The sequence below is a fragment of the Oncorhynchus mykiss genome, chromosome 11, assembly GCF_013265735.2.
Source record: "Oncorhynchus mykiss isolate Arlee chromosome 11, USDA_OmykA_1.1, whole genome shotgun sequence".
NCBI lineage: Eukaryota > Metazoa > Chordata > Actinopteri > Salmoniformes > Salmonidae > Oncorhynchus > Oncorhynchus mykiss.
The window spans coordinates 58193747-58315642 of NC_048575.1; the positions used below are offsets into that span (position 1 = coordinate 58193747).

The following is a 121896-nucleotide window of genomic DNA, read 5'->3' on the forward strand; positions in this document are numbered from 1 at the left end:
CCATCATCAAGTTTGCCGATGACACAACAGTGGTAGGCCTGATCACCGACAATGATGAGACAGCCTATAGGGAGGAGGTCAGAGACCTGGCCGTGTGATGCCAGGACAACATCCTCTCCCTCAACGGGATCAAGACAAAGGAGATGATTGTGGTCTACAGGAAAAGGAGGACTGAGCACGCCCCTGTCGTGACTTTGGCTATGCCGGATTAAGTGATATGACATGCTATTCTATAAAATAATTTCTCCGTAATTAATATAACCTGATTGAGCTAATCATGTAAATGTAATTAACTAGAGAGTCGGGCACCACAAAATAATATTTATAGAGCTGTTATCTTCAGAATAAACTCTTAAAGACCTAGTAATATTTTACATCAATAGCAGTCAATATTAATCGTCATCTTAATTCAGTCTCATCTGAAAGTTGTAAATTCTTAGTTATCTGCACGAACCCTGGCTAACAAGTTGAATCAGCAATACAAAATTGTGTTTAATTATTTATTTACTAAATACCTAACTAATCACACAGAATTACACATACACATATTAAAATCATAACTTGATTACACATTACATCATAAAGGAAAACGTCCCTAGCGGGCAGAACAGATATGACAGCTTGTTACACAAAAGAAAGGGGGCTGGGTTTGAGTGAAAGAGTGGGAAGACTGAGGAACAAAGGGAAGAAGCTGTGCTATCGTAAATACAGTATCTTATGCATTCTAAATTACTGCCCATTTGGAAAAGGAAAATGCAATAAATATTTACTCTGTGCTGCTGTCAGGACCCGGTTACAAACTCGGGTCTCCGGTGTGAGAAACAGTCACTTAGCAAACTGAGCCACTAATAGTCGGCAGAACCCAGAAGATGAGGCAGACACAGCAGTACTTGAGACGGTGTTTTAATAAAGTAAAAAGGAAGGTTCTTCAGGCAAAAATATAAATCCACAACGTCAAAAGTAATTCCAAGAGAAAAAGGTAATCCTCTAAGTCAAAAGGTAAATCCACAAGGTGGTAGATACAGCAGGGAAAATGCCTCAAAACATAATAAAAATTAAATAAACGAGAACAAAAACAGAGTACCACAAGAGAGTCCAACTGGAGTAACAAATGTTCACAGCATTGCTGGCGCTGGGTGCTAACATTCAAACACAGAGCAAAGAACTGAGGAAAACTAAGGGTTTAAATACATTCAAGGGAAACGAGGCACAGGTTCAAATAATAACTGGAAACAAGGGAAAACAAAAGGGTCAAAAAAGCACAATGGTGGCCAAAACTGGAACAACCCTGGCCAAATCCTGACAGCTGCGCTTTGGTAGGTTGGTGGTAGGTTGGTGGTAGATGGAAGGCCGTGTTGCCCAACCGAGTCCTTTGAAGAATGTCTCTGGTGGTCAATTGGATACGTTGTAGTAACGTTGTTGTGTGATAGACGGGATACTCTGTCTGTTCCTTCCTAACCCCCGTTTGCATCTGCTGTTGCTAACTCCACGGCTAGGAGGTACTTCTGTAGTGAATAGGAGTTCAAAGTTCATACCATTCGCAAACAAAGCTCACGCTGATGTTGGCTTCATTCTGTAGTTATTATCTGAACCAATCTGACATAGGACCGTCGTCCTCACATCTTCGGAACAGGAGGTTATATTGTCGTCAAGGGCTAAAATAGGAAGGGAGAGGAGGGCGTGTTTGAAAAGTTTTATAGCCCATGTCCCTTCACAGGGGTGGGCCACTGAATGAGCAGAGCCCTATCTTATGAAAACCCAAATCTCACATTTTAGAAGCTAAAATCACATTTCATTCCATCATGAATAATTTCATATTCAAACATTTAAATTGAACAACAATTCCATGTGAATCCGATAACTCTGATGTGTAGACTTTCCACTGTAGATTTTATGTCATCTTATCATTGATGAGAATGTCTCAGATGACAACCGAAATGACATCATATTCATTAAGTACCACCGCATGGTCGGATTACCAGAATATAGTTAATTTCCCCCCACCTTCTGATGTTCCCAGAATCTCTATGTTAACCAAGGGTTTTGCAAATGTAACCTCAGTAGGGTAGAGAGAGGAAAAAGGGGGTAAGAGGTATTTATGACTGTCATAAACCTACCCCCCAGGCCAACGTCATGACACCCCCATTCTCATCGACGGGGCTGTGATGAAACAGGTTTAGAGCTTCAACTTTCTTGGTGTCCACATCACCAACAAACTATCATGGTCCAAACACACTAAGACAGTTGTGAAGAGGGTATGACAAAGCCTATTCCCGCTCGGGAGACTGAAAAGATTTGGCATGGGTCCTCAGATCCTCAAAAGATTCTTCAGCTGGACCATTGAGAGCGTCCTGATGATTGCATCACTGCCTGGTATGGCAACTGCTCGGCCACCGACCGCAAGACTCTACAGAGGGTATTGCGTACGGCCCAGTACATCACTGGGGCCAAACTTTCTGTCATCCAGGACCTCTATATCAGACGGTGACAGAGGAAGACCCTAAAAATTGTCAAAGACTCCAGCCATGCTTGTCATTGACTGTTCTCTCTGCTACCGTGCGGCAAGCGGTACCGGAGCGCCAAGTCAAGGTCCAAAAGGCTTCTTAGCAGCCTCAAGCCATAAGACCCCTGAACAGCTAATCAAAGGGCTACCCAGACCCCTATTTTACGCTGCTACTCTCTGTTTATAATCTATGCATAGTCACTTTAACTCTACCTACATGTACATATTACCTCAATTACCTCATCTAACCAGTGCCCCCGCACATTGACTCTGTACCGGTACCCATTGCATATAGCATTGCTTGTTATTTTACTGCCGCTGTTGAATTATTTGTTACTTTTATTTTCTATTTTCTATTTTTTACTCATCTATTTTTACTTTTAAAAAATAATTTCTTAACTTCTTAAAGAATTGTTGGTTAAGGGCTTGTAGTAAGTAAGAATTTCACTGTAATCAGCACGTGTGTGACAAATAAAACTTGATTTGATTTTAAACATAAAACCCAAAACTCTGGAGTATAGGCAGATTACAGTGGGAATATATACAATTTACAAAGGGGATATATCTTTATAAGCAGCTGGAGGGATGCTGCTGTGGTGAATATGTACAGTGTTGTGTGGGGGTTCACATAGTGCAAACGCAGTATAGTGCAGATTTGTATTAGAGGTCAAGAGATTTGCTGGCCTCAGTCAATTTGACAACAAGAGCCGGACAGTATTTTGTTGACCAATAAGAAGGCTGTGGCATTACAATACAATTTTGTGTGGGCCCAATAACATAACTCCAATAACTCTCTCTAATGTCAATATGCCTTGTCTAATGCTGTCTTGGCTAGTTATTACTGTTTTATTTCAAGGAAAAGCCTTCAGTCCCGCTCAAAATGCCTTAGACAGCTCTTTCGTCCCACCCAACACACATGCGGAGACTTCACCTGGCTTAACTAGTCCCTCTAGAGACGAAAACTCTCTCAACGTCACTCAATACCTAGGTTTACCTCCACTGTAATCACATCCTACCATACCCTTCTCTGTACATTATGCCCTGAATCTATTCTACCACACCCAGAAATCTGCTCCTTTAATTCTCTGTCCCCAACGCACTAGACGACCAGTTCTTAAAGCCTTTAGCCGTACCCTTATCCAACTCCTCCTCTGTTCCTCTGGTGATTTAGAGGTTAACCCAGGCCCTGTAGCCCTCAGTTCCACTCCTATTCCCCAGGCACTCTCATTTGTCAACTTCTGTAACCGTAAAAGCCTTGGTGTCATGCATGTTAACATTAGAATCTTACTCCCTAAGTTTGTTTTACTCACTGCTTTAGCACACTCTGCCAACCCGGATGTCTTAGCCTTGTCTGAATCCTGGCTTAGGAAAACCACCAAAAACCCTGAAATCTCCATCCCTAACTATAAAATTTTCCACCAAGATAGAACTGCCAAAGGGGGCGGTGTTGCAATCTGCTGCAAAGATAGCCTGCAGAGTTCTGTCTACTATCCAGGTCTGTACCCAAACAATTCCAGCTTCTACTTCTAAAAATTCACCTTTCCAGAAACAAGTCTCTCACTGTTGCCACCAGCTGTGCCCTCGACACCATATGTGAATTGATTGTCCCCCGACCAAACGACCACCCCTCATCACTGTCAAACACTCCCTGCATGCCCAATTTTAAAAAATGAACTAGGAATAGATATAGTCCTTGGTTCACTTCAGACCTGACTGCCCTTGACCAGCACAAAAACATCCTGTGGCGTTCTGCATTAGCATCGAATAGCCCCCGTGATATGCAACTTTTCAGTGAAGTTAGGAACAAATATACACAGGCAGTTAGGAAAGCTAAGGCTAGCTTTTTCAAACAGAAATTATCATCCTGTAGCACAAACTCAAAAATGTTCTGGGACACTGTAAAGTCCATGGAGAATAAGAGCAAGTCCTCACAGCTGCTCACTGCTCTGAGGCTAGGAAACACTGTTGCCACCGATAAATCCACTACAATTGAGAATTTCAATAAGCATTTTTCTACGGCTGGCCATGCTTTCCACCTGCCTACCCCTACCCTGGTCAACTGCCCGGGAACCTCCACAGCAACCCGCCAAAGCCCCCACCATTTCTCCTTCACCCAAATCCAGATAGCTGATGTTCTGAAAGAGCTGCAAAATCTGGATCCCTACAAATCAGCCGGGCTAGACAATCTGGACCTTTCTATAATTATCTGCCAAAATTGTTGCAACCCCTATTACTAGCCTGTTCCACATCTCTTTCGTATCGTCTGAGATTCCCAAAGTTTGGAAAGCTGCCGGGGTTATCCCCCTCTTCAAAGGGGTGTCACTCTAGACCCAAACTGCCACAGACCTGTATCTATCCTGCACTGTCTTTCTAAGGTCTTCGAAAGCCAAGTTAACAAACAGATTACCGACCATTTCGAATCCCACTGTATCTTCTCCGCTATGCAATCTGGTTTCAGAGCTGGTCATGGGTGCACCTCAGCCACGCTCAAGGTCCTAAACGACATCATAACCCGCCATCGATAAGAGACATTACTGTGTAGCCGTATTCATCGACCTGGCCAAGGCTTTCGACTCTGTCAATCGCCACATTCTTATTAGCAGACTCGACAGCCTTGGTTTCTCAAATGATTGCCTCGCGTGGTTTACCAACTACTTCTCTGATTGAGTTCAGTGTGTCAAATCGGAGGGCCTGTTGTCCGGATCTCTGGCAGTCTCTATGGGTGTGCCACAGGGTTCAATACTCAGGCCGACTCTCTTCTCTGTATACATCAATGATGTCGCTCTTCTTGCTAGTGATTATCTGATCCACCTCTACGCACGCAGACGACACCATTCTGTATACTTCTGGCCCCTCTTTGGACACTGTGTAAACTAACCTCCAGATGAGCTTCAATGCCATACAACTCTCCTTCCGTGGTCTCCAACTGCTCTTAAATGCAAGTAAAACTAAATGCATGCTATTCAATCGATCGCTGCCCGCACCTGCCCGCCCGTCTAGCATCACTACTCTGGGTGGCTCTGACTTTGAATACGTGGACAACTACAAATACCTGGGTGTCTGGTTAGACTGTAAACTCTCCTTCCAGACTCACATTAAGCATCTCCAATCCAAAATTAAATCTAGAATCGGCTTCCTATATCGCAACAAAGCATCCTTCACTCATGCTGCCAAACACCCTTGTAAAACTGACCATCCTACCGATCCTCGACTTCGGCGATGTCATCTACAAAATAGCCTCCAACACTCTACTCAACAAATTGTATGCAGTCTATCACAGTGCCATCCGTTTTGTCACCAAAGCCCCATACACTATCCACCACTGCGACCTCTCGTTGGTTGGCCCTCACTTCATACTCGTCGCCAAACCCACTGGCTACAGGTTATCTACAAGTCTCTGCTAGGTAAAGCCCCGCCTTATCTCAGCTCATTGGTCACCGTAGCAGCACCCACTCGTAGCACGCGCTCCAGCAGGTACAGTGCCTTGCGAAAATATTCGGCCCCCTTGAACTTTGCGACCTTTTGCCACATTTCAGGCTTCAAACATAAAGATATAAAACTGTATTTTTTTGTGAAGAATCAACAACAAGTGGGACACAATCATGAAGTGGAACGACATTTATTGGATATTTCAAACTTTTTTAACAAATCAAAAACTGAAAAATTGGGCGTGCAAAATTATTCAGCCCCCTTAAGTTAATACTTTGTAGTGCCACCTTTTGCTGCGATTACAGCTGTAAGTCGCTTGGGGTATGTCTCTATCAGTTTTGCACATCGAGAGACTGACATTTTTTCCCATTCCTCCTTGCAAAACAGCTCGAGCTCAGTGAGGTTGGATGGAGAGCATTTGTGAACAGCAGTTATCAGTTCTTTCCACAGATTCTCGATTGGATTCAGGTCTGGACTTTGACTTGGCCATTCTAACACCTGGATATGTTTATTTTTGAACCATTCCATTGTAGATTTTGCTTTATGTTTTGGATCATTGTCTTGTTGGAAGACAAATCTCCGTCCCAGTCTCAGGTCTTTTGCAGACTCCATCAGGTTTTCTTCCAGAATGGTCCTGTATTTGGCTCCATCCATCTTCCCATCAATTTTAACCATCTTCCCTGTCCCTGCTGAAGAAAAGCAGGCCCAAACCATGATGCTGCCACCACCATGTTTGACAGTGGGGATGGTGTGTTCAGCTGTGTTGCTTTTACGCCAAACATAACGTTTTGCATTGTTGCCAAAAAGTTCAATTTTGGTTTCATCTGACCAGAGCACCTTCTTCCACATGTTTGGTGTGTCTCCCAGGTGGCTTGTGGCAAACTTTAAACAACACTTTTTATGGATATCTTTAAGAAATGGCTTTCTTCTTGCCACTCTTCCATAAAGGCCAGATTTGTGCAATATACGACTGATTGTTGTCCTATGGACAGAGTCTCCCACCTCAGCTGTAGATCTCTGCAGTTCATCCAGAGTGATCATGGGCCTCTTGGCTGCACCTCTGATCAGTCTTCTCCTTGTATGAGCTGAAAGTTTAGAGGGACGGCCAGGTCTTGGTAGATTTGCAGTGGTCTGATACTCCTTCCATTTCAATATTATCGCTTGCACAGTGCTCCTTGGGATGTTTAAAGCTTGGGAAATCTTTTTGTATCCAAATCCGGCTTTAAACTTCTTCACAACAGTATCTCGGACCTGCCTGGTGTGTTCCTTGTTCTTCATGATGCTCTCTGCGCTTTTAACGGACCTCTGAGACTATCACAGTGCAGGTGCATTTATACGGAGACTTGGTTACACACAGGTGGATTATATTTAGCATCATTAGTCATTTAGGTCAACATTGGATCATTCAGAGATCCTCACTGAACTTCTGGAGAGAGTTTGCTGCACTGAAAGTAAAGGGGCTGAATATGTTACGGTGAGTGAATGAGGACCCAAAAGCGAACTAACTTAAACAGAGCTTCTTTAATAACCAAACATAGGTAGGCTCAGATAGACCGGCAGATTCCGACAGGACAGGACAAGGTTACAGCAAACATGACGATAGTCTGGCTCAGGCATGAAACACAACAAACAAGAATCCGACAAGGACAGGAACAAAAACAGAGAGAGATATAGGGGACTAATCAGAGGGAAAAAAGGGAACAGGTGGGAGAAGGGGTGACGAGGTAGTCAAGAGGAGACAAGGAACAGCTGGGGGAAAGCGGGGGAGAAAAGGTAACCTAATACGACCAGCAGAGGGAGACAGGGTGAAAGGAAAGGACAGAAAGACACAACATGACAATACATGACAGTACCCCCCCACTCACCGAGCGCCTCCTGGCGCACTCGAGGAGGAAACCTGGCGGCAACGGAGGAAATCCTCGATCAGCGCACGGTCCAGCACGTCCCGAGAGGGAACCCAACTCCTCTCCTCAGGACCGTACCCCTCCCAATCAACGAGGTACTGGTGACCACGGCCCCGAGGACGCATGTCCAAAATCCTGCGGACCCTGTAGATGGGTGCGCCCTCGACAAGGATGGGGGGGGGGGGGGGGAAGACGAGCGGGGGCGCGAAGAACGGGCTTGATACAGGAGACATGGAAGACCGGGTGGACGCGACGAAGGTATCGCGGAAGAAGAAGTCGAACTGCGACAGGATTAATGACCCGAGAAATACGGAACGGACCAATGAACCGCGGGGTCAACTTGCGAGAAGCCGTCTTAAGGGGAAGGTTCTGAGTGGAGAGCCAAACTCTCTGACCGCGACAATATCTAGGACTCCTAGTTCTACGCTTATTAGCAGCCCTCACAGTCTGCGTCCTATAACGGCAAAGTGCAGACCTGACCCTCTTCCAGGTGCGCTCGCAACGTTGGACAAAAGCCTGAGCGGAGGGGACGCTGGACTCGGCGAACTGAGATGAGAACAGCGGAGGCTGGTACCCGAGGCTACTCTGAAAAGGAGATAGCCCGGTCGCAGACGAAGGAAGCGAGTTGTGGGCGTATTCTGCCCAGGGGAGCTGTTCTGACCAAGACGCAGGGTTGCGAAAAGAAAGACTGCGTAAGATGCGACCAATAGTCTGATTGGCCCGTTCTGCTTGACCGTTAGACTGGGGGTGAAAGCCGGAAGAGAGACTGACGGAAGCCCCAATCAAACGGCAAAACTCCCTCCAAAATTGAGACGTGAATTGCGGACCTCTGTCCGAAACGACGTCTGACGGAAGGCCATGAATTCTGAAAACATTCTCGATGATGATTTGTGCCGTCTCTTTAGCAGAAGGAAGCTTAGCAAGGGGAATGAAATGAGCCGCCTTAGAGAACCTATCGACAACCGTAAGAATAACAGTCTTCCCCGCTGACGAAGGCAGACCGGTGACAAAATCTAAGGCGATGTGAGACCACGGTCGAGAGGGAATGGGAAGCGGCCTGAGACGGCCGGCAGGAGGGGAGTTACCGGACTTAGTCTGCGCGCAGACCGAACAAGCAGCCACGAAACGACGCGTGTCATGCTCCCGGGTGGGCCACCAAAAACGCTGGCGAATGGAAGCAAGCGTTCCCCGAACGCCAGGGTGGCCGGCTAACTTGGCAGAGTGAGCCCACTGAAGAACGGCCAGACGAGTAGGAACGGGAACGAAAAGAAGGTTCCTAGGACAAGCGCGCGGCGACGGAGTGTGAGTGAGCGCTTGCTTTACCTGCCTCTCAATTCCCCAGACAGTCAACCCGACAACACGCCCCTCAGGGAGAATCCCCTCGGGGTCAGTGGAGGCTACTGAAGAACTGAAGAGACGAGATAAAGCATCAGGCTTGGTGTTCTTAGAGCCCGGACGATAAGAAATCACGAACTCGAAACGAGCGAAAAACAGCGCCCAACGCGCCTGACGCGCATTAAGTCGTTTGGCAGAACGGATGTACTCAAGGTTCCTATGGTCAGTCCAAACGACAAAAGGAACGGTCGCCCCCTCCAACCACTGTCGCCATTCGCCTAGGGCTAACCGGATGGCGAGCAGTTCGCGGTTTCCCACATCATAGTTACGTTCCGACGGCGACAGGCGATGAGAAAAATACGCGCATGGGTGGACCTTGTCGTCAGAGAGGGAGCGCTGAGAAAGAATGGCTCCCACGCCCACCTCTGACGCGTCAACCTCGACAACGAACTGTCTAGAGACGTCAGGTGTAACAAGGATAGGAGCAGATGTAAAACGATTCTTGAGGAGATCAAAAGCTCCCTGGGCGGAAACGGACCACTTAAAGCACGTCTTGACAGAAGTAAGGGCTGTGAGAGGAGCTGCCACCTGACCGAAATTACGGATGAAACGACGATAGAAGTTCGCGAAGCCGAGAAAGCGCTGCAGCTCGACGCGTGACTTAGGGGCGGGCCAATCAATGACAGCTTGGACCTTAGCGGGATCCATCTTAATGCCTTCAGCGGAAATAACAGAACCGAGAAATGTGACAGAGGAGGCATGAAAAGTGCACTTCTCAGCCTTCACAAAAAGACAATTCTCTAAAAGGCGCTGGAGGACACGTCGAACGTGCTGAACATGAATCTGGAGTGACGGTGAAAAAATCAGGATATCGTCAAGGTAAACGAAAACAAAGATGTTCAGCATGTCTCTCAGGACATCATTGACTAATGCCTGAAAGACAGCTGGAGCGTTAGCGAGGCCGAAAGGAAGAACCCGGTATTCAAAGTGCCCTAACGGAGTGTTAAACGCCGTCTTCCACTCGTCCCCCTCCCTGATGCGCACGAGATGGTAAGCGTTACGAAGGTCCAACTTAGTGAAAAACCTGGCTCCCTGCAGGATCTCGAAGGCTGAAGACATAAGAGGAAGCGGATAACGATTCTTCACTGTTATGTCATTCAGCCCTCGATAATCTATGCAGGGGCGCAGAGACCCGTCCTTCTTCTTGACAAAAAAAAACCCCGCTCCGGCGGGAGAGGAGGAGGGGACTATGGTACCGGCGTCAAGAGCTACAGACAAATAATCCTCGAGAGCCTTACGTTCGGGAGCCGACAGAGAGTATAGTCTACCCCGGGGGGGAGTGGTTCCCGGAAGGAGATCAATACTACAATCATACGACCGGTGTGGAGGAAGAGAGGTGGCCCTGGACCGACTGAACACCGTGCGCAGATCGTGATATTCCTCCGGCACCCCTGTCAAATCACCAGGCTCCTCCTGTGAAGAAGAGACAGAGGAAACAGGAGGGATAGCAGACATTAAACATTTCACATGACAAGAGACGTTCCAGGAGAGGATAGAATTACTAGACCAATTAATGGAAGGATTATGACAAACTAGCCAGGGATGGCCCAAAACAACAGGTGTAAAAGGTGAACGAAAAATTAAAAAAGAAATGGTTTCGCTATGATTACCAGAAACAGTGAGGGTTAAAGGTAGAGTCTCACGCTGAATCCTGGGGAGAGGACTACCATCCAGGGCGAACAAGGCCGTGGACTCCCTTAACTGTCTGAGAGGAATGTCATGTTCCCGAGCCCAGGTCTCGTCCATAAAACAGCCCTCCGCCCCAGAGTCTATTAAGGCACTGCAGGAAGCTGACGAACCGGTCCAGCGTAGATGGACCGACAAGGTAGTGCAGGATCTTGAAGGAGAGACAGGAGTAGTAGCGCTCACCAGTAGCCCTCCGCTTACTGATGAGCTCTGGCTTTTACTGGACATGAAGTGACAAAATGACCAGCAGAACCGCAATAGAGACAGAGGCGGTTGGTGATTCTCCGTTCCCTCTCCTTAGTCGAGATGCGGATACCTCCCAGCTGCATAGGCTCAGCTCCCGAGCCGGCAGAGGAAGATGGTAGTGATGCGGAGAGGGGGGCAACGGAGAACGCGAGCTCCTTTCCACGAGCTCGGTGACGAAGATCAACCCGTCGCTCAATGCGAATAGCGAGTTCAATCAAGGAATCCACGCTGGAAGGAACCTCCCGGGAGAGAATCTCATCCTTTACCTCTGCGCGGAGACCCTCCAGAAGACGAGCGAGCAAAGCCGGCTCGTTCCAGCCACTGGAGGCAGCAAGAGTGCGAAACTCAATAGAGTAGTCTGTTATGGATCGATTGCCTTGACATAGGGAAGACAGGGCCCTGGAAGCCTCCTCCCCAAAAACAGATCGATCAAAAACCCGTATCATCTCCTCCTTAAAGTCCTGATACTGGTTAGTACACTCAGCCCTTGCCTCCCAGATTGCCGTGCCCCACTCACGAGCCCGTCCAGTAAGGAGAGATATGACGTAGGCGACACGAGCAGTGCTCCTGGCGTAAGTGTTGGGCTGGAGAGAAAACACAATATCACACTGGGTGAGGAACGAGCGGCATTCAGTGGGCTCCCCAGAGTAACACGGCGGGTTATTGATTCTGGGCTCCGGAGATTCGAAAGCCCTGGAAGTGGCCGGTGGATCGAGGCGGAGATGGTGAACCTGTTCTGTGAGGTTGGAGACTTGGGTGGCCAGGGTCTCAACGTTATGTCGAGCAGCAGACAATTCCTGCTCGTGTCTGCCTAGCATCGCTCCCTGGATCTCGACGGCTGAGTGGAGAGGATCCGAGGTCGCTGGGTCCATTCTTGGTCGGATTCTTCTGTTACGGTGAGTGAATGAGGACCCAAAAGCGAACTAACTTAAACAGAGCTTCTTTAATAACCAAACATAGGTAGGCTCAGATAGACCGGCAGATTCCGACAGGACAGGACAAGGTTACAGCAAACATGACGATAGTCTGGCTCAGGCATGAAACACAACAAACAAGAATCCGACAAGGACAGGAACAAAAACAGAGAGAGATATAGGGGACTAATCAGAGGGAAAAAAGGGAACAGGTGGGAGAAGGGGTGACGAGGTAGTCAAGAGGAGACAAGGAACAGCTGGGGGAAAGCGGGGGAGAAAAGGTAACCTAATACGACCAGCAGAGGGAGACAGGGTGAAAGGAAAGGACAGAAAGACACAACATGACAATACATGACAGAATAATTTTGCACGCCCAATTTTTCAGTTTTTGATTTGTTCAAAAAGTTTGAAATATCCAATAAATGTCGTTCCACTTCATGATTGTGTCCCACTTGTTGTTGATTCTTCACAAAAAAATACAGTTTTATATCTTTATGTTTGAAGCCTGAAATGTGGCAAAAGGTCGCAAAGTTCAAGGGGGCCGAATACTTTCGCAAGGCACTGTATATCTCACTGGTCACCCCCAAAGCCAATTCCTCCTTTGGTCGCCTTTCCTTCCAGTTCTCTGCTGCCAATAACTGGAACGAACTGCAAAAATCACTAAAGCTGGAGACTCATATCTCCCTCACTAGCTTTAAGCACCAGCTGTCAGAGCAGCTCACAGATCACTGCACCTGTACATAGCCCATCTGTAAAAAGCCCATCTATCTACCTCATCCTCATACTGTATTTATTTATTTATCTTGCTCCTTTGCACTCCAATATCTCCACTTGCACATTCATCTTCTGCACATCTACCATTCCAGTGTTTAGTTGCTAAATTGTAATTACTTCGCCACCATGGCCTATTTACTGCCTTAACTCCCTTATCTTACCTCATTTGCGCTCACTGTATATAGACTTTTTTGTTTTCTTTTTTTCTACTGTATTATTGACTGGCAACACTGTCACCTCCGATGAATCTACGATAATCGAGAATTTCAAAGAGCATTTTTCTACGGCTGGACATGCTTTCCACCTGGCTAAACCTACCCCGGTCAACAGCTCTGCACCCTCAACATCACCTTGCCCAAGCCTCACCCATTTCTCCTTCACCCAAATCTAGATAGCTGATGTTCTGAAAGAGCTGCAAAATACCTTGACTCCTACAAATCAGCAGGTCTAGACAATCTAGACCCTCTCCTTCTAAAATTATTTGCCGCAATTGTTGCAACCCCTGTTACTAGCCTGTTCAACCTCTCTTTCGTATCATCTGAGATCCCTAAAGATTGGATCGGAACGGATGACTGGAACGAACTGCAAAAATCACTGAAGTTGGAGACTCATATCTCCCTCACTAGCTTTGAGCATCAGCTGTCAAAGCAGCTTACCTATCATTGCACCTGTACATAGCTCATCTGTAAATAGCCCACCCAACTACCTCATCCCCATATTGTTATTGATTTTTTTGCTCTTTTGCACCCCAGTATCTCTACTTGCACATTCATCTTCTGCACAAAGGTAAAATAAATAAAGGTAAAATAAAAATAAAACATAACATTCTGAGAACCATGTTCTTAGAGCTTCTTAGAGCATTCTAAGAATGTTATTTAAAAACATACATTCTGTTCTCAGCATCAACAAAACCCTCTATCCTCTATCTTGTTAAGTGTGTTCAGGTGGGTTGGCTGCGCCCACTAATTGGCGACACCTCATCTGAATGATTGCTTGTTTCCTTTGAAATGGGGTCGGCTTGACTAGACTAAAATTAACAACTTAAAATAAGTTTAAAAAACATGGCATGCTAGCTCCATCCTGGAGGTGCAGTGAACTAATTCAGTGGATGGAGAATAGAAGATCATCAGTTAGAATCTCACTGACGCTATGTCACAATGAAAAATACATGTGTTTGCATGATTGATGCCTAAGCAAAGGAATTTCAAAATAGTTCATCTAAGCTAGCAGTGTTATTAAAGATCTAATTTAAATATGTTCTCAGAACATTATTTAATTATTTAAATAACCTATCATTTCTGTTCTGACCCTGCTGGTCATCTATGAACATTTGAACATCTTGGCCAAGTCCTGTTATAATCTCCACCTGGCACAGCCAGAAGAGGACTGGCCACCCCTCATAGCTTGGTTCCTCTCTAGGTTTCTTCCTAGGTTCTGGCCTTTCTAGGGAGTTTTTCCTAGCCATCGTGCTTCTACACCTGCATTGCTTGCTGTTTGGGGTTTTAGGCTGGGTTTCTGTACAACACTTTGTGACATCAGCTGATGTAAGAAGGCCTTTATAAATACATTTGATTGATTGATTGTTCTCTGAATGTTAATAAAACCTCCTAGGACAACTTTCAGGGAACCATAGTATAACGTTCTCAGAACCTCCCTGCAACCTCAAAATGAAGGTTCCCAGAACAGGAAAGAATTTAACTTCCGTTCTCCGAACGTTTAAAAAAAACGTTACATTTTTCTTGTCAGGAAGCGTATGGCTTCATTACCCAAAACCAATGGGAAACTAAAAATGTACATTCCCATAACTTCCCAGGAACCACACGTGCTAGCTGGGTTCTGTTTTATGTAGTCTAACCCTACCAAACATGACATGTCATACTAATCTGAGTGTCACAGATTTAGGATTACTATGTAATGTCCACTCTTTGAGGCCAGGCTGCAAAATCATGCTCCTCAATGGAAATTGTGGATAGACCTTTTTTCCTTGATATACTATCCTCAATCACATTTGACAGAAAATTGATAATCATCCACTATCGACAACAATTGAAATTGTCTACAATATGCAGACATGTGCTTTTGGGCATGGTTTTGAAGACAAATGGATTTATGGATGTTGAATTTACTAACCACACACAGGAGGTAGCCCATAATAAACGTTAATTAATGGCCATTAGGCCATTATTACCATTTAAACACGCCGTTATTTGATTTTTAAAGTGGATAAAGCAGCCTGCAATGGCCACCAGAGGACGCTGCCAGCCATACAACTTGTCGACATGTTGTACAGTACATGTCTATGTCTTGAGCCTGGCCTCCCTCTCATTTTGCCATCCTGTGTTTACTGCAGTGATTAAAGTTCAAGATAAAGTTGGAATTGGGCTATGCCTATGTGATAACGAAAACCTTTAAACATTTGCCGCTGAGGAATTTACAGACAGTTAGAATTTAACATTAATAAAATATGCTTATGACCTAATATAACATTTATTAGAATAAAGCAATATTCAACCTCCCCATTGCATGATTCAGAGGGATTCAGGTTAAGCATGGCTTGTCTAACTCCGCACAACAACGCAGACCACACCTTGAGTGCACTCCACTCGGTTATCTAAAGTCTTACTCAGTTATCTAAAGTAGGCACTACAGTGCCTTGCGAAAGTATTCGCCCCCCTTGAACTTTGCGACCTTTTGCAACATTTCAAGCTTCAAACATAAAGAGAGCATCATGAAGAACAAGGAACACACCAGGCAGGTCCGAGATACTGTTGTGAAGAAGTTTAAAGCCGGATTTGGATACAAAAAGATTTCCCAAGCTTTAAACATCCCAAGGAGCACTGTGCAAGCGATAATATTGAAATGGAAGGGGTATCAGACCACTGCAAATCTACCAAGACCTGGCCGTCCCTCTAAACTTTCAGCTCATACAAGGAGAAGACTGATCAGAGATGCAGCCAAGAGGCCCATGATCACTCTGGATGAACTGCAGAGATCTACAGCTGAAGTGGGAGACTCTGTCCATAGGACAACAATCAGTCGTATATTGCACAAATCTGGCCTTTAAGGAAGAGTGGCAAGAAGAAAGCCATTTCTTAAAGATATCCATAAAAAGTGTTGTTTAAAGTTTGCCACAAGCCACCTGGGAGACACACCAAACATGTGGAAGAAGGTGCTCTGGTCAGATGAAACCAAAATTGAACTTTTTGGCAACAATGCAAAATGTTATGTTTGGCGTAAAAGCAACACAGCTGAACACACCATCCCCACTGTCAAACATGGTGGTGGCAGCATCATGGTTTGGGCCTGCTTTTCCTCAGCAGGGACAGGGAAGATGGTTAAAATTGATGGGAAGATGGATGGAGCCAAATACAGGACCATTCTGGAAGAAAACCTGATGGAGTCTGCAAAAGACCTGAGACTGGGACGGAGATTTGTCTTCCAACAAGACAATGATCCAAAACATAAAGCAAAATCTACAATGGAATGGTTCAAAAATAAACATATCCAGGTGTTAGAATGGCCAAGTCAAAGTCCAGACCTGAATCCAATCGAGAATCTGTGGAAAGAACTGAAAACTGCTGTTCACAAATGCTCTCCATCCAACCTCACTGAGCTCGAGCTGTTTTGCAAGGAGGAATGGGAAAAAATGTCAGTCTCTCGATGTGCAAAACTGATAGAAACATACCCCAAGCGATTTACAGCTGTAATCGCAGCAAAAGGTGGCGCTACAAAGTATTAACTTAAGGGGGCTGAATAATTTTGCACGCCCAATTTTTCAGTTTTTGATTTGTTAAAAAAGTTTGAAATATCCAATAAATGTCGTTCCACTTCATGATTGTGTCCCACTTGTTGTTGATTCTTCACAAAAAATACAGTTTTATATCTTTATGTTTGAAGCCTGATATGTGGGAAAAGGTCGCAAAGTTCAAGGGGGCCGAATACTTTCGCAAGGCACTGTATCTGTCCTAATATTCTCTTGAAGTAACACTTGAGAAAACATTGGGTAAACATCCTAGTTCTGATTCTGACTCAGCATTTCAGTTCACAACGTTCAGACATCTAGCTCAACTCAGACATCTATGCCAGTAAAAGCCTAGTCCTAAACATATGCAGTCAGGCCTAATCACGTGAAGGTGGACAGAAATCAGACTGAACATTACTTTTCATTAATGGTTTATGGAATTGTTTGCGCAATGTATGCTCTCGGGCTTTCCTATAAATATTGAAACTAAAATGATGCGCGGTTCGGTAGCCTACTGCGCGCACTAGGCTACACAACCATGCGGAGATCACAAGGCCTATTAGATCACTTTTTACGGTCTATTGGGATCATTACAAGGGTAGCCTATAATATACAATCAGTCAGAAACTTTTACATATTTTTTTATCAAATGTTGTCATCATGGGGACAGTATTTGACAGCATTCCAATACGTTATCTTTTTTTTCACTGAACCTCTCCAGACGCACGTGAAACGTGAGCAGCTTTTACCTAGTCTGAACTGCACATGACAAGTTTTGATTTTAGACATTGATCACGTCAGCACCAACATGTATATTTTTCCAAGGTTCATCGTGAGATACTCAAGCATTTTATGCTGAGACAGAAAGTGCTTTGCGGAAGACCACATGTGTGTGCGTAATCGTTGGATTGTGTGGTAGCTCTGTTCGTTTCCCATTATTTTGGACAATAGTATAACTTTAATTCAATGTTTTTATTTTGTTTAGAGGTCCATACATGATATAACGTTAATGATAATGGTTAGGTCTAAAATATGTAAGTGCTCTGTGATTCCAATTAGTTAAATATTGTAGGCTACAGCAATGCATTTCTTAAGTCTTTAATAGCATGATAGAGTCTATTTAACTTTGTCGTTTTGCGCTAGGCAATTTTACAGTGAGTTATACATGCGGACAGCGAGATTAGGGGTCATACAGATTATTTATTTATTTATTTTCAGCAAAAATGTATCCGAAAATACTTGGGTTTTTCAAACAATTCGGTGCCTTTTGAGAAGTGTATCTTTGTCAAAAATAACTTTTCATTTCAGCTGATTTTAACAGTCTGTCATAAAAAGCAGGTTCGACTTTAAAAAAAAAAATTTCCCACTATAGTAAGTGCCAAATAAAGTAACAGGTTTGACCAAGTGATACTAGCAAAGCAAGCAGCATGACAAGGTACAGCACAAAAAGTGAAATTGATCCCCCAAAAATTCTAGCCTGTCTATCTATGCATATTTGACCGTTCAAATTTTCACCACAAAAAAACATCAACAAAGAGTAGAACCAGCTTAACCGCTTTCACATTATGATTTGACTATTATATTTTCAATATTTCTTTTGAAAAAACATATTTTAAAAAGGATAGTTTCACCATATTAAAATTAGAGTTCAGTTCACATAACAGGGTTGACCTAAACATTAGGGATAGAAGTAAATGAATCACGCATTGAATAAATAAATATCTTCAGAAATGACTTTTTCAAAGCAGCAAAATAATAAAGGCTTTACCATGATGGTGAAAAGCTGGAGAAATGTTAGGATTAAGTGGGTTAAAATAATGTTAAACAGCACTTTAGTAAGTCTTTATTCATTTAAAAATCCAGATTGATTGAATTCTCCATGTGGTCTATATTAATGGTCTATATTAAAGGGCACCAATTTAATATAGCGGGCTTTTAAAATCAAATATTTGTGCACAATGTCGACTTAAAATATCAAAGGGACGAAAAAGGTTTATAGAACGACCCATTTGTTTTAATGCCTATACTCTCGGGATTCTCTTTCTATTCCAAGCCGGATCAGTCAGGTTTGAGTCGTCAACATGACATTTGCTGCCGCTGAGCAGAGGCCACTCGCCTCTAGATGTGTTCGGTCGAATCCGCCGCTTTTGGTAGCGCGGAGTCAAAATAGTCGCGACTCTTTTGGTAATGACAATGATATGGACCCCTGCAGCAAAGCAAGCGCAGCCAGAGGACACCGTGTAAAAATGGTATGTACACTTATCTATAGACTGACCCAGTTTTGTACTCACGTTTAAATAATTAGTTCAGTCATTTATTACACACTGTCAATAACGTAAAATGTGAATACTACTAAAGCAAGGGTCATAAAAGCAAGGGACACAAACGTGCGTTTGTGAATACAAGTAAGATGCATTTCCTTCTGTATTGGGTATTCTCCTGCTAGGGAGGGGAATGTAATTTAACGTTGTTTCCATTATCCAAATTATGACCATCATTTTAGCAATAGCCTACGTATTTTTGTAGGCCTATCTAGGCGTATTTGATAATGCATGATGTAAGTTGAGGTGCCCATTAATTAAGTTACTACAGTTTATAGCCTAAAGACCCAGCAAATATAAATAGAATGTATTATAATATGCAGGACAGTTAATACAGATTTGCTCTAACTTCCAAAGACATTATGTTTATCCTATTTTTCTTAAATGTAGCGGTGATCATATGGGTTAATCAATTTGAGTACATCACCATGCTAGCCTAAAACCAATACATTTAACAGAAATGTACAATATATTATGTTGTCTTAGACCTTATTAGGGGAATGGTGTGTGACAAAAGCTCTAAAATCCCCACGTCTCGTCTAGATAAAGTGTTGTGTGACATCAGAGGAGTGCCCACCGGTGATTGGTTGCGGAGGGAGGTCCCCGCTGCCGAGTAGGAATAAAAACATCTTCTAATTCTCATCAGTGAAAGCTCGACTGGAACTGTCTATTTCCCACTTGACCTGACTGTTGAGAAGTTTGCATTTTACCCTAAAACAGAAGTCTACTAAGGTAAAGTGAAACTTTACTTTGATTGTCTTGGTCTTAAAGCCTGCAATATATGTGCTTGTTTGGATTATTCATATTTTCTATTTATAGGGTCTGTTATTGAAGCAATTGTAAAAGCTTTAGAATAAAATTATAATATGCCTACATAATTAATTTGATGTAAGAAATATTATATTTAAGTACCTATTATAAGCACCTATTTTATTTATTGTTTTACCTGTATTTATTACAAAGTTTGTATTGTCTTAGAGTGTCAGTGTACTCCCTTGCTTGCTTCTAGGTTTTTATTGATGTTCTTTCTGTAGTGCTAATAGAGTGATATTGAACTCAACCTTTAATGTGGGGGATGTTCATTGATGTGGAGCTCTTCCTCTAATGCTTGTATCCACTGCTGATCTTTCTCTGTGAATTAACACTTAAATGTAGCCTAGTGGTTAAGAGCATTGGGCCAGTAAGCAAAAGGTTGCACATCTGTCTATGTGCTCTTGATCAAGGCACCTAACCACAACTGCTCTGGATGAGAGCGTCTGCATAATGTGGTGAATGAACACAAGAGTACAATCATGTTAAGCTCTTCCTCCACAATTATTGAAAATGTATGAATTCATGTGCTTTCACACTTGTCACACATTAATTAATCAACTTGTCTGTCCACAGCTAGAGAAATGAACAACCCACAGGAGAGAGCTCTTCACGTGGCCACCCCACTGAGGGAGAGCCTTGCCCTGACCAAAATAGCAGGCACCTCTGTCTACCTGAAACTAGAGTCATCCCAGCCCACAGGATCCTTCAAGATCAGGGGCATTGGACACCTTTGCAAGACAGTGAGTGAATCACCCATACCTATGAGTTAGGAGAGGAAAAGGATGTGGAGTGAGGGGGTGCTTGTGATAAGATGGGATGATGTTGTTGTGCTAGAATGCATGTTAGGGGCCCCAGCAAAACAACATGGGGTGTGGATGTGCAGGCGAATGGTATATAGCATGTTCCCAGTAGGACCAGTCCAGACCAGTTTGAGGAGGTCAGTCCCTGTCTGAACACTGGACATGTGACTAATTTGATTTGATTTGATATTTTCAATGTGGGGTCCCTTGAGTTCTTCTCATAAAGGGGAACAGAACTGTGAGTCATATCATGTGCTCTTTGTTGTCTTTCAGTGGGCTGAACGAGGCTGTGAGAGATTTGTCTGCTGTTCAGGTGAGTAATCACCTTGAAATCACTGCTTAAAAATCTTTGTCACAATACAAGAAGCATAACATATTATCTCAGAAATCTATATTCTTATGGGATCTTTCATTTAAGCACTCTCCGTATAGTATCCGTTTTCCTAAAGTGGACATTGTCATTGCTCCATCACAGGAGGAAATGCTGGTATGGCGGCTGCTTACTCTGCCCGTAAGCTTGGGGTACCTGCCACCATTGTCGTGCCCAGTGTCACCCCGGAACCAACAGTTGAGAGGCTGAGGGACGAAGGCGCCGATGTGGTCATTCATGGCAAGGCGTTGAATGTGAGCATCGAATATGGACAACAGCTTGTGGCCAACAACCCTGGATGGATCTTCATCTCTCCCTTTGATGACCCTCTCATCTGGTGAGTTACAGATACCATATCAATACACTTCAGCAACATCAGTGTTGCTCTATTTCCTGTGAATGTACTGATAATAATAGTCAAAGTAAGAGTGTCTTCCATGAAATAAGGAAAGCTGATAAGGGATAAGAAACATTCAACTCTATTCCAATCCAAATTAAATTTTCCGTGGCATATTTTCTTGTATACATTTATTATGCGTAGTATCCTGAGTGTTACCATGCTTTACTGAGTAAAACTTGTACATTGTTCTCTGTGCAATGATAGGATGATTGGCAGAATCTATGAGGATATCTTATCGTGCATTTTTGTGCTGCAGTTAACAAGAGGGATTGAAGATAATCTAATTCTACAAGATGACTGAACCCTCATGGCAGCCAAATGTTTCTGGTTAATTTCACAGCCAAACACTAACTATACATTTCAGCTGAATAGACTTCAATGTTATCAGCAGCATTATAGCAGAACCAGCAGCCTTTTCTTGTCTCATGAACGATTAACAACATAGCTTATTCCGAAAGATTGTTAGTGTTCCATTCCAGTCAACATAGAACAATGTATACAAAGCAGATTCTAAGGACTGCTTTGCAATGTATCATAAAATGTATTGTGAATGAAAAGTGAAAACACATTTTTTTTCAATGTGTGTGTAGGGAGGGCCATGCATCTCTGGTGAAGGAAGTGGAGTCCGAGCTGCAGGAGAAGCCTGGGGCGATGGTGTTGTCTGTTGGAGGTGGAGGCCTCATGAACGGGGTTGTCGAAGGACTGCGTCGCGCCGGCTGGGAAAATGTTCCAGTCGTAGCGATGGAGACCGTGGGGGCACACAGCCTTAATGCTGCTATAAAGGCTGGGAAGTTGATCACTCTGCCTGAGATCACAAGGTAAGAAATTGTAAGAGTCACACTCACACGAGAAACCAGGATCTTTAAAAAAAAAAATAATAATAATTAACTTTTTTTTAACCAGGTAGGCTAGTTGAGAACAAGTTCTCATTTACAACTGCGATCTGGCCAAGATGAAGCAAAGCAGTGTGACACAAACAACAACACAGAGTTACACATGGAATAAACAAGTGTACAGTCAATAACACAATAGAATAAAAGAAAGTCTATATACAGTGTGTGCAAATGGCGTGAGGAGGTAAGGCAATAAATAGGCCATAGTAGCGGAGTAATTACAATTTAGCAAATTAACACTGGAGTGATAGATGAGGAGATGATGATGTGCAAGTAGAATACTGGTGTGCAAAAGAGCAGAAAAGTAAATAAAAACAATATGGGGATGAGGTAGGTAGATTTGGTGGGCTATTTATATATCTATTTAACATTACAGCCAAAAAGTAATATGTTAGCACAAAAAAAGAAGGCAAAGCCGTATGCACAACAACAATTCTATCATTTTCATCTACACAGCATTGCCACAACATTGGGCCTGACAAGAGTATCTGCACAGACCCTGAAACTTGCTGGCGAACATACCGTTTACTCCGAGGTGGTCACAGACCAGGATGCTGTCAAAGCTGTCGAGCGCTTTGTTGGTGAGCATCACAAACAGTAGGCTAGACCTGTGTAGAGGATCATATGATTACTACTGTATACCTAAAAAAGCCCACAAGCCTCTCTGATACTGAATTCCTCTTCCTGCTCCAGACGATGAGAAGGTCCTGGTGGAGCCTGCGTGTGGCGCTGCCCTGGCAGCTGTGTACTGTGACATCATTCCCAGACTGCAGAAGGAGGGCAAGCTGAAGCAGGACCTGGGCCCTGTGGTGATCGTGGTATGTGGAGGCAACAACATCAGCATGGAACAGCTCCAGAAACTGAAGCAGCAGTTGGGCATGTCTTCCAGCTAGGCAGACAAACGGCTTTGGGTTCTGCTGATTCTTTCTCCATCACTCCATTCCCCAGATCGTTCCAGCTTTAGCTCCCCTACTTCATTGTGCACTACCAATATGTGCATCTGATTATGAGTCATGAACACCATTGGGCCAAATCATTCCAGACTGTGTGCAGTATACTCCTGAAAGGGCATGACTGGCTGAAGGATGAACTGACTTTCGATTCAGCAATAGCTTACGGTTAAGATAGAAAAGCATTGAAAGGCGTTGATAGGCATACAGTCTACTGCTCTGGCAGTAGTAGTCTTCCAATTGAATTGCCTAGATGATTATCTTCTTGGTTTAAAATGAACCAAGTAGAGTAGTATTGTTGTTTGTATTTAGCATGTTTTATGTTCATGTAAACTATACCATTGGTTGTATTTTCTTCACCCTCTTTTGTACTGTATGAGTGATATTTAAAAATAAATATAATTATACACATTTTTCCTGAATATCCTGTCTGTAAAGAGTCCTGTGTGTAGCTGGTGAGAGAGTCAGGCGCAGGACAGCAGATATGAGGAAAAAACATGTGTCACAATGCCTGGAGTGTTGGGTGTGGAATCAAATGCAGAGGGCAGAGGATACTGGGGAAACCTGACTTTATTAGGTTTCCAAAGCGAACGCCCAAAACAACAGGCAAAATCAGTCACAAAATTGGCCAACCCAACACAGGGCACAAACGGACAGGAACACAACACGCACAACCTGATTAACAGAAAACAAGCCCGCACAAAAACAGACTTAAAGAGGCTTAAATAGACTGAATCAAAAAACAAAATAAGAGACAGGTGCGACCAATAAGACCAAACAAACAGAAAAAGAAAAGGGGATCGGTGGCGGCTAGTAGACCGGCGACGACGACCGCCGAGCGCCGCCCGAACAGGCAGGGGAGCCACCTTCGGTGGGAGTCATGACAACGTGCTTTACTCAAAAAAGTCAAATGTACAAAGAAACATCTTTAGCACACACAGACGGACCGAAATAGACAATAAACAATCACTCACAAAAACTATGTGGGTTAAATAATGAACAAGTGATTGTGGGATTGACAACAGGTGTGTGAAACAAAGACAAAACAAATGGAAAATGAAAAGTGGTTCGGCAGTAGCTAGAAAGCCGGTGACGTCGACCGCCGAACGCCGCCCGAACAAGGAGAGGGACCGACTTCGGCGGAAGTCGTGGCAGTACCACACCCCCCCTGGAGCCGCGCACCGACACCAACCTCGGGGTCGACCCGGAGGAGACGGTGGAAATCCCGCAGCAACGAAGGGTCCAGAACGTCCTCCACCGGCACCCAGCATCTCTCCTCCGGACCGTACCCCTCCCACTCCACGAGGTACTGAAGGCCCCTCGCCCGACGCCTCGATTCCAGGATAGCTCGAACAGCATACGCCGGTGCCCCCTCGATGTCCAGAGGGGGCGGAGGAACCTCACATACCTCAGCTTCCTGGAGGGGACCAGCCACCACCGGCCTGAGGAGAGACACACAGAACAAAGGGTTAATATGATAATCTGGGGAAGCTGTAACCTGTAACATACCTCGTTTATTCTCCTCAGGACTATAAATGGCCCCACACACTGCGGCCCCAGCTTCCGGCAGGGCAGGCAGAGGGGCAGGTTTTGGGTCGAGAGCCAGACCCGGGAACCCCGGTGCGAACACGGGGGCCTCGCTGCAGTGGCGGTCTGCGCCCTCTTTTTGCCGCCTCACGACCTGGTGTAGGTTCACATGGGCGGCATCCCAGGTCTCCTCCGAGCGCTTAAACCACCGCAGGAGCTTAGAATCTAGCTCTGATGCAACGGTGCCAGAACCGGCTGATACCCCAGTATGCACTGGAAAGGAAAGAGGTTAGTGGAGGAGTGGCGGAGTGAGTTTTGGGCCATCTCTGGCCAGGGGATGAACGCCGCCCACTCCCCCAGCCGGACCTGGCAATATGACCGCAGAAACCTACCCATATCCTGGTTGACTCTCTCCACCTGCCCGTTACTCTCGGGGTGAAAACCTGAGGTGAGGCTGACCGAGATCCCCAGACGTTCCATGAACGCTCTCCAGACCCTGGACGTGAACTGGGGACCTCGCTCAGACTATGTCCTCAGGCACCCCGTAGTGCTGGAAGACATGAGTGAACAGGGCCTCCGCAGTCTGTATGGCTGTAGGGAGGCTGGGCAAAGGGAGGAGACGGCAGGACTTAGAAAACCGATCCACAACGACCAGGATCGTGGTGTTGCCCTGTGAGGGAGGAAGATCTGTCAGGAAGTCCACTGACAGGTGCAACCACGGCCGTTGTGAAACAGGTAGGGGTTGTAATTTCCCTCTGGGCAGGTTCCTGGGAGCCTTGCACTGGGCGCACCCTCACATCCTTGGCCAAGGTGGGCCACCAGTACTTCCCACTAAGGCAGCGCACCATCCGCCCCGATGCCAGGATGACCAGAGGAGGGTGACGTATGGGCCCAATAGATCAAAAGGTTGCGGACAGTAGGCGGAACGTACAGGCGCCCAGCTGGACACTGGGGGTGAATGATTCTGTAAAGAGTCCTGTGTGTAGCTGGTGAGAGAGTCAGGCGCAGGACAGCATATACGAGTAAAAAACGTGCTTTACTCAAAAAAGGCAAATATACAAAGAAACATATTTAGCACACACAGACGGACCGAAATATACAATAAACAATCACTCACAAAAACCATGTGGGGAACAGAGGGTTAAATAATGAACAAGTGATTGTGGGATTGACAACAGGTGTGTGAAACAAAGACAAAACAAATGGAAAATGAAAAGTGGATCGGCAATAGCTAGAAAGCCGGTGACGTTGACCGCCGAACGCCGCCCCGAACAACGAGAGGGACCGACTTCGGCAAAAGTCGTGACACTGTCTGGAGTACCATTTCTTATAATCTGTGTTATGAATTTACTATTTAGATTCTGGTGAGGCTTCTTTCTACAGTGCAAATAAATAAACTAAAACAACAAACTAAATTTAACGAAACTTAAACATCTCATATCTACAGTATTTTTTTGTATTATTGGATGAAATTCTGACCAATAGCCATAGGAGATAGGAGATATTCATGCACTCAGCATTTGAAGGCCTTTTATTTTGTATTTATTTTTACTTAACATTGATTTAACTTGGCAAGTCAGTTAAGAACAAATTCTTATTTACAATGACGGCCTAGGAACAGTGGGTTAACTGCCTGTTCAGGGGCACAACGACAGATTTTTACATGGTCAGCTCGGGGATTCAATCTAGCAACCTTTCGGTTACTGGCCCAACACTAACCACTAGGCTACCTGCCGCCTCTTCTACTGGCCTGTCCTATCAATGACCTCCTGACCACCACTGTGGAACACAAGTGGTTCTTTGGTTTACGTTATTGTACCAAAGTTTCAACATACCATGCAAGATGGACTAACCATGCCAGGTGAAATGTAATTACTGTAATTCCATTGTCTTATAAAGGAAAATTAGGTGACAACCAGTTCTGGTATGACGTAACAAAAGTGTCTCAAAAGAAGGCATGTCACGCTGTTGTTCCCAAAACTATGTTGACATGTCTATCCTAACAGTTATGATAATCAGTATTATCTTATACAGTTGAAGTCGGAAGTTTACATACACCTTAGCCAAATACATTTAACCTCAGTTTTTCACAATTCCTGACATTTAATCCTAGTTAGGTCAGTTGGGATCACCACTTCATTTTAAGATTGTGAAATGTCAGAATAATAGTAGAGAGAATTATTTATTTCAGCTTTTATTTCTTTCATCACATTCCCAGTGGGTCTGAAGTTTACATACACTCAATTAGTATTTGATAGCATTGCCTTGGGTCAAACATTTCAGGTAGCCTTCTACAAGCTTCTCACAATAAATTGGGTGAGATTTGGCCCATTCCTCCTGACAGAGCTGGTGTAACTGAGTCAGGTTGGTAGGCCTCCTTGCTCGCACACACTTTATCAGTTCTGCTGACAAATTTTCTATAGGATTGAAGTCCGGGCTTTGTGATAGGCACTCCAATACCTTTACTTTGTTGTCCTTAAGCCATTTTGCCAGAACTTTGGAAGTATGCTTGGGATCATTGCTCATTTGGAAGACCCATTTGCGACCAAGCATTAACTTCCTGACTGATGTCTTGAGATGTTGCTTCAATATATCCAGATAATTTTCCTCCTCATGATGCCATCTATTTTGAGAAGTGCACCAGTCCTTCCTGCAGCAAAGCACCTCCACAACATGATGCTGCCACCCCCGTGCTTCATGGTTGGGATGGTGTTCTTCGGCTTGCAAGCCTCCCCCCTTTTCCTCTAAACATAACGATGGTCATTATGGCCAAACAGTTCTATTTTTGTTTCATCAGACCAGAGGACATTTCTCCAAAAAGTACGATCTTTGTCCCCATGTGCAGTTGCAAACCGTAGTCTGTCTTTTTTATTGCGGTTTTGGAGCAGTGGCTTCCACCTTGCTGAGCGGCCTTTCAGGTTTTGTCGATATAGGACTTGTTTTACTGTGGATATACTGTAGATACTTTTGTACCTGTTTCCTCCAGCATCTTCACAAGGTCCTTTGCTGTTGTTCTGGGATTGATTTGCATTCGCACCAAAGTACGTTCATCTCTAGGAGACAGAACACGTCTCCTTCCTGAGCGGTATGACGGCTGCAAAGTCCCATGGTGTTTATACTTGCATACTATTGTTTGTACAGATGAACATGGTACCTTCAGGCATTTGGAAATTGCTTCTAAGGATGAACCAGACTTGTGGAGGTCTACAATGTTTTTTCTGAGGTCTTGGCTGATTTCTTTAGATTTTCCCATAATTTCAAGCAAAGAGGCAAAGATTTTGAAGGTAGGCCTTGAAATACAGCCACAGGTACACCTCCAATTGATTCATGTGATGTCAATTATCCTATCAGAAGCTTCTAAAGCCATGACATCGTTTTCTGGAATTTTCCAAGCTGCTTAAAGGCACAGTCAACTTAATGTATGCGTTGGGGCGGCAGGGTAGCCTAGTGGTTAGAGCTTTGGACTAATAACCGAAGGTTGCAAGTTCAAATCCCAGAGCTGTCGTTCTCCCCCTGAACAATTAACCCACTGTTCCTGGGCTGTCATTGAAAATAAGAATTTGTTCTTAACTGACTTGCCTAGTTAAATAATAGGTCAAATAAAATAACTTCTGATACAGTGAGTTATAAGTGAAATCGTCTGTCTTTAAACAATTGTTGGAAAAATTACTTGTGTTATGCACAAAGTAGATATCCTAAACGACTTGCCAAAACTATAGTTTTTAACAAGAAATGTGTGGAGTGGTTGAAAAATTAACTGTATGTAAACTTCCGACTTCAACTTGATCAGTCAGGATTTGGTTCAGGTGTCCCCTAAGATCCCTCAATTTACAGGGTCATAAAACCCTTACAAATGACAAGTTTGAATGGAGAATTTTCTTGATGCCCTTGATAAGATGGTGCACATAAAGGAGGGCACTTTTAGAGGTCACTGACAAATTTTAAGAACAGCGTAGTCTGCCCATTGAATAGGCTATTTGTCAAATATAAATGGTAAAAACCGTTGCCACAATGTTGATATTGAAGTACACAGATAGTTACACTTAGTGAGAAAATGCTTTGGCCTTGTTTCTCTAATCTTATCTGTGTCCCTGCCTGAGGTGAGGAGCTGTTGCAGAGGGTCCACACTGGAAGTCTTAAACATCCAATTGGCTGATCATTGAGGGCTGTGACCCAGTTCTGTTTCCTCATTGGTGTGCAGATTTTTAAAACGGAGGTGATCAGCCAACTGTGAGAGGGGAGATTATAGGTATACTGCTGACCAATATCTAAAACTGACCCTAACCAAATATTAACCAATTCTGAAATTAAATATTGGTTTGCAGGTCAGGAGTGTCCATAAAGACCCTCTGAAGACAGGCTTCCTTCCCCCTGTCAAATGACCCAAAACACCTTAAGAGTCCCGGGCACAAAATATTCTCAGAGTTCCTCACATGCAGCCCAAGATGCACGTAGTCTGGGATTGATATAGTATGCAACAGGTCACAATGTGTAGCGTACCAATGGTGGAATGGGGGTAGGTGACAGGAGAGGCACAGATCTAGCTGGAACTGGCCCGGCACTTGTTGCTCTGAAAAAGGGTCCGGTTTATAGCAGACTGGGGTGATGTAACACGTTGTTTGAGTTAGGACTAGGGCCCTTACATAAAACACACAGCAGAGGGACGGAAGTAAGGAACCAGAGCACCCAACCTTTCACAATAATCTGTGGGACCACAAGACAACCAACTTTATCTTTCAACACCCATTCAGTTTTATTGGGTCCCCAGAGAGAATTATTTATTTCAGCTGAGGTAGAATGGTTTTAAATATCCCCGCGTTAAATTCTGTCCACCAGAAACACTGCGTCATGGTCAGATTTGCTGAAGGGAGGACGAGGGAGCGCCTTATATGCTTTTCTGTGGGCAGAATAAAAGAGGTCTAGAGTTATAGCGCGCCTTTTAGCGCCCCTGCTATCTTTTAGCGCCGGAGATGTGTTGGTAAAATTGAGATTTTAAATTGGTTTAAAATCTCCTCGCATTAAATTCTTCCCACCAGAAACGCTGCCTCTGGTTGAGCTGGTTTCTTGTTTGTTTATGGCCCGATACAGTTTGTTGTTTATGAAGAGACATACCCATCCCCCTTTGGACTTGCCCGAGGCCGCTTTCGTCTGACCGTGCCGCTGCAATGATGTGTGAAGAAAATCGTCAACATTTTATCTGCTAGAATAGCATATGCCAAACACACATCTAAGCAAAGACTGGCAAATGAAGTGGATTTACGCTATGATTAAATGCTAGTGAATGTGGCTGGGGAAAAAACACTCAACGGTCAAAAAAAGTGTTATTTTTTGTCCTCAAGATAAATCATTCAAAATTGTATATAAAAAATATACACTGGATTAAATTTCAAAATAATCATTGTGTATGTATGCCTTCATGATAATAGAAGCATAATGACATAGAAGTACATTTTAGACTATTTTATTTCACTGGAAGGAGGTTATCTTATGTATAGTCTATAGTATAGTTGTTATCTTATGTATAGTCTTTTTATGTTGAATGATGCACTTTTTCTAAGAATATTGACTATTTCCTGTACGTCTTCAAAATCGTTGTCCACCCTGTTACATTGTGTTGGTAAAATTGAGGTAGAATGATTTGAAATCTCCTCACATTAAATTCTAACCACCAGAAACGCTGCCTCTGGTTGAGCTGGTTCCTTGTTTGTTTATGGCCCGATACAGTTCGTTGTTTATGAAGAGACATACCCATCCCCCTTTGGACTTGCCCAAGCACTTGGTTTGTGTTCATCATGTTTAATATAGATGATAAACGTGAACACTACAAAATACAAAACAACAAATGTGGAAAAACCGAAACAGTTCTGTCTGGTGCAAACACACGAAGACAGAAGACAACCACCCACAAAAACCCAACACAAAACAGGCTACCTAAATATGGTTCTCAATCAGAGACAATGACTAACACCTGCCTCTGATTGAGAACCATATCAGGCCAAACATAGAAACGGCAAAACTAGACACACAACATAGAATGCCCACTCAGCTCACGTCCTGACCAACACTAAAACAAAGAAAACACAAAAGAACTATGGTCAGAACGTGACAGCACTTTTCCTAAGAATATTGACTATTTTCTGTACGTCCTCAAAATCGTTGTCCACCCTGTTGCATTGTGCTTACTGGCACTAAGAAAATATATATTATAAAAATATATATTTTCTACAATGACATTACAGACAGGATATTATGCCACTTCCTTGGCGGGAAAACAATTGTGGTGAATCTGGTGAGTATGCAAAAATACAAAAGACGTTAATCGAATTTTATAATTTCAAAATATATTTGTCAAACAATGCAAATTACTTTTCATGTGGCAGCGATTATCTTAGCTTCATCACGATCACTTGGAGCATAGTTGCTAACTTTAGCTCAAAATGTCTACCCTGTTATTGTCCACCCTGTTATCCATGTACAATCCATGTACAAGGTGTGCAGAAAGGAAGAAATGGAGAGATTCAAAAAGGATACTCAGAGGCAGGGCCAAGCTGAGTGCGTTGCTGCAGTCCCAAACACCCCCGTAAACTCCTGAAAATCAGCCTGGGCCTTCAAGATTAGAATATGCTTAAGATAAGGCATTTAAGATTATTAGTTGGTAAACTAAAGAGATAGATCATTTAAAATCAGAAGTGGCAAAGGAGCGGGAAAAAAAAGGAAAAGTACAGGAAGAGGAATGCAAGGATTAGGGGAGAACAGGCATCTGTATCGCCTCGTTCAACAGTCAAAGCATTGCTGAGACCTCAGAATGTGACAGAACGTATCAAGAGGGCTCTTCTCTTTCATACATCTCTCATTAAAGATATCAAAACAAAATACAGAAACGCAAGGAACGGTGTTGGGCTTTTCAAATAAGAGAGCAAAGTTGGAAGGGGGCCTTTACTCTTTTTTGACGAGGAAGGAAAGCAGAACAGAAACAGAAATCAAAAGGAAAGTGAAGGATTTCTTTCTCCGTGATGATGTAAGTCATATAACGACCGGCCGCAAACAAACCATCACATGACTAAAGAACAGAATTGTATTTATTTTATTTTATTTATTTCACCTTTATTTAACCAGGTAGGCAAGTTGAGAACAAGTTCTCATTTACAATTGCGACCTGGCCAAGATAAAGCAAAGCAGTTCGACACATACAACGACACAGAGTTACACATGGAGTAAAACAAACATACAGTCAATAATACAGTATAAACAAGTCTATATACGATGTGAGCAAATTAGGTGAGATAAGGGAGGTAAAGGCAAAAAGGCCATGGTGGCAAAGTAGATACAATATAGCAAGTAAAACACTGGAATGGTAGATTTGCAATGGGAGAATGTGCAAAGTAGAAATAAAAATAATGGGGGTGCAAAGGAGCAAAATAAATAAATTAATTAAATACAGTAGGGAAAGAGGTAGTTGTTTGGGCTAAATTATAGGTGGGCTATGTACAGGTGCAGTACTCTGTGAGCTGCTCTGACAGTTGGTGCTTAAAGCTAGTGAGGGAGATAAGTGTTTCCAGTTTCAGAGATTTTTGTAGTTCGTTCCAGTCATTGGCAGCAGAGAACTGGAAGGAGAGGCGGCCAAAGAAATAATTGGTTTTGGGGGTGACTAGAGAGATATACCTGCTGGAGCGTGTGCTACAGGTGGGAGATGCAATGGTGACCAGCGAGCTGAGATAAGGGGGGACTTTACCTAGCAGGGTCTTGTAGATGACATGGAGCCAGTGGGTTTGGCGACGAGTATGAAGCGAGGGCCAGCCAACGAGAGCGTACAGGTCGCAATGGTGGGTAGTATATGGGGCTTTGGTGACAAAACGGATTGCACTGTGATAGACTGCATCCAATTTGTTGAGTAGGGTATTGGAGGCTATTTTGTAAATGACATCAACAAAGTCAAGGATTGGTAGGATGGTCAGTTTTACAAGGGTATGTTTGGCAGCATGAGTGAAGGATGCTTTGTTGCGAAATAGGAAGCCAATTCTAGATTTAACTTTGGATTGGAGATGTTTGATATGGGTCTGGAAGGAGAGTTTGCAGTCTAACCAGACACTTAAGTATTTGTAGTTGTCCACGTATTCTAAGTCGGAGCCGTCCAGAGTAGTAATGTTGGACAGGCGGGTAGGTAAAGGTAGCGATCGGTTGAAGAGCATGCATTTAGTTTTACTTGTATTTAAGAGCAATTGGAGGCCACGGAAGGAGAGTTGTATGGCATTGAAGCTTGCCTGGAGGGTTGTTAACACAGTGTCCAAAGAAGGGCCAGAAGTATACAGAATGGTGTCGTCTGCGTAGAGGTGGATCAGAGACTCACCAGCAGCAAGAGCGACCTCATTGATGTATACAGAGAAGAGAGTCGGTCCAAGAATTGAACCCTGTGGCACCCCCATAGAGACTGCCAGAGGTCCGGACAGCAGACCCTCCGATTTGACACACTGAACTCTATCAGAGAAGTAGTTGGTGAACCAGGCGAGGCAATCATTTGAGAAACCAAGGCTGTCGAGTCTGCCGATGAGGATGTGGTGATTGACAGAGTCGAAAGCCTTGGCCAGATCAATGAATAGGGCTGCACAGTAATGTTTCTTATCGATGGCGGTTAAGATATCATTTAGGACCTTGAGCGTGGCTGAGGTGCACCCATGACCAGCTCTGAAACCAGATTGCATAGCAGAGAAGGTATGGTGAGATTCGAAATGGTCGGTAATCTGTTTGTTGACTTGGCTTTCGAAGACCTTAGAAAGGCATGGTAGGATAGATATAGGTCTGTAGCAGTTTGGGTCAAGAGTGTCACCCCCTTTGAAGAGGGGGATGACCGCAGCTGCTTTCCAATCTTTGGGAATCTCAGACGACACGAAAGAGAGGTTGAACAGGCTAGTAATAGGGGTGGCAACAATTTTGGCAGATAATTTTAGAAAGAAAGGGTCCAGATTGTCTAGCCCGGCTGATTTGTAGGGGTCCAGATTTTGCAGCTCATTCAGAACATCAGCTGAGCAGATTTGGGAGAAGGAGAAATGGGGAAGGCTTGGGCGAGTTGTTGTGGGGGGTGCAGTGCTGTTTACCGGGGTAGGAGTAGCCAGGTGGAAAGCATGGCCAGCCGTAGAAAAATGCTTATTGAAATTCTCAATTATGGTGGATTTATCAGTGGTGACCGTGTTTCCTATCTTCAGTGCAGTGGGCAGCTGGGAGGAGGGGTTCTTATTCTCCATGGACTTTACAGTGTCCCAGAACTTTTTTGAGTTAGTGTTGCAGGAAGCAAATTTCTGCTTGAAAAAGCTAGCCTTGGCTTTTCTAACTGCCTGTGTATAATGGTTTCTAGCTTCCCTGAACAGCTGCATATCACGGGGGCTGTTCGATGCTAATGCAGAACGCCATAGGATGTTTTTTTGTTGGTTAAGGGCAGTCAGGTCTGGGGAGAACCAAGGGTTATATCTATTCCTGGTTCTACATTTCTTGAATGGGGCATGTTTATTTAAGATGGTTAGGAAGGCATTTAAAAAATATATCCATGCATCCTCTACTGACGGGATGAGATCAATATCCTTCCAGGATACCCCGGCCAGGTCGATTAGAAAGGCCTGCTCGCTGAAGTGTTTCAGGGAGCGTTTTACAGTGATGAGTGGAGGTCGTTTGACCGCTGACCCATTACGGATGCAGGCAATGAGGCAGTGATCGCTGAGATCTTGGTTGAAAACAGCAGAGGTGTATTTAGAGGGCAAGTTGGTTAGGATGATATCTATGAGGGTGCCCGTGTTTAAGGCTTTGGGGAGGTACCTGGTAGGTTCATTGATAATTTGTGTGAGGTTGAGGGCATCAAGTTTAGATTGTAGGATGGCTGGGGTGTTAAGCATGTTCCAATTTAGGTCGCCTAGCAGCACGAGCTCTGAAGATAGATGGGGGGCAATCAGTTCACATATGGTATCCAGAGCACAGCTGGGGGCAGAGGGTGGTCTATAGCAGGCGGCAACGGTGAGAGACTTGTTTTTAGAGAGGTGGATTTTTAAAAGTAGAAGTTCAAATTGTTTGGGTACAGACCTGGATAGTAGGACAGAACTCTACAGGCTATCTTTGCAGTAGATTGCAACACCGCCCCCTTTGGCAGTTCTATCTTGTCTGAAAATGTTGTAGTTTGGAATTAAAATGTCTGAATTTTTGGTGGAATGCAGAAGAGGCTTTTGACTGACACAATGACAAATCTGCATAGGAAATTCCTGTCTGAGGAACTTGGCCAGTTGTCCTATACCTCCTTCTGCCGCCTCAGAACATTTGGGGTTGTTACGCCCAATGACACTGATTGTGAAACTTGTCACTGCAAAACCCATGAGAATTTACAGTTCATGGCAAATTCTCTTCACAGCCTTGGGCTTTTGTCCACCAAAAACCTTGAGGACATGGTCAACTCAAGTATGTGTGACCCGAAATTGAAGCTATGTGCTTATGGTGAATGTAAGGATTGCTTCCTCACCACTCATCCAACTCTGAAACCTCCTGGGAATGTAGAAGTTCCTCTGACACAATGTAGACGATCCAAAAAGATGAAGAGAAGTGCTCCATGATAACCGTGAAGAGGGAGGTCACAATAACAGAAACTGAACTGGTCACCTGCCATCTGTATAACCCCTATCTTGTCACAACACAACTGATTGGCACAAATGCATTAAGAAGGAAAGAAATTCCACAAGTTTACTTTTAAGAAGGCACACCTATTAATTGAAATGCATTCCGGGTGACTACCTCATGAAGCTGGTTGAGACAATGCGAAGAGTGTGCAAAGCTGTCATCAAGGCAAAGGTTGGCTATTTGAAGAATCACAAATATAAAAAAACTTTTTGGTTACTACATGATTCCATGTGTGTTATTTCATACAATGTAGAAAATAGTAAAAATAAAGAAAAACCCTTGAATGAGTAGGTGTTCTAAAACTTTTGACCGGTAGGGTATGTGTGTGTTTTTTGTGTGAGTGTCAGTGTAGTGTGTGTATATATAGCTGTATAGTCTTGTGAGTGTGCTTAGAGTTAGTGCAAGATTGGGTCAGCCCAGATAGTCTGGGTAACCATGAACTATTTAGCAGTCTTATGGCTTGGGGGTAGAAGCTGTCTCGGAGCATGTTGGTCGGAGAGTCGATGCTCAGGTACCATTTGCCGGAAGGTAGCAGAGTGAACAGTCTATGGCTTGGGTGGCTGGAGTCTTTGGCAATTTTTCAGGCCTTCCTGATATAGAGGTCCTGGATGGCAGGGAGGTCGGCCCCAGTGATGTACTGGGCTGTCCGAACCCCCCTCTGTATCGCTTTGCGGTCGAGGGTGGTGCATTTGCCATACCAAGTGGTGATGCATCCCAGTCAAGATTCTCTCGATGGTGCAGCTGTAGAACGTTTTGAGGGTCCGAGGGCCCATGGCAAATTCTTTCAGCCTCCTGAGGGGGAAGAGGTCGTTGTCGTGCCCTCTTCATGACTGTGTGGGTGTGTGTGGACCATGTTAAGTCCTTAGTGCTGTGGACACTAACAAACTTGAAGCTCTCGAACCGCTCCACTACAGTCCCGTCGATTTTGATCGGGGCCTGTTCTCCCCTCTTTCTCCTGTAATCCACGATCAACTCCTTCGTCTTAACGACGTTGAGTGAGAGGATGTTGTCATGGCACCACACTGCCAAGTCTCTGACCTCCTCCCTGTATGCTGTCTCATTGCCTAACACCTGCCTCTGATTGAGAACCATATCAGGCCAAACATAGAAACGGGAAAACTAGACACACAACATAGAATGCCCACTCAGCTCACGTCCTGACCAACACTAAAACAAAGAAAACACAAAAGAACTATGGTCAGAACGTGACAGCACTTTTCCTAAGAATATTGACTATTTTCTGTACGTCCTCAAAATCGTTGTCCACCCTGTTACATTGTGCTTACTGGCACTAAGAAAATATATATTATAAAAATATATATTTTCTACAATGACATTACAAACAGGATATTATGCCACTTCCTTGGCGGGAAAACAATTATGGTGAATCTGGTGAGTATGCAAAAATACAAAAGACGTTAATCGAATTTCATAATTTCAAAATATATTTGTCAAACAATGCAAATTACTTTTCATGTGGCAGCCATTATCTTAGCTTCATCACGATCACTTGGAGCATAGTTGCTAACTTTAGCTCAAAATGTCTACCCTGTTATTGTCCACCCTGTTATCCATGTACACGTAACAGGGTGGACATGCACTCAACAGGTTGGACAAATGGATACCTTGCAGTAATGTGTTGCAAAATATGTGTTTTTATTCATAAATTGTAGTTACACAATTACAGTATATATAGCATGTATAGTATTTTAAGAATAAATGAATATCAATTGAATCAGGTCTTTCTGAAGGAATGGCACCTCCTCTTAGTGCAGCGACAATACAGAGAACGACGTAATGCTGACCCAGAAAGAAGGAGAGAGTATCTAGAGAAAGAGAGGGAGAAATGGAGGAAAGATAAAGAGATAGGGAAGAAGAAGGCAATAGCTGAACTCAGTGACAGAGTGCAGTGTGCAGAAAGGAAGAAATGGAGAGATTCAAAAAGGATACTCAGAGGCAGGGCCAAGCTGAGTGCGTTGCTGCAGTCCCAAACACCCCCCTAAACTCCTGAAAATCAGCCTGGGCCTTCAAGATTAGAATATGCTTAAGATAAGGCATTTAAGATTATTAGTTGGTAAACTAAAGAGATAGATCATTTAAAATCAGAAGTGGCAAAGGAGCGGAAAAAAAAGGAAAAGTACAGGAAGAGGAATGCAAGGATTAGGGGAGAACAGGCATCTGTATCGCCTCGTTCAACAGTCAAAGCATTGCTGAGACCTCAGAATGTGACATAACGTATCAAGAGGGCTCTTCGCTTTCACACATCTCTCATTAAAGATATCAAAACAAAATACAGAAATGCAAGGAAACAGAAGAACAAGGAAATCATTGCGAAAGTGACCTCTGTTAATATGTTGAAGAAGTATACACTTCAGAAGTATGCCCAGACGGTGTTGGGCTTTTCAAATAAGTGAGCAAAGTTGGAAGGGGGCCTTTACTCTTTTTTGACGAGGAAGGAAAGCAGAACAGAAACAGAAATCAAAAGGAAAGTGAAGGATTTCTTTCTCCGTGATGATGTAAGTCATATAACGACCGGCCGCAAACAAACCATCACATGACTAAAGAACAGAATGCAGAAGAGGCTTTTGACTGACACAATGACAAATCCGCATAGGAAATTCCTGTCTGAGGAACTTGGCCATTTGTCCTATACCTCCTTCTGCCGCCTCAGAACATTTGGGGTTGTTACGCCCAATGACAGTGATCGTGAAACTTGTCACTGCAAAACCCATGAGAATTTACAGTTCATGGCAAATTCTCTTCATAGTCTTGGGCTTTTGTCCACCAAAAACCTTGAGGACATGGTCAACTCAAGTATGTGTGACCCGAAATCGAAGCTATGTGCTTATGGTGAATGTAAGGATTGCTTCCTCACCACTCATCCAACTCTGAAACCTCCTGGGAATGTAGAAGTTCCTCTGACACAATGGAGACAATCCAAAAAGATGAAGAGAAGTGCTCCATGATAACCGTGAAGAGGGAGGTCACAATAACAGAAACTGAACTGGTCACCTGCCATCTGTATAACCCCTATCTTGTCACAACACAACTGATTGGCACAAATGCATTAAGAAGGAAAGAAATTCCACAAGTTTACTTTTAAGAAGGCACACCTATTAATTGAAATGCATTCCGGGTGACTACCTCATGAAGCTGGTTGAGACAATGCGAAGAGTGTGCAAAGCTGTCATCAAGGCAAAGGTTGGCTATTTGAAGAATCACAAATATAAAAAAACTTTTTGGTTACTACATGATTCCATGTGTGTTATTTCATACAATGTAGAAAATAGTAAAAATAAAGAAAAACCCTTGAATGAGTAGGTGTTCTAAAACTTTTGACCGGTAGGGTATGTGTGTGTTTTTTGTGTGAGTGTCAGTGTAGTGTGTGTATATATAGCTGTATAGTCTTGTGAGTGTGCTTAGAGTTAGTGCAAGATTGGGTCAGCCCAGATAGTCTGGGTAACCATGAACTATTTAGCAGTCTTATGGCTTGGGGGTAGAAGCTGTCTCGGAGCATGTTGGTCGGAGAGTCGATGCTCAGGTACCATTTGCCGGAAGGTAGCAGAGTGAACAGTCTATGGCTTGGGTGGCTGGAGTCTTTGGCAATTTTTCAGGCCTTCCTGATATAGAGGTCCTGGATGGCAGGGAGGTCGGCCCCAGTGATGTACTGGGCTGTCCGAACCCCCCTCTGTATCGCTTTGCGGTCGAGGGTGGTGCATTTGCCATACCAAGTGGTGATGCATCCCAGTCAAGATTCTCTTGATGGTGCAGCTGTAGAACGTTTTGAGGGTCCGAGGGCCCATGGCAAATTTTTTCAGCCTCCTGAGGGGGAAGAGGTCGTTGTCGTGCCCTCTTCATGACTGTGTGGGTGTGTGTGGACCATGTTAAGTCCTTAGTGCTGTGGACACTAACAAACTTGAAGCTCTCGAACCGCTCCACTACAGTCCCGTCGATTTTGATCGGGGCCTGTTCTCCCCTCTTTCTCCTGTAATCCACGATCAACTCCTTCGTCTTAACGACGTTGAGTGAGAGGTTGTTGTCATGGCACCACACTGCCAAGTCTCTGACCTCCTCCCTGTAGGCTGTCTCATTGCCTAACACCTGCCTCTGATTGAGAACCATATCAGGCCAAACATAGAAACGGGAAAACTAGACACACAACATAGAATGCCCACTCAGCTCACGTCCTGACCAACACTAAAACAAAGAAAACACAAAAGAACTATGGTCAGAACGTGACAGCACTTTTCCTAAGAATATTGACTATTTTCTGTACGTCCTCAAAATCGTTGTCCACCCTGTTACATTGTGCTTACTGGCACTAAGAAAATATATATTATAAAAATATATATTTTCTACAATGACATTACAAACAGGATATTATGCCACTTCCTTGGCGGGAAAACAATTATGGTGAATCTGGTGAGTATGCAAAAATACAAAAGACGTTAATCGAATTTCATAATTTCAAAATATATTTGTCAAACAATGCAAATTACTTTTCATGTGGCAGCCATTATCTTAGCTTCATCACGATCACTTGGAGCATAGTTGCTAACTTTAGCTCAAAATGTCTACCCTGTTATTGTCCACCCTGTTATCCATGTACACATAACAGGGTGGACATGCACTCAACAGGTTGGACAAATGGATACCTTGCAGTAATGTGTTGCAAAATATGTGTTTTTATTCATAAATTGTAGTTACACAATTACAGTATATATAGCATGTATAGTATTTTAAGAATAAATGAATATCAATTGAATCAGGTCTTTCTGAAGGAATGGCACCTCCTCTTAGTGCAGCGAAAATACAGAGAACGACGTAATGCTGACCCAGAAAGAAGGAGAGAGTATCTAGAGAAAGAGAGGGAGAAATGGAGGAAAGATAAAGAGATAGGGAAGAAGAAGGCAATAGCTGAACTCAGTGACAGAGTGCAGTGTGCAGAAAGGAAGAAATGGAGAGATTCAAAAAGGATACTCAGAGGCAGGGCCAAGCTGAGTGCGTTGCTGCAGTCCCAAACACCCCCCTAAACTCCTGAAAATCAGCCTGGGCCTTCAAGATTAGAATATGCTTAAGATAAGGCATTTAAGATTATTAGTTGGTAAACTAAAGAGATAGATCATTTAAAATCAGAAGTGGCATAGGAGCGGAAAAAAAAGGAAAAGTACAGGAAGAGGAATGCAAGGATTAGGGGAGAACAGGCATCTGTATCGCCTCGTTCAACAGTCAAAGCATTGCTGAGACCTTAGAATGTGACATAACGTATCAAGAGGGCTCTTCTCTTTCACACATCTCTCATTAAAGATATCGAAACAAAATACAGAACTGCAAGGAAACAGAAGAACAAGCAAATCATTGCGAAAGTGACCTCTGTTAATATGTTGAAGAAGTATACACTTTAGAAGTATGCCCAGACGGTGTTGGGCTTTTCAAATAAGAGAGCAAAGTTGGAAGGGGGCCTTTACTCTTTTTTGACGAGGAAGGAAAGCAGAACAGAAACAGAAATCAAAAGGAAAGTGAAGGATTTCTTTCTCCGTGATGATGTAAGTCATATAACGACCGACCGCAAACAAACCATCACATGACTAAAGAACAAAATGCAGAAGAGGCTTTTGACTGACACAATGACAAATCTGCATAGGAAATTCCTGTCTGAGGAACTTGGCCAGTTGTCCTATACCTCCTTCTGCCGCCTCAGAACATTTGGGGTTGTTACGCCCAATGACAGTGATCGTGAAACTTGTCACTGCAAAACCCATGAGAATTTACAGTTCATGACAAATTCTCTTCACAGTCTTGGGCTTTTGTCCACCAAAAACCTTGAGGACATGGTCAACTCAAGTATGTGTGACCCGAAATCGAAGCTATGTGCTTATGGTGAATGTAAGGATTGCTTCCTCACCACTCATCCAACTCTGAAACCTCCTGGGAATGTAGAAGTTCCTCTGACACAATGGAGACGATCCAAAAAGATGAAGAGAAGTGCTCCATGATAACCGTGAAGAGGGAGGTCACAATAACAGAAACTGAACTGGTCAGTCAGTTTCAAGATAGGCTCGCCAAGTTTAGGCAACCCATCTTTAATATCAAGTGGCAATACCAGGCCTATAGGGAGCTTAGGGAGAGTCTGAAGAACAATGAATGCTTGTTGCACATTGACTTCAGCAAAAACTATTCATGCAAATACAGTCAAGAGATCCAGTCTGTGAATTTTGGAGGATCTCATCAGCAAGCCACTCTCCACACTGCTACATATCAATCACCAATTGCTTTTTGCTCCATTTCACCATCACGGAGACATGATCCACCTGCCATTTGGGCCCACCTTGATCCGGTTCTTGCTATGTTGAAGCAGAAGTACCCTGAAGTCAGTCAGCTTAATTTCTTTAGTGACGAGCCGGCTACACAATACAAGCAAAAAGGAAACTTCTACCTACTTGCCACAGAACCACATGAACAAGGCTTTCAAGAGGTTAACTGGAATTTCTTTGAGGCCAGACACAGCAAAGGGGCACCAGATGGGGGTCAAGGGGCCCTCAAGAGATCTGCAGATAGAGCAGTGCACCATGGAAAGGATATCCAAGATGCACAGGCCCTGTACACTGTCCTAAAGGGCCCCAACTCCTCTGTGGAGATGTTATTCATGTTGTTGAGGTAAGATCAGAGGTAACTCTCCTTCCTCCCCATACACACATACATACATTTTTCTTGTACAGTAGCTGGTTGAGTATTGAAATGTATAAGGTGTTTGTTACTCGTTATATCTTATAATATGCTTTCTCTTCTCACCTCAGATGCCTGTTTTAAATGCCATTAAAGGAAGGATGAAGATTCATCAGGTTATCAGTGTCTCACCAGGCCAGATAAAATACAGGGACATTACTTGTCTGTGCAAGAAGGATAGTGGCATGTTGGACTGCTCAAAGAGTCAACTCTGGGTGACCCTGCAGCGTCTAACCAGCTCCCTGCATCTCATGACAAGCATGACACCACATGGCGACCTGACACCATCAAACTTAATCACATAGGGGAGTGGTGTGTTGTCAATTATGACCATGAAGGATACCCTGGCATCATCATGGATGTAGAGGAACATAACATTAAGGTGAAATGCATCAAGTCCAAAGGAAGATATTTGTTGGTACTCAGATGGACAGATCATTTGTCTGATGCCAGAGCCCAGGCTGTTAATAGATGCTCTGTGCAGATGGAAAAATCCACCTGGAAGAATGTGGAAGAGCATTTGGGGTGAAAGGGGAGATATGGAAAGAGGGGGAGCGAGAGAGAGGGAGAGGAAGAGAGGGACAGGAATGTGTTTTAATGCTAATTCCAATGATTTTGTACCGTCAGTGTATTTTTGAGTTGTTTTTCACAACGAATATGTAACTAAATAGCAGTTCCAGTGTTGTTACTACATGTATTACTATGTAGATGTCTATTCAGGGTTAAATTCATGTTCTGTCCCGTTATAGCTGTCCACTCTGTTATACCTTGGTCCACCCTGTTTGTTACCTTGGCATCTTATTCAAATTAATTCAGTTACATTGTCAAATATCAATAATTTGTGTCATGTATTTTAGAGTAAGACACGGCCAACACCACATAATTATAAACTTGGATAAAATATAATTAATACCGGTCTCAATTTAGAAAGATAAGGTGCAAATTAGATGATGTTCTGTATAAAACCACACATCGTATACAAAATCTGTTATTTCTTTATAATTGGACCTGAACAAATGGACAGGGTTGACAAGGGGACACAAAAGCTTTATGAAAATGTAAATATGATTAAAATATTCCAATGAAAGCAATTAAAGACAGTTAAGTGTATGTCCGTAACAGGGTGGACATATCTTATGGCTGAATCACTGAAAATGTGTTTATAATTGTATAACTCTAAGTGCTGGAGCTTGACCAACATGTTTTTCTACAAGTATAATATTTCCTTTTTATAGTAAAACATTAAAGGAAAACCAATTCTGAAATAAAATGTCAAATATTGCATGGTTCAAATGGTACTGTTTTGTGATATTGACCCTCAAACAGAAAAAAATATCAAATATTGATGTGACTTGGGCGCATAGGGCAGTCCGTGTGTGTTTCCTGAGTGTGTCTCCTGACACTAACACAAGAGAAATAAGTGAACAACAAGACACTTACATCAAGAAATGTTTTATTGTGAGACAGAAATCTCAAACGCCATCTTATTCTTTACCCCTCTATAATCCATTTTAGAGATCTGTGTTATGTTTCTGATGTGCAGAGGTAAGACAGTAAAAGTTAAGTTAATGCAAACATAAATAATTGTAATAAATATCAAGTAAATGTACAGCACACATTTTCTTACCGCAACACCCCTTTGTATGTATATGTCCGTTTTAATGGTCTATTCAAATCCTCCAAAAGGAGGTAAGAACAGAAAGAGTGTCCTTGTTAGCAGCGATTTACCCTTTAAAAGAACAAAACCAAACTAATTTGGCAAGCAATCCAAACATCCATCTCAAATATTTTGTGGTAGCTCTCATTGTGTTCTTCAAGTCCCATCCAAGTCAAATAGCTGTTTAACTCACACAAGAAAACATGTTTCACCATTGAGTAGAAGAGAATGAGCGGTAGAATCCATCTGAGTTCCAAGACATTAAGGTGACATATAACTAGTCATTTCAAAATTGGTAAAAAATAAAACCAAACAAACTGGATATCCAATAAAGAATATCCTAGATATATCATTATTATAATCATGTTTTTTCCCTGGAAGAATAGCGCAGAACAAAACAAAACAAAAAAACGATTGTTGAAGTGAAGCATCAAATATAATGTAGAAGTCTATTTACATGTTGTCTTCTGTGAAGTCCTTACACAGCTAAAACGTTTTGGTTATGGGTCAAACAAAAAAGCAGCAGAACCACTGCTCATTCGTCACAGGAAATATATAAAAAGGCTAGACCCCCTGGTGAGTGGATTGTGTGTGTTTGGCGGGGGGATTCGGCGCACATTCAGTAGCACACAAGCAATGTGGGAGGGCAGCTCGGGATAACAACATCTCCCTCAAATTTCACAAAGCAACACAAGTTTCGTAACCTGAAATGCAAGTATAGCAGACCTGGCAACCCAAAAAGCCAGACTTGACAACCAGGTAGAGCTTTAGTCGGTTAGTCCAACTTCAGTGTACCTGACCTTACCCTGCTGCCACGGCTACTAGGATAGTTTCAAAACTCAAAACTGCAACCTCACGTAATAGATTAATATGACTTTTTACAAGACATATACATACCCTCTTTATAGACTTAAATAAACCATATTCACTGTATATATAGGCTGATAGTTAGTTTAGTCTTTTAGCAGTCTATCTTTACAGGCAGTAACTATATAATGTCATACAGAGTGCTTGTCAACGTTTTGACTGCAGAGAGCTGACCTGGTAAAAAAAAACAGAGTTTCCTTTTCTATGTCAATCATCAAACAATACACAAGCCTTGATTCCAGAGGAATATTTTGGAGTTTCCTTTTCACACAGACTCCCTCTCCCCTTCTTGAGGAGGAGGTGCTTGTGGTAAAGGCATGCCTTAGAAAGAGTACCCTCTGGAAGGGTGGGAGGGGGAGCAGTAAGAACTAAGCTTAGAAGACCAAGTCCTCTGAAAGAGGGATGGGGAGGAAAGTGAGGGGAAATAAGGTGGAAGAGAGAGTAACTTTCCCTATAATCAAAAAGGGTATGTGCCCTGTCATAGGTCCCTCCCACTATGTGTGTAGTGATCAGTCAGCTCACTGCCACTCCAAAACAGAGGAGATAACAACATTAGTGTCAAGGAAAGCGGGGTTGAACTCCCCTACATCAGCTCTGAAAAAAATTGTCAAAACACACTCCTGAAATGCTCAACCTGATTAGAATGTTTTTGAAATTAAGCAAAGCCAAACATAAAACAAGTAGAAAAAAAGAAAAGCTTCAGTGTCTTCTTGGAAAGCAGGTTGGCCTTCTGTTCTGTGGGTAGCTCCAGGAGAGGGTGGAAGTAAAGTTGGGCAGGAGAGGGGTTGAGAGGGTGGGGCTGTATGGGTAATAAATAGTAGGGTTGGTGTTGAAGCTGCATTTATATGGAGGTGGTGTACTCCATCCATCAGGTCCCTTTAGCCGCTGAGAGGGTCCTCACGGTAGTGGATGGAGTAGCGCAGCTTCTCCAGCATCACATCCAGGGAGCTGTACTGGGGCAGCTTCACCATAAACATACAGGTCTCCACCCGGATGTAGCGAGAGTCTGGCGAACCTGGAAACCACACAAATAGGTAAACATACTGGATGAAGAAAAATCATCTTAAAACATTAAATGTAATATTTACATTTGAGGTTTTTTTTGTAGGACACTGGCTTCTTACTTTATCTTAATGAAAAAAAAACATCAGTTGCAAAGATGTGAAGAAGTTTTGTATTGCTTATGTTTTTGCTATTGTGAACTCATGAAGTTGTACATACAACAGCCGGATCGGCTAGTCACGGTAAAACATTGATATGTTTTACTCTTGTTTCTATTCCTCTGCTCCTACTAGGATGTCATTGACATTTGGCACTAATTGCAGGTGTAAATGTTACATGTATAATATAACCTTTAAAACATTAAACATCTGCAGAAAGAGCTCTGCACTTCTACTATGTTCAAATTCTGTTCTGCTGAGAGTATTATGTGCAGTCTGGAAAGTCATTTTCCATCAATTCCATGTTCTCCATGTCAATAATGGCCCATAGTATGATTGTCATTGCCTGGAACAGAAGCAGGCTGTCTCGTTTAGGGACCCTAACCTCTAATCTATGGAAGCTACTGTACTCATCAATCTAGTTTTACTGTTCATACTGTTGTGGTTGGAGTCTAACATTGGTTACATTTTTTTGTTGCTATCTAAAATATAAAAAGTTGGGGTAAAAAGTCCTTTGAGCAGCTTTGACACTTTGGTCTACTCTAAATATTATTTGGAGTTTGATCATAAGGTCTGAGATGATCCGTTTTAAGATAACAGCTCTGCATCTTCTCCCCATATAACATCCCCTACTAATTAACACACAATACATCCAGGAAGGGTGAAAATAGAAAATCATTATTTCAAAGCCGTCCAAGTTAAGACAGTGTGAGCTAATAAGGACGATAAACACAATCCTCCCAAGAGTTTGTGCACAAACAGCACAGAGGACATCAAGCACTTAGTAACCCGTGTGGCTTTGACTCGTGTGTCTGTTGTCCCACTACAATCTCCTATGACACACACCACTGACTTTTCCAGGCACTTACCTGCTCCCCCGTCCGGAGGGGCGATCTTCATGGGGTAGGGGGGTACGTGGGCGGTGTCCGGGCCCCCGTCCTTGCAGGGGCAGGTGAAGGGGACGCGCTCCTGGTTGCAGGAAAACTTGATGAACTTGCAGAGCTCCTCCTGAGTGAAAACCTCCAGCGCCATCCAGAAGAACTCAATGTGCTGGTCGGTCTCCATCAGACCCACCTGATACATGGTGTGGGCCTACAGAGAGAGAGGTAACAGGGGTTCATGCAAAACAGGGACAATTATGGGACTCTTCTAGGCAAAGACATTCACTATTACTGCCCACCAAAAATATTATCTTCTCATTACTCTATACTATAACTCTTACTTCTTAGTGTTGGATGAGGATGGTGGAGTGATGAATGAAGGTGTGTGTGTGTCGTAGGATTTCAGAAGGGGATGTGTACAGTAGGTGTGAGTGTCCTAGGGTTTCAGAAGGGGATGTGTACAGTAGGTGTGAACAGTAGGTGTGAGAGTCCTAGGGTTTCAGAAGGGATTGTGTACAGTAGCTGTGAGTGTCCTAGGGTTTCAGAAGGGGATGTGTACAGTAGGTGTGAGAGTCCTAGGGTTTCAGAAGGGGATGTGTACAGTAGGTGTGAGTGTCCTAGGGTTTCAGAAGGGGATGTGCACAGTAGGTGTGAGTGTCCTAGGGTTTCAGAAGGGGATGTGTACAGTAGGTGTGAGTGTCCTAGGGTTTCAGAAGGGGATGTGTACAGTAGGTGTGAGTGTCCTAGGGTTTCAGAAGGGGATGTGCACAGTAGGTGTGAGTGTCCTAGGGTTTCAGAAGGGGATGTGTACAGTAGGTGTGAGTGTCCTAGGGTTTCAGAAGGGGATGTGCACAGTAGGTGTGAGTGTCCTAGGGTTTCAGAAGGGGATGTGTACAGTAGGTGTGAGTGTCCTAGGGTTTCAGAAGGGGATGTGTACAGTAGGTGTGAGTGTCCTAGGGTTTCAGAAGGGGATGTGTACAGTAAGTGTGAGGTGGCAGGGAGGGTATGGTATATGTATTAGCTACCTCGCACTCTCTGCGGGGTTGGAAGAAAGCGGATATTTTCAGGGATACAGTATTTTCAACCTAACTTCCGTTTCCCCTGAAAAACGGATGTGGGGACTCCGCTAAGGCGTTGTGACGCCTGCTACGTTAGGTTAGCTACCTTGAGAAAATCCAGGTTGATGTAGGGCAGGCCACAGGTTCGTAGCTCCACCTCCAGGGGACTGAGCATGGTGAGGAGCTGCAGGGGGATGATGGAGCCCAGGCCTGCACGCACCGCTGTCATACACTCCACATTCTGCAGCTCCCGCAGGCGCAGGCCCCGCACTGCTCGCGCATACACATCCTTATTCTGCCAGCTACAAACACACACACACAGGACAGACAGTGTAGAGGGATATAGGGGTTAAACAGAGTTAGCACATTCTGTGAAAGTCAGAAATTACTGTGCTGAAAGGACAGAATTATTTGGAGAGAAAAACTGACGGCCAAAGGGAATCGCATTAGAGAACATCAACAAAGACTCATACGAACTAAACAAGTCCCTGGGCCATAGAGACAGAATGTCACTGTACCTGACACCAAGGTTGTGCCCCCCCTGGCACAGGTCCACCTCCTCTCCAGTCATAGTGATGTAGGTGAAGGTGCAGCAGGGCTGGCTGGGGGAGTCAGGACTCTCTCCTGAGTTGTGCTGGGTCGAGATCTCTGCACACAGGGCCTCCAGATCGTCCTCGTCACTCACCTAGGTTGCAGAGGGAAAGGGTCAGGTAGAGGTCAATGGAACACTGTTCTTTGGGAACAAGGGGGGGAAGTGGTATGGTGAAACTACAGTCTGGGTTTGAACTGTAGAAAGCAGAAGTCAGTAGTGACTGTATGGAGTTTACAGTAGAAAGGGACTGGTCAATAAGCTAGCTATTGGCCGAACCATGGAACATCTGCATACAGCATCACCAGTTTTTTGATGGGTTCGTTTCTGGTCAGAGCTTTCAAAACTTCCAGGGAGTCAGGAAGTAAGTCAGTTCCTCCTTTCATTATCAAAATCACCTCAATTTCTCCAGAAACATGACCAATATGCATGTCTAAATGACTGTCTCTTACACCCTCAAACTTCTTGACGTAGTTGTATGTGAGCAGGTCGGCCTCCTGCAGGTCCTGCTCTGGGTCCAGAGGCTCACCCACCAGGCTCTTCCAGAAGGAGCCCAGCAGGTCCAGGGGCAGGGGCACATCTGCCCGGATGGCAATGCCCAACAGCTGGCCAAAGAACTGCAGCAGCTGCTCCTCCGCATAGCTGATTGGACAGGGCGTCAGAATATACTTCCCCTTTGGAACAAAACAGCACAGAAGCACCACAATCAAGTTAGAGACTCTTCTAGCCTATCAGTAATACAGTGATCACTGGCCATGTAGTGCCCAACTGGTTTGCAATCCAGACACGGTTTACACTCCTATTATAAACTGGGTGGTTCGAGCCCTGAATGCTGATTGGCTGACAGCCATGGTATATCAGACCCTATACCACGGGTATGACAACATTTATTTTTACTGCTCTAATTACGTTGGTAACCAGTTTATAATAGCAATAAGGCACCTCAGGGGTTTGTGATATATGGCCAATATACCACAGCTAAGGGCTGTATCCATTCCGGCGATGCATCGTGCCTAAGAACAGCCCTTAGCTGTGGTATATTGGCCATATACCACACCTCCTCGGGCCTTACTGCTTAAGTATATACTGTGGGGAGTAGGATTAATACATATGTGCACTACTATTGAGACATTATCATCGTTCCTGGTGTTACAATGTTGCTGCAACCAGGGAAGGCAGATGGGGGTGGGGGGGGTCACTGTACCTTGTTGCGGTTGGCTGCTGCACTGGGGCAGGGGAGCAGCAGGGAGAGGGCGGAGCTCTGGAGTTCTTTACACACCTGCCACAGGAAGTGACGAAAGGAACCACCTGGGAGAGTCACAGAAGTCAGGGGTCAACTTAGACAGTGTTTCAGTCTTATCAAACAGAGTTCATTCCTTTAGGACAAAAGTGGGAGAAGAAGGTTGATACTAACTGGTGCCGTGGACCTCCTCTCCAGTGAAGCGGATGTTGAAGGCATAGGTGGGGTCTCCTCCGCTGGCCAGCTTCACACACAGCTGGGACGAGGGCACACAGGCTAGCTGGCGTGCCGCCTGGCAGAAGTAGGTGTTCTCTGAGGAACGGATCTCTCCTGGAGGAACACACACCATCAACACTCAACGTAGAGGTCATAACGTGAATGAAGGTAAAACAGGGCTCTGGGCCTGTCCTGTGAGCTCACCTCCAACAATCTCCAGAGGGTCCAGTGTGATCTCGGGGGCAGCGTGGTCTGCAGTCCGCTGTACTGTGGCGTTCAACACCTGGTTCATCACTATCACTTTGTTATCATAGAACACCAGGCCTGCATAGAGATAGGGTGGAGGTAGAATGAGTAGGTCAGCAAGACGTTTTTAATACTGTTCATATGGCCCACCTACAGCTTAAACGATTTAACAACCAGCCAATTCCCTGACACAACACCACTCCTTAATGATCCATACTGTTGCTGTGTGCCATTGACCTGACAGAGCAGTTCTGATATGTTATTTTTGTGTGTGTGTCACCTTTGGCCCCAGAGAGCAGTGCTGCGATGCTGTTCTGGTAGGTGTGTGTTTGTCTCAGCTCCACCAGGGGTAGGAAGAAACTCTCCAGGGTGTTGTTGAGAGACTGCAGGAGAGCAAAGCGCAGACGCAGGCTCTCCACAGGCACATCTACACACACACAGGGGAAATGTGAACACAGCAACACATATACGCAAATACACATTCCCACCCACTCACTAACACACGCTTACACTCATGATTACTGATGTCCAATACCACACAAACACGTGTAATAATAGACTGTGTATGTAAACTAATGACGTGGTATGTCAGTGAGCAGGTCACATACTGAGAAGACAGGCCACGCGTGGGTCAGCAACGTCACTGGGCTCCAGGTAGGCCTCATGGGGGTGCAGCCTGGCAGGTGTGATGGCCAGGTGACCACACAGCCTGTTGATGTACTGAACCAACGCTACGTCCATCTCCAGGCTCCACCTCCTACAGGCCTTTTGGGCATGCCGCGTGTCTATACAGGTACATCTGGAAAATCAGAGGAGAGGGAATACAACAGAGTGGTTAACCACTACATATGAACAGATCCTCTTAATGCAGATGTAGGATCTTAATTTGATCACTATTGTTGCTGAGATTTCCTGCACAGCAGGAAAACGTGTAGTATATTTGATGTTTAAAAGGCTTCTGAAGTTTGTAATTTCCACTTTAAAATGTCAGACTTGATTTGCCCTAACAAAAAATGTATCAACCCTTACAAAAATGTAAATGAATTATAATCCACATTTCCTGGCTCAAATCAAGATCCTACATCTGTGTATAATATGGCTTAATCTGGCACCAGCTGGCTTTCTCTAATTACAGAGATTACATGTACTGTACAGTGCAGTATAGTGTGTGATTCAGATGATTACACGTGACATCATTTCTTAGAGTACATCATGTGTAAATGTGTGATGTGTGTTGACGTAACAATCGCAATGTGTGTTCCATGCTCCAACTGTTTACAACATGCTCCAGTCATGTGTGTTCCTTTCCACACTCGGAGTGTGAAGGCTGACTGCAGGGCCTGGAGGGGGGCGGGTCGCCAGGCTCACCTTTCAAAGTGAAGGTCGTAACCGCAGGCCAGAATGGCCCTCCACACGCTACGGATGTCCTGCTTGGCCCGGTCCACAGCAAACTTATGGAAGCCCTCCAGAGTCAAGTACTTCTCCTCTGGGACTATGTGAGAGTGGTGAGGGAGGAGACAATACATGTAGAAATACATTAACAGCCAGACTCACAGATGCATGGACTTTATGCTCTCAGTTTCCATCTAGTCATCTACATTCTAACTGGAGGGAACTGTTCCTCAGCTCCAGAGAGATATTGGCTAGACAGATGGGTAACATGAGAGGGTACAGAGTGGTCAGTACCTTCAGGCTTCTTGGCAGGAGATTTCTCTGTGTCCTTCTCATCAGGCCTGGATTTCTCAGGGGACTTGGGCTTCAGTACAGTCTTCTTCTCACTCAGTGCAGTCCTGACAGAGACATGGAAAAAGGTCAGGAACAGGGGCTAATGGAAAATGTCTGTCCAAATGAGTACTGACGAATGTCATGGCTGAAATAACAGTATACTGAACGAGGCTTGATTTGATGATTAAGCATAATAAGCAACATTTAATCACTCTCCATTTTCCTTCTGTAAGTGGATAAAGAATCCACAGAGAACAGCTTTTATTGCTATTTTTTCTTAACATGAGAATTGAATTCGTAAGACTCGCTATTTAAGTAACACATTTCAGCGTGGGAAGCATAAGAGAAGGCTCTTAGGGGGAGTGTAATTTTGAAACCCACTACTTTCCATAATTACAGGTGGGAGTGGAAACTATTTCAGAAAATGGTGTTCAGGGTGGCATTGTGTGTGTGGTGAAGGACAAAACTCACCTGACGCTGTTGAGTACAGACTTCTCCTTGCTGGGTGGTTTGGTGATGGGTCTCTTGGTGCTCACCACCTTGACTGCGTGCTGTTCCTTACCCACCTTGCTGTATTTGTTCTTGCTGGGCTTGGTGGTGCCATATTTACGCAGAATCTGTGGAACATATAGCACTGCTCAGACAAACATGGCTGCAGATGCATATAGATGAGTGTGTGTGTGTGTGTTTGTGTGTGTGTGTAAAATCATGTGGATGAGGCAGGGTCAATTAAGCATATATCTATTTTGTTGTCTTCAAACACTCATGGTGGGGGGGGGGGGTGTACCAACCTGCGTCAGTTGGTCCTCCAGCACCTTCTTAGGCGGCCGTACATTAGTGAAGAAGACGTGGAGGAGGTTTCCAGTAGTCTGGGAGTTGATCTGCTCCTTGCTCAAGTAGATGTCTGACACTTTGACAGGCTTGGCTGGTGTGAGGCTGAGCATCTGCTCTGAGTGTGCACAACTCTTGAAGATGTCCATCAGCACGTCTCGTGCACTTGGAACCAACTTGTCCCCTGGGAACATAGGAGAAAAGATTAAGACCCCTCCGGATGTAGGACTTTTATCTGTATTGATAGAGTACAGATGATTGAGCCATAAACTACTTACCTCTGAGAGACTTGTTCAGGAAGTAGTCTTCAAGGGCGGAGCTACCCTGTGTGTCAAACAGGCTTGGGTTGACGCTGGAGGCTGTGAGGATCTCCTCATTGGTCAGTTCCATCAGCTCCTCCTCACCCTCCAGGCTGGATAAGCCAATCAAGTCGCTGCTGTTGAAGAGACTAGCGCGGATCTTTTCCACTTTGGCTCGGGCGCGAACCTACATTCAGGATGTGCAAAACAGATGAAGGACATGCAAGTCTGCCTCCATCAAAGCAAAAAATATATATAAATCAACAATATCCATATATCAAGTTCTTTGTAAAAATGCACTTGTGACCCACCTCTATGACAGCATAGCCCTTGATGGGCCGGGCCAAGATGGAGTTGCTGTCCAGAGAAGTGACGGTGTACATGGAGCCCCCGTCTGACACAGAGGCTGTTTCTGCGTTGTCCAGAGGTTCCCCCAGGCTGCCAAGACTGCCCAGGCTCCCCGTGCTGCACAGGGAGATATCCAGGCTCTCCTGGCTGGACACCGTGTGGGGATCCAGGGGCACTTGCTGTGGGGAGGGTACGGTCGAGGCTGCAGCCACAGGGGTGAGAGGTGGGGCAGCCAGCAGCTCCTGGTCCACAGAGAGCTCACTGGCGGTGCGGGACACGCCCCCCTGAGAGGAGCTGCAGATGGAGGTCTGGCTGGTGGAGGCTGAGGCCGAGACACTCATGGCTGGAGTCAAGCAGCTGGAGCTGTCTGGGCTCTCGTTGCTGGGGAAGGGGCGCCCAGGCTCGGGGGCTGCTTTGCCGTCCAGGGGGGTGGACACTCCGGCTCCTGCCTTGGGCTTCTTAGGTTCTTCCTCCTGCAGGGGGATGAAGATCTCGTCCTTGAAGAGACCCCCGTGGGCATGGCAGGCTCTGCGGATGGCACTGCGCACCACAGCCTCCTCCAGGTGGGTGGGGATGCCAGAGAGCACCAGCAGACGGCTGTGAGCGGTAGGTCCAACCAGGGCCTGGCAGGCGTCCGTCACAGCATCACTTGTCACACTCAGCCCCTGGGGATCCTTGTTGGCCAGGTGACGGAGGATCATGAGCAGGGTGAGGCCACGGTGGAACCACAGCATGTCCTCAGGTTTACTACCGGCCATGTTGAGCAGGGCGCTGTCGCTCTCTGACAGACGAGCCCCACCAGCAGAACCCCTCTTCCTTGAGGCCACTGCAGCCACTGCTGCTGCCGCACGCTCCCTCTTCATCTTCACCTTCTTACGCTTGGAGAGCAGGCTGGGGCTCTGGGGGGTCTGGCCTGGGGAGGAGGAGGAGGATGAAGAGGAGTCACTGAGATTAGGGGCACTGGTGGAGGACAGGGCTCCCACTCCTGAGCACCCCATGTTGAGGGGTACGGTGACCTCAGCTATAGACAGGCACACCTCCATCAGGGCATGGAAGTAGGTGGAGAATCTGCTCTGCTCAGTCCCCAGGGCCAGGCCACCAGAGGATGAGCCCCCTGCTCCGGCCCCTGCAGTTACCCAGCCCTGGGTCTCCCGGTCATACAGCTTGCGGAGCTCTGTCTGCAGGGCCATGAGCATGGCCAGGCAGGGGTTAAGCAACAGAGCGATGGAGCTGGACAGGCCTGCAGGGCTTTTCCGCTGCTCCAGGTGGTGGATCTTACGGAAGAGCTCAGCCAGCAGATGGAAGGAGAGTTCCTTGACGCAGGGGGCCAGATCTGTGGTCCATAACAGCCCACCTAGAACGCCACAGACAGGAAGAGAGAGGGAACAGAAACTCTTAGAAAATAGTGACCAACTTGTTGTCAGCACAAAACAGGATGCGATATTAGTCCCATACAACGAGTGACTGAAGGTTATGTAAAAGATGTAGACGTTGGACACCTCATGGATCGCCATGGAGGCAGAAATTTCAAAGATTTTACGAAAGTGTAGCACCTACCCAGCAGCTCCACCACCTGCAGCAGCACAGACGAGGGCACAGTGTCCAGCTCCTCCTCAGAGTGCTCATTATTCTCCCCTAGCTTCCACGTCAGCAGCTGCTCAGCAAATGCCATAGCCAGGGGGAACTCCAGTGGCAGGGAGTGCAGCACCAGCACCACGCCAGGAGGGGGCGACACCCCTGAGAGAGAGACAGTGAAACAAACCAAGCTATTATCAATACATGTTAATCATTTGAAACAGAGAGAAACATAATTAACATATATATGCTGAACATAGTTATTACTGTAAGCCAGGACTAGGGGAGATCAAGCACTCACCCAGTTTGATGTGCACTTTGTCGGTGGGGATGATGACAGTGGGGAACTGGTTGGTAGTGGGAGGGGGGGTGAGGCCTGTGTTGGAGGGTGAAGCATCCAGAGGGTAGCACACCGCCTCCATCAGGTTGAGCTGGCCGTTCCTGCGCACCTTGTGACCAAGGCCATAAACCATAACCCGCGCCCATGGGGCTTTGTACAGGGAGGAGCTAGTGGGGAAGAGAGGAAACGTGAGAGAGGCAGAAAATGGGGGCACTGTAAGACATCTAGGATGGTCAAGGGTCATGGGTTAAACTTAGATAAAGGTAATTGGAAACAAAAAAAGTATGTTAAATTAGCTCACTCTTTGCGGCAGCCTAGTTGGCTCTCTTTGCAGGAGACGATCACGAAGGCAGCACCCGGGAAGTTGACATCCATGCTGACCTTTGACTCTGATACTGGGAAGTCCTCTGAAGTGAACTGCTCTGGTGCATTCTACATAATGGAACAAGGGAAATAAAGATGAACCATATTAAAACAAAAGATCTCCATCCCTGGGGAAATATACATTCAGACAGACTCGGGTCATTAGTTAACCCTGTGCAGACCTGTAGAAAGCAACAGATCTGCTTGGTGAGCTCCAGCAGGCTCTCCTCCCCCTGGTGCAGGGCGCGGGTGATGGCCACGGTGAGCCACTCCCGGATGGGCTGTGCGTTGCCCTGGTAAAACAGTTCTGTGGGAGAACAGCTCTGGCCCTGCAGATTGTGGAGTAGAGACTGGGCCACCAGGATGGAGCTGGAGCTGATGGTGCCATCTGCAGGACAAACAGAGAACACTCAGCACAAAGATCATGGAAAGGTTGCCTAATAAATCAGTCTGTGATACCAGCTCGGGTAACACAGTCTGAAATAAAGCACTGCAAAAATGTTGAAAGATTTCTTACAAGCCAGAATGTCGCATGCCTTAGGTGACAACAAATCGTGATAGCCACACACAGAGACCTGCGTTTTGAAGTTGGTTTAATAATATTTCCTGTGGATATTTTGTCATAAATTTCCACTGGCAGCAGGACAAAATCATTGGACAACAGGTATATATATTCAACATTCTGACTTGTAAAGGGACTGTTTGGAATTTTGGAATCTAAATGTTAGAGACGGTAGTGGATGCTTGTCCAGTCTACACTCGGATTCTTAAAAGCAGACTCCAAATCACTCCATTCATTCAATTGTACACCTAATAATCCATGTGTTATTTCAGTCTAGTCCATTTTCTAACTTCATTCTATTTAACCCATTATTTTCCGTGGATCATCATGTCATCCAGAGAGAGTCTGCTCACCAGGCAGAGGCGGAGCCAGCAGCTGATTGGACAGCAGCTGCAGGTGTTCCAAAGTGATGTCTCTAATGGCTGGGATGTGGAGGAGGCGGGTGAAGGTGTGGGGGCTCTTGGGGGCAAAGATGTTGAGTAGCGCCATGCGGCAGTAAAGCCGAGCCAGGGCACTCTCACAGCGCAGAAGCTCCCTGAAACACAGCAGGCCACGGGGGATGATTTACAGTTCATAGCAGTGTGTTATTTCAGCGTGTGTGTGTGTGTTAGTTACCTATGGATCTGGATGTTACTGCTGTCGAGATTAACAAGGCCATTGGCAGCAGTACGGCGGGATCCAACAGGGGGGCGCTCCAGCATCTCAATGGGATACCAGTACCTCACCAGCACCCCCTCACTACGCAGGTACGTCTCTACCTGTACCAGTTCATTCACCTGAAAACACAGACACACACAGTAAATAACAAGAGACAAAGCTTAACTTATTTTCGCTTTGTTTCTATGACAACTGAAGTGAAGTGTTCCACACTCACTGAGTCCACGTCCAGAACCACTCCGTGCAGGCCGAAGGTTTTCAACATTCCTCGGATGGCAAACTTGGGCAGGGCTGTTCCGCCTGTGGTGCTGTTGGTGTTGTTGCTGTCTGGACAGCGGATGACCACGGTCAAACCTGAGACGAGGAAACATACTGTATAAGTAAGGGCAAAGCCGGGTAACACTACAGCCTATATGTTCATAATGATAATGATCATTACAAAAAATTATTCAAAGAAAATAGTGCTTCAGTAATTGTTAAACCAGCTATCAGGAAAACTGTTTAATAATGTATTTACAGTGAGGGTCAAAGGTGATGAAAAGAATAACGGTTCAATAACCGAGGTCTCTGCCATGGTGGTGGGTGCAAGTGCAGGGTACCTTTGCGGACTTTATCGATGGTGAACTTGTTGGCCTCATCCTTGATGTCCTCGATGGTGGGGAGGTAGAGGTCCCGGGGGATGCCACCGTTCTCTTCATACAGGAACTCCACTGTCTGCCGGGCTATGTCAACCATGCCTGAACAACATTTCAAGCAATAAAAACACCACAAAGAACAAACGTCAAAAAGCATCCCTTCAAAAATGTCAAACAGTGGAGTCAATGGGGAGCTGCTCTTTAAACAGAGCTACAGGGTTGACCACCTCTTACCACCTGGTTTTCAGTGTCCCAAGCTGCTCTTTAAACAGAGCTACAGGGTTGACCACCTCTTACCACCTGGTTTTCAGTGTCCCAAGCTGCTCAAAGAGCAGAGGAGCAGAAACGAGAGACTGAACATAAATCCTCACCCAGCTGCAGTGCTCCCTTGATCTGGTCCAGACCGGACTTCCTCTCTGCCTCATTGCGGAAGCGACGGCGGATGGTGGGGAACACCTTGGTCTCCCAGGCCTTCACCAGCAGGGCATAGTGGTCCTCCTGGGTGGGTGAAACAGTACATTCATGCCAACAGTGAAAATCCAGGATACCAAAAAGTGATTGTGTTATTTGAAGGCTCTTCTCAGAACAATAAGCACCAGAAAGATATTCAACTCACCCTGGGAACATCGTCATCATCTTCGTCATCACTCTCGTCATCAGCGATAGGCGGGGGGTGTGCTTCAGGCCCTGAGGTGACCAGGTTCTCGTAGCTCAGCTCTACCTTGTAGAGGCACGACGAGTCACTGTTGTACTCTGTCTCGACAGGGGAGGACAAACAACAAAGCCAGTTCTTACAAACGCTACCAGCTGGGAGACATATACACAGACCAGACAGTGAGGGTGAGGGTTAGGGCTGCGGGGTGGGGTGGGGTCGACCAAACAGCAAACGCAACCAACTGGGAGACATATACACAGACCAGACAGTGAGGGTGAGGGTTAGGGCTGCAGGGCGGGGCGGGGCGGGGGTCGACCAAACAGCAAACGCAACCAACTGGGAGACATATACACAGACCAGACAGTGAGGGTGAGGGTTAGGGCTGCAGGGCGGGGCGGGGTCGACCAAACAGTAAACGCAACCAACTGGGAGACATATACACAGACCAGACAGTGAGGGTGAGGGTTAGGGCTGCGGGGCGGGGCGGGGTCGACCAAACAGCAAACGCAACCAACTGGGAGACATATACACAGACCAGACAGTGAGGGTGAGGGTTAGGGCTGCAGGGCGGGGCGGGGTCGACCAAACAGCAAACGCAACCGACTGGGAGACATATACACAGACCAGACAGTGAGGGTGAGGGTTAGGGCTGCAGGGCGGGGCGGGGCGGGGCGGGGTGGGGTCGACCAAACAGCAAACGCAACCAACTGGGAGACATATACACAGACCAGACAGTGAGGGTGAGGGTTAGGGCTGCGGGGCGGGGCGGGGCGGGGTGGGGTGGAGCGGGGCGGGGCGGGGTCGACCAAACAGCAAACGCAACCGAGGACTGAAATCACACCAGGTTAAAAGGTCCAATGCAGCTGTTTTCGATATCAAATCATTTCTGGGGAACATTTAAGTACCTTACTGTGATTGTTTTCAATTAAAATGGTAAAACATTTCTCAAGGAATAATTTTGCTAGGACTGTCTGGAAGTGGGGAGGAGAACACTGAAAAGTTGCTGTTATTGGCAGAGTGGTTTGGAACTCTTTCTTGTTGGTCTATTAACTCATTTACCGCCTAATGATGTCACTGGGAAGGCCAATACTCCCTCCCACCAAAACAGGCAGACATTTCAGACAGTCTTTTCAAACAGCTCTTACACTAAAAGGATCAACAAAATTTACACAATTTCACAGTATTATTTAACCTCAGTGTGACAATATATTTAAATACAGGAAAATCACCTTTTTGACTGCACTGGGCCTTGAAGTAAAACATCACATTTTAGGTTACGCAACCGGAAAGTAACTGAAACATGCATTTGGTGAAAGGGGAAAGTGAAAGGAACATACGTTGCTGGGCAACTGCTACCGCGGCGATCCGACAGGGAGGTCCATGGGATCCAGAGTCAGATGCCACACTAGCACCCGCATCATTGTCGCTGTCGGATGCCATGGCGAATGGGAGGGCCTCGAAGTTGGCACTGATTTCCTCTGCCAGGTCAACACAAAAGTCAGCAGCATTGCGGTGTGCTTGGCCCTCTGCGTACGCAAATGCCCGGCAACCAAAGTTGGCACGAATCTTTGTGTTCTAAACAAAATGCAAAACACACCATGATGACATACAAGCTGCATTAATTAGGCTTTATCTTGTTTAACTTGTTATCTTGTTTTACCCACCTTCTTCTGAATGTGCACCAGAGGCCACATGCCCCCTGCTACATCCTCCAGGAAGGGGCTGAGGCGGTGGCCACAGTAGGTGAAGTAGACCCGCCCTTTAGAGACCTGGCCAGGGGGTGGAGGGGTGCCCTCAGAGCGCTCCCAGCCAATGCCCGCCACATCCCCTGTAAGCAGGAAGAGAATGGTCACCATCCAAGATACAGTTCAAAATCAGATGTTTCACCAAAATGTTATAAATATGCAATACACATTGGTTCCATAAGCAAAAAAAGTCAAAAATAGGAGGTAGGTGATATTATGAAACTAGATGAGAGGATTGTTTCCCATCTCACCAGGAAGTAGGGCTACGTCCAGCCTCACACTCTTCCACTGCAGCAGACTGGAGCCATTATAGTGCACAGCCCTGCCATTACTGAAAGGGAGAAACACAGAGACAGCAATCAATCTCAGACAGGGCAGTGGGAAACCTCACAGAGATTACATATGTCAAATCCATAGGAGCATATACTTGTGAAAGAGGCAGGTGCCAACAGGGTTGGTCCATGCTCCGTCTCTCTTCTCCGCCTCTGTGGCAAAGCCAAAAGACACAATAGGGCCGCTGTCGTCTTCCGAATCTCCATAGGAGACAATCTCTATTTCCCAGTAAAAGGAAGGAGCCTACAGGAAAAAGAGTGAGAGGAATTTAAAGATTCCAAATGAGTTAACCTGCTTCATAAGCATGCAAAACTGAATTATCATTAATATAAAACCTAGCATGTGCCATTCCCAAGACATCCAGTAAGTGTAGGGGTGTCCACCTGAACAGGTACAGGTGAGGTGGCATAGATGAAGGTTCCCCTGGGCAGGCCTCCTCCAGCGCTGGGGTCGGCCAGGAAGGTGACGGAGGTAAGGCGAGATGAGAACATGCAGGCACGCACTGGAGGGAACACCCTGGTTGGACTCCATGTAATCTCCTTGGGCTAGGGAGAGATATAGACCGGAGCAGAGAGCGTTACAAGACCCCACAAACTTCAAACTGAATCCCTTCATCCCTCAAAAAATCCTAGTATGGTTTTGTGTCAGTTATTCGATCAGTAGATCAATGAGTACAGCGACACCCACCTGGCACCTGTCTGTCTGGAGGGGAGGGGGTGGCGGTCGAGCGCAGTCTCGGTACAGCATTCTCACTCGCTCACACTGTGCCTCGACCATGCCCAGACGCTCCCCTGCACAACACAGCAGAATCAATACTACGGTCATAGAGAAAATATGGCCAGTAAAAGTACAGTCATGCTGCATTGTAGAAGTTGTGTCATCATTGAGCACTATGCTACTAGGTGAGAGTGGGTGGTCACTCACCAGGATTGCACTCCTGGGCCACTAGGTTAAGCACCTCCACAGCAGCAGGACACTGCTGAATGAACTCTTCACAGAACGAGCTGTCCTCCAGGAGCTGGGCCATCACCAGACATGCCCTGGGAGCCAAACACAACAGACACATTTGAACCGTCATACTAACTAAGCAAAACAAATGTATGACATACAGGTGCAGACACACACTTGGAGGAGCAGCAAAACATCTTGACCGAGGTAATTTCCTCCTTAGTGATTTACCTGGTCCTGATTTCAGCCAGCAGGCGGACAGCGGCCATGACAGGACTAGAGCCATCTCCTGAGGCGGGGAGGGAGGTGTGGATGGACAGACTACCCTCCTGTGGCAGGAGCATGGACTGTACCGCCTGCACCACCTTCTCTGTGATAGACAGCTTGTAGAGGGGCAGCGCCTGGGAGAGAGAGGGGGAGAGGGACATTGATGAGAAGAGAACATTAAATGAGTCTACTACCATCATGCATTAAAGCCTTATGTGCACTTGCATCAATTCCAGTCGATTTACATGTGTTAGTTGTATGTGTTAGTTGCATGTATTAGTTACACATGTTAGTTACATGTGTTAGTTACACGTGTTAGTTGCACGTGTTAGTTGCATGTGTTAGTTGCATGTGTTAGTTACATGTGTAAGTTGTATGTGTTAGTTGCATGTATTAGTTACACATGTTAGTTACATGTGTTAGTTACACGTGTTAGTTGTATGTGTTATTTACATGTGTTAGTTGTATGTGTTAGTTGTATGTGTTAGTTACACATGTTAGTTACATGTGTTAGTTACACATGTTAGTTACATGTGTTAGTTACATGTGTTAGTTACACGTGTTAGTTGTATGTGTTAGTTACACTTGTTAGTTGTATGTGTTAGTTGTATGTGTTAGTTGTATGTGTTATTTACATGTGTTAGTTACATGTGTTAGTTACACGTGTTAGTTGTATGTGTTAGTTACACATGTTAGTTGTATGTGTTAGTTACACTTGTTAGTTGTATGTGTTAGTTACACTTGTTAGTTGTATGTGTTAGTTACATGTGTTAGTTGCATGTGTTAGTTACATGTGTTAGTTACATGTGTTAGTTGCATGTGTTAGTTGCATGTGTTAGTTGCATGTGTTAGTTGCATGTGTTAGTTGCATGTGTTAGTTGCATGTGTTAGTTGCATGTGTTAGTTACATGTGTTAGTTGCATGTGTTAGTTGCATGTGTTAGTTGCATGTGTTAGTTACATGTGTTAGTTACATGTGTCAGTTACACGTGTTAGTTGCACGTGTCAGTTGCACGTGTCAGTTGCACGTGTCCGTTACACGTGTCAGTTACACGTGTCAGTTACACGTGTTAGTTACACGTGTCAGTTACACGTGTCAGTTCCACGTGTCAGTTACACGTGTCAGTTCCACGTGTCAGTTACACGTGTTAGTTCCACGTGTCAGTTACACGTGTTAGTTCCACGTGTCAGTTACACGTGTTAGTTACACGTGTTATTTACACGTGTTAGTTACACGTGTTATTTACACGTGTTATTTACACGTGTTAGTTACACGTGTTATTTACACGTGTTAGTTACACGTGTTAGTTAAACGTGTTAGTTACACGTGTTAGTTGTATGTGTTAGTTACATGTGTTAGTTGTATAGGTTAGTTACATGTGTTAGTTACATGTGTTAGTTACATGTGTTAGTTACCTGTGTTAGTTACATGTGTTAGTTGTATAGGTTAGTTACACAAGTTAGTTGTATGTCTTAGTTACATGTGTTAGTTGTATAGGTTAGTTACACATGTTAGTAGTATGTGTTAGTTACACGTGTTAGTTGTATGTGTTAGTTGCACGTGTTAGTTGCATGTGTTAGTTAAACGTGTTAGTTGCACGTGTCAGTTAAACGTGTTAGTTACACGTGTCAGTTAAACGTGTTAGTTACACGTGTCAGTTACACGTGTCAGTTACATGTGTTACACGTGTTATTTACACGTGTTAGTTACACGTGTCCGTTACACGTGTCAGTTACACGTGTCCGTTACACGTGTCAGTTACACGTGTCAGTTACACGTGTCAGTTACACGTGTCAGTTACACGTGTCAGTTACACGTGTCAGTTACACGTGTCCGTTACACGTGTCCGTTACACGTGTCAGTTACACGTGTCAGTTACACGTGTCCGTTACACGTGTCAGTTACACGTGTCAGTTACACGTGTCCGTTACACGTGTCCGTTACACATGTCAGTTACACGTGTCAGTTGTATGTGTTAGTTGCACGTGTTAGTTGCACGTGTTAGTTGCACGTGTTAGTTGCACGTGTCAGTTGCACGTGTCAGTTGCACGTGTCAGTTACACGTGTCAGTTACATGTGTTAGTTACATGTGTTAGTTACATGTGTTAGTTGTATGTGTTAGTTACATGTGTTAGTTGTATAGGTTAGTTACACGAGTTAGTTGTATGTGTTAGTTGCATGTGTTAGTTACATGTGTTAGTTGTATAGGTTAGTTACACGAGTTAGTTGTATGTGTTAGTTGCATGTGTTAGTTACATGTGTTAGTTGTATAGGTTAGTTACACATGTTAGTAGTGTGTGTTAGTTACATGTGTTAGTTACAAGTGTTAGTTGTATGTGTTAGCTGTATGTGTTAGCTGTATGTGTTAGTTGCATGTGTGACTTCTCTAACCCTCCCTGTCCTTACCTCAGAGCGGGGAGTGCAGAGGCGGGAGATGGGCACCGTCAGGATGTCGGAGGCCTTGCAGGCCTTCCTGTACTCGCAGGAAGGGAACTTTACTGTGGCGAGGCCTTCCTGCTCATTGATGGACATGACCAGGCCCACACTGTCCAGCACTCCTTTACCCACCACCTGAGGAAGCAGAGGGACCATGAAGAGAAACATTCACTGATAGACTATTCACTACTATAGATCTTTCTGCCCACAGCATTATTGGCCTGGTATAGTGTTGTTGGCATGTGAATGTTGGCATGTGAATTTCAGAGACAGGTACAATTTGTATTGCTAAGTCTTCTAATGGATCTATCAACTTCTGCTCATCTCCTAACCTACCTGGACCTCTGAGCCGATCTTGATGGTCTCCTTGAAGCCTCCGAGGGCGCAGAGTGCCGCCACAGCCTGCCTGCCGATGGCCTGGAGTTTGGCCAGCTTCCTGCTGCTGCTGCTACCGTTCTCCAGGATGCTCTCAGCATACTTCCCCAGCTGTGGGATGAACATCAGTGCTCTGGACAGCACCTGGCACAGTCATCAGCAGCGTTAAATCCATGTGTTATCACTATGACCTTCATATACAGTATATTCTTAGAATTACATGGATCTAGCATTGCAAGTAGATCTTCAAATGGTTGCAGCTGCCTCCAAAACCTATGCATTCTGATGGTGCTTTACCTTCTCTGCAGTGCTGGTCCAGATCTGGGCGGTGTTGGACTCGGGAGCTGTGAGAAGGCTGTGCAGCAGGGCAATAACCTCAGCAGCCATACTGTTGGCCACATGGCCACTGATGAAGGGCCTGATTGGGTCGGACCTGAACAGTGGAGGGAGAGAAGAGACCGCTCAGAACCACTATCCCCGGTGTTATTTTATTTTATTTTTTACCTTGACACATTTTGGGGACTAAACTATTTTTCATTATTAAAAGGTTTCTTTTTTATAAAAAATACTTTGACATTTTTGGGGTGGTTATTTCGTTCCTAGGCTTTTTTCCCTTCTCTTAAATTAGTTTTTATATCATAGGCATGCAATACCATTGACAGCTGTTACAAATACGCATCCCACAATAGGGGAGTGGGAGCTAAAGGTTCATTGTCCCCAAGAACACCATTTTCAGCCCACTACCTCAGTGCGGTGGACACACAGAAGCGTACAAACAAGCAATTAACTTTACGAACTACAAAGAACATAAACATGAATTACATACAAAAAATACCACAATAAATACAACTAAACAAACAAAAGAACCAACAACTACAATTATCATACGACTGGCGATCCAGGAGCACCTTTCCTTTGTCTATGAAATCAAATCAGGCCCATCCCTCGACGACCTCACACTTTCTTTTGCAATCAAGCCTTCTAGTGTATAATAGTGTTCGACAGTTCTTTTAAAGAATCCAATACTAACATATTTGTTTTCTGAGTTTTAAAAAGGAAAAACTGAGCCAAGAGATTGTATATCGTGCTGCATCTGTCCCTTAAGTCACCCAATAGAACTGTTTGTGGAGAGACTTTTGCCCAAAAGTTAGCAACTATGGGTCATTATCAGAAGATGTGTAACAAAATCCTCTACTTCCACACCACAAAAAAGGCACAAATAAGAATCTTCAATACCCCATATTTGTAACTTTTGAAGACCAAACAAACACGCAACAAAAACAGAGGGTTGAAACCCAACCAAAAGAGCGAGGAGTACCTTGAATAAAAAACACACACACAATGATTGACACACGGGGCGAGACCTGTAATCATCTGCGCAATCCACAATTAACAATAATGGACAGCACTATGGTGAACAAAGGGCACATATATACAAATACAATCAGTGGGAATAGGGGCCAGGTGTGCGCAATGAAAGTTCCAGAGGGATCCGTGACAGTAACATAATAGAGGGATCCGTGACAGTAACATAGTAGAGGGATCCATGACAGTAACATAGTAGAGGGATCCATGACAGTAACATAGTAGAGGTATCCATGACAGTAACATAGTAGAGGGATCCATGACAGTAACATAGTAGAGGGATCCATGACAGTAACATAGTAGAGGTATCCATGACAGTAACATAGTAGAGGGATCCATGACAGTAACATAGTAGAGGGATCCATGACAGTAACATAGTAGAGGGATCCATGACAGTAACATAGTAGAGGGATCCATGACAGTAACATAGTAGAGGGATCCATGACAGTAACATAGTAGAGGGATCCGTGACAGTAACATAGTAGAGGGATCCGTGACAGTAACATAGTAGAGGGATCCATGACAGTAACATAGTAGAGGGATCCATGACAGTAACATAGTAGAGGGATCCATGACAGTAACATAGTAGAGGGATCCGTGACAGTAACATAGTAGAGGGATCCATGACAGTAACATAGTAGAGGGATCCGTGACAGTAACATAGTAGAGGGATCCGTGACAGTAACATAGTAGAGGGATCCGTGACAGTAACATAGTAGAGGGATCCGTGACAGTAACATAGTAGAGGGATCCGTGACAGTAACATAGTAGAGGGATCCATGACAGTAACATAGTAGAGGGATCCATGACAATAACATAGTAGAGGGATCCACGACAGTAACATAGTAGAGGGATCCGTGACAGTAACATAGTAGAGGGATCCATGACAGTAACATAGTAGAGGGATCCATGACAGTAACATAGTAGAGGGATCCATGACAGTAACATAGTAGAGGGATCCATGACAGTAACATAGTAGAGGGATCCATGACAGTAACATAGTAGAGGGATCCGTGACAGTAACATAGTAGAGGGATCCGTGACAGTAACATAGTAGAGGGATCCGTGACAGTAACATAGTAGAGGGATCCGTGACAGTAACATAGTAGAGGGATCCATGACAGTAACATAGTAGAGGGATCCATGACAGTAACATAGTAGAGGGATCCGTGACAGTAACATAGTAGAGGGATCCGTGACAGTAACATAGTAGAGGGATCCCATGACAGTAACATAGTAGAGGGATCCATGACAGTAACATAGTAGAGGGATCCATGACAGTAACACAGTAGAGGGATCCATGACAGTAACATAGTAGAGGGATCCATGACAGGAACATAGTAGAGGGATCCATGACAGTAACATAGTAGAGGGATCCATGACAGTAACATAGTAGAGGGATCCATGACAGTAACATAGTAGAGGGATCCATGACAGTAACATAGTAGAGGGATCCATGACAGTAACATAGTAGAGGGATCCGTGACAGTAACATAGTAGAGGGATCCATGACAGTAACATAGTAGAGGGATCCGTGACAGTAACATAGTAGAGGGATCCATGACAGTAACATAGTAGAGGGATCTGTGACAGTAACATAGTAGAGGGATCCGTGACAGTAACATAGTAGAGGGATCCGTGACAGTAACATAGTAGAGGGATCCATGACAGTAACATAGTAGAGGGATCCATGACAGTAACATAGTAGAGGGATCCACGACAGTAACATAGTAGAGGGATCCGTGACAGTAACATAGTAGAGGGATCCGTGACAGTAACATAGTAGAGGGATCCATGACAGTAACATAGTAGAGGGATCCATGACAGTAACATAGTAGAGGGATCCATGACAGTAACATAGTAGAGGTATCCATGACAGTAACATAGTAGAGGGATCTGTGACAGTAACAAAAATGTGTACAATATCTTCAATTGAAACATTCAGATAGTGGAGTCTAATGATGTTTTATAAATCAAACCAAAAACCTGCTTCTAAAGGATGGGAGTATCAAAATGATATATTTTTACACATTTTCTTTCGTTAAACATCTGAGATTTAATATGCCTACAAACAGTTTCTATTTTCTTTCCCTTAACTTTTTCTTCCATTCCGTTGGAATTTTTTATTTTATTTTTCATCTTTATTTAACCAGGAAGGTTAGTTGAGAACAAGATCTCATTTACAACTGCGACCTGGCCAAGACAAAGCAAAGCAGTGCGACAAAAACAACAACACAGAGTTACAAACAAACAAACATACAGTCAATAACACAATAGAAGAATCTACGTACAGTGTGTGCAAATGTAGAAGAGTAGGGAGGTAAGGTAATAAATAGGCCATAGAGGCGAAATAATGACAATTTAGCATTAACACTGGAGTGATAGATGTGCAGATGATGATGTGCAAGTAGAGATACTGGGCTGCAAAAGAGCAAGAGGATAAATAACAATATGTGGATGAGGTAGTTGGATGGGCTATTTACAGATTGGCTATGTACAGGTACAGTGATCGGTAAGCTGCTCAGACAGCTGATGCTTAAAGTTAGAGAGGGGATATAAGACTCTAGCTTCAGTGATTTTTGCAATTCGTTCCAGTCACTGGCAGCAGAGAACTGGAAGGAAAGATGGCCAAAGGAAGTGTTGGCTTTGGGGATGACCAGTGAAATATACAGTGCCTTGCGAAAGTATTCGGCCCCTTTGAACTTTGCGACCTTTTGCCACATTTCAGGCTTCAAACATAAAGATATAAAACTGTATTTTTTTGTGAAGAATCAACAACAAGTGGGACACAATCATTAAGTGGAACGACATTTATTGGATATTTCAAACTTTTCTAACAAATCAAAAACTGAAAAATTGGGCGTGCAAAATTATTCAGCCCCCTTAAGTTAATACTTTGTAGCGCCACCTTTTGCTGCGATTACAGCTGTAAGTCGCTTGGGGTATGTCTCTATCAGTCTTGCACATCGAGAGACTGAATTTTTTTTCCCATTCCTCCTTGCAAAACAGCTCGAGCTCAGTGAGGTTGGATGGAGAGCATTTGTGAACAGCAGTTTTCAGTTCTTTCCACAGATTCTCGATTGGATTCAGGTCTGGACTTTGACTTGGCCATTCTAACACCTGGATATGTTTATTTTTGAACCATTCCATTGTAGATTTTGCTTTATGTTTTGGATCATTGTCTTGTTGGAAGACAAATCTCCGTCCCAGTCTCAGGTCTTTTGCAGACTCCATCAGGTTTTCTTCCAGAATGGTCCTGTATTTGGCTCCATCCATCTTCCCATCAATTTTAACCATCTTCCCTGTCCCTGCTGAAGAAAAGCAGGCCCAAACCATGATGCTGCCACCACCATGTTTGACAGTGGGGATGGTGTGTTCAGCTGTGTTGCTTTTACGCCAAACATAACGTTTTGCATTGTTGCCAAAAAGTTCAATTTTGGTTTCATCTGACCAGAGCACCTTCTTCCACATGTTTGGTGTGTCTCCCAGGTGGCTTGTGGCAAACTTTAAACAACACTTTTTATGGATATCTTTAAGAAATGGCTTTCTTCTTGCCACTCTTCCATAAAGGCCAGATTTGTGCAATATACGACTGATTGTTGTCCTATGGACAGAGTCTCCCACCTCAGCTGTAGATCTCTGCAGTTCATCCAGAGTGATCATGGGCCTCTTGGCTGCATCTCTGATCAGTCTTCTCCTTGTATGAGCTGAAAGTTTAGAGGGACGGCCAGGTCTTGGTAGATTTGCAGTGGTCTGATACTCCTTCCATTTCAATATTATAACTTGCACTGTGCTCCTTGGGATGTTTAAAGCTTGGGAAATCTTTTTGTATCCAAATCCGGCTTTAAACTTCTTCACAACAGTATCTCGGACCTGCCTGGCGTGTTCCTTGTTCTTCATGATGCTCTCTGCGCTTTTAACGGACCTCTGAGACTATCACAGTGCAGGTGCATTTATACGGAGACTTGATTACACACAGGTGGATTGTATTTATCATCATTAGTCATTTAGGTCAACAGTGGATCATTCAGAGATCCTCACTGAACTTCTGGAGAGAGTTTGCTCCACTGAAATTAAAGGGGCTGAATAATTTTGCACGCCCAATTTTTCAGTTTTTGATTTGTTAAAAAAGTTTGAAATATCCAAAAAATGTCGTTCCACTTAATGATTGTGTCCCACTTGTTGTTGATTCTTCACAAAAAAATACAGTTTTATATCTTTATGTTTGAAGCCTGAAATGTGGCAAAAGGTCGCAAAGTTCAAGGGGGCCGAATACTTTTGCAAGGCACTGTACCTGCTGGAGCGTGTGCTACGGGTGGGTGTTGCTATGGTGACCAGTGAGCTGAGATAAGGTGGGGCTTTACCTAGCAAAGACTTATAGATGACCTGGAGCCAGTGGGTTTGGCGACGAATATCTAGTGAGGGCCAGCCAACGAGAGCATACAGGTCGCAGTGGTGGGTAGTATATGGGGCTTAGGTGACAAAACGGATGGTTTTTGTAAATTACATCGCCGAAGTCAAGTATCATATTCTTTTGCTGCCAGTAACTGATTTGACTTATGATTTGTACCTCCACTGAGTATACAAAACATTAGGAAAACCTTCCTAATATTGAGGTGCACCATTCTAAGTGCTAAACATTTTGCTAGAATACGGGTGTCACAGCACAATAAAGCGAGATGTCTCCAGTTGAGGTGTACAGGGCTTTTATATTGGCCATTTGCATCATGCTCCAATAGTAATGTATTCAGGCCCTCTCTTTGGGTTGTTGATAGTTCTCCCTGTTCAAATGAAAAAGCATGCAAGCAAAGGTTCTTTGATTTCTGTAAAAAATAATAATAATAATTTGCCCATTCAGAAAGAGTTCATTGCCATTAGTAGTTAATCATCAGCTGTCAACCTCTCATAACATAAGTACAAACATTATCCTAAGTGGATATTATCATAGTCTTCAGTGAAGATGACATTACAATCAAGTTCTGATAACAGGGTTGGATGCTCTGTAATATCTAGTGGGGTAATAATAAATGAAGCCCAGAGAGGAATGCAGTTATGTGACAGTTTTCTTATGTTCTACTAGTATTACTAGTGGAACAGTGTTATGATAGTTTCTAATCCACTAGTATTACTAGTGGAACAGTGTTATGATAGTTTCTAATCCACTAGTATTACTGTTATGAAAAATGCATAATCTAACGTTTGCACAGCTCGAGGCAGACTGACCTGGCCAGTTCAGAGTTCCTGTCCCGACACACAGCGGTCTGAGCGGTCTTCTTCTTGTCCCCCGTGGTGACTCCTCCAGCAGCCTCCTGTGCCAGAGCCTCCACAGGCGGGCCCACGCTCACTATCAGCCCAGACTGGGCCCACTTATTGGCCTTCCTCAGGGCGGCTGCAGCCTCCTCTGTGATTACCTCACAGCTACCACTCTGGTGGGGAGAAGGAGCAGATCAGCCAGGAATAATGGTATGATTAATGAACACGCCTTCACAAGTAAAAATGTTTCTTTCACTTAGTGACAGCCAAATGACATATGAAGCCACATTAAACAGGCCTGACCTTGGTCATGTCTCTGTCCATCTTCACCACTTTCTCCATGTTTGCTCCAGTTCCAAGGCGGAATGGACGGCCCTCTGAACTGCTGCAGGCCACCAGAAAGAAGGTGTCAGAGAAACTTTATGGATGGTTTGGCACACAAAAGGTGTCAGGAGGTATTATGATGAGTCTTACCTGAGCAGTGGCTGGAGCACCTCATGAGAGGACTGGTCCTCCCTCTTGTGGATAAAGATGGACAGTTTGCCATCCACAGCCTCGCTCTCCTCCCCCGCATCCTTATCAGACTTCAGGGTTCCTTTGGGGCTGGAGCGGCTCAGGCTGGTGTCTGGCTCTGAGGAGCTGGGGGACAGCAGGGTCTGGCAGCCTGGTGAGGGACATGGTGTTAGAAAGATCACTAACTGAGACCAGAGATCTCCTGACCAACATGTCGAGACCAAAGGCTCCTACCTGGTACTACGTAGTCAGCCAGCTTGGCCAGCAGCAGGGCAGCAATGCGCGAGGCGGGGTCGGCGGCATCAAGCTGCTCAGCATCCAGGGTGTTGATGGAGTAGCTCCAGGCGGGCAGCGCCACGTTGCCACAGTCCTCCACACTCATCAGGGGTAGGGCAGCACGGCACAGCTGCAGGATGATCAGCACCAGCTTGGGAGACGGCCGTTGGTCCAGCAGCAGGGACAGGAGCTTGGACACACAGGCTGGCTGGCTCAGGATGGCCTTCCCTATGTGGCTCCTGGAGAAGCACCAGACAGTCAGGAATAATTAGAAGACGAAGACCTAACAGTAATTTCTAAAACACAGAACACAAAATAACATTGAGCCCTCATGTTGATAGGAGTTTGTTTAAGGTGTTGTCTTGTTGTCTGGTGGTGTTTACCTGGACAGGTCGTTGAGCAGGCTGAGGACATCTTGCAGGGCGTCGTTCCCTGCTGCCTGGTTCCCACAGCACTCGGTGGCTCTGGCCAGGTGGTTGGTCAGCAGGCTGGATACCTGCCGGGCCAGACCCGAGTGCACCGCATCTGTTGAACCACCTTTAGAAAGGGGTAGAGGCATTTCTGTAGTAGCTAGAATCACCACACTGACTATTATTGTAAATAAACACTGATTATTGCATCTATTGTTGCATCTTAAAGTCTGATCATCTGTATTCAAAGGTCCTCAAAGATGAAGTCATACTTATGTTTCTGAACATAAGCTATTTTAAATCCACCCATCTTTCCTCTGGTTTCTGAATTAGTGGCCTAATTCAACTTTTGTCAAGCTTGCCTAACTTTTACCTCCAAATATTCTTCTGCATCTTGTCCTCACTTTGATAGTAGACCCTGAAGACATTGAGACCGTCTTTCAAACCTTCCTCTTCAGCTAAAGGCACGGTGCAATATCAATATATTTGAAACTGAAATGTTCTTACATGCTCTGCTTGAGTGCTGAAGTTCTCTTAATTTCTTGGAGTGAGCTACCTGCTTCACAAGTCCCCCACCCTCAAAAAACTATATTGCATACCTTCCACCTTCTCCCACTCAATGCAGCGGTTGGCCAGCACCTGGAAAGCAGCCCAGGCCATGGTGGCCACCTTCTGCTTCTTGGTTTGCTTCTCATTGGAGCTGCAGTCCCTCTGGCCACTCAGGCTGCACAGGCGGTCCATCAGATGTACCAGACCACTGCGCACCAGGCACTGCTCCTCACTCCTACAGGAACACAAGACCAGACGGGTTGGGGTTTGGAGGATGGCAATTATTGGAAGTCAGGCATTTTTGGGTGCCAGGAGAATGAGTTAAGTTGTTTGTTACAAAAGCTGTTACAAAACAGTTTTCCAAGAGTAGCATGAGAAAGATGGAGAATCATTTTCTTGCCTGGTATAGGGGATGGTGCAGAGCATGCCGATACTGTTAGCACAAGCGATGGGGTAGCGGGCACATAGTGACACTACAGACGTCATGGTCTCCCCAAAGGCCTCCTGCACCTGCTCCACCATTCCCCCACAAGTCAGCTCCTCGATCCTGCAGAGGACACACACAGATAGACATACATTTAGAAAACAACATTTTCTTTCAGAATGTTAATTGATGATAGGTTTGTGTGTGAGTGTGTCTGTATCCATCCCTTACCTGGGCCCTCCCTGCAGCACCATGGTAACAGGGCCCACCAGATGAGTGACCCCGCCCACCCTGACTGCGGCGGTGAGCAGCTCCCTCATGTGAACCAAGGCCTGCTTCCTCGTGCTGCCCCGCCTCCACCGTGTCTGAGCCGCAGACAGGAAACTGCTGCTCGACACCTGGAGGAGGAAGAATTAGGGTAAAATATGAGTAGACTCATCTTCTCTAATCATTTGGCACCAAAAACAATTTCAGTGTGTATGTGCAGTGACTTTGTGGCGGAGGGCTGGACTTACAGACTGGTCGGGCGTGGTCCCAATGAAGGCAAAGAGCTGTCCCAGCAGCACACTGTACGTTGGCTTGTCCCGGCTGTCCTCCATGGCTAGAGACTGCAGCAGTGTGAAGGAGCTACTGCGGTGACTGGTAGGGTGGTGTCGCCTCCTACAGTAGGGGAGGACAACAAAGTGGAGGGGTGAGTACACTCTCCATTCATCGTCAACTTAGTGTAGTTACACTTGTAATCCACTTTCTTGGTGTCATCAAAAACAGTTCAGTGTACAGAAAACCTTTGGCTGCTGTGTGTGAACTCCAGGTCCTGGTTGGCGATCATTTCCAGGTCGGAGGGTGCAGACATGCTGCGCAGGAAGACTGGCTGCTTCACCCCGGGGACCACCGTCTTAGTGTCTGACACAGACTTACAGGCTGCAACAACAAAAAGCCAGTATTAGTTACCTCTATTTCATCATACTACATGCAGGCAGTCAAAGTAAATCAGGGAGGGCTATAGAGGAGCAGGTGTAGGCTAGGGAAGTGTAGTAGGTTGGGGAGGTGCAGTAGCTGGGGAGGTGCAGGTTGGGGAAGTGTAGTAGGTTGGGGAGGTGTAGTAGCTGGGGAGGTGCAGGTTGGGCAAGTGTAGTAGGTTGGGGAGGTGCAATAGCTGGGGAGGTGCAGTAGCTGGGGAGGTGCAGTAGGTTGGGGAGGTGCGGTAGGTTGGGGAGGTGCAGTAGGCTGGGGAGGTGTGGTAGGTTGGGGAGGTGCGGGAGGTTGGGGAGGTGCAGTAGGTTGGAGAGGTGCAGTAGGCTGGGGAGGTGCAGTAGGTTGGGGAGGTGCAGTAGGTTGGGGAGGTGCAGTAGGTTGGGGAGGTGCAGTAGGTTGTGGAGGTTGCAGTAGGCTGGGGAAGTGTAATGTAGGAAGGTGTAAGCTTAGTTGTACCTGGCGTGCCAGCAGGCGTGGTGCTCAGGCTCCTGCAGTGAGGAGCGATGGTGACGTGGAGCAGCAGCTCTGTGCGGTTCATCAGGCTCTTCACCAGGGCTTTGGTTTTGGCCAGCGGCACACCACTCTTCAGGTGGACAGAGTTCACCTCCTGGAAGAACTTCTCCCTGTGGACAAATTCAGATGATCACAAACCAGAAGACAACATGGAGTCTTCGAAAGCAGTGTAGATGTTACCTCATCAGTCAACATCTGTATTGTCACGTCGCTCTTCTCTTACCTCAGTGTGAGGACAACGTTTTCCAAATCACTGCAGTCCAGTGGGACCTCTTTTAGTGAACACAGCAATTCTAGTTCTTTCATTTTGTTCTGGGGAAACAAAAACAAATTATGTGAGTTGAACAGTGAACAATTTTAAGAGAATCTGTGGAGAATTAGAGGTAGAGGGATGTGTACCTCAAAGAAGTGGTAGTCATGGAAGAATGGAGCATTGTTCTCCAGCTTTCCCTGCTGAGCTTCCTCCACCTCGTTCTGCCACTTCTGTTCCAGCTCTGCTACACTCTGTGGGGGGGGCAACAGACAAAGTTATACACACATACACACACTTGGAGAGGGAAAAGCTAAATTGTGCCACTTGTGTACCTGCAGCTGGCGCTCCATGGCGTTGATCTTCTTGAAAGTCTCGGCCATGATCTTACAGAGCAGGTCGTACTCCTCAGCGTGCTCCTCGCGGTACTGGAAGTTGACGAGTGACTGGAGAGCATCCACCAGCGTCAGGTGCTTTATCACACACGACACTATGACCTCCTCCATAACGTCTGGCCTGATCACCTCCCTGACACGGGAAAGTCAGAGAGAAAGGGGGAGAAAAGGATAGACAGTAATGACTGGTTAAAATATAATTAGGATGGCAGTTGTGCAAGCCTGCCGTAGATATCGTCATCCCTTCTCACTTGATGCTGGGACGGAACTGTGGTCGCCCCCTGCCGGACACCTCTCGTAGCCGGCCCATGATTCCTGGAGGCAGGCGGATACGGGGCAGGTCAAAGTAGGCCCCAGGCATGAGGCCCGGGGGAGGGATGAGGACATCAGAGGGGTAGGTGAACTCCTGGTCCTCCTCGATGGTGAGGGGTAAGGGTGAGGGGCTGGGGGTGAGGGCTGGAGAGAGGGCACCATTAGCCTCCACCTGCCATTGGCACCTGAAGGAAACACAAAGCAGAAACACAAAGCAGCCTCTGCTGTGTCACACATGTTATTTTACAAATGTATTCTTATACATTGGTTATAGCTGTGTACGACTGTGCTTCTATATTGCAGTGCATTTGTGCTATCTATAGGGTGTGCTCTGTATCATTCTCCATTTATGCTGTGTCACCTTTGGAGCAGCTTGGAGCAGAGCAGGTCATGGCAGGCGTCCTCCTCTCGGGTCACTTCAGGTCCATTGTATAGGATGCGGAGCATGGAGCAGGCTAGTACAGACAGACCCAACGCCAGGTCTGCCAGGAAGGGGAGACCCCCAGAGACATCCTCCGATGACTCCTGGAGTGGGAAAACAAGAGACAGTTCAATGTAACACTGTAACAACGTCTGGGTGTGTATGTCCAACATGGCAGCAACATGCCAGAACTCATGCGGTATTTTACAACTCCACAGCTGTGTGTACCTGGGCTCGGACAGTGCAGGAGAACCCCCACATGGCTTTGTCTGGGGTGTTGTGCTCGCGCCCACTCCTCATCTCAAAGGAGAACGTCACTGTATCCCCCTCCACCTTGACCAGGTCTTTGGGCCAACCTGTCCCTAGGACACTGCGACTGCCATAGCCCAGAGTGTTGCCTCCATACTCAGTCACCTTGCGACTGTTAGTGTTGGGCCCGGCATACATCACCAACTGGAACATCAGAGAGAAAAGATCAAGTAAATACTCTTCCTCATAGAGCTTTGCAATACTAGACATGTTATGCCATAGCTTTACCAGGGAAATATGATGTGGGGTGTAGAGGTGCAGGGATTGGTCACCTTGTCGTAGTCGTACTGTGAGGAGCAGCGGGAGTCGAAGCGCAGGTAGAGGCAGCGTGCTCCTGGAATGTGTACCGTCTCTTTGAACTTATAGTTGTCTCGCACCGGGTGGACCGTCTCCACCGTCTTCCCAGCAGCCCACGGGGCAGGGATCTTCAGGCCTGTTAGGAAGCCTGGCTCCTCCCGCTCATCTAGGATTCTAAAGCTGGAGAAGGACAGACCGTCATCGGCGACAGAGGAAGTCGTCAGGGACAGAGGAACAGTCGTCAGGGACAGATACACAAACACACTTGGAAAACCAGGCTTATGGTCCTGATAAACCTGGCCTACACAGAGGACCGTGTGTGCACTTACTTGTCATCAGCAGCAGGCATCTTTTGGCCCAGTGGCCCTCCTACCAATGGAGTGCTGTCAGTGAAGAGAGGAGACTGGGTCTTGAGCAGCAGAGCAGTCTGGGAAATGACCAGGGGAAACGCATATAAAGATATACTCATTCTCCTTCCAAATTATCATCAACCTTCATTTAACAATCACCATATGTCTACACATATTCCACCACAGAAACTAGAGATGACGGCCACAAGTTCTAAACCAGAGAAGAATATCTGCATTGAGGTGAGACTGTTTGAGTGCCCCAACCTGGCTGGTGTAGAGGACTAGCTGCACCAGTTGGGGCATGAGGGCGTCGGCGAGCGCAAGTGTCTGCAGGTTGGGGTGCATCAGAGAGGTGAGCAGAACCGGCAGCAGGTGCCCCAGCATTGTAGCCTTGGTAATCTGCTCCAAGCCCTTCAGCCTGCGGCCCAGGAGGAGAGGAAGAGGGGAGAGGGGGAGGAGGGGAGAGGAAGAGTAGGGACAAGGAGGAGAGAGGAAGAGGAGGAAAGAGAATGAGAGAGAAATGTTAGATGAGAGGTATGTAGAAGAAGAGGCAGACAGAAAGGGAACATGCAGATACACAGGCAACAGGTTGAGGGCTAGGGGTAAGCAGACAACAGGTAAAATGACAGGTAGACAGGCAACAGGTTGAGGGCTTAGGGGTAAGCAGACAACAGGTAAAATGACAGGTACACAGGCAACAGGTTGAGGGCTTAGGGGTAAGCAGACAACAGGTAAAATGACAGGTACACAGGCAACAGGTTGAGGGCTAGGGGTAAGCAGACAACAGGTAAAATGACAGGTACACAGGCAACAGGTTGAGGGCTAGGGGTAAGCAGACAACAGGTAAAATGACGGGTAGACAGGCAACAGGTAGACAGGTAAAGCAGAGAGGGGAGTGGTGATGGTCACCTGGTCTCTCGGTCGGTGATGTCACTGTTGATGAGGGCAGTGGTCACCTGCTGCAGGCTCTCCAGCACCTCGTCACACCCCACCAGGATCTTGGTGGCCAGCGACAGGATACTGGTCTGCAGCTCCTGGAAACAACACACAGAAAAGGCAATGCTTCCGTAACAGTGCCTACTTGCTTACAACAGGAAAAACAACTACATGAATTCCCAAAAAATGTACAGTCGCAGCTATACTATGTGCCTGTGGGTAAGAAAACAAACACCTATAGATAAAAGCACTAAGAAAAAAGGGCTTACTGTTGAATATGCTAAATGGGGTGGCTATGCTGTGTCATGATTGAACATTTCCTTGCTCCATTGCTGCAGCAATTGAGGCCGCTCAGAGAGAGAGAGAGAGAGGGAGAGCGAGAGAGAGAGGAAGAGAAGAGAGGGGCGGACATATGGACTCCATATGGACAGACAGCAGTAGGGGTATTTAAAGGGGGTGTTTACCTGTACCTTCATTGTTTCCCCTTGTAGGGAGTTGTCACTGTCGTCGTTGTCGTCGGGGCGGATCAGAACAGTGTTGCTAAGCAGGTGGTTCTGAATGGCCATGAGGTAGCGCAGGCTTGATGAGGCCACCTGGTAGAAGGGGAGGAGGGAAGTCAGTATGCAAGAGGTAACACACAATCTACTGCTGATTAGACAACAGACGGTCTGACCAGACAAAGCCCAGTTGATCCTCGGTGTAGTTGAGCAGTGACAGAGACACATACTGGCACAGTGGAGAGAAGCTTCTGGAAGTCTTCCCTGGTGACAGTCTGACATTTGGTGATAAGACGGCAGGATTCACGGACAACGGTCTTCAGGATGCTGTGCAGGAGTTCATCACTGAGTCTGATGGGGAAACACAGGAGAGAGATGCTCAGACTGATTCAGCTGAACAACCCTCTAATACAGAGACAGTGTCATATTGCATTATTATTAATGGGATAGAACATTTTATGGCATCAGGTTACTCAGTGAAACCCTTTAGCTCTGGTTAGGGGAGGAATTGAGAGTTATTTTTCAAGCAGGAATGCATGAAATTGCAAAGTGTTGAGCAAATCTCTGCAATAGCTGTGCTCTACCTGTAGTGGTCATCTTCGTCACTCCCAAATCGATTTTTCTGCAGCTGGTCAGCCAGGTTGGTGAGGATGACATCACGGAGCTGGGACAGACCACTGTTCCTCTCCCCTAAAGATCACACAGATACACACAGACCACATTCAGCGATTCCATTGTACCAGATACAAGCCCTATACGAAGATGATTAGAATGTGTTAAGAGTGTGCATAAAACCCAATGAGTAGGTTGCAACTATCACCTTCTGTCAGGACCAGCTTCAGCAGGTTGTTGAGTTCAGACTCCCCCTGATACAAAGTATTCAAACCCGAGCTACAGAGAGGGAGAGATAATCGAGACAGTAGATGCCAATCAATAGTTGTCTCAAAGTCCAGGTCTTTATGTGTGTCCTGTGTTTATGGTTATGGATTTGTGCTGTACTGTGTTTACCTGATAGCCAGGCACACTTCTGCCTGGATCTCTGGTCCGATCTGATCCACCGGTGCCATGAGCAGCTGCCACAGGAGCAGACCTGAACGCCGCACGCTCTCCCTGTTCTGCTCCGACTGAGGGTTGAAGAACCTGAACACCACCTGAACGGCAAACACCAATGTGTAAATATGAGTGATTTAGACGTCAGTTGGACTCCAGGTAGCATCACAGCAGCAGGCTGGATCTCCAGCTCCACCGTACCTGGAACACCACCAGGATGCAGCGGATGATGCAGCTGTCCCCATTCACCATGGCTTTCTCCATGATGTCACAGATGCTGCTGAAGTGGCGAGCATCGATGGGGTGCTGCTTGCCAAGGAGGGTGCCCAGGGGCAGGCTGCTGCTGGCTGCCAGCAGGTTGAGCTGGTGGATGCACATAGCGCCCACATGGTGAAGCAGCTGGTTGATCACCTCACCGGTGGCCACGGTCTCCTCTGCAGCAGGGAGAGAGAGGAAGGGAGGGTAGTAACTATTAACTGCCTGATCTCACGTGAATGAAGAAGCTGGTTCAGACACTATTTAGCCTATGATTCTGCAGCACATCACTTGAGGTCAGCGTCTATTGACAAACAGGATTAGGGCTGTTTTGGTTACCTTTGGGTTCTTTGATGACATTGCTGACGCCAAGCCTATGGCACATGTGATGGAAGGCCTGGTTGCCAGGGTTACACCACTGGTCCATGTAGTCACTGGAGCAGGTCCAGATCAAGTTGTTGAGGGCGTCATAGCAGGCTCCTACAGCACATAGGAAAGGGTGCAGGGGTTACAACACAAATAAGTGCTGCACTTTATACATTTCAGCTCACACAGAAAAAAACGAATTCCTGAACAGGAGCTTACCTAGCCCTGCCACCTGGGCACCCCTGCCCAGAGAACTGCCCGGGGCATCAATGAGGTCTGCCCGGCTGCTGAACTGACCATCAGCTAGGTTGAACACCAGACTGGAGGAGAGGACTGATCAGAGAAAGAGAGGAAAGCAGTCAACAAACATGCCACTGACAGTAGAAAGAAAAGAGACTGAAAAACACAACAGAGATTCCCAGTGAAGATGAACATGTCTGCTCTTACTTTTCAGGGAGGACAGACCGCTGGTGCCTCCAAACAGGGAGCGTGTGGTAGAACTGCCAGACACGCCGGGCGGAGACGCCAGCATCACCAGAGAGGTCCCACACACATACATGGGCGTCTTCCTCAGAGTCTTCAGAGGGAGGCCACAGCTAGTGTTCACTGCTGTGGAAGAGGAGCAAAGACATGCTTCACAACACACAACATAACTATACAGGACTAAGGGACGTGAAGTGTGAATTGCACAATGTGATGAGGATAATGGATTCAATCATAATTTTCACTGCCTGGTTATTTCACATTTAATTGAGTGTGAAACAATGTGTACATTATATATATCTAAATAGTGTGAGTGTATTATGACTATTGAGTGTGAGTATTACCGGACTGCTCCTCCTTGACAGTGTTGGAGATGGCAGAGCCAGTGAGAGCGGCCAGCGTGGCGGAGTGGGAGGCGCGGAAGCGCGACATGCGGCTCAGCAGCAGCTCGTTTAGACACTTGGAAGACTCGCCCTCCTTCCGTGTCAGGATCACCCTCTCCTGCAGGACGTCTGCCACACACAACCCTGTCTCTGTCTGCACCGGGAGGAGGAGGAACAGAGGGGTGAGAGAGGGGAACGAGGGAAGAGCTTTGCTAAGCATTGTTGAGAGGTTAGATGAAGCATGCTCACTTACCGACAGCTGAAAGACATCCATGAAGATGGAGTGGCCTTTCTGGGTCTTCTCGTTAAGGCTGGCGGGAGACCACACCCAGTACAGGTAGGTTCCATCTGAGCACAGGTGCAGCGTGGTCACGCTGCTGCCCACAGGGAAGTGGTGGGCTGGCATTGACACGATCTGGCATGCCTGAGACGGGTAGAAAGAGCACAGTCAGTCTTTTAGTGGAGATACACTACTGTGTAATTTGGTCATCATAAGTGACGTCATGAAGCCTGTCACTAGATGCCAGCTGGCGTACCTGAAGGGTGAAGGGGTCGATGACGTGGCACAGCTGATGGGGCTTGAAATCAAAGGAGGCGGGGCGGTGGAGAAGGCAGCCGCTGCTGAACACTACCCAGCCCGCCTCAAACTCCTCATTCCGACAGTACACAAACCCCCTGCACAAACACAAAACCAGGCTCTCCATTTCCTTTGACATCTTGCTCAGAAAGTGAAATCAGAGGGGGATTTCCAGTAGGGCAGAAGAAGGGAACAGGAGGTATCCCTGTGGCAAGGGTATTTTATTGTGGCACTCTCACTTTTTGGGAGGGTAGATATTGCAGATAGATTGTGGCATCCATCAATGTAATTGTCTGCATAATTTCCAATCCCCCCCCCCATACATTTGTTTGTGTGTGTGTGTATATACACATTTACACACACATACAGTACCAGTCAAAAGTTTGGGCATATAGTGAAGACATAGTGAAGACATCAAAACTATGAAATAACACATAGTATTCATAGTAACACATAGTAACTACATGGAATCATGTAGTATCCAAAAAAAAGTGCTGAACAAATACAAATATATTTCATATTTTCGAGATTCTTCAAAGTAGCCACCCTTTGATGACAGTTATGCATTCTCTCAACCAGATTCATGAGATAGTCACCTGGAATGCATTTCAATTAACAGAGGTGCCTTGTTAAAAGTTCATTTGTGGAATTTCTCTCCTTCCTAATGCATTTGAGCCAATCAGTTGTGTTGTGACAAGATAGGGGTGGTATACAGAAGATTATTTTGGTAAACGACCAAGTCCATATTATGGAAAGGACAGCTCAAATAAGCAAAGAGAAACGACAGTCCATCATCACATGAAGGTCAGTCAATGTGGAAAATTTCAAGAACTTTTAAAGTTTCTTCAAGTGCAGTCGCAAAAACCATCAAGCGCTATGATGAAATTGGCTCTCATGACGACAGCCACAGGAAAGGAAGACCCAGAGTTAACTCTGTGCAGAGGATAAGTTTTAGATTTTTTGTTCTATCTGCCATGTCTTTGTGAGACGCAGAGTAGGTGAACGAATGATCTCCGCATGTATGATTCCCACCGTGAAGTATGGAGGAGGAGGGTGATCCTGCTTTGCTGCCTGTTATTTATTTAGAATTCAAGGCACACTAAGCCTCCCGGGTGGCGCAGTGGTTAAGGGCGCTGTACTGCAGCGCTAGCTGTGCCATCAGAGTCCCTGGGTTCGGGCCCTGGCTCTGTCGTAACCGGCCGCGACCGGGAGGTCCGTGGGGCGACGCACAATTGGCCTAGCGTCGTCCGGGTTAGGGAGGGATTGGTCGGTAGGGAACTCCTTGTCTCATCACGCACCAGCTGGTGCAGCTGGCTTCCGGGTTGGATGCGCGCTGTGTTAAGAAGCAGTACGGCTGGTTGGGTTGTGTATCGGAGGACGCATGACATTCAGCCTTCGTCTCTCCCGAGCCCGTACGGGAGTTGTAGCAATGATAGTAGCTACTACAACAATTGGATACCACGAAATTGGGGAGAAAAAGGGGTAAAATTAAAAAAATAAATACAAATAAAAAAAATTAACAAATTCAAGGCACACTTAACCAGCATGCATTCTGCAGCAATATGTCTTCCCATCTGTTTTGCACTTAGTTTGACTATCATTTGTTTTTCAACAAGACGATGACCCAAAACACACTTCCAGGCTGTGTAAGGGCAATTTGACCAAGAAGGATAGTGATGGAGTGCTGCATCAGATGACCTGGCCTCCACAATCATCTGACCTCAACCCAATTGAGATGGTTTGCGATGAGTTGGACGCAGAGTTAAGGAAAAGCAGCCAACAAGTGCTCAGCATATGTGGGTACTCCTTCAAGACTGTTGGAAAAGCATTCCAGGTAAAGCTGGTTGAGAGAATGCCAAGTGTGCAAAGCTGTCATCAAAGCAAAGTGTAGCTACTTTGAAGAATCTCAAATATAAATTATATTTTGATTTGTTTAACACTTCGTTGATTACTATATGATTCCATATGTGTTATTTCATAGTTTTGATTCCCTATTATTCAACAATGTAGAACATTTTAAAAATAAAGAAAAACCCTTGAATGAGTAGGTGTGTCCAAACTTTTGACTGGTTGTGTGTGTGTGTGTGTGTGTGTGTGTGTGTGTGTGTGTATACACACACATACACTAATGGACAACAACTCTTAGGCTTCTACTTCCAGCATATACAGTGCCTTGCGAAAGTATTCGGCCCCCTTGAACTTTGCGACCTTTTGCCACATTTCAGGCTTCAAACATAAAGATATAAAACTGTATTTTTTTTGTGAAGAATCAACAACAAGTGGGACACAATCATGAAGTGGAATGACATTTATTGGATATTTCAAACTTTTATAACAAATCAAAAACTGAAAAATTGGGCGTGCAAAATTATTCAGCCCCCTTAAGTTAATACTTTGTAGCGCCACCTTTTGCTGCGATTACAGCTGTAAGTCGCTTGGGCTATGTCTCTATCAGTTTTGCACATCGAGAGACTGACATTTTTTCCCTTTCACTTCATGATTGTGTCCCACTTGTTGTTGATTCTTCACAAAAAAATACAGTTTTATATCTTTATGTTTGAAGCCTGAAATGTGGCAAAAGGTCGCAAAGTTCAAGGGGGTCGAATACTTTCGCAAGGCACTGTACATACATTTTCCTCTCACTCTCTCTCTCTGCATTAACTATCTATCTGCATTATCATTCCATCTACATTTTCTCTCTGCGTTATCGCTCCCTCTGCATTATCACTCCCTCTGCATATGAAAGCAGGGGTGCCATGTTACCTCAGTGTCCCGTGCAAACCGGAGCCCAGCTTGCTGATTCCTCTCCCAAAGGAGTTAGTGGTGTAGAGATAGAGCCCGTCTGTGGCCAGACAGCGCCCCAGGTCTGTGTCTGCAACAGCAGGGAGGGAGGAAGAGACGGAGTGAGAAACAGCAGAAGAGGGAGAAAAACAGAAGGAGGGGTAAAAAAACAGGGAAGGAGGGGAAAGAGGGAGGACAGTATAGAGAGCACGGGACAACAACAGTGAAAGGGGTGAGGCAACAAGACGATGTCCATCCGTTTGCTTTCTCACATCTTCCCGCCAGTGTGAGGAACCATGGTGCAGGCAGCACTGCAAGAGCCCTGCAAAATGACCTCCAGCAGGCCACAAATGTGCATGTGTCTGCTCAAACGGTCAGAAACAAACTCCATGAGGGTGGTATGAGGGCCCGACGTCCACAGGTGGGGGTTGAGCTTACAGCCCAACACCGTGCAGGACGCTTGGCATTTGCCAGAGAACACCAAGATTGGCAAATTTGCCACTGGCGCCCTGTGCTCTTCACAGATGAAAGCAGGTTCACACTGAGTACATGTGACAGACGTGACAGAGTCTGGAGACTCCGTGGAGAATGTTCTGCTGCCTGCAACATCCTCCAGCATGACCGGTTTGGCAGTGGATCAGTCATGGTGTGGGGTGGCATTTCCTCCATGTGCTCGCCAGAGGTAGCCTGACTGCCATTAGGTACCGAGATGAGATCCTCAGACCCCTTGTGAGACCAAATGCTGGTGCGGTTGGCCCTGGGTTCCTCCTAATGCAAGACAATGGCTAGACCTCATGTGGCTGGAGTGTGTCAGCAGTTCCTGCAAGAGGAAGGCATTGATGCTATGGACTGGCCCGCATGTTCCCCAGACCTGAATCCAATTGAGCACATCTGGGACATCATGTCTCGCTCCATCCACCAACGCCACGTTGCACCACAGACTGTCCAGGAGTTGGCGGATGCTTTAGTCCAGGTCTGGGAGGAGATCCCTCAGGAGACCATCCTCATCAGGAGCATGCCCAGGCGTTGTAGGGAGGTCATACAGGCACGTGGAGGCCACACACACTACTGAGCCTCATTTTGACTTGTTTTAAGGACATTACATCAAAGTTGGATCAGCCTGTAGTGTGGTTTTCCACTTTAATTTTGAGTGTGACTCCAAATCCAGACCTCCATGGGTTGATACATTTGATTTCCATTGATAATTTTTGTGTGATTTTGTTGTCAGCACATTCAACTATGTATAGAAAAAAGTATTTAATAAGAATATTTCATTCATTCAGATCTAGGATGTGTTATTTTAGTGTTCCCTTTATTTTTTTGAGCAGTGTTTATGTCACAAATAAAAGCCTTGGGTGGCGAGTTGATACAATTCCAAGTCTGGAAGGTTAAAACCACTCTCAGACTTAGGAAAATGTAAAACGTTAATTTTTATTCTATGAGTTTCATTTACCTATATAAACACTTATGACCAAGAATCCTTTTTTAAAGAATGTCTTCGGTGGGATAATTGGTATTATCCAAAATAAATCAAAAAAACTTTGGGAGATATGCCCTTCTAAAAATGTTTATTCTACCTGTAAGATTTAAGGGAAAATTGTTCTATTTAAATAAATCTGTTGTTTTCATATTGTTGAATAATTGGATAAAGTTATCTTCATATATTTGTTCATATATTTGTCCCTTAATAAGCATCTTAAGTACTGTATATGCCATTTAGCAGACACTTTTATCCAAAGTGACCTACAGTCATGCATGCAGACATTTTATGTACAGAAGGGTTAATTAAGTCCCACAGCCAGCCAGTTCTAATACATTCTCTTGCTGCCATGTCTATGCCTCTCAACTGGCCTCCTATAGGGGGAGCTGTTGAGGTCCTATAGCCTTACAGAGCTCTCCAAGGTCAGCCCATCGAGTGGAGGAAACAAGTCATCCCACTCTCTTCCTCTTTCTCCCCTTAACTTCAGCTAGTCACCACCCTGCCCTATAACCAACACATGATGCCATCCTCAGCAGCCTCAGCCAATGAGACAGAATGAAATCAGCATGATGACTCCATGTCTCCCTCTCTGGCTAAATGTTGGAGTTCTAACTGGCTGCAGACAAAGGACCAAATATAAAAGATCTAAAGAGGTGAACAGATAAATCATAATAAGAGGCAGCGAGGATTTTGAGGGCCAGCAGAATCACCCCACTCCAACAAGACTTGTCAATTAAAACACAAAATAAACATGTCTAGGCTTATTCACTACCTGTATCCACAAAAAAGGAAACACACCTAACTGCACATACAGAACACTCCCATACAAATTATTCTATAATGGTACTGTGAGAAAGAATACTCTGACAGCACAAAAATGACCCATAGTTCAATAGACCGGAATATATTTTGAGCTTTCAAAAAAAGCAACCCCCCCCAAGGCCAATGGAGTTAATGTTCTCACATACACATAGGCTTTAAAAAAGCGTCAGTATAGAGACAAAGTAGAGTCGCAATTCAACGGCTCAAACAAGAGACGTATGTGGCAGGGTCTACAGTCAATCACAGATTACAAAAAGAAAATCAGTCTCGTCGCAGACATCGACGTCTTGCTCCCAGACAAATTAAACAACTTCTTTGCTCGCTTTGAGGACAATACAGTGCCACTGACACGGCCCGCTACCAAAGCCTGCGGGCTCTTCTCCGTGGCCAACGTGAGTAAAACATTTAAACGCGTTAACCCTCGCAAGACTGCAGGCCCAGACGGCATCCCTAGCCGCGTCCTCAGAGCATGCGCAGACCAGCTGGCTGGTGTGTTTACGGACATATTCAATCAATCCCTATCCCAGTCTGCTGTCCCCACATGCTTCAAGAGGGCCACCATTGTTCCTGTACCAAAGAAAGCCAAGGTAACCAAACTATCGCCCCGTTGCACTCACTTCCGTCATCATGAAGTGCTTTGAGAGACTAGTCAAGGATAATATCACCTCCACCCTACCTGATACCCTAGACCCACTCCAATTTGCTTACCACCCCAACAGGTCCACTGATGATGCAATCGCCATCACACTGTCCTATCCCATCTGGACAAGAGGAATACCTATGTAAGAATGCTGTTCATTGACAATATCTCAGCATTCAACAGCATAGTACCCTCCAAGCTCATCATTAAGCTCTCCTGTACTCCCTGTTCACCCATGAATGCGAGGCCATGCACACCTCCAACTCAATCATCAAGTTTGCAGACGACACAACAGTGGTAGGCCTTTTTACCAACAACGACGAGGCGGCCTACAGGGAGGAGGTGAGGGCCCTCGGAGTGTTGTGTCAGGAGAATAACCTCTCACTCAACGTCAACAAAACAAAAGAAATGATCGTGGACCCCGCCATCCACATCGACGGGACAGTAGTGGAGAGGTGGAAAGTTTTAAGTTCCTTCTGCGTACACATCACGGACAAACTGAAATGGTTCACCCATACAGACAGCATGGTGAAGAAGGCGGAACAGCGCCTCTTCAACCTCAGGACGCTGAAGAAATTTGTCTCGTCATCTAAAACACTCAAGCTTCTACAGATGCACAATCGAGAGCATCCTGTCGGGCTGTATCACTGCCTGGTACGGCAACTGGTCTGCACAACGCATCACCGGGGGCAAACTACCTGCCCTCCAGGACAACTACAGCACCCGATGTCACAGGAAGGCCATAAAGATCATCAAGGACAACAACCACCCGAGCCATCAAAGCTGGGACCGAGAGGCTGAAAAACAGCTTTTATCTCAAGGCCATCAGACTGTTAAAACAGCCATCACTAACATAGAGAGACAAATCCCTACATCCCTTTACATTTGTGTGTATAAATAAGGTAGTTGTTGTGAATTTGTTAGATTACTTGTTAGATATTACTGCATTGTCGGAACTAGAAGCACAAGCATTGCTACACTCGCATTAACATCTGCTAACCATGTGTATGTGACAATAAAATTTGATTTGATTACCTTTGCTCTCTGCCCCTCCATTGCTGCTGTCAGGTGTAGGCAGCATGTCCTCAAAGCCCCAGGAAACGCTGTGCTTGCCCCCGAGCAGACAGGACGGGGAGCCTGGCCCCCCCTCCAGCACTAGGAGTCTGGGTGGGACAGACAGGGAGAGAAAGAGGTCACAACCACGGCAAGACAGGGAAGGGACACAAGGGTGTCTCACCAAGCACATCCAGACATAAGGATACTAGACTCACTTGTAGAGCACATCAGCCACAGGGAGCTGGCCCAGGTCTGTCTGTTTCTGCAGCAGGTGAACAGTGTGGATAAAGGTCTTTAAAGACCCCCTGGAAACACAAAGCACGTGTGTTAAACTAGGGAAACGGAGGGAGCGAAAGTCAGTGCAGTTGAGAGGTCTTCTCAGGTAGTTCCAGTTGTGTGCACTAGAGGGAATGTTGCTCCATGCTTCAGCTGTGTCGTGTGTGTGTGTGTGTGTGTGTGTGTGTGTGTATGCTTCTAGGATAGTACAAAATGTTACTTTACAGTCATACTAAAAATGGATTACATTTTGAAAATCGTCATCTACATCCAATACCCCATAATGACAAAGCGAAAACAGGTTTTTGTGAAATGTTTGCAAATGTATTCAAATGAAAAAACAGAAATAGTTTTACATAAGTTTTCAGACCCTTTGCTTTGAGAGTCGAAATTGAGCTCAGGTGTATCCTGTTTCTATTGATCATCCTTGAGATGTTTCTACAACTTGAATTGGAGTCCACCTGTGGTAAATTCAATTGATTTGACATGATTTTGAAAGGCACACACTAGTGATGCACCGAAATGACATTTTTGTCCGATGCCGATATTTTCCTTGCCAAAAAAAATTGATACCGATAATTGATTTTTACAGTTTTAGCAGCCTTTTAAGCATTCTAGTACAGTTAAATAGTTAACATGTAACAATATTCGTCTTCCTCTGACAAGGAGTATGAAGGATCGGACCAATATGCAGCGTGGTACGTGTCCATGTTGATAATTTATTAACATTGAACACCAAAAACAAATAACAAGGAGAACGAATGAAAACGAAACAGTTCTGTCTGGTAAAGACACAGAGACAGAAACAATCACCCACAACTAAAATGGGGAAAACAGGCTACCTAAGTATGATTCTCAATCAGAGACAACAAACGACACCTGCCTCTGATTGAGAACCATACCAGGCCAAACACCTAAACACAAAATAGAAAAAAGAACATAGACTACCCACCCCAACTCACGCCCTCACCAAACTAACACAAAGACATAATAAAGGAACGAAGGTCAGAACGTGACATAACACACACATGGACGCAGCGGTCTAAGGCACTGCATCTCAGTGCAAGAGGCGTCACTACAGTCCCTGGTTCAAATCCAGGCTGCATCACATCCGGCCGTGATTGGGAGTCCCATAGGGTGGCGCACAATTTGCACAGCATCGTCAGGGCCGTCATTGTACATAAGAGTTTGTTCTTAACTGACTTACCTAGTTAAATAACGTTTTTTTATATATATATATATATCCACGCACGCACACACCAAAAAGTTATTTTGTTGGCATTTACGTACGACCCCATTATCAGTAAAACATAATCAAAACCTATTTCTTTCACTTACTTGCTGTGCTGTTCCGTTGTTCATTTGTTCAGTCGTTTCATTCTCAACCAGGATATCTATGGAATGCCGTTTGGGCCTTTGCGTGTCAAAAAAGATACATATCAAATAACACGACATAATCTGTTTCAGTAGCTACAGTTAGCTAGCTAACTATATAGCAAGGTGTCGTCACCTAAAATAACCCTCATTTATATGACAGTTCTTATTTGTTGAATGGTTGTCGGACCCATCTATGTGAAGCTAGCTACAATAAGGATTAGGCACAATAGTGGACCTTGCGGTTAGCCTTCAAAATAAAAGTATGGCATAATGCTAATATTTGTATTCATATGCATCACTGTCAATGACATACCTTTATTTTGAAGGCAAACAGCAAATTCCACTATTGTGCCTAATCCTTACTGTGGCTAGCTTCACAACACATAACCCGGTCCGGTCAAGACCCACAAGCCAGATGAAGCTAGCTGGCTGCTTATTACCTTAGCTTTGGGCAACAGGGTTAAGTAGCTGGCTAGCTATTTATTTTCATGAACTGAAGTTCAATTTCAATAACGAACAACAAGTGGCAACCTAGCTAATACTTACTCACAAGGATTCCTAAATCATGGCTAAGAATAATGACAATGACTGCAGTTTCTACTGGTCATTGTTTTTAGGCTGGTTGTATTGGTGCTAGCTAAGTACCAAGCTAAAATTAGCTACCCCAGAAGTTGCGGGCGAACAAATTATGCTTTATTACCAACGCGGTATTGTAAACGCATCATTTGTGGCCGGTGCTTGCTTGTTTGCTGACTTTTTTGTACAGCTTTGACAGGGCTACTGTATCTTTTTGGACATGCAAAGACCCTAACGGCATTCCATAGTATGTATGTCGTGAAGCTAATAGCAGTGACGCTATTACTGTGTAACTCCGGTAGGGCAACATCTGAAAAATAGCGCACTTGGTAGTGTGTATCGGTACTCGATCAGTCTGAAAAAACCAACATCACCAATAACAGAACGGTTTATTGTCAAGGGTTGTCTCGCAGAAATATTCTTACTCTTTCAAATGACTGCTCGACTGCTCGATCCACACAGCAGACATTGTGTGGGCTAGGTTAGGAATGCTGTGTTGCACATGTTGTGCAAAGTTTTATATGCCGTTATTACGTCATGTACGGTACCTTTGACATCGGTTTTTAACATAGGCATTAAACGACATCGGCCAATACCGATGTTGCCATTTTTAGCTAATAACGGCCATTTCACCGATATGTTCACCGATATATTGTGCATCCCTAGCACACACCTGTCTATATACGGTCCCACAGTTGACAGTGCATGTCAGAGCAAAAACCAAGCCGTGAGGTTGAATAGACACAAGATTATGTAGACACACAGATCTGGTCTAAGGGTACCAAAACATTTCTGCGGTAGTGAAGGTCCCCAAGAACACAGTGGCCTCCATCATTCTTAAATGGAAGTTCGGAAATGCAGAGACACTTCCTAGAGCTGGCTGCCTAGCCAAACTGAGCAATCAGGGGAGAAGGGCATTGTTCAGGGAGGTGACCAAGAACCCGATGGTCACTCTGACAGAGCTCCAGAATTCTAGAGGAAACCTGGCACCATTTTTACAGTGAAGCATAATGGTGGTAGAATCATGCTGTGGGGATGTTTTTCAGAGACTGGGAGACTAGTCAGGATCGAGGGAAAGATGAACAGAGCAAAGTACAGAGAGATCTTTGATGAAAACCCGCTCCAGAGCGCACAGGACCTCATACTAGGGCTAAGGTTCACCTTCCAACAGGACAACGACCCTAAGCACACAGCCAAGACAATGCAGGAGTTGCTTCGGAACAAGTATCTAAATTTCCTTGAGCGGCCCAGCCAGAGCCCGGACTTGAACATCTCAGGAGAGACCTGAAAATAGCTGTGCAGCGACGCTCCCAATCCAACCTGACAGAGCTTGTGAGGATCTGCGGAGAATTGTAGCGTCACACCCAAGACTCAAGGCTGTTATCGCTGCCAAAGGTGCTTCAACAAAGTACTGAATAAAGGGTCTGAATACTTATGTAGATGTGATATTTCCATGTATTTTTTGTACACATTTGCAAAAAGAAAAAAAAATGTTTTGCTTTGTCATTATGGGGTATTGTGTGTACATTGATGAGGAACAAATATATTTAATACATTTTACAATAAGGCTGTAACGTAACCAAATGTGGAAAATGTCAAGGAGTATTTGAAAGACATTGCACTGTATTTGAAAGACATTGAAGTTATCATTGTGTGTCAGAGTTTTTGTTTGTGCCTGTGAGTGTGGCTTAGGTAACTGTATTCACATGAGTCTTGCTGGTTCCCACATGTAATAAACAACAGATGATTCAGCCTGGAACCAGCATCCCCCTCCCCACCGCAGACCACTTTACACTAACACATTAACAAGACGTGGTGTGATCATAACAACATAACAACAATTCCTCACAATTCCTCACAATTCCTAACAACAATTCCTCACAATCAAAAGTCAACCGCAATATCTATCAAGAGAATTCTCTTCGAATTTAATGACAGCCGCATATATTCCCACCCAAGCAAACACATCGATGGCCCTGAACGAACTTCATTTGACTCCATGTAAAATGGAAACTACATATCCCGAGGCTGCATTCATTGTAGCTGGGGATTTTAACAAGGCTAATCTGAAAACAAGACTCCCTAAATTCTATCAGCATATCGATTGTGCAACCATGGTTGGTAAAACCCTGGATCATTGTTATTCTAACTTCCGCAACGCATATAAGGCCCTCCCCCGCCCTCCTTTTGAGAAAAGCTGACCACGACTCCATTTTGTTGCTTCCTGCCTATAGACAGAAACTAAAACAGGAAGCTCCCGCGCTCAGGTCTGTTCAACGCTGGTCTGACCAATCTGATTCCACGCTTCAAGATTGCTTTGATCACGTGGACTGGGATATGTTCCGCATTGCGTCAAACAAAAACATTGACGAATACGCTGATTCGGTGGGCGAGTTAATTAGCAAGTGCATTGGTGTCGTACCCACAGGAACAACTAAAACATTCCAAACCAGAAACTGTGGATTGATGGCAGCATTCACGCAAAACTGAAAGCGCGAACCACTGCTTTTAATCAGGGCAAGGTGACCAGAAACATGACTGAATACAAACAGTGTAGCTATTCCCTATCAAAGGCAATCAAACAAGCTAAGCGTCAGTATAGAGACAAAGTGAAGTCGCAATTCAACGGCTCAGACACAAGAGGTATGTGGCAGGGTCTACAGTCAATCACGGATTACAAAAAGAAAACCAGCCCCGTCGTGGACTAGGAAGTCTTGCTCCCAGACAGACTAAACAACTTATTTGCTCGCTTTGAGGACAATACAGTGCCACTGACACGGCTCGCTACCAAAACCTGCGGACTCTCCTTCACTGCAGCCGACGTGAGTAAAACATTTAAACGTGTTAACCCTCGCAAGACTGCAGGCCCAGACGGCATCCCCAGCCGCATCCTCAGAGCATGCATAGACCAGCTGGCTGGTGTGTTTACGGACATATTCAATCCATATCCCAGTCTGATGTTCCCACATGCTTCAAGAGGGCCACCATTGTTCCTGTTCCCAAGAAAGCTTAGGTAACTGAGCTAAACGACTACCGTAGCACTCACTTCTAACATCATGAAGTGCTTTGAGAGACTAGTCAAGGATCATATCACCTCCACCCTACCCGACACCCTAGACCCACTCCAATTTGCTTACCGCCCCAACAGGTCCACAGATGACGCAATCGCAACCACACTGCACACTGCCCTAACCCATCTGGACAAGAGGAATACCTGTGTGAGAATGCTGTTCATCGACTATAGATCAGCATTTAACAACATAGTACCCTCCAAACTCGTCATCAAGCTCGAGACCCTGGGTCTCGACCCCGCCCTGTGCAACTGGGTACTTCCTAACGGGCCGCCCCCAGGTGGTGAGGGTAGGTAACAACATCTACACCCCGCTGATCCTCAACACTGGGGCCCCACACGGGTGCATTCTGAGCCCTCTCCTGTACTCCCTGTTCACCCACGACTGCGTGGCCATGCACGCCTCCAACTCAATCATCAAGTTTGCAGACAACACTACAGTGGTAGGCTTGATTACCAACAACGATGGTACAGGGAGGAGGTGAGGGCTCTCGGAGTGTGGTGTCAGGAAAATAACCTCACACTCAACGTCAACAAAACAAAGGGGATGATCGTGGACTTCGGGAAACAGCAGAGGGAGCACCCCCCTATCCACATCGAAGGGACAGTAGTGGAGAGGGTAGTAAGTTTTAAGTTCCTCGGCGTACACATCACAGACAAACTGAATTGGTCCACCCACACACAGCCTTGTGAAGAAGGCGCAGCAGCGCATCTTCAACCACAGGAGGCTGAAGAAATTTGGCTTGTCACCAAAAGCACTCACAAACTTTTACAGACACACAATCGAGAGCATCCTGTCGGGCTGTATCACCACCTGGTACGGCAACTGCTCCGCCCATAACCGTAAGGCTCTCCAAAGGGTAGTGAGGTCTGCACAATGCATCACCGGGGGCAAACTACCTGCCCTCCAGGACACCTACACCACCCGATGTCACAGGAAGGCCATAAAGATCATCAAGGACAACAACCACCCGAGCCACAGCCTGTTCACCCCGCTATCATCCAGAAGGCGAGGTCAGTACAGGTGCATCAAAGCAGGGACCGAGACTGAAAAACAGCTTCTACCTCAAGGCCATCAGACTGTTAAACAGCCACCACTAACATTGAGTGGCTGATGCCAACATACTGACTCAACTTTAATAATGTAAAAATTGATGGAATAAATGTATCACTAACCACTTTAAATAATGCCACTTCATATAATGTTTACATACCCTACATTACTCATCTCATATGTACAGTGCCTTGCGAAAGTATTCGGCCCCCTTGAACTTTGCGACCTTTTGCCACATTTCAGGCTTCAAACATAAAGATATAAAACTGTATTTTTTTGTGAAGAATCAACAAGAATCAACAACACAATCATGAAGTGGAACGACATTTATTGGAAATTTCAAACTTTTAACAAATCAAAAACTGAAAAATTGGGCGTGCAAAATTATTCAGCCCCTTTACTTTCAGTGCAGCAAACTCTCTCCAGAAGTTCAGTGAGGAGCTCTGAATGATCCAATGTTGACCTAAATGACTAATGATGATAAATACAATCCACCTGTGTGTAATCAAGTCTCCGTATAAATGCACCTGCACTGTGATAGTCTCAGAGGTCCGTTAAAAGCGCAGAGAGCATCATGAAGAACAAGGAACACACCAGGCAGGTCCGAGATACTGTTGTGAAGAAGTTTAAAGCCGGATTGGATACAAAAAGATTTCCCAAGCTTTAAACATCCCAAGGAGCACTGTGCAAGCGATAATATTGAAATAGAAGGAGTATCAGACCACTGCAAATCTACCAAGACCTGGCCGTCCCTCTAAACTTTCAGCTCATACAAGGAGAAGACTGATCAGAGATGCAGCCAAGAGGCCCATGATCACTCTGGATGAACTGCAGAGATCTACAGCTGAGGTGGGAGACTCTGTCCATAGGACAACAATCAGTCGTATATTGCACAAATCTGGCCTTTATGGAAGAGTGGCAAGAAGAAAGCCATTTCTTAAAGATATCCATAAAAAGTGTTGTTTAAAGTTTGCCACAAGCCACCTGGGAGACACACCAAACATGTGGAAGAAGGTGCTCTGGTCAGATGAAACCAAAATTGAATAAATTTTTTTTGCAATAATGCAAAACGTTATGTTTGGCGTAAAAGCAACACAGCTGAACACACCATCCCCACTGTCAAACATGGTGGTGGCAGCATCATGGTTTGGGCCTGCTTTTCTTCAGCAGGGACAGGGAAGATGATTAAAATTGATGGGAAGATGGATGGAGCCAAATACAGGACCATTCTGGAAGAAAACCTGATGGAGCCTGCAAAAGACCTGAGACTGGGACGGAGATTTGTCTTCCAACAAGACAATGATCCAAAACATAAAGCAAAATCTACAATGGAATGGTTCAAAAATAAACATATCCAGGTGTTAGAATGGCCAAGTCAAAGTCCAGACCTGAATCCAATCGAGAATCTGTGGAAAGAACTGAAAACTGCTGTTCACAAATGCTCTCCATCCAACCTCACTGAGCTCGAGCTGTTTTGCAAGGAGGAATGGGAAAAAATGTCAGTCTCTCGATGTGCAAAACTGATAGAGACATACCCCAAGCGACTTACAGCTGTAATCGCAGCAAAAGGTGGCGCTACAAAGTATTAACTTAAGGGGGCTGAATAATTTTGCACGCCCAATTTTTCAGTTTTTGATTTGTTAAAAAAGTTTGAAATATCCAATAAATGTTGTTCCACTTCATGATTGTGTCCCACTTGTTGTTGATTCTTCACAAAAAAATACAGTTTTATATCTTTATGTTTGAAGCTTGAAATGTGGCAAAAGGTTGCAAAGTTCAAGGGGGCCGAATACTTTCGCAAGGCACTGTATATACTGTACTCTATACCACTACTGCATCTCGCCTATGCCGTCCTGTGCCATTACACATTCATATATTTTTATGTACATATTCTTCATTCCTTTACACTTGTGTGTATAAGGTAGTTGTTGTGAAATTGTTGGGTTAGATTACTCGTTGGTTAGTACTGCATTGTCGGAACTAGAAGCACAAGCATTTCGCTACACTCACATTAACATCTGCTAACCATGTGTAAATGACAAATTAAATTTGATTTGACATCATTCTCACCAGCTGGTGACATCACACTGATGAGAAACAGTTAGCCTATGCAGCGCACACACAACAAACGCAGTACAGCACGCCCATACCATCAGAGAGGGAGACAGAGAATAGCCTAGCTCTTTAACTAGCCACCACTGTTGGTGAAGACAGAGCACTAGGACTGGATGGTTCCCTGACACAATGGGCTCTCAGGCTCTACAGAGGGGACACAAAGGGGGGATGGTTCTGGTTTTGACAAGTCAAGCTCAGTTGTCGACAGCAGAAGCCGGGCCGCAGCCAGTGAAAAAAAAGGGTTCTTTCCTATGTGAAACACACAAGACCCCAGTGCAACAACCATCACTGTCAAAGCAAACACAATAACTGAAAGGCCTTTTTCAAAGAAAGAATCTTAAAGGGCACTCTATTTAGTGAACAACAGGCGCTGGCAACAACAGGCGCTGGCAACAACAAGCGCTGACAACAACAAGCGCTGGCAACAACAGGCGCTTGCTAGCTACGACAGGCGCTTGCTAGCTACGACAGGCACTGGCTAGCTACGACCATGACTAGCTAGGACTAGGGATGCACGATATATCGGTAAGCATATTGGAATCGGCCAATATTAGCTAAAAATGCCAACATCTGCATTGGCCCGACGTCTAGTTTAACGCTGATGTACAAAACCGATGTCAAAGCTGATGTGCATACCTATATAACGTAGGTAGATGACGTAATGACGCCACAAAAAATACAGAGCTACACGTGCAACACAGCCTTCCTAACCTAGCCCACAATGTCTGCTGTGTGGATTTATTTAAGTTTCAAAGGAAGATAACAAAAAGGCCATATGCAACGTTTGTGCTGCTATTATTTCCAGAGGGGAGAAAGTGAAATCTTTCAATACCACAAACCTAATTACTCATTTGAAAGTGCATCAACCCCAGACGTTCAGCGACTACTTAGAACTAAAGCAGAAAAAAAACTAAGCGCACACTTCCAACACCTAAGTTCAAGTCAAGCAGTCATTTGAAAGAGAGCATTTCAGTGAGACAACTCAAAGGTGAAATCCATTAACGCCAAGATAATGGAATTCATGGCCCTTGACAATCAACCGTTTTCTGTCATGGATGATGTTGGCTTTCGCCGACTGGTTGAGCACCTTGAGTCCCGGTACACACTACCAAGTAGGCACTATTTTTCAGATGTTGCCCTACCAGAGTTACACAGTATTGTTGAAACACACATCCATGAGCTACTTGCTATGGGCGTCACTGCTATTATCTTCACAACTGACATTTGGACCAGCGATGTCAGCCCCACGAGCATGCTGAGTCTGACAGCACAGTGGGTCGACGAGGATTTCGTACTGAGGAAAGCCGTATTGCATGCTCAAGAATGTGCTGGTTCTCACACCGCTGCTGCCATTTCAATGGAATTTGAGAACATGTTTGAAACTTGGAAACATGAACACACCTAGCGCCATTCGAACAACTGACTCGAGAAATAAGTCCATAAACTGTGTCTGTAGCAGACGTGATATCCTCTGTCATGACATTGAAACGCCTGTTCAACAAAACTGCCGACACAGACTGTGGGGTTAAAACTTGCAAAGTACTCTACTAGAGGCTGTGAACAAGCGATTCGGTGGCATTCTCTCTGAGCCTCTATACTGTGTCGCCACCATGCTTGATGCTAGGTACAAGGACTGCTACTTCGATGCAGACAAGAAACAGGGTTTACGTGAAATGTTACAGACACAGCTGGACAAGATGAAAACGGACACAGTGACAGTGGGCACCGAGGAAGAGGACCCACGACAGATGAGGCCACGGACAGACAGAGCTGAAACTTCACTTCTTGACATGTATGATGAAATCCTGGTTGAGAATGAAATGACGGAACAACAAAATAGGTTTTGATGATGTTTTACTGGTAATAGCATTTTGGTCAGTGTGTGTGTGTTGTTTCAACTATTTAACTGTACTAGAATACTTTAAAAGGTTAGCTAAAATTCTAAATATCGGTATCAGCTTTTTTGACAAGGAAAATATTGGATATCGGTATCGGCCAAAAATCTTGTATCAGTGCATCCCTAGCTAGGACACTGAATAGCTAGGACACCTACACGGGCTAGCTACAACACGGGCCAGCTATGACACAGGCTAGCTACGACATGGCTAGCTACGACACTGACAGGGGCAAGTTAGGTCACTGACAGGGGCTAGCTAGGAAACTGACAGGGGTTAGCTAGGACACTGACAGGGGCTAGCTAGGATACTGAAAGTGAAAACAGAAATGGGATGACACTATACGGCTTGCATAATCACCATCTGGGCAGTATTTTGAAGGTGAAGTAAATGAGCCAGACAGGTAAGCAGAATCAGATGATCCAGAATACTACTATATCCTCTTATGGGCTCCCGAGTGGCGCAGCAGTCTAGGCACTGCATCTCAGTGCCAGAAGCATCACTACAAACCCTGGTTTGATTCCAGGCTGTATCACAACCCGGCCTTGATTGGGAGTCCCATAGGGCAGCGCACAATTGGCCCAGCGTCGTCTGGGTTTGGCCGGGGTAGAATTTGTTCTTAACTGACTTGCCTAGTTAAATAAAATACCAAAATACATTTTAGTCACTTGTGGTGTTAAGGGTGTGGTCTCACCTGGCGCAGGCGAGGGCTACCAGGGCAGCGGCGGCATTCTCCCTCTGCCTGTGTGCATGGAACATGTATGTCGGAGCCTGTCCCTGCTGGGTCTGTGCTGTCTGCTGGACCCCCTCCTCCAGCCAGGAGCAGAGCAGCCCCTCCAGGCCGTTGAGGCAGTCTGCGGGTTCCTTGCTGAGGCTGAGGGGCTGGCAGTCACGCAGGCAAGACAGCAGCACCTCCGCCGTGACCCCACAGAGTGCTGGGTCACTGCGTGTCTGGGACTGCAGCAGGGGGAAGACCAGTAGCAGGCCCACACGGGAAGTGAAAGGCGCCTGTTCAGGCTGCTGCAGCAGGCCCTGTCGTTTTAGCAGGGCCAGGGCCTCCTCATCCCCCCCCCCGGCCCCCTCCCGGTCCTGCTGTTCCTCCAGGGCCAGCTGACGCTGGGCCCCCCACAGGCCCCGCAGCGCATTCAAACGGTACTCAAACAGGCGGGCATACGCATTGCTTTGGTTACCACAGACGGCACGGAGACGCTCAGCCAGCTCCGCAGGGTTCTTTGTTTCGAATGTGAGGATCTAGAGAGAGAGGAAGAGAGAGAGAGAGGAAGAGAGAGACAGAGAGACCGAGAGAAGGAGAAAATGTGAGGGATACATAAAATAGCAATGAAGATCTATAAACAACAGGAGAAAGTACAGATCCGTGGGGAGACGATGGGTAGAGATCTCAAAGTGATGACCACATCCAGTATAGTGCACGGACTGTAAATCACCATCTAGCTGGGATCTGGCTACCTCTTAATCCAATTTACAACAGAGCACTGCTTCAATATGAGATGTCAAATCAAATCTCATTTTTCACATGCTTTGTAAACAACAGGTGTAGACAAAGAGTGAAATGCATACTTAAAGGCCCCTCCCAACAATGCAGAGAGAAAAATATAGAACAATTACAACATAAGGAGTAAATACACAATGATTAACGATAACTTGGCTATGGTGTACCAGTAACGAGTCGATGCGCAGGGGTACAAGGTAATTGAGGTGTCTTCAGAAAGTATTACTGCCTGAATATAAAATGTAGTTATGTCACTGGCCTACATCCAACACCCCATAATGTAAAAGTGGAATTATATATGGAGCGATTTCCAGTGCCAACAGAAATTGTATTTGAATTTCATAATTTTTTATTTGTATTAGGATATTGAATTTGAATGTAATATTATTTTAATTTGTAATGCAATTCATGAATTGAACATGTATTTCAGGATTTGAAATTGAAAATTCAATTTCAATTCAATTTAATATGCATAGTAAATATTTATATATTTGGTTTCAATATGGTAGATATTGCATTCATTTTTCATGTATCAACTTTACAAACTATAATTTCGGGTTGATCCAAGTTCCATAAATTCAACTTCTCAGATGTATTCAGATTCAGTGCTCTAAATTCAGAATAAAACCCAGAGACAGCATCCTGGTACTGTGCCAGCAAGGAAAGGTAAAGGAGACCAGATAGAATCAAACGCTCTCTGTGGTAAACAGTAGATTCTATCGGTTTCTGAATTGATTTTCTTCCTATGAATTTGGCTCTAGCATTTGAACCATTTTGGATATAAGCTATTATGACCCCATTCATGATAGCAAAGACACTCTGGAACATGGACGTGATGATCTCAGGCTGAGCAGGACACGATAGAAAGTGGATATAGTTGAATGGCCCTATCATATACTTCTAAGAATAGCCTTTCCATTCTATTTAATCTTGCTCTTGTGACTGACTGGGTTCAAACCAGGTCTCCTGTATGTCACAAGCCTATTAACCCACTTAGCTAAAGACTATAGGGATAAGTTCAGGAAGTGCATGAAAAGGACAACACACTACTTGCTTAGTGAGTAGCCTACCGGTTTTTGCTAAAGAGTTCTTTAGCAAAAAACACCTAAAGGACTGACCATGAGAAACAAGATTCTCTGGTCTGATGAAACCAAGATTGAACTCTTTGGCCTGAGTGCCAAGCGTCACGTCTGGAGGAAAACTGGCACCATCCCTACGGTGAAGCACGGTGGCGGCAGCATCATGCTGTGGAGATGTTTTTCAGTGGCTAGTCAGGATCGAGGGAAAGATGAACAGAGCAAAGTACAGAGAGAATATTGATGAAAACTTGCTCCAGAGCACTCAGGGCCTCAGACTGGGGTGAAGGTTCACCTTCCAACAAAACAATGACCCTAAGGACACAGCCAAGACAACGCAGTAGTGGCTTAGGGACAAGCCTCTGAATGTCCTTGAGTGGCCCAGCCAGAGCCTGGTCTTGAACCCGATTTAACATCTCTGGAGAGACCTGAAAATAGCTGTGCAGCGTCACTCCCCATCCAACCTGACAGAGCTTGAGAGAATCTGCAGAGAAGAATTGGAGAAACTCCCCTAATACAGATGTGCCAAGCTTGTAGCGTCATACCGAAGAAGACTCGGGGCTGTAATCGCTGCCAAAGGTGCTTCAACAAAGTACTGAGTAAAGAGTCTGAATACTTATGTAAACGTGATATTTCAGGTTTTAATTTTTAACACATTTCTAAAAAGCTGTTTTTGCTTTGTCATTATGAGGTATTGGTTGTAGATTGATGAGGGGGTAAAAAACTATTTAATACATTTTAGAATAAGGCTGTAACATGACAAAATGTGTAAAAAGTCACAGGGTCTGAATACTTTTTGAATGCACTGTAGGTAGGGGTAAAGCGATAGGGCAACAGGATGGATAAACAGTAGCAGCAGTGTAATATTTGTATTTATTTAACCTTTATTTAACCAGGATAGACCCAGAGGTTAAAAACCTATTTTGCGAGGGCGACCTGGCAAGATGGAAAACTACACATAAAAGCGTGTACATAAAATCTTGCAACAACAAGAAATACACAAAAAAGACAGTGTCACAACTTACAGATACATTTATTAGAAACAACTGCAGCTATCAAAAACAGTGTCGTCGATCAGTCTTAAACAGGCAAGTACGCTAACTCCCCTAACTGTAATATCTTTGGAAGCATGTTCCAGGATGAAGGGGAATAATGGGAAAAACATTGTTTCCCCATCTCAGTTCTAGCCTTAGGAACAGACAAGGACAGCAGCGACTGAAAAGAAGACTATTGAGTGACTGATCTGGTCAGTAAGGAACAGAGGGAGTTGTCCTATCAATACTTTGTACACAAAAGTGCAAAAAGTGCACCAGTGCTTTAGACTCCTGGTGAACAGAGGGTCCATTGCATCATGGCATACAAATCACAGTGATGGGTGAGTGATCTAGCATTTGTGATAAATCTTAACGCACCATTGATACACTGTGTCCAGAGTTAATGTTCCTAAAATAGAAATCCAATTTCAACTTCAGTTTCTTGGTCAAGTTATCAATGTGCTGTTTAAATGTGTTGCTAAATTGAATATATGCGGGAGGAATAAGAGGTTAGACCCTTTAAACCCAATGATATATATTAAAGAATCAGAATACATTAGTGTGGAAATAAACTACTCCTTGTTGAATTTCTAACGCACAGTAATAATACATTACAATTCTATTCATGTTGCAGATGTTCCTACCCAGAGAAACAGTCAAATACAACATTACATACTTTTTCTAAATAAGTGGTGTGAAAAATTGAGAGATTGTGGGGTTATTTCAGAGGAGATAAAAATACCAATATTGCGCATCATCTGCACTTAGGCAGCACTTAAGCCAGGTATCTATTACAGTGTGTAGTCCAAGACGCCACTACACCATTTAGTAGGCACATTTTTTATTGACTCAATTTCAGATAGACTAACGTTCATTGGAGGCTGGGATTGTGCACCAACCTTCTCCACCTTGCTCTGCAGAAGGGCTTCTACTCCATGATGCTGGTATAAATAGCCAGAATCTAAGCACCATGGGCTGATGGGATGCTGGATGACCTGATCAATCATGAGTTTGGCAAAGTTAGCCCAAATAGAGAGGCAGGTATTAATAAACCACACTAGACCATTAGGTCACATGACATAGGGAAACATAGAGAAACAGTAGAAATCCACTTTTTCAAGCGGAAAGACGATGGCCAGAGCTGACCCATAATGTTAAGTCATCATTTTAGTCAAAGTATGATATAAACTCAGCAAAAAAAGAAACGTCCTCTCACTGTCAACTGCGTTTATTTTCAGCAAACTTAACATGTGTAAATATTTGTATGAACATAACAAGATGCAACAACTGAGACATAAACTGAACAAGTTCCACAGACATGTGACTAACAGAAATTGAATAATGTGTCCCTGAACAAAGGGGGGGTCAAAATCAAAAGTAACAGTCTGTATCTGGTGTGGCCACCAGCTGCATTAAGTACTGCAGTACATCTCCTCCTCATGGACTGCACCAGATTTGCCAGTTCCTGCTGTGAGATGTTACCCCACTCTTCCACCAAGGCACCTGCAAGTTCTCGGGAAATTCTGGGGCTATTGGCCCTAGCCCTCACACTCCGATCCAACAGGTCCCAGACGTTCTCAATGGGATTGAGATCTGGGCTCTTCACTGGCCATTGCAGAACACTGACATTCCTGTCTTGCAGGAAATCACGCACAGAATGAGCAGTATGACTGGTGGTATTGTCATGCTGGAGGGTCATTTCAGGATGAGACTGCAGGAAGGGTACCAATGAGGGAGGAGGATGTCTTCCCTGTAACGCACAGCGTTGTTATTGCCTGCAATGACAACAAGCTGTCTGATGATGCTGTGACACACAGCCCCAGACCATGATGGACCCTCCACCTCCAAATCGATCTCGCTCCAGAGTACAGGCCTCGGTGTAACGCGAATCAGACCTTCACCCCTGGTGAGACAAAACCGCGACTCGTCAATGAAGAGCACTTTTTGCCAGTCCTGTCTGGTCCAGCGACGGTGGGTTTGTGCCCATAGGCAACGTTATTGCCGGTGATGTCTGGTGAGGACCTGCCTTACAACAGGCCTACAAGCCCTCAGTCCAGCCTTTCTCAGCCTATTGCGCACAGTCTGAGCACTGATGGAGGGATTGTGCATTCCTGGTGTAACTCAGGCAGTTGTTGTTGCCATCCTGTACCTGTCCCGCAGGTGTGATGTTTGGATGTACCGATCCTGTGCAGGTGTCGTTACACGTGGTCTGCGACTGCGAGGAGGATCAGCTGTTCGTCCTGTCTCCCTGTAGCGCCGTCTTAGGCGTCTCACAGTACGGACATTGCAATTTATTGCCCTGGCCACATCTGCAGTCCTCATGCCTCCTTGCAGCATGCCTAAGGCACATTCACACAGATGAGCAGGAACCCTGGGCATCTTTCTTTAGGTGTTTTTCCAGAGTCAGTAAAAAGGCCTCTTTAGTGTCCTAAGTTTTCATAACTGTTACCTTAATTGCCTACCGTCTGTAAGCTGTTAGTGTCTTAACGACCGTTAATTGTTTATGGTTCATTGAATAAGCATGGGAAAGTGTTTAGACACTTTACAATGAAGATCTGTGAAGTTATTTGGATTTTTACAAATTATCTTTGAAAGACAGGGTCCTGAAAAAGTGCCGTTTCTTTTTTTGCTGAGTTTATTTGGGCTAACCACTTCGTGCAAATCTGTATGAAAGAGGTGTCTTTCTTGTGAAATGACATACAAATTATTTTCAGCCTACATTTCTTTTCAGGGCTGGGTTTTATTTCAATGTTCCCACCTACCAGCATGGCATTGTTTACTAATCAGAAACAGCTGCAAAGTTATTCCGCTTCATGAATGAGATGAGTCAAACAGCCGTGTGTCCACTTGGCCACCCAGGCCATGGAGCAAATAAAACAGAAAATTATCATAATCCATTGGATAATTTATACAGTTTCACTAATTTTTGGTTCAGTCTGTATTAACAATATATATATATCTCTGAACATTTTAGAAATGGTATAATTTTGCACACCTGCTCCCCGTCGCCCCAAGATGAATGGTTTTGTCCACTAAAGTTGAGTCACTACACGCTCCACTGCTTTGATTGGTGTGTTTATCCAGAGAGCGAAAAGGCACCCACGAAAGAAAATTCAAGGCTCTTATAGTTACAGTTGAAGTCAGAAATTTACATACACCTTAGCCAAATACATTTAAACTCAGTTTTTCACAATTCCTGACAACCAATCCTAGTAAAAATTCTGTGTCTTAGGTCAGTTAGGATCACCACTTTATTTTAAGAAATGTCAGAATAATAGTAGGGAGAATGATTTATTTCAGCTTTTATTTCTTTCATCACATTCCAAATGGGTCAGAAGTTTACATACACTCAATTAGTATTTGTAGCATTGTCTTTAAATTATTTAACTTGGGTGAAATGTTTTGGGAAGCCTTCCACAAGCTTCCCACAATAAATTGGGTGAATTTTGGCCCATTCCTCCTGACAGAGCTGGTGTAACTGAGTCAGGTTTGTAGGCCTCCTTGCTCATACATGCTTTTTCAGTTCTGCCCACAAATGTTATATGGGATTGAGGTCAGGGCTTTGTGATGGCCACTCTAATACCTTCATTTTGCCACAACTTTGGAAGTATGCTCGGGGTCATTGTCCATTTGGAAGACCCATTTGGGACCAAGCTTTAACTTCCTGGCTGATGTCCTGAGATGTTGCTTCAATATATCCACATAATTTTCCCTCCTCATGTTGCCATCTATTTTGTGAAGTGCACCAGTCCCTCCTGCAGCAAAGCACCCCCAACACATGATGCTGCCACCCCCGTGCTTCACAGTTGGGATGGTGTTCTACGGCTTGCAAGCATCCCCCTTTTTCCTCCAAACAAAATGGTCATTATGGCCAAACAGTTCTATTTTTGCTTCATCAGGCCAGAGGACATTTCTCCAAAAAGTACAATCTTTGTCCTCATGTGCAGTTGCAAACCGTGGTCTGGCTTTTACATGCCGGCTTTGGAGCAGTGGCTTCTTCATTGTTGAGCGGCCTTTCAGGTTATGTCGATATAGGACTCGTTTTACTGTGGATATAGATACTTTTGTACCTGTTTACTCCAGCATCTTCACACGGTACTTTGCTGATTTTCTGGGATTGATTTGCACTTTTCACAACAAAGTACATTCATCTCTAGGAGACAGAACGCGTCTCCTTCCTGAGCAGTATGACGGCTGTGTGGTCCCATGGTGTTTAACTTGTGCACTATTGTTTGTACAGATGAACGTGGTACCTTCAGGCATTTGGAAATTGCTCCCAAGAGTGAACTAGACTTGTCGGGGTCTACAAATGTTTTCTGAGGTCTTAGCTGATTTCTTTTGATTTCCCATGTCAAGCAAAGAGGCACTGAGTTTGAAGGTAGTCCTTGAAATACATCCACAGGTACACCTCCAATTGACTCAAATTATGTCAATTAGCCTATCAGAAGCTTCTAAACGCCAACACATAATTTTCTGGAATTTTCCAAGCTGTTTAAAGGCAGTCAACTTAGCGTATGTAAACTTCTGACCCATTGGAATTGTGATACAGTGAAATAATCTGTAAGCAATTGTTGGAAAAATGACTTGTGTCATGCACAAGTAGATGTCCAAACCGACTTGCCAAAACTATAGTTTGTTAAGAAGACATTTGTGGAGTGGTTGAAAAACAAGTTTTAATGACTCCAACCTAAGTGTATGTAAACTTCTGACTTCAACTGTACATGTCCTGATCAAAGTAATTTTAGCATATCATTTCACTTCCTTGTGAGAATCATGAGCATGGGCTGGCTTGGCTTTGCTGTAACCACAGCTGAAGACTGCTAGCAGCCTACTAAAATATTGCACCGTGTCCAATACAATGTGGAAAAACGTATATCAGCTAGCCTCTCTTTCAATATCACCGGCGCTTCATCTTATTCTAACTATTTCTTGACGTATTTCCAGCCGCAAATGATTAGGGATGCATATTAGGGACGCACCGATATGAAATTTGTCCGATACCGATATCCAATATTTTCCTTGCCGAAAAACCCAGTACCCGATATTAAAAGATTTTGCTTCCTTTTAAGCATTCCACTACAGTTAAATAGTTGACACACACACACACACACACACACACACAGACCAAAAAGTTATTTTGTTGGCATTTACATATGTCCCCATTACCAGTAAAACATTTTTCACTTACAGCTGTAATGTTTTGTTAAATTATTAATTCGTTTAATTCTCAACCAGGATTTCATCATACATGTCAAGAAGTGAAGTTTCAGCTCTGTCTGTCCGTGGCCTCATCTATCGTGGGCCCTCTTCCTTGGTGCGCACTGTCACTGTGTCCGTTTCCATCTTGTCCAGCTGTGTCTGTAACATTTCACGTAAACCCTGTTTCTTGTCTGCATCGAAGTCGCGGTCCTTGTACCTAGCATCAAGCATGGTGGCGACACAGTATAGAGGCTCAGAGAGAATGCCACCGAATCGCTTGTTCACAGCCTCTAGTAGAGTACTTATGCAAGTTAACCCCACGGTCTGTGTCGGCAGTTTTGTTGTAGAAAATCCTTGTCGACCCACTGTGCTGTCAGACCCACTGTGCTGTCAGCATGCTCATGGGCAGTGTCCGAAATGTACTTTTTGTCTCACCTGCCAAGTGGACTAGTAGATAAAAAAAATCCACCAACCAAACATATTCTTTACCAGCCAAAATAATAAATTGCCTTTCCGTGTCACAAATACATTCATTTCAGTACATGTTGAATACAAACTTAAATAAGCAAGAGCAAGATTTGAAACAAAATGTTAATATATTGATCAAGAGTTAATCAAATCAAGTTTATTTGTAGAGCACATTTAAAAACAACTGTAGTTGACCAAAAGTGCTGTACAGAGTGCAAAAACACCAAACATTGGGCACACAATGAAATAAACAAAACATAAAAGATACAATGAATAAGAGTACATAGAAGTGAAAACAGGGCAACAGCGATGGTAAAATACAATTATGAGAAGTACAGTGGACATAGAACTGGTGCTCTCCTGATACAAAGGGGAAACAGGGGAAGCAGGTCTACAAATCCTTTACTTTGATTAGAAATACCCTGATTAAATACAGGTAAAAAAAAAAGAGGCTTATCAGATGCTGGTTAATTGTGGCTGTGGCTAGATTTCATTTCCCAGCCTGAACACAACAGAAGAAGTCTTGAACTCAAAATTCTACTGAAGTATTTGCTATTAAATGTACTGAAGGATCAAACATAAAAGTAAATTTGAAGGTTTTGTAAACCTATCAGATGCTTAATCATTTTAATCAACTTAAACCTCAGAACTCCTCACCCTCTCTTTGCATGGTCCATGAAGTCTGGCCTCCTGCTCCTGACAGAGTCCTGGTGTCACAGCATCAATACTTTTAAAGGATCATACTCCCTGATCTCTGGAGAGGACAGCTGGACCATAAGGAGATCTGACAGTGTGTCAGACTTTAGGTTGGACCGCCAATCGGTTTTCACCTGTTTCATGGTATTAAAACCTCTTTCACATTCAGCTATGGAGGTAGGGAAGGACAGGACCAGGTCAACAAATGCCAGAAAACCAGGACAGGAATCATGATGGCTCCTGTTGACAAGGAACCAGGACATCTTCTGCAGGGACTGGGACTCTTGGTACATCAGCACCTTCAGGACGGTTCACTGGTCAGGTACCCTTTCAACATGGATGCCAGAGGTCTCCAGGACAGTTCACTGGTCAGGGATCCTTTCAACATGGATGTCAGAGGTCTCCATGACAGTCCACTGGTCAGGGATCCTTTCAACATGGATGCCAGAGGTCTCCATGACAGTCCACTGGTCAGGGATCCTTTCAACATGGATGCCAGAGGTCTCCAGGACAGTTCACTGGTCAGGGATCCTTTCAACATGGATGCCAGAGGTCTCCATGACAGTCCACTGGTCAGGGATCCTTTCAACATGGATGCCAGAGGTCTCCAGGACAGTTCACTGGTCAGGGATCCTTTCAACATGGATGCCAGAGGTCTCCAGGACAGTTCACTGGTCAGGGATCCTTTCAACATGGATGCCAGAGGTCTCCAGGACAGTTCACTGGTCAGGGATCCTTTCAACATGGATGCCAGAGGTCTCCAGGACAGTTCACTGGTCAGGGATCCTTTCAACATGGATGCCAGAGGTCTCCAGGACAGGAAGTGGTCAGGGATCCTTTCAACTTGGATGCCTGAGGTCTCCAGGACAGGAAGTGGTCCACCAGGGTTTCCAGTTCAGTGTCTCCAAAATCTAGAATAATTAAATACATTACAACAAGCATCATGCAGTTTTAATTCTCAAACTATAAAAATATGATAATGAACCTGACTGACCTGTAATACAAAACATAAAGTAACCTGCTGATGCATCTCCTGACACTGGCCAGTTGGTGAAGCTGACCAGCTTGGTGGCACACAGGACCCTCACACTGGCATCCTGGAACCTGTCAGTCATACTCTCGACTAGCCTGTCAAGCATTATGTCTTGTGACGTGACGAGGGTCTTGCTGTCACCTCTGGTCAGCAAAATTCCCTCATATCTGTGGCCTTCATCATGGGCCCTTCTCTGATGATAAAAGGCCATCCTTTCAGAATTTTCCTTTACAACACACTCTCACTCTCTCTCCCACTCTTATTAACATAATCCTTTCTCTTAAGTTAAGTATTTCTTATCGCAGTTTAAATAAACATACCTGGTTTTGTACTTCTTAATTACTGCCTGTTTTGAGCACAAGGAGCTGTGGGCTTCTGCTATGGTGATGGTGGACCTCTGCAGACAGTCAGACAGGTTGCTCAGGTGTGTTAGAGTGTCATGCAGGAAGCCACAGAAGTGGATAACAACAGCCTCTCTTGCAGTACTGTAGTATTTCCTCGCCTTGGCCTGCTGGACACCTCTGGCATTTTGGGCATCAGCAGATTGAATCTGAAATACATAAAGAACAAATAGACAATTAATTGCTATCCAAAAAAAACTATTAGATATGACACATTTTATCAGTGCATAAAGCATTGAAACATGATGTAACCGTGTTTGTTGTTTTTTACATGACATTACATATTGATGATGACTGAGTACTTAGCATAGCAATCTAGAGCCACTACCTGTTCCAGGTGCTGGACAAGCCACTGGTAACCTCGCAGGAAGTGGTCCAGTGCACGCAATAGGTGTAAACTCTTTGGCCTGCTTCTCATTTCTATATGTTGAGCCCACAGTGATTCCTTTTTTTCCCCATCCAAACTGCAAAAATGAAACATCAATTAATTCAATAATAATTAAATATACAATCATGTTATCCAATATAGCTGGCAGTTGATTGTGCAAAATTAGCCTTCTACCCTTTGTTTCCTTAAGAATCAACACGATAAGGCTAGTAAAGTCAATTGTGCCACAATGCTTTAAAATGTAACCAGCATCTGGAGACAAACATTAACATATTATGTTAGAGCCATAGGAAAGCATGGAGATCCATGTCAGCATTAGTAGGCCTATAATTTTCTGGAATTTATACACTATTTTGAGGTGAACCAAAGCTTATCAACGGCTGAGAAATAACCTACAATACTGGACCACGTCTGCTAAATAGACTTAAAAACTCGCTACAAAAAGTACTAGTCTAGCTACAAGAGTAACAACATTTTCACTTACTCACACATCCACTCCAAGTCAGTAAGTGGTCTCACCTTCTTGCCAATGGCATGTACAGTCCTAAACAGCATCTTCATCTTCGTGCTGGTCTGCTCTGACATTGCCATTAGCGCCATCACAGAGGGTGTCAAGAGGAGAGGCTCCGATTGAGGCCGGGACATAGACACGCAGGCAATGTGACACTTGCTGTGTGCATGGTCACAAATGTTCTCCAGCTTCATAATTTTAATTCTGATGACAAATTAGTTGTTTCTGCTTTTATCTTTAGCATACTGGCGACACACAGAACAACTCATCACCACAGCCCCCGCATCATACTGTAGCCAGCCTCTTGAAACTCCATCTCCAAACCTCCATTTCTCATAGAACTCTTTGTGATTCGTCCTCCTTTTCTTCGGTGGGTTTTCGTTTTAAAGGTTGGTTTACTCCAGGTAAATGTTGCCACATAACAGCTATTTAATGAACAGTAGCTAGCAGCAGACCCGTGGCAAGTGAGCGATGTCGAGTAGCCGATGTCCCGTACGGTAAACAGTGCCGTGAAACTAGAGCACTAGAGACAGTCTGTGGTAAGCTGGCAAACATAATTTCCTCCGAGCCATCATGCCAGATATTTTATTACATGGCTATTTTGGTACAAACATTCACCCTCCTGTGTGGCGGACAGCCTTCTGAGATTCTCGCCAAATGGAAAATCTACCTGCATTTGGCGGGTGTTCATTTCGAACTGTGCTCATGGGGCTGACATCGCTGGTCCAAATGTCAGTCGTAAAGCTAATAGCAGTGACGCCAATAGCAAGTAGCTCATGGATGTGCGTTTCAACAATACTGTGTAACTACGGTAGGGCAACATCTGAAAAATAGAGCCTATTTTGTAGTGTGTAAAGGGGCTCGAGGTGCTCAACCAGTCAGCAAAAGCCAACATCATCCACAACAGAGAACGGTTGATTGTCAAGGGCCATGAATTCCATTATCTTGGCGTTAATGGATTTCACCTTTGAGTTGTCTCACTGATATTCTCTCTCTCTTTCAAATGACTGCTTGACTTGAACTGGTTTGGTTTTTTTCTGCTTTTATTCTAAGTAGTCGCTGAACGTCTGGGGGTGATGCACTTTCAAATGAGTAATTAGGTTTGTGGTATTGAAAGATTTCACTTTCTCCCCTCTGGAAATAATAGCAGCACAAACATTGCATATGGCCTTTTGTTATCTTCCTTTGAAACTTCAAAATAAATCCACACAGCAGACATTGTGGGCTAGGTTAGGAAGGCTGTGTTGCACGTGTAGCGCTGTATTCTCCGTGGCGTCATTACGTTATCTACCTACGTTATATAGGTATGCACATTAGCTTTGACATCAGTTTTGCACATCGGCATTAAACTAGACATCGGGCCGATGCCGACATTTTTAGCTAATATCGTCCGATTCCGATATGCTTACCGATATATCGTGCATCCCTACAATTTATGAAAGATGCCAAAACTTAAGATAACAATAGATGGCGAAGTCAAAGACAGGCCAGTGGTTCCCATCTGTGGCGAAGTTCTCCCTAAATCAATGCTTATGACTATCCAGCTCGAAAACCAGCCATAAGCCTTGTTCACATTGGCAGTTTGAAGTAACTCAAATCCAATTTTTTTGCATATCCGATTCCGTTCTTTTTCCTGCAGTCTGAACAGCAAAAAGGGCACAAAGTATCAGATATTTCGCGCCACATTTCAAACCATCTTCGTAGGTGCTAGATAACGTTACTCTTAACAGTTTGACAAGAACATGTGTTAGCTATCTAGCTTGTTTATTGTTTACAAAACAAATGTGTGAATGCACAAGAAAGTTAAACAGCTACCTAAGCTAAGTGACTGCTGTGGTTAGCCAAAAAGAAGTCATTTTGAAAGTTGGATCATCTTATCCTTTGAGGCTTTAAAGAGTGTACTTACACTATGACTTTGAACATTCAAAGCAAATGAGAAATGTCAATGGCAGGCATTGTTGTTACCTTAGAAGTTATTTAGCAAGCTAAGTGATAGGAAGCATGAGTACCACTAAGCAGCTTACACCACAGCACACACACCCGCAGTTAATATAACAACTAGTGTAGCCATGTCAGCAAATGATTGCTGTCTGAACACACAAATCAAATTTGGTCACTTGTAACTTGCTGTTTGGACAGTCAGTACTCCAAAACAGATTTGAAAAACAAAACTGATTTGAGCATTAAGGATTGCAGTGTGAACAAGGCTATAGAGCGAGCTGAATAATCTTTTGAAGATGGTGTACAAAAAAATATATAAAAAGCAACCGATAACATTAGCTAGCTAGATAAGGTTAGCAAGACAGCATGCTAACCCTAGCTAGATAAGGTTAGCAATATAGCATGCTAGCTAGCCAGCCTGACAGCTATTAGTGACTGACAGCTGTTTGTTGATGTTTATCAACTCCACATGGAAATTATCACACCCAATTCATGAATAAGTAGCCTTTGTTATTCTTTGGAGGTAGAACCGAAACATGCATCTTTGGAGGTAGAACCGAAACATGCATCTCATGTGGGGGGGACCCACCTCATTATACACTGATTCGTGCAGGCCGGTTTATCTCCTTCTCACATAAGAGTGAGGTTAGTGAGAGCAGGGGGAGGGTGGACAGTGGTGACAGTACAATAACCAGACACACTGCAGATGCTCAGGTTACATTCCATCCATACTTCCACTGCAGAGAGGACAAGCAACACATACTTGTCCTGTACTGCCATTGAACCAATAGTACTGCGCTCTTCTGAGGAGTGGCATGGGCAATATGGGCTTTGCTTTGACCTCCACCCGTCAGACCCAGAGCTAATCCAGTCCCACTATGAAACAGCATAAACAAGATGTCACACTACTGCACCTGGGGCACAGGTCTATGGCTAGCTAGCACAGCTGCTCCATCGCCCCAGTCATTGCTCTATCCGTATGAAAAATAAGAACATTTTAGAAGCAGGAGGTGTACGCAGTGAAGTCTAGTCCTCTCAGGTTGATTCATTCTCCGTGTTCCTCTGTAGCATGCCATCTGTCTGTTACCATCTATCAATCTATGTCCCATTTATTTGTCTGTTTAGGTCTACCATTACTTATTTGGTTTGGTTTAATTATTTGGTTTAAAAATACGGAGCGTGCAAAAATTGTGCATCGGCCATTTCACGTGCACTAGGCTTCATTGCAAAGTTTATTTTGGTCATTACATTTACTATTAGATTAATACCTGGCTACTAGCAGTAGGTGTTATAGTTAGTGATCGAGCGAATGTGTTTTGAGTTTCCACTTCCTCAGGTGGTGAATGAGCACCAACTGAATTAGGCCTATATAATATTAATGCACATAAAGATGAAGACAAATTCATGTCTATTAAACAAACAAATCAGACCCTATTTTGACAGTAAAATAACACAAATAGCCTAATTGTCAACCTAAAATTCATGACGATCACTGGATTAAGTTGCACAACAAAATATTTTGAATCAAGCATTCATGCTTGGAAATGTTAGATGTAACAACTTATTTACTTAATACCATCTCCGCAGTCTATTACACTTCTTAAAGTATTGTGAATGACTTTATAAGATGAATGAAATTAATTATATTGTGCGACACAGCGAAACACATTTCTTGGGTGCCACCAAATCATGGGCTAGTCCCACCAACTGAAAAAGTTAGTGGCACCAGTGATACCAGGGGAAAATGTTCGTCCGGAGCCATGATGATGTCAGGGTTGACTGGACAGGGCCTTTTAACATTAGAACCACCTGGCCTTTCAGCCTTCAAGTACCCACTAGAGAACATAGCTGGGCGTTCCATTTAGCATATGCATCAGCTGCATATCAACCCGCAAGGTGTACAAACATAAGCACCAACACTTGATAAATAGTGCATATTGTAAATGATGAATTGAATGAAATATAAACATTAAAAAGGATATGTTTTATATAATTCTACAAAGTCCTAGAAAAAACATTTACCATTACAATAAAAAAAAACTATTTGATCAACTTTATTTGTAGATTTGATTAGTAATAGAGTTACAGTAATTAATGAAGTCCAGTTACAGCTTATTTTTGACAAAGTAGAAACTAAAAATATTATAATATAATAACCAGCCAGGTGCACAGGTGAAATTGTTTTCCATTTTCCTAAACAAAAGTACAAGAACAACTGTAGAGGATAAATAGCATAAAGAAATATTTTTGTTAATATATTCATGACAAGATATAAAAAGTAATTTGTTGATTGTATGGGACACTGTATTGAGTCCTTATATGCGTGCCTTTACACATACATGAATCAATCATACATGAATCTCCTCTTCATGCTTCGGGTGCACAGTCAGCACTAGAGGTCGACCGATGATGACTTTTCAACGCCGATACCGATTATTGGAGCACGAAAAAAGCCGATACTGATTAATCGGCCGATTATTTATTTATTTGTAATAATGCCAATTACAACAATAATGAATGAACACGTATTTATTTATTTTATTTTACTCCCCAATTTCGTGGTATCCAATTGTTTAGTAACTACTATCTTGTCTCATCGCTACAACTCCCATACAGGCTCGGGAGAGACGAAGGTTGAAGGTCATGCGTAATGAACACTTATTTTAACTTAATATAATACAACAATAAAATCAATTTAGCCTCAAGTAAATAATGAAACATGTTCAATTTGGTTTAAATAATGCAAAAACAAAGTGTTGGAGAAGAAAGTAAAAGTGCAATATGTGCCATGTAAGAAAGCTAACGTTTCAGTTCCTTGCTCAGAACATGAGAACATATGAAAGCGGGTGGTTCCTTTTAACACGAGTCTTCAATATTCCCAGGTAAGAAGTTTTAGGTTGTAGTTCTAGGAATTATAGGACTATTTCCCTCTATACCATTTGTATTTCATTAACCTTTGACTATTAGATGTTCTTATTGGCACTTTAGTATTGCCAGTGTAAAAGTATAGCTTCCGTCCCTCTCCTCGCTCCTCCCTGGGCTCGAACCAGCAACACAACGACAACAGCCACCATCGAAGCAGCGTTACCCATGCAGAGCAAGGGGAACAACGACTAGAAGGCTCAGAGCGAGTGACGTTTGAACCGCTATTAGCGCGCGCTAACTAGCTAGCCATTTCACTTCGGTTACACCAGCCTCATCTCGGGAGTTGATAGGCTTGAAGTCATAAACAGCGCAATGCTTGACGCACAACGAAGAGCTGCTGGCAAAACGCAAAGAAAGTGCTGTTTGAATGAATGTTTACGCGCCTGCTTCTGCCTACCACCGCTCAGTCAGATACTTAGATACTTGTATGCTCAGTCAGATTATATGTAACGCAGGACACGCTAGATAATATCTAGTAATATCATCAACCATGTGTAGTTAACTAGTGATTATGATTGATTGTTTTTTTATAAGATAGGTTTAATGCTAGCTAGCAACTTTCTTTAGCTTACTGCATTACTCCACAAGGAGTGCAACGAGAGAGAGGCATTTCACTTCGGATTCCAATCTTGCAACCTTACAGTTTACTAGTCCAACGCAATCGGCGCCCAAAAATACCGATTTCCGATTGTTATGAAAACTTGAAATCAGCCCTAATTAATCGGCCATTCCGATTAATTGGTCTACCTCTAGTCAGCATACAGCGTTGGGGCTTTGTGTGAGCAAACCCCACCAACAAAATCCCACCACTGTGTGGGGCACTGCAGTTTTCATGGGCCTTGTTTCGTGTGCACCTGCCGCAGGTGTCGCATAATCTTTCTGAAGCGGTTGCGTGGAATGCTCCACCCCATACCTATCAGACCAAAATGACTCCACATCGACGCTCTTCCACCTTGTGCCCCGCAGAACATATAAAGGTCCAATAAAATCTTTGAGTCCAGACACGTCCCACATACTGTTTCCTTTTCTGTGCGCATGAGCAACAGTTCAATCGCTGATGTGCTGCAACATCTACATGTCACATACCGTAAACTCGTCACTCCTTTCTTACCAAAACGTGCCATCCCACCCCGATTCTAGTCTCATCGTGGCAGTTGAGATCACCATCTCAGTTTGCTCTGTTCTGTTTTTTCTGCGGCGAGGTTCAGGCATCGGAGGCGAAGGATCGAAGTGAACATCAGAATCAGATGAAGACTCATCAGCAACGTCGATTTCAAGCTCAATATCCGATCCTCCATCCTACTCCAACTTATCGAAATGCTGCAGCATTTGCAATGCTGTCAGTGCGTACATTAGTTTGTTTCGGCTTGCCATTGTGAACTACACACATTGTATTTTGTACTCAGTGTCTGATTTGACTCTCAAGAGCGGAAATTATATACCATTTCCAGACTTTCATAATAAAATAATTAGACCACCCACAATTGTTCATCATCATTACACTATTGTTCTAAATTCAATCCTCATTATTCAGATAAAATTCAATCACCCTTTTCACCCTCCTCATCATTCAGTTCATTGAAGTCACATGCACCATTATCTGTTTCAATCTGATTTCTATCGCCCACTCATCCATTGAAAACAGAATAGCATATTTGTATTGTACGTTTAGTATGTTACTCTTTTTTGCTTAGTAGCCAGAGCAATGCTGCCGTGCGAGTGGTCTTGTGCTGAATGCATGGACAGCATAGAAATTCTTGAAAAAAAGTTACATTTGGAAATCTTGAATTTTGAGATATTTGATTATGGTAAGTGTCGTAGAAACTGCAGAACATGCTCTTTCTGATACTATAGAAATCAAAATGTTTTATCTGCATGTGACTGAAGGAGGATTTGATAAAGTAAGCTGTGTGTGAATACTTTCTGAAGGAAGTGTAGATTAGGTGAAAGAAAAAAATCTTTGTAATTAATTTTGAATTCAGGCTGTAACAGAATATAGAATAAGTCAAGGGGCGGCAGGTAGTCTCGTGGTTAGAGTGTTGGGCCAGTAACCGAAAGGTTGCTAGATCGAATCCCCGAGCTGACAAGGTAAAAATCTGTCGTTCTGCCCCTGAACAAGGCAGATAACCCACTCTTCCTAGGCCGCCATTGTAAATAAGAATTTGTTCTTAACTGACTTGCCAAGTTAAATAAAGGAAAAATACAAATGAATACTTTCTAAAGGCACTGTCAAGCGTGCCAATGATGAAGCATTCTGTGCTGAACAAGACCTCTTGGCTACTTACTGGCTTGAGGAGCTTTCAAGAGCGCTGAATTTACTGTTTCTGTACTGTATTTGTCCAGTTTGTGTGCCATGCCAATGTGCTTTGAATAATTTAAGTGAGAATAGGTCGGTGAGCTGATGAATACAACAATAACAGCCTGCCACCACTCAAGAGCACCCAATGTCTGGACCAGAGGGGACACGGTTCCCACAAAGGGTGGGGATTTAAAGGCCATGATAATAAGCTACCCTTGCTAGCTAGCTACGTCGTGAGTCATCATGCCTACACACTGTTATTCATATAGCAACTAACACTACATTATCTTCATATTATAGACTGTCTGCTAACTAGCCTGTTATTGTAAACAATGGTCAACGTTATGTTTCAATGTTCTCTTTAGTTAACTAGCGTAGTTATTGGTCATGCTCCTCGTCAAGCCGACGTTTGCGTCCTTAGCTAGATAACGTTACACATGGACATGACTAGCGAAACGTGTTGCTATTAATGTGACTTTATTCATATGGAATTATATAACTTGCTGCTTGGCAATCCCTACTAGTTAATGCTGAGCAAGTAGGTAGCTAGCGCTTAACAATTTATCTAGCTAAGTTAACTAACGTTAGCTGTGTTCGCTTCCTCCAAGAAAAATTTCAAAATGCAACCGTTGAGATGCAGACTAACAGTACTCACCTCCTGCTCAGTGTCCCCCTGCTCAGACAGACCGATTTCACTGGGCAGTTCAGCCAGATCCGTGACCCGAATCAGTCCATCGTGAAGGAAAATAGTCTCTTCCTTCACTGACAACCACTGGGACGAATCCACGGCCCCGGAGCCCATCTCTCTCTCCTCCGAGAAAAATGCCAGAAAGGTCGAACATTAAAACAAATCCAATCCGAAATGACAACAACACTACCCGACAGACATGCTGTCAGTCAGATGAGAAACTCAGACCTACTCCGACCCAGCTAGCTAGCTTGGTAACGCCAATCGTACTACCAAATATTTGTGGGTACCACTTTGCTGCTACGGGTGCTAGCTATCGAGGCTTGCTAGCGAACATAGGTCGGCCAGCTGATCGCACTGTGTGGGGCAGGTTCTTTCTTCCGCTACCAACTGTACCATTGAGCATATCGTACTGTCTTTACAGAGCAGTGGGCGTGACACTGTCTCTAAACCGTAATATTTAGAGCATAGTTTAGTAATTGCCTGCCTTCTCCAGCTGAACACGAAGTCTGAGCATAACCAAAACACGATAAGAATGCAGGAAAAACGGCTCCGATGGTGGTCCAACAACTGATTATTAGTAGCCGGACAGATAATGGAAACCCCACAGTTGTCGGTGAGACGCCATGTTTCTTAGGCCAACAGTTACTGTTCCCAGCATACATTGCGCTTTAGCCTACAATAAACACGTCAACAAATTGAACCACCAAAATATAATTTATTATCAATACTAAGATTGTATGTATGTATCGTCATAGTTTGTTTAATACTCATGGTTTCATTTGTACATTTTCTGATTGCGGTGACAATGTAGGTAAATTATGATAATCTGACACAATATTCAAAGCAAAAAGCCTTTAGGTATGAATTGCAGCACTGTTTACACTACACAATTCAACATTATCCACTGATGACACTCAAATTAAGAAACAATTATAAATTAATATGTGTAAAGATAGGTGGTCAATCGCCTTACTTTTAAAAGTACGAGGGCGCCACCTCCTGAGCATTTTTTAAGGCTCTTGGCTGAAAGATAGTGCACCTTTACAACATTAGGGAAATTTGTAATCTGAGATAACGAAAAACAGAGATTGGTTATATTTAAGTATTTTAATCGAGAAGTACATAGACTTAATATAAATATATTAAATGAAAACCATTTGTCAGGGGTCTTCTCACAAGTCACAACTCTAGTTTTCATTTAGTTATTATCCAGTTATTATCATTATTTACAGTTGAGATCAAATGTTTAGGGTTTGGATCTGGATGGTATTTCGAGCAGCAACTCAAGTCCGTTTTGCATAAGGCTTGCAAAACGTACAGGTTGATGTTAGACAGATGTATTGCATACTGTATACACGATACAAAATTATTCCCATTCTGGTAACTGGTAATGGTGCTGATGTTTGGGAGACATCAGCCTAGGTTTTTTTGGGGCTCAATGATCCTTAGACATAGTCTCTAGAGGCGAACAGGAGTCCCTCTTTTTGTATCTTTACTTGTGCCCTGAGCATTGTCTTCCTCTTGCCTCCATGTTTTAAAATACATGAATTAGTCCCACCCACAAAAAAAATATGTTTTTCTTTTATTTTTATAAAATAAAATATTATATGTTAACACTAGATCCCACAAGCACTGTTTCAACTGTGTACAGTATACTGCTATAGCCTATTTATTATTGTTATCACATTGACACAAGGTAGGACAGTGACACATTGCGTGTAACAATTAGCAATATCAGCTTTGTGAAGAGATCACATTAAAAAGTCTAAGGGGCAGTTGTGGCTCTTTGCAAATATATCACATGTTTTAATTGAGCCAACCTTTTCCCCAAAGACAGTCTTTTAAACTTCACACATCGAGGCAGAATAGAGACACAAAGTCCTGCAGGACGGATAGAAGAATCTTGGTCCTCTCCAAGTATCTGATCTGACCAGCCAGCAATGTGGTGGAGGAAGCGGAGAGAAATGGAGGGACAGAGGAGATTGATGATCCAAGTAGACAGTCAGTGGATAAGAATTAAGAGATGTTAAGAGAAATACGCAAACAATTTCAGAAAGGAAACACACAGTTTGTGTGTATATATACGTGTGTGTGTATGCATGCGTGTGTGTGTCAGAGATGTGATCATGCATGAAGTAATTATCTAATCCATTTAAAGGAAGGTAACTGCAAGTTAGAGCAGATCTTCTTAATTGACCACAGTGAAAGAGATCAATATAGAGCCACAAATGTGCCAGCTTGCAAGATTATGCTGTATGTACCGGTATACGGCTACTGTCTCACCTGCGGGTGCAATCACAATGGTACAGTCTTTGATTCCATGTTGTGAAGATCATCTCTCTTCTCCAGAGGGGGAATGTTGTATTTACATTCATCCAAATGCTTGAGGGTCCCACAAAGATGCAGGCTATCTGTAACAGAGAATAAACAGAACATGCTGTAGCTACATGAGTCATGATGATATAACTGATAAATTACACAATTACGACCTTTCCCTTCAATCGGATCCATACTGCTTTATATCTATATAGACAAAGCCACATCGTTTGTTATCCTCCATGGCTGAATTTTTACTGAGGCAGTTTGTATTATACTTCACAACACAAAACCACTGTTTGTGACCAGGTGGTTTTCTTGGTTATAATATTGTCCATGCTATGGACCCTAACTATTCAAAACTACTTTCTTTACAGCTTTTTTCTATTTCGTAACCTCAGAGCACACAGACATGTCATTTGGGCGATGCCACTGAAATGTAACAAAAAAATATTTCAGGCTTTAGCAACTCTGTTCCCTCACAGACCGAATGACACACACATGCAATCCATGTAGTCTTCTTCTTCTTCTTCTTCATCATCTTCTTCTATGATATCATGGCTGTCCGCAAACAATCGTTTAGGTGCATGCCGCCACCTACTGTGCTGGAATGTACGATCAATCATGATCTGCCCAATTCTGTACTACCATGAATAAAAATAATTTTAATCCCTACTAACTTCTACCAAACACTCTCACTCCCCCCAAAACCCCTCCCCAACCCCCCTAAACTTGATCTATATCATACTGAAACACTCCACCCTTGGGATTGTTCAGTATGACAACAACGATTTCAACAGCAACATCTGTTACCCCGAATATCTATTTTGCAGTCTCCACAATAATCTTCAACCTGGCATTTCTGCTTTCCACAACCCAAGTCGTATTGATAACCTTACCAATAAAAGCTATGAAGTCAACTTTATTCATTATCAAAGTGACCTTTGACACCGCACATTCATGAGCACAAGATTTCTGAACAGGCCTCCAAACCATGCCAGGACCAGCAGAAACACTAGACCTTTATTTCCTTTGTTTTGTCATTATTTAGTATGG

At 44.6% G+C, this 121896-nt stretch overlaps 2 protein-coding genes across 4 annotated transcripts; one reads left to right on the top strand and one right to left on the bottom strand.

Annotated features, from left to right (window-relative positions):
* Window positions 1-19496: 19496 nt before the first annotated feature.
* On the top strand, window positions 19497-23554 carry LOC110536048 (L-serine dehydratase/L-threonine deaminase). The gene is made up of 7 exons (XM_021621562.2): window positions 19497-19646; window positions 20301-20467; window positions 20801-20840; window positions 21003-21234; window positions 21888-22115; window positions 22647-22771; window positions 22884-23554. The coding sequence occupies exons 2-7, from the start codon at window positions 20309-20311 to the stop codon at window positions 23081-23083; spliced, it is 984 nt and encodes a 327-aa protein (XP_021477237.2). The 5' UTR covers window positions 19497-19646; window positions 20301-20308; the 3' UTR covers window positions 23084-23554.
* Window positions 23555-43479: 19925 nt separating this feature from the next.
* On the bottom strand, window positions 43480-119188 carry LOC110536049 (probable E3 ubiquitin-protein ligase HECTD4). 3 transcript variants are annotated; one of them, XM_036935890.1, is made up of 75 exons: window positions 118489-119188; window positions 99047-99603; window positions 88205-88294; window positions 87969-88096; window positions 83974-84082; window positions 81170-81308; window positions 80887-81057; window positions 80595-80787; window positions 80215-80376; window positions 79987-80100; window positions 79741-79881; window positions 79348-79580; window positions 79105-79247; window positions 78917-78987; window positions 78681-78786; window positions 78327-78447; window positions 78070-78192; window positions 77573-77697; window positions 76928-77081; window positions 76643-76740; window positions 76289-76493; window positions 75936-76160; window positions 75648-75811; window positions 75226-75471; window positions 74915-75107; window positions 74729-74833; window positions 74553-74641; window positions 74273-74439; window positions 73627-73762; window positions 73357-73501; window positions 73073-73239; window positions 72818-72964; window positions 72468-72652; window positions 71842-71995; window positions 71417-71697; window positions 71144-71333; window positions 70973-71054; window positions 70640-70842; window positions 64349-64484; window positions 64013-64195; window positions 63647-63811; window positions 61205-61374; window positions 60950-61065; window positions 60713-60816; window positions 60409-60570; window positions 60120-60268; window positions 59944-60023; window positions 59612-59775; window positions 59285-59522; window positions 57909-58045; window positions 57664-57790; window positions 57257-57394; window positions 56875-57011; window positions 56616-56776; window positions 56354-56535; window positions 55621-55826; window positions 55377-55507; window positions 55037-55242; window positions 54718-54897; window positions 53124-54514; window positions 52792-52999; window positions 52474-52697; window positions 52154-52299; window positions 51644-51747; window positions 51326-51449; window positions 50566-50756; window positions 50238-50384; window positions 49916-50035; window positions 49670-49825; window positions 49460-49563; window positions 48708-48929; window positions 48185-48351; window positions 47773-47968; window positions 46597-46819; window positions 43480-45582 (listed from the first exon to the last, which is right to left on the bottom strand). In XM_036935890.1, the coding sequence occupies exons 1-75, from the start codon at window positions 118633-118635 to the stop codon at window positions 45446-45448; spliced, it is 13341 nt and encodes a 4446-aa protein (XP_036791785.1). In that variant the 5' UTR covers window positions 118636-119188; the 3' UTR covers window positions 43480-45445. The 3 variants fall into 3 exon arrangements, with proteins under 3 accessions (XP_036791785.1, XP_036791784.1, XP_036791783.1); XM_036935889.1 differs by having other exon boundaries at window positions 70973-71051; window positions 78064-78192; XM_036935888.1 differs by having other exon boundaries at window positions 78064-78192.
* Between the last annotated feature and the right edge of the window lie 2708 nt (window positions 119189-121896).

Bases quoted from the DNA above. Each gene is read 5' to 3' on its own strand.
- LOC110536048 (XM_021621562.2), top strand. From the start codon at position 20,309: ATGAACAACCCACAGGAGAGAGCTCTTCACGTGGCCACCCCACTGAGG. The intron at 20,841-21,002 runs GTGAGTAATCAC...GCTCCATCACAG, and splicing joins GAGATTTGTCTGCTGTTCAG to GAGGAAATGCTGGTATGGCG. The intron at 22,116-22,646 runs GTAAGAAATTGT...TCATCTACACAG, and splicing joins ACTCTGCCTGAGATCACAAG to CATTGCCACAACATTGGGCC.
- LOC110536049 (XM_036935888.1), bottom strand. From the start codon at position 118,635: ATGGGCTCCGGGGCCGTGGATTCGTCCCAGTGGTTGTCAGTGAAGGAA. The intron at 79,581-79,740 runs GTAACCAAAACA...TCCCTGCTGCAG, and splicing joins TGTCATCAAAGAACCCAAAG to AGGAGACCGTGGCCACCGGT. The intron at 74,440-74,552 runs GTAAGAGAAGAG...ATTTGTCCACAG, and splicing joins AACGTTGTCCTCACACTGAG to GGAGAAGTTCTTCCAGGAGG.